At 38.5% G+C, this 122,079-nt stretch overlaps 2 protein-coding genes across 2 annotated transcripts; one reads left to right on the top strand and one right to left on the bottom strand.

Annotated features, from left to right (window-relative positions):
* Positions 1-12,541: 12,541 nt before the first annotated feature.
* Positions 12,542-39,683, bottom strand: LOC106540637 (TBC1 domain family member 24). Its single transcript, XM_087709789.1, has 7 exons — positions 39,539-39,683; positions 29,875-30,907; positions 27,755-27,913; positions 22,176-22,239; positions 20,058-20,153; positions 16,728-16,992; positions 12,542-13,805 (listed from the first exon to the last, which is right to left on the bottom strand). The coding sequence occupies exons 1-7, from the start codon at positions 39,576-39,578 to the stop codon at positions 13,660-13,662; spliced, it is 1,803 nt and encodes a 600-aa protein (XP_087565915.1). The 5' UTR covers positions 39,579-39,683; the 3' UTR covers positions 12,542-13,659.
* Positions 39,684-50,425: 10,742 nt separating this feature from the next.
* STX8 (syntaxin 8) lies at positions 50,426-121,462 on the top strand. The gene is made up of 8 exons (XM_087709790.1): positions 50,426-50,518; positions 54,030-54,129; positions 56,423-56,517; positions 57,359-57,469; positions 65,014-65,138; positions 68,954-69,046; positions 96,572-96,673; positions 120,413-121,462. The coding sequence occupies exons 1-8, from the start codon at positions 50,502-50,504 to the stop codon at positions 120,478-120,480; spliced, it is 711 nt and encodes a 236-aa protein (XP_087565916.1). The 5' UTR covers positions 50,426-50,501; the 3' UTR covers positions 120,481-121,462.
* The last annotated feature ends 617 nt before the right edge of the window (positions 121,463-122,079 follow it).

Genomic DNA, 122,079 nt, shown 5'->3' with positions numbered 1-122,079 from the left:
ACAATGAATTTGTCTTTGGTACATATTATCTTAGTGTACATAAAAAGACAAGATACATTCGTCAAAAATCATAAGGTACAACACTTAACGATAGTCATAGGGTACAAAAAAGCAATAAGGAAACAATATCAAAATAAATCGTAAGGATACAAGCAACAAAGTTTCCGTCATGGGACTCCCATAAATGGGAGGAGATGGGTGTTGGGAATAATGAGAAGATTAACAGTAATAGTAATGCAGCCTTAGTGAATAGTTTGACAGTGGTGACAGAATTATTACAATAATACAATAGCAGAATTGGAAGGGACCTTGGAGGTCTTCTAGTCCAACCCCCTGCCTAGGCAGGAAACTCTATACCGTTTCAGACAAAGCTATCCAACATCTTTTTAAAGACTTCCAGTGTGGGGCATTCACAACTTCTGGAGGCAAGCTGTTCCACTGATTAATTGTTCTAACTGTCAGGAAATTTCTCCTCAGTTCTAAGTTGCTTCTCTCCTTGATTAGTTCCCACCCATTGCTTCTTGTTCTACCCTCAGGTGCCTTGGAAAATAGTTTGACTCCCTCATCTTTGTGGCAACTCCTGAGATATTGGAACACTGCTATCATGTCTCCCCTAGTCCTTCTTTTCATTAAACTAGACATACCCAGTTCCTGCAACCGTTCTTCATATGTTTTAGTCTCCAGTCCCCTAATCATTTTTGTTGCTGTTCTCTGCATTCTTTCTAGAGTCTCCACATCTTTTCTACATTGTGGTGACCAAAACTGAATGCAATATTCCAAGTGTGGCCTTACCAAGGCATTATAAAGTGGTATTAATACTTCACACAATTTTGATTCTATCCCTCTGTTTATGCAGCCTAGAACTGTGTTGGCTTTTTTGGCAGCTGCTGCACACTGCTGGCTCATATTTAAATGGTTGTCCACTAGGAGTCCAAGATCCCTTTCACAGTTACTACTGTTGAGCAAGGTACCACCTATACTGTACCTGTGCATTTCGTTTTTGTTGCCTAAATGTAGAACCTTACTCTTTTCACCATTAAATTTCATTTTATTAGATAGTGCCCAATGTTCAAGTTTGTCAAGATCCTTCTGTATCTTAAGCCTGTCTTCTGGAGTGTTGGCTATTCCTGCCAGCTTGGTGTCATCTGCAAATTTGATGAGTTCCCCATTTATTCCCTCATCCAAATCATTGATGAAGATGGTGAAGAGTACTGGGCCCAAAACAGAGCTTAAAACATGGGTACTCCACTGCCTACTTCCCTCTATGTAGATGCAGTTCCATTGAGGACTACACGTTGAGTGTGGTTGGTCAGCCAGTTACAAATCCATCTGGTGGTGATGCTGTCTAACCCACATTCTTCTACTTTATCTAGTGGTAGGTTATGGTCTACCTTATCAAATGCCTTACTGAAGTCCAAATAAACTATATTGATGGCATTCCTCTGGTCCACTAATTTTGTCACATTATCAAAGAATGCAGTAAGATTAGTCTCGCATGATCTGTTTTTGACAAACCCATGTTGGCTTTTGGCTATTACTTTGTTTGCTTCTAGGAGTTCACAAATTCATTGCTTGATTATCTTTTCCAGAATCTTTCCTGGTATTGAGGTCAGGCTGATAGGTCTATAGTTTCCTGGATCTGTTTTTCCTCCCTTTTACTGGCTTCCAACCTGATTTTAAATTTGTGGTACTCTGGCAGCAGTGGAGGAAGCAGCATCAGATCATGGGGAGAGAAGTTATTACATTAAGTAGGAATGTATAAGGAGAGGGAGAAAAAAGGAGCAGAAAGTTGAATAAGAATGGAAAAAGAAGAAATTGGGGGGTAAGGAGGAAAACAGCAGCAAAACAGCAGTGTGGCTAATGGCTGGCTGTACGCTGATTCGGAGGCAGCCGGCAACAGAGAATGATAAATCCAGCTCAGGAGCCCAACCAAGCAGCCCAATGCTTGAAACAGACTGAACGACGACAAAAAGGGAGGCTGTTGGAGGCAGCAATCTGGTGGAACAGAATATATTTAGTAATTTCCTAGACTCCCTGCTACTCCAACCTAGGCAGTCCGGCTCAAGGGGACAGTCAGACATCCTGGCCCAGGGCTCAGTGAACTTAGAGGCAGTTCGACTACAGCAGCCCTACCCAGGGGTGAGATTCAGCAGGTTATGACAGGTTCTGGAGAACCGATGGCAGAAATTTTGAGTAGTTCATAGAACCAGCAAATACTCTGGCTGGCCCCAGAGTGGGGTGGGAATGGAGATTTTACAATATCCTTCCCCCAGGAGTGGGGAGGGAATGGGGATTTTGCAGTATCCTTTCCCACCAAGCCACGCCCACAGAACCAGTAGTAAAAAAAAATTGAATTTCACCACTGGTCCTACCCCTGCGTCCTCCAGCGCCCTCCCCAGTGCCCTGCCCCAGGTGGAGGAGTTGCAGCAGCAGAGGTACACCGAGTTAAGAGAGCTCTGTTCTCTAAAGCTGAGTGAGTGGCCACCTGAGCAGAGCAGATCAGACAGTGGAATTGAGTCAACCAGAGAGCAGGCCAAGAGAGCTGGCCAGAGTGAGATGAGCCGAAAAGACCCAAGCACCAAAAGACAGAATGGAGAAAACAGCAGGAGAAAATGACAAGAGGCCAGAGTAGCGAATAATGGAAGTGAAGGCAACAAATTAAGCCTTAGGTGCCGATAGGCAAGAAGGGAAGACCCCTGTAGAGAATAAAAATAAATACAGGACACAAAAAAGAAGATAAAAGATAGATAAATAGGCAAATACTGAGGACAAGAGTGGAACATTAGAAATCAAGGAAGCACAGGATTAATAAGACCAATCAAATAAATAGAGCAAATCTTAATAAAGTAGGGAGGAATTGAAGCTCAAAAACTTTTTTAAAAATATAGGGAAGAAAACAATAAATAAAACTAATACAATAGTATATTATCAACTGAGAGACAAACTCTGCAGAAAGTGGGAGATCAAAGAGATTCCTAACCAACCTAGCCGACAACTTTGTTATCCAACAGGTAGAGAAGAGAACTAGAGAACAGTGAAGACAATTAACCAGTGGAACTGCTTGCCTTCAGAAATCATGGGTACTTCATCACTGGAGATTTTTAAGAAGACAGCCACTTGTCTGAAATAGTATAGGGCCGTGATGGCAAACCTATGGCATGCATGCCACAGGTGGCACGCAGAGCCATTTGTTAGGGCACGCGAGACATTGCCCTGTCAGCTGGCCAGCACACATACGTGCGCTGGCCAGCTGACTTCAGCCGTCTTTTGAGGCTGTTTTTCGCCCTCTGGAGGCTTCCTTGAGCATGAAAAACCAGCCTTATGGGCAAATTGGAAGTTTGGGAACGGACTTCCAGTTTGCTCATAGGACCATTTTTCACCCCCCAGGAATGGACTTCTGGTTTGTCCATAGCGCTGGTTTTCACCCTTCAGAGCCTTCAGGGGACTTCAGGAGGTTTCCCTGAAGGTTCCAGAGAGCAAAAATCGCCCCTATGGACAAACCAGAAGTCACCATTCCTGAACTTCTAGGTTCCCTGTAGGTCTGTTTTTCGCCCTCCACAGGCTCCGAGAAAGCCTCTGGAGCCTGAGGAGGGTGAAAAAACTGTGCAAAGTGCGGGGGCGTGCTTGTTGCGCATGTATGCACACAGTGGAGGGTCGCGTGCATAGCATTATGGGTGTGGCATGCCCCTGCACAACCCCACTTTGCTCCCCACTTTTGGCACAGGAGCCAAAAAAGGTTAGCTATCAGTGGTATAGGGTTTCCTGCCAGAGCAGGGGGCTGGACTAGAAGACCTCCAAGGTCCCTTCCAGCTCTGTTCTATCTCAGCACCCTATGTCAACCCAGCCAACAGGCTGTTTCTAGGCTTTATGCACTGTGAGAGGTCCTTGGTGTTCTCTGAGTTTGTTTGCTTTCTTGCATTACCAAAACATCATTAGTGCTAGTTTTATAGATGTGATTTAGCTGTATGATCATTGCCCTAAATTCCATTAAGCCATAGTTTACTTCAGGGACGTGCAATCACTAGAGGCAGGGGAGGCGTGGCCTCACCAGTCATGAGGAAAAGGAAAGAATTTTAAAGAATTTTTTAAAAATAATTAAAGCCAAGGTAGTTGCTGCCAGATTCACAGTGACTTGGAACAGTGCTTTGTGTTAACCATAGGAGGAGGCCAGAGAACTAAGGGCCTCTTTTGCATAAGGAATTTTTCGCCTTTTAAGAGTTAAGCAAGGTTAACAAGCAAAGAATTCCTTATGCAAATGAGGCACGTATTCTCTCGCCTCCTGTAGAAGGCATTTTTAGAAGCTTTTTAGAGTTCTCTGGGAGCAACTAGCTCAGTCTGACAGAGCTCTGGCTTTTCAAGAGAGGAGGGCAGGGAGAAGCAGAATTGAAATTGTCTCTGAAACAGCTGGAAAAGGTGCGTGTGGGGAGGGGGCAGGAATTCAAAAAGTTTGATCGGAAGGCAGCAGGGGAAGGGGGGGTATGGCAGAGGAGCGGCTTTCAAGCCTTTGGAAAATATATTCAATCCAACTTCTGTGTTTGTGTTTGAGAGTGAGTGAATGAGAGAGGGATCCAAGTTCTCTGTGTGCGTGTGTCTGTTTGAGAGAGGGGGAGGGAGGGAGAGAGGGAGGGAGGAGGGGGAGGGAGGGAGAAGAAAAAAATGGGAAAACTTATTTTGCAAGGGGAAAAAATGCTGTCACTTTAAATCAGAACTGAGCATGCCTGGCTGTGGAATTCTGGGAGTTGAAGTCCACAAGTCTAAAAAGTGCCTCACCAGCCCTAAAGCTGACCGCACGTCACTGGTTTACTTACTTTTGTTTCATTGGGTAAACCAAAATTAATTGGGATTATGTTAAAATGCTGAACCAGAATCATTTAACATTAAACCAGAATCAAACCAATCACTTAGGTGTTAAGGCAGATTGTGGACCATCTGTGGTACAAAACCAGTTTGCTTCCTTATAGTTTATTGCACACATTATGTATTTTATTGGATTTAGAGGTTGCCCAATTCCCAGCAAATCTGGCAGCTTATGTTTCACAAGTGGGAAACAATAAAATGAAAGAAAAGGGAATTTACTTTTGGAAAACAAAACTAACAGGCTCTTCAGTTAGCTAGACTTCAAGCCTAAGAGCTAAGCCAGGTTTTCAAATACTTGCACAGCAGCTGACAGGAGGAAACTCCTGATCTTTCAGGATGATACTGTTTTAGAAGGCAGATGCTACAATAGAGAAATTCCCGAATCCTAATATATGGCATGGTTTAATTGAAGCATGGCCACTTGGCCCAATCATATTGGATGCACAGAATCTGATGGAGATAGACAATCCCTTGAATAATGTTCTCTCTAGGTGAATTGCATCCTTAACCCACTAACAATCAGTGGGACTCATAAAGCAGCAGGTACTCATAGGCATAGCATGGCACACTCATTGCAGCCCATTCCTCTATATTTTGGACCATCTGTAGCTTCTCAATGGTCTTCAAGGGCAGTTGATATAGCACACCATGCAAAGATATAAACATGGTTTACAAACCACAGCAAAACCAGAACCATTATGTATGTATGTATGTATGTATGTATGTATGGATGGATGGATGGATGGATGGATGGATGGATGGATGGATGGATTGATTGTGTTATATTTATTTTCTGCCCATCTCATTTAAAATGACTGAATGGTTTACAGCATAATAAATATTAAAAGCATTCAAATTATCAGATATAAAATGACAGAACAGGCAAAATAAAACCATTACATGATAGGGTATAGTGAATGAAATCATTATAAAATAAAATCATTATATTATCATTACATTATAGCTTAGAAGAACCACTACCCAAGCATACAGAACATATTTTGTCTTGAAATAGGGATGGTAAATCTCTGGCTTCCTCTAGAAGCTATTCTCAAAGAAAACAGCAGCTGGATCATATATCTTCCAGAAGCAGGGGTGAAATTCAGCAGGTTCTGGAGATCCGGTAGCAGAAATTTTGAGTAGTTCGGAGAACCCGCAAATGCCACCTCTGACTGGCCCCAGAGTGGGATGGGAATGGGAATTTTGCAGTATCCTTCCCCTGCCATGCCCACCAAGCCACACCCACAGAACCAGTAGTAAAAAAAAATGAATTTCACCATTGTCCAGAAGTACTAGGTCTACAGCTTCCAAAGCTCTAATTCATTGCTGGTCTTGGTTGTTTGTCTCTAAAAGGAATTTCTGTTCGTTGCTTCCTTTTACTGTAAGTTTCCCCACCACCCCAAAATATATCTCTATATATATACTTAGCGTAATATTTCAAAAGCTATTCTGTGCTTTTCTAGCTGGCTAGCCATAAAACCCTTTTACATGAATTCATCATTTTTCTCGGGCTCAGGAGGTCACCTGCAGAACCTCTGGAGCAGGATTCCCCAGATCAATGCCATGCGCTCCTATCTAATGCACCTTAGGACTTTGGGGCCTGCTGCAGCTTCTGAGGCTCGCCATATTGATCAAGCTCTAAATAGACCACCTTGGTCAAGCTGCTGTTTTCTCCATATTTTTAGCAATCTTCTCAAAGGGGAAGGTCAGCATGAAATGTTCATAGGAGCTGCACGGAGTTTCATCAGAGGGTTGCTAATGGGAACTTAGAAGGTAGCAAAGCACTTTGCTGGGCTCTTAACTATACTTAACGCTCAGGAAGAAGATACCCTTGGCTTTTTTCTATTCACATGACAATAAGCACTCATATGGAAGGAATGGTTTGCCCTGAATCGCTGTATGCTGTATCTTCCTGTCTTCGCTTGCTCTCTTTTTCTTTCTCTCCTGCTTCCATTCAGCTCCCCTCCCTCCCAGCAACAATGGGAGAGAGAATCAAGTCCTCCTTTTGATTTGGCTGTCCTACTTTCGGGTAAACTGCCACTTCTTGCCTTTCCTAAGGCAGGGCAGGCATCCAATTGTGCTATCTTTGTTAAATGCTGGCATATGCCTGTGCCTGTGCCCTACTTTATGAAAGCATTTGGACCTGTTCAAATGAAGGGAACATTTTTGCCTCAGGAATCTCTGCATGCTTTGAAGAATCTGAATTTCTCATCTCTTCTCTGACCAGGCCTTGGAACTATTATTAGGAGTTGATGTCTTGATCAATTGATGATTCATTCAAAGTGACATTGGAGGCTGACTGGGCAGGACTCTGTTTCCCCTGTTTAGTTCCTCTGCTTGTCAAATGAGCATAAGAAGCCTTGGTTGCTTTGTCAGAGCAAATGGTTTTGAAATGCAACAGACCCAAGGAGAGCATAATATTGTTCCTTTCATCCATGATTTGTTTGTTAGCATTGATGCTAAGGAAAGAAAGTCATAAAAGAACAGCAGTGAGTGACAGCTGACAGCAACAGGTGGTTATATTTATGACAAAATGCAAATTGTAGAGGGCCATTTGGTACATGTTTTAAGATCCACTTTGGTCTAGTGGTGAAGGCACTAGGCTAGAAAACAGGAGGTTGTGAATTCTAGTCGCTTGACAGGAATGAAGTCAGCTGCGTGATCTTGAGCCAGTCCTTCTCTCTCAGCCCTAGAAAGGAGGCAATGGCAAATGAAATTGTGCTGAGAAAAATTGCAGGAACTTCTCCAGGCAATTGTCAGGAGTGGAGAAGGAAAAGAAGAAAGAGAAGGAGAGATAAAGTGGTAAACGTTACATGGAGGGAGAGAAATTAAAAATACCCTCCTCCCCCCAATTGAGGCATTGGAGATGACATTGCTTAGATTTCTTACCTATTCAGTTGTCCCAACCTGTATGAGCTCAGTGCTCACTGAATTAAAAGAAGATGTTGCTGTTATCAACCAGGTGTTTTAATTTAGAAACTGTTTTCTGAACATTCCAAAAACACAACTGTACTTTTTTTAAAAATCACTCATCAGCCAGCCTACAGAAGGGCCCAATACTGTGCATTTAGAAAGATCCATATAGTATTCATTGTCAGGACTAAGGCTATTTAGGGTTTCCTCCCTATCTCTGAGTTAAGGTGCCCACCCACATCCTTGTATCATCACAAAATGATTAAATATGTTGTCCATGTTACCAATATCTAGCCTACTTCTATTGCCTCTATTTTAAGTCACTGAATATTCTTACCGTTATCTTGTTGCTTATTGCTACAGGCATGCTAATTGGGGTTTTTCCCCCTTCTGGTTTTGCTTTCATCTCTTTTTAGTATATTGACTGCAAGAACATCAATCTTCTAGTCATTGCCAGAGGAATGGAATGGGTCTCACTTCAAGACTCTGCCCTGGCTGGAGGCAGTTGGTGGGGTGGGGGTGCTGCCAAATTGGTCTGTGGATTCCAGCTGCTGCTCCCTGCTTGCTGATCAGGTGTTTGGAAGCCAGCAGCAGCAGAAAAGTGATGGAGGAAAAAAAGTGCCTTCAAATCAGTTTTGACTACTGACAATTGCCCCCTGCCCTTTTCTTGGCAGCTTTTTTCAGCAGTGGGTTACCAGCTCCTCCTTCCTGGGGATGAGAAAAGTGAAAAGCCCAGAAAGCTGGTTTTGTGACCAATGCCGGAACAGAATTCCATCTCCTAGACCAAAGTAGCTCTCAGCAGTGAAGAGGTGTGTTTACGTATGTGTTAAAAATGATCCCTCCCAGGTATCAAATGCATTAGAAGTGCCATTGATTCTATCTATGTTCCTTAGGTTAGTTCGTCTTCCCCTCTTCCAAGGCTCCATTTGGATAACTGCAAACCTAAAATAATGTGAAATCATGGAATACCAGGAAAGACACCGGAGTAGATCTGGCCTTAGAGAGGAAGGAGGCAGATCCTGCCATGCTTAATCAGTGAACTAGGTCTCTGACTAACTATTAGATAGCTAGTCCCTTCTTTCAAGGGATGGGGGCATGGGTGTGTTCCTGCCAGTTCTAACCTCTTCTATAGAAGAGATTCCACAAATCTACAATGCCATTTGGAACCGGCTCAAGCTCCCTCCCCCTGCCCATCTGCACATCATCAAGATGAAGAGCGAGAGGAGGAATTCTGGGAGTTGAAGTCCACAAGTCTCAAAGCTGTCAAGTTTGAACACCCCTGGGTTTTTTTCTAAAGGGTTAGGGGTGCAAGGGTCTTGTAACTTGACAACTTTAAGACTTGCATGCTTCAAATGCCAGAGTTTCTGAGCCAACATTTTGGTTGCTAAGCAAGAGCATTGTTAAGTGAGTTTCACCACATTTTACAAGTTGGCCATGCCCACCCAGTCACATGACTGCTAAGCCACTCCCACTCAGTCACATGGCTGGCAATCAACTCCTACCCGTTCACATGGCCGGCAAGCCACTCCCACCCGGTCACATGGCTGGCAAGCCACTCCCACCCGGTCACATGGCTGGCAAGCCACTCCCACAAAGCAGACCACACCTACAGAAGAGGTTCTAAAAAAAGCTTGGATTGAAGCTGACAAATATAGAGAAAATAGCAAATATGCCTCAAACATTGTAATTGTTAATATGAGGGGAAGAACAATAATTAAATACATGGTAAAATTATAGGCATTAATGTCTTTATCTTTGTTTGGACCAGTACATAGAAGGATACTCAAAAGGCCAAGTTAAAACTCTCAGGCCAAAATATTCCTGACTTAAATAGTAGCAGTGTTTCCACAGCACACTTAAACAGTCACTTAAAGATTTATTGACTGCTTTTGCATAATATGCAAAAATTAGTAATGTTCATGTTGATGTCAGTGGAAACTCAGAAAATGGGTTAATTCAATAACTAAAATGTCCATTATGTGAGCACATTAATGGAATTTCTGCTCAGTTGTTTCACAATATAAATGATTTTTGTAATCTTTCTGCTCAAGGATGACCATGTTGAGATCATGGCCACTTCTTAGAAAATGAACAGAAATGGATGCTTTATTTGCAGTGACGTGCGGTGAGCTTTATGGCTGGTGAGGCAGCAATTTTTTTAGATTTGTGGACTTCAACTCCCAGAATTCCACAGCCAGACATGCTCAGTTCCGATTTAAAGCGACAGCATTTTTCCCCCTTGCAAAATAAGCTTTCCCATTCTTTTTCTTCTCCCTCCCACCCTTCCTCCCTTTCTCTCTCCCTCCCCCCCTCTCTCAAACAGATGCACGCACACAGAGAACTTGGATCCCTCTCTCACTCACTCACTCTCAAACAAACACAAACACAGAAGTTGGATTGGATATATTTTCCAATGGCTTGAAAGCAGCTCCTCTGCCATACCCCCCCCATTCCCCTGCTGCCTTCTGATCTGAGCCTTTGATTGCAGGCAAAGGGTGTCTCATTTTGTTTTGCTCGGTTGAGCTTTGGGTTCTTTTTCAGCGGCAGCTTTGCCTGCTCCGGCTCCAGGGTAGACAGAAGAGGGCAGGAAGAGAAAGGCTCGCACTTAGGAAGGTTGAGCCACGCCGAGCCCCGAAGCGCGTTGCGCTCTTCGGCTGGCTGGCTTGCTTGTCTGGTGGGGTGGGGGAGGAGCGGGGCTCAGCTGGGTAGTAGAGAAAGCTGTGCCTTGCCTTGAGGCTCAGATGTTGCGAGCCGGAGCCTCAGGGAGCCGCTGCCACCGGGAGATCTAGCGACGCGTGCTGCTTGGAGCAAGGGAAAGCCGGTGCCTTGTGCCCCAAGCACAGTTGGCTGCATGGTGACCTTTCCCTCCCTTTGTTGTCCCCCACCAGGACCGCTCGGATGGGCTGAACGGGACCTCCACCGGTGACCGCCTCCCCCAGCTCTCATCCCTCAACCAGGCGGCGGCATACTCCTCGGTTCCCTCTCTGTGCCACATGCCGTCCTCAGACTTCCAGCCTCCTTACTTCCCACCCCCATGCCGTCGCGATCTCCTCCCAGCCCGGGACAGAGCTGCGCCGAGCCCTCTCTCCCCAGCTCAGAAATGGAGACGGGGATCGAGGCTGTGAATAGGACCCCTTCTCCTCCTTTCTGCTGCTGCCCGCCCGCCGCCGAATAATTCTTCCTCACCGAGTATGTCCGGCTGCTGTGGGGAAGACTGCTGCTATGAGATCCTCAGCCGGAGGACCAAATTTGGGGAGAGCCAGCAGGCTCACTTGGGCACTCCATGCGGAGGCTGCTGCCATTGAGGTGCTCCTTCCACACCCTCCGAAATAACCCACCTAACGTAAGCGTGCCTTCCTCATGGCTCCTCTTGACCAACAAACAATTTCTTTTTCCACAGTCGCTCAACTTCAAACCTGCAAGGCATGATTTGCTGCTCCCAGATCAGGAGGCGGGAGAATCACGTGCCTCCTTTGCATACGGATTTTTTCGCCTTTTAACCCTTGCTTAACTCTTAAAAGGTGAAAAATTCCTTATGCAAAGGAGGCCCATAGTTCTCTCGCCTCCCCCTACAGTTAACACTAAGCAGACTCAAAGTCATTGTGACTTGGAGTCTGGCAGCAACTACCTTGGCCTTTTTAATTATTTTAAAAATTCTTTCCTTTTCCTCATGAGACTGGGGAGGCCCTGCCTCCCCTGTCTCCAGTGACTGCACATCCCTGTTTATTTGGATACCATATTTTTCTTGGAGCTCTTCTCTCGACTGTGTTTGATGGTTTCCTTTATCAATAGTTATCCCTGGATTGAAATCTTACAACAATGAAGCCTTCACAGCCTCAGTGATGACCAGACAGACTGCATCATTGTTATATTGTAGTTCAATTTCTCCTTTTCTGAAAATGTCACCTTGGGATGTATTGATCAGTTATGTGCTCAGTAAATGGCAGAGGAAGCACAATAACATGAACTACAATTTGAAAAATAAAAATAGACAGCAAACAAATCTTCCAGGGATAAAACAAACAAACAAATGAACAGGAAAGATTCTTGTAACTGCTGAAAGACTAAGCAATTTATTGTGGAATAAACTTTCATGGTCTAGAATTGACTTTCCCTTGGCACCATGTTCAGTTTACAATGCACAAAGTACTGTTTTATTGGATAGACTCTAAAACTTATTATATGTCATGTTCTTCAACAGTCAACATCTTCTAAGCATTTACTTGAATAGTCGTGTATACACTGCTACTATATTTTGAATACCAATGATGTTTGCAAGTGTCAGATGGCAGGCATACTATGCTACTCTTTCCTTTAAATGCACATCTCTGACGACAGGAGCCATGTTTGTTCAGCAACATTTATGCATCATTGAAGATTGAAAGAAAACTGAAATATGGAATGACTGGCAGACCCAAAAGGCTAAAGACAATTTCATTTTCTTTCATCTTTAAAGCAGGTGAATTGGGCAGACAGGCTGTGCTGTTTGTGTCTCTAATGTAAAAGCATTAACTCATGAAAGGAAAATTCTATTCTTTTTAAACAGGGAATCTTTTCCTGACATTTCTTAATGTAGTACATGCCAGATGCGATGCTCAGGGGCCATGCTGATAAAAGCATGTAGTCTAAAAATAGCCCATTCAGTTGGATGTCTTAGTTCCTTTGTAAGAGGTTCTCTGGCACCTTCAAAGTATTCTGAAGTCTTGCTGTGACAATAGGGATAAGATCTTAACTCGTTGCCTTGAGTGTAAAGCACAGATTCGGGGTTGCACAGGTGTGTAGAACAAGTTCATAAAAGTTATATCTCATAATAATGCCACTGTACCTTATTTCCTAGGGTCACTTTGCGCCCGGTGCAAAAGTGAACACTTGAGGAAATATTGGAAATGTTCTAATAATGTTCCCATTACTAGAATTGTACCAAAGTGCTCAAGTATCTTCAGGGTTGTCAGTGAAGGAGATAGAAACAAAATTAAAATCAACTAATTCTGCAATTATTTGCCGGTTCTCTGAACTACTCAAAATTTACTCTATTAGTTCCAATGAGCACCAGTTGCCAAGGTACAATACAGGTAGTCCTTGACTTACAACAGTTCACTTAGTGACTGTTTGAAGTTATTGAAAAAAGTGACTTATGACCACTTTTCCCACTTACGATCGTTGCAGCATCCCCATGGTCACATGATTTACATTTGGATGCTTGAGAAATGACTCACAGTTACGATGGTTGCAGGGGTCATGTGATCACCTTTTGCAACCTTTTGACAAGCAAAGTCAATGGGGAAACCAGATTCACTTAACAACTGTGTTCCTGATTTAGCAACTGCAGTGATTCACTTAACAAATGTGGCAAGAAAAGTTGCAAAATGGGGCAAAACTCACTTAACAATTTTTTCACTTAGCAACATACATTTTGGGCTCAATTGTGATCATAAGTTGAGGACTATCTGAATATCTTGGTACTGTTCTGCCAATTTGATACCTGACTTCAGTTCTTCTTTAATTCTCTCATAGGACCTTTTCTGCACATTCCACCAACATATTAACATTCTTGGATTATCTCTGCCTTCATACATTTCATCTAATGAGCAGAATAAGGAGGCATATGATCAGTGGAAATTCCATACTTTTTTTTTCAAAATTAATGCTTTCAAAATTAATCCTGTCCAAGCAGAACAGTTATACGTAAATGTAAATCATCCAATATGTATTTTGTTATGCTCCAGAGATTCTGGCCAAAAAGACTGTATTAATGGGCAACTACCCAAAATATTTAACCATCTAATCCTGCTGCTTAGATGTCCATGTCTCAATCATCATCTGATGACATGCAGTGCTTTGGAGAGGCATCTTAATGAAAAATATCCATCATATGGAGGAAAAGGAAACTCAAGAGTTTTGAAATCCCCAAACTTCCAGTAGCTGGACCTGGAAGTTTTGTTGGCAGAGAGGTGGGTTGTCAAATGTTTCACAGTGTTCTGTTCTTCCATGATTCAGATTAGCATCAACATACAGAGCCTGGCCTCCACCTCCCCCTAAGGGAAAAAAAAAATCAACATGATTGGTTAAGAAATGTTTCTCACCACCTTATGGAACAGAGTTTTTAGATACTGCCCCTGGTCTCTTTCCCTCTTACTTGCCTCTAAACAGTTTCTGACTTGAATTGAAGATGGGTGTGTTGTTATACTAGACATGGTACAGTTTTTATATCATCATGGAAAATGATGACCTTATAGATACATGAAAAATGTCTAAAAATGGCAATTTTAGACATAAATGGAATAAATTAGACTAGACATAGATAGGTATGTCTAGCCTAGTGAAAAGAAGGACTGGAGGGGGGGGGGACATGATAGCATGCCTACAATATTTGAGGGACTCTTACAATGATGAGGGGAGTCAAACTATTTTCCAAAGCATCAAATGGCAAGACACGAAACAATGGTTGAAAACTAACCAGGAGAGAAGCAACCTAGAATTAAGGAGAAATTTCCTAACAGTGAGAGCAAATAACTTGCCTTCAGAAGTTGTAGGTGTCCATCACTGAAGGCTTTCAAAAAAAAAAAAAAAAAAGACTGGAGAACCATTTATCTGAAATGATATAGGGTTTCCTGCTAGAGCAAGGGATTGGGCTAGAAGTCCTCCAATGTCCCTTCCAACTCTATTGTTTTATGTTCTATCTTTGCTAATATAGTCATGTATTGTGGCTATCATGAACAGTACAGTATTCTCTGGATGTATGTACTGCAGAACAAGCTGATCAATGACCACCAGTACTACATCATCAATGAGCACAACATTCTTGTTTAGATCAGGCTTATTCTGCAAGGTACATAATAGTCTTTTTGGTGAATATAAGCCACCAAGGTTTATTATTCCATCCATACTAGTTAGTTGGTGTGTGTGTGTGTGTGTGTCTGTGTGTCTGTGTGTGCATTGTCTTCTATTTCTTACGTTTGCCTGATATCAGTGAATAACTTCTTCATGCTTTGGTTAAGGATTTCAACTAATTAAACTCCTTAACACAAAAAAACAACCCCTTTCCTCTTATATATCTGTAATTATCTATAGCTATTTATGTACCATCTTTCTGTGAAGAACTCGCCAACAAATAAAAATAAATAAAAATGACACACAACTTATATAATTGTCTGAAAATTGTAAAACAATGTACAAACCACAAAGCCAAGTTTTTAAAAATTGCTTGAAAATGAATTTTAAAACTCAAAAGATATAAATAGTCTTCACAATTAGGGACAGTATTCATAAAAAAATACAACTGGGCAAATTCATCAAAGCTAACTAAGTAATATTGTGAGTTAATATGACATATGAAAACAATTTAGGGGGATTGCAATATGATGAGATGCCCCTGTGAACACCAACATTTTTCAAGCCTGTTCTGCAGAGAACTGAGCCGGTTGCTCTGTAGTTAGCCAGATCCAGGGGCATTTGGAACTTTAAAAGCTAGAGCCAATTAATGAATTGAACTCATAAAATAATTGATGCTGGGCCCCGATCTTTTCTGCTGATATAATCAGATCTCAGTGTTATATACTGGTTAGCAGCTTCAGTTTTCACTGACACTCTAAACAATCCACTTTACAGAAAAGACTGAACTTAGTTAATTCTCACTGAATTGTGTTTCTCAACTTCTTTTCTATTTGAAAATTCAAATTGAATGTAGCTTGAGATAAACCTCTTTCATGAGGTTTATGCTGACTCTACCATAAGCAGCAATTTCATGCCACCATGTGGTGCCCAGCAAGTGTTTCACCTTCCTCTCCTTGAACTGACCAGTGCTCTCCCCATCTAGAATCATCTCCTTCTTAGCTACTCCCTTCCCACAGTTACTTTTCACAGCAAGGAAAACAGGCAGGCTGTTGAACAAGCAGCAGTGTGGCCAAGCCAGCATTTAATGAAACTTCAGGAGAGAGCAGGTAAAGCGTGGTGGCACATTGTCATTTGCCAAGAAAGAGAATCTTAAGCTCTGCAAGGTGAGACAAGGAGTAAGGTGGGAGTTCCAGCTAATAAGAAATCACCAAGCACCTAACAAAAAAATCAATGTTAGCTTGCCTGATTTCCTCTGAAGCAGGAGCCACATCGAGAGATAGGCTTTGCATTTGTGCCCCAGAGAACATTTGTATTGCTCTCATTTATAGAAAAGGTATTAATTTTCTTTCACTTCCTCTAATGCTGAATTCAGGTAGAGTCTGCTGGCAAATTTATAAGCAAAGAGTAAGATAAGAGTAGGAGAAAAAAAAGTATTTAAAATAACCAGAAGTCAGCCAAGCAACTCACAACATTAGCTATGTTTAGATTTTGAGACAGACATGCTGGTTCAACACTAGATGAAGGGGAGTAGGTGGAAGCAAGAGCTAGGAACTAGAAGGAAGAAACAAGGCCAAGCATGTGCGATGTTGTGGAGGAGTGAGAAAAGTAGTCAAGAGCAAATGCACAGAGGAGACAGGTGGATTTGAAAGTGACAGATTAAGGAAGAAAGAAAAGAGAAAATGGGAGGCGGGAGAAAACGTAGCAATACTCCTGGAACAAAGGATTTTATTGCAAGTCCCACTTGTTAGTATGTTGAGATGATGATGATGATGATGATGATGATGATGATGATGATGATGATGATGATGATGATGATGGTCATGATGATGGTCATGATGATCATGATGATCATGATGATGATGGGTTGCATATGAATGTTTCTCTTTCATCTGCTTTGGTAGGAAAACCCTTGCCAAAAGTTCATCATGACCTTTTACTATATTGACCTTCTCCTTTATGTCCTTTTCCTACCCCAAAATATTTGTAGGTTTTGCCAGCTCAGCTGTGGTTGAATTTATATGCTAAATAAGCAGCACCAAAATTTGATCTGGGGATTGAGATACCAGAAATGTGTATAGTGGTTAGCTCTACAGATTATCCACGATGTTTATTTGCATAATTACCTATGACGATGCCTTCCTGGCTTCCAGACATAAACATGGAGGCTGTTTTGGAAGGCAAGTTGAAGTGTCTAATTGCCAGGAAGGGAGAGAGACGGTATTTAATTGTTTCTAACTTTGGTACAGTGAGATGATTTGAGCTGGTTGTTCTGTGCCTCTCCAAAGAAAAGGGAGATGGAGAACGCTGGCGTTGGGGACAAGGTAGAGCTTTCGCTTGTTCTGGCTTCTTGATGAAGACCCATTCATACCGCTCCATTTTAGGATGTACCTTTTAAGAAAAGACAATATCAGTCAGGGATATTTTAGAATTCACCACCCAGAATAAATAGGCATTTCTTTTCCCTCTGTGGATCCAGAGTTTTGGTGTAGCCTGGTGTAGGAAGTTATCACCCAGCTCTCTCCCAGAAAAATGAAATATCCTAGGAAATATTGAAAAGGCAGAATATTTCTCTGGATGTGAAAAGAAAGAAACATGTTTTAAAAGACAGAATAGCTGCCTGCCCATCCCCACTTTGTCAATGGGCCATTAAGAAGGCCAAACTAGTCTACTTTACATAATAAAGGCTTCTCCACTTCAGCTCCAGGGAGATGGGATTAAAGCATGATAATATTGGGCCCAACTGACCACATGGCATCTGAGAACTCAACCAAGCCTGGATTCAAAACACAGCCTAGAGAGTTGCCACTGCATGGCCCCGTGGGAGTCTGACAACCAACCAGAATACATTTCTTACACAGGAACAGGAAACAGAGAGGTGGGACTGAACAGGTTATAAAAAGCCTCCCTCAGCCCTTCTCTTCTTCACCACCAACATTGAAGCATGTGATCACCTTTTCTGTTCAGGGCTCAAGCCATGTGGTCCTGACCACCAATAAACCATCTTTCCAAGCAGCCTCCATGTCTCCAGTGTCTTTTTCCTCATTTGGAGCTGAACCCAGAAGAACATTTCTTTCATCACTGGGAAGGAGGGTTAAAACAGCCTTATCTTCTCCTTAATTAGAGAAGATTTCTTGAGTCAAAACTGAAACCCAACAAGGGTACACTAGCCAAAAAGAAATCAAACCCCAAAGACATCAGTAAAGTGGGAAAGAGAAGCCTCTAAGACAAAGCAGTGATCTTCAAGCTAAAGAAAACTACAATTCTCGGCCCTGCAAGATCAGCTAAGAGACAGAGAAGGACAGAAGGCTGATCAGTGTCTATAAACTCAAGCATGACTATAAACCAGTTTCAGAAAGACTAAGAGCTGGGGGAGAGAAAAGCCCATAACAAAATCTATGGAGAGAAAGGGGTTTTACATGCAAAGGACTTGGGCTGGCTACAAGAGCTGAAGACAGGGGAAAAAGAAAATGTTTAAACTAATAGTTAAGACAAAGGAGACATAGTGTTACAAACATAGAAGTGGGAACATTGAGGTAGAACTTAGAGATAAAGAGTGTATAAATTAGGACAAAATCATCCCATTACTATAAAATTATAGTATTGGGAAGCCTGTAGATTCAGAAATGTGGGAAACTAGAAGCAAGCATACAATTAGCATTAAGGTTACAAGTAAGGAATAGGAGTATAATTTTGAATAATAAAACAGTTTTTGTAGAGAAAAACAAAAACAAATTCAGTCTATCTTCTTATGATCTGTACCAGATTAAGAAAAACTCTAACAGATATCCTAACTCTGACTATTCGGTACATTTGGCAAGGACTCTGCGGGGATAGGAAGCTCTAAAGCAGAGATACACAGGCTGCAAGTCCCTGATGTTACACATCCACTTGTTGATGGCATGCTATGGCATGATTTGGAATTATCAAATATATAAAGTAACCCATTTTATTTTATCCAAAAATTCCAGCCGTCACTGTCACATCCCCTATTGACCTTGCTGCTGAAAACACCATTCAAAAATATTGTTCTCAGATTTTGTTAAGCTCTGGCCACTTCACACAACAGATTTTAGTTAAGATCTTGATATCAGCAAATGGTTAGTGAGACATAGGCAGAGAGTGGCTCTTTAGGTAGAATGAAGGGGACCTTTTCCCAGAAAGAAGAGAGCAAGATCAGACCACTGCCCCCTCCCCAAAAATGACTCCCCCCCTTTATGCAGTTACAATTTTAGTTTTTATTTAAATTTTGGCTTAAGCTGGTTAAGCTGGAAAAGTTGGAACATTAGCATTGTTAGGAATATAATTCTAGCGGTTGGGTTGGCAATATATAAATCATATAGCAATGATGTACCTGTTTCTTTAAATCATACTGTAAAATGTGATTGGCTGCTGTTTTCCTAAATCGGCCGTAAGAGGGAGCCAGAATGACTGTTAGCTCTCTGTTTGTTAGATGCTGGGCTGATCTGATCTGAGTGTTTTGGAAGCTGGCTGTTAGAAAGTGCCGTGAGCTATTGTAAGTTTTGCAACTGCTAGCAAACTTTGAGTACTGAACTGATTATATGATACTGGACTATGTTATTTGGATTATCCCTTAACTGAAAGACATTGATGACTGACTGTCTTAACCGTGTATGGCTTGGATTGTTGATGGACTCTGATACCTCTATTTCCACGAAAGTAAAAGCCTATTTAAACTGCAGTGTCTCTGTATGCTGGTTTGTGTGTTCTCCAACACAACTCTCACAACGCTTCTCTGAACATACTCACTCTCCCAACGGGGAGCTTACCTAACAAGTATGTTGTGAGAAGGAAGAATTATCAGGTATTATGATTCAGGAGAATCAACTAGATTAGCAGTTAGTGGAATGGGCCTGGCAATTTCTATGTTTGTAGGGAAAAATACATAACATGTACCATGATGCACTTCACTGGAAGTGACTGTAGAAAAACATCCAATGAAGTAATGTTGGGGGGAGGGCTTACATCTTTTGGGAAGGCATTCAGGGACATAGTTTTATTTTGGAACAATGCAACAGTTTTCATTCCTTGTAGGATTCATGTGAAGCCCCAAAATACATATGAGCTCTATTTTCTAATTTTCATCATACCTTAGGTTGGAGGGTTATACTGAGTGTTAGATTTGGATCAGACTGACCAATGCATAAAAGAAACTGAAAGAAATTACTTATAAACCAATATATTCTCCTCCATGGAGCCCTGGTGGGCAGTGGTTAGAATGCAGTATTGCAGAGAAACTCTGCCCGCAGCCTGGAGTTTGATCCTGATAGGGCTTGAGGTTGACTCAGCCTTCCATCCTTCTGTGATCAACAAAATCAGGACCCAGACTGTTTGGGGCTATATGCTGACTTTATAAACAACTGAGAGTGCGGTGAAGCACTATGGGGCAAGGTACAAGTCTACATGCTATTGCTATAGAAATAAATTAAACTTACTGTAAAAATAAAGCATTCTCCTGTTCCAAAGAAACTTGTTGTTCCTCCCCGTTTTTTTCTTTCCTTCCAGTCAGAGGAAAGAAATGCTCCACATACCTGAATGGGAGTAAGATGTGAACAACTGCATAAGGTTTTCTGATAATCAGAAAGACTTAAGGAAATGAAAGATTACAGAAGACCACTTAAAATCTTATTGTATTCAAAACATCCAGTGAAAAGATGGTGTTACCAAGCAATGTGAAGATGTAGTTTAAAAACATGTGATTATCATCTTCCATTTACTTTATGAGGGCACCCTGGAGCAGAACATTAGGGACAGGGCTACAGTATCCCCTTTTGATGTATACAGGTTTAGGGGAGCAGTTTTGAGTAAGATAATCCACTGAAATTTTAAGCCTCATAAGTAATTTGTGCTTTTAGTGTGACTAACATAGTAAAAGAATACATACAATTCTAGGTAACAAAGGCTAAAAAGCAATCAGTAAAATACATAATCAAAGGTTAGAAATACTCAAGTAATTGAAGATAGAAGCACAAAATAACACAGGAGATGAAAATTCTCACAAACCAAAATCAGATCTTTCTCTGGCATCCAAGAGAATGAAAGTGGAGGTTCGTTCTCCAAACTTGTGGGTTACTTTCCAAATGTTTCATTATCAGGCTGGGTAACATCTGCGGAGATGAAGACTCTCACTTGATGTGACCCATATTGGACTCACCACAAGACATTCAATCCACAGAAGGATTGAATCAAGTTCATGTGATGTACTAATACAACTCTATAAAGCCTTAGTAAGACCACGCATAGAATGCTGCATCCAGTTTTGGTCACCACACTATAAAAAAGATGTTGAGATTCTAGAAAAAGTGCAGAGAAGAGCAACAAAGATGATTAGGGGACTGGAGGCTAAAACATATGAAGAACGGTTGCAGGAACTGGGTATGTCTAGTTTAATGAAAAGAAGGACCAGGGGTGACATGATAGCAGTGTTCCAATATTTGAGGGACTGTCACAGAGAGAAGGGGGTCAACCTATTATCCAAAGCACCTGAAGCCCAGACAAGAAACAATGGATGAAACCCTCACCTGATGTGACCTCCCCATCCCAAGACCTACTGACCACATGAAGTTTTTAAAAATAGAAAGACACCGACACTGACATCCCCTAAGCTCCACAGAATATGTTATCTAGCCTGGCAATGAAACATTTAGAAACCAATCCAGAAGCTTAGCAAAAGAACCTCCACCCTCATCCTATACCCGAGTTATAGATATTCGCCACCATGGCAATCTAAGAGGACATCAGACAATGCTCACTAGAGAGACTGTTCAGAGATGTGGCTCTTTATCTGAAACACTCTATTCTTAATAGCCAAGCATGATCTTCATCCTTTAAATTTAGGACCGGGAAGCAACTTAAAACATGTCCAGGTGTTAGTGCTTCTAAGTGTGCATTTGAGACTGAGATGTACACCTCTCCCTATAAAGCTGTGAGCAAAAAGAAATGTGTGTCATATAAGAATTGCCTGCAATTTCCTATTGAGCACTTGGCGTTCACAGTTGGTGGCAAACTTGGCAAAACAACCCTTGGAATGCTTTCCCTTCCTCCTCATTGGGCAGGAAATAGATATTCAATATAGAAATTATTACCTTTGAAAATGTCTCTGATAGGAACATATTCATTCATTTGTTTGTATTGATTAAATCCCCCTCCCCACATTTTTTGTTTTGACAACCAATATGTTTTATTTTTGGAACAACAATAAACAGTTCTATGTGAAAACTTTCTGGTTGTTTTATAAAGCCCCCTATCTTTTCTTCAGTCCTTGTCTTTTCACCAACCTCCATTCGGCTCTCAGAAATCTACTTACCTCCATCTTCAGCATTATTTGAAAATCCTGATGTAATAAGATTTAACACGCAGACTTTTGAGAGAGTTGGGCATCATTTTTTAGATAGAAGTAAATGAATGCATGCTAATATTTTAAGCACAGAATTTTGTTTTTAGCCCGTAATACACTTGCTGCATATGGCTTTGAATGGGTTCTGTTTTATTCCACAGATGGAAGATCACACTACCCCAGAATTTTTTGAGATATTCAGAACTAAATCACTTACTTCTCCCAGTGTGTTTTTTAACAACAGTAAAGTTGGCTCATAGCCTTCACAGCAGGAATAAAACCTGTAGGTAGCAAAAGAAATGGGATGAAATGAGTCCCCTGCTAGTGGCTGGAAAAGCAATTCCTTGATGGCATTGAGATGGAGATGGCTTGAACAGTGGAGCATGTTATCCTTAGTACTTTATTAATAAGCCTGGAGCAAGAAAGATGGAAACCAGACAGACTCTGAAATAGAAGTTATCAAGTTACCTCACTTGTTTTACATTGTCACAGAAACATGCATTTATGGAATGTGTATTCAGTAGAACAAATTCCATTTTTTATGCAGATAATTTTCTGCTGTAAATCTTCCATAACCATTAGGAATGGGTGATGAAGATGATGGAAATTGCAGAGATTGCTAAATTAACTTCTTTGATCAGAGAAAAAAAACAATACTTACATTTAAGGCTGATTGAAAACTCCTTTTTGTATGAATAGGGAAGGGGGGGAGGGAATCTTAGGACCTGTGATTTTGATGATTAGGGGGGAAAACCTTGACAATAGAAAAAAGTGAGTTTTTTTGTAATCACTGAACAAGAGATAATTTTCTAATTTTATTTTTATTTGCTGCAAAGGATATCAGAAGCTTCTTCCTATTTCTTTTTACCTTTTGTTTCTGCACCTCCCTCCCTCTTTATTTGACATAGTTTTTGTGTAAAACTCTTAATAACAATGTATATTTTTTCTATATATTTTCTAAATATGCCATTGTACTGTTTTTAAACTCCTTGTGGGATTGTCAGAGCAATGATTTAAAGGATCTGGAGAAAGGGACAGGAAAATATGCAAGAACCTTAGACAAAGAGGCTAGGACATTATTTAAGTCCTGGGAAACAAGATAATATTTGGAAGTGGCTCAGGCAGATATCTCCCTAATTCACAGGAGTATAAGAAAGAGGGTAGGTGCAGAATACTCAGATTTACAAGATTCTGCTATTATAGCTAATCTCAACGAAGTATAGTTCTAGTCTTCCTATGGAGCTGATTTTCTAGTCCTGTCTATCCCAGAGGTTGACCCTGAAAGACACTAAATTGAATGTGAAGGTGCTGAGATATTGGGAAGCAAAGCTGATCCTTTCATTTATCTTAAAGCCTTATTAATACTAGAGCTAAGCACCCCTTTTTCTTCATTTCTGTCTCCTTTTTTAGGATAGCAGCAGAGTTCCTGCCTCTTCCCCTGCACACCTCCTACAGCATCTTCTGCTCTTGAATAAAGCCTCATGGTGCTTTATATGCATTTTAGTGATCACAACTGGGTTCAGCAAGTCAGTTGTTAAATGAAGGTATCACTTAAATGGAACTGTGACTGTTCTTATGATGTTACTTAAGCTTTCTTTGCCTTACAGGTCTGCATGGTTATACTTGTGAGGACTGGTCATAACTAGCAATAGCACTTAGACTTATACGCTGATTCACAATGCTTTACAGCCCCCTCTAAGCAGTTTACAGAGTCAGCATATTGCCCCCAACAATCTGGGTCCTCATTTTACCCACCTCAGAAGGATGGAAGACTGAGTCAACCTTTAGCCTGGTAAGATTTGAACTACCAAATTGCAGTCAGCTGGCAGTCAGCAGAAGTAGCCTGTAGTACTGCATTCTAACCACTGCACCATCGTGATGTTACTTTTTCATCACAAACATAACTGCAAATGAGGATTATCTGTATAAAACCTTCTTTCCCCTTTTGGATTTCCATAGAAGTTTGCTTGAGCGCCTATTGTTTTTTGTGTTTGACATCACTATCTAAAATGCCTTGAGGAATAGCAGCTGGTAATGACTGCTAACATGTCATTGTTTTGTTAAATCCATAAAGGAAAAGCCAAAACATTCTTTCAGTCCCACCAATATTCCTTTCTTTATTTAAAACTTTTAAGTGGTTACCCAATTCAACCAAGGTGATTATGAGCAACTTCAAAAAAAAAAAAGCAACAAAATATTGCAAAAAGAATTCAAAATAGCATTACATACATCTATAGTATAAACAATAATGAGATAATTTTGTTCCATGTTGTATAATAACTGCAAAGCAGACATTTTGAAGCTATAATTTCTGCTCAGTGAAGCAGGCAATTGCTCACATAAAACCTGAATGCATCATAATCTCTAAGGCAAGTGCAAGATCCTGACACAGATTCCTGTGTTTGGCATCAGACAGTTTAATTGTAGTTGTAAAAAGACTGATACTTTCGACGTAGGTGCACCTTGGCTGTTAGATGCTCCGAGCTGTAATGTTCACACTATTAAGGATGTCTAGTCACATTCATCTTTTGAGAGGGTATGAGGTTTTCACACCTGTCCCAACATATCCTAAAGCTGTTTTTATTTACAATTGGTTATTGACGTACTTTCCTAAATGTACAGGGATTTCTAAATAATTCCCTTCTATTTTGAAAATACTTACAGGAAAATACTTACAGGAAAATGGCTAGAATACAACCCCCCCCCCCAAAAAAAAAATGATTAAATGGCTAGTTGGTTATATGAACTATAGAGAAGATCCTAAGAGCCTGGCATAGGGGCAGTCCAAAACATTCATCACATATATATGGGTCTTCTAACATTATCAGGCCTTCAGCCATCTCCAAAGCACTGCTAAGGTCAATTCATTCAATGGCTTCTGCCCTCTTCCCAGCAGGCTCCTTTCTGAATGGCAGAATAAGAGGTAGGCCAATGTAAAACAGCACCATTTCACTCTATGGAGCCATCCTCTATCATGATCTCTGGAATGATTTGTTTCAAGTCAGTGGTTTCTTATGAAGAAGCAAGAGTTTTTGCCTTGATATCAGCAATCAAGAGCAGTCAGGGTGAGCTACTTCACTCTGGTGGAGATTCACTTTTGCAGAAGATTGCTGAACATCGGGAAAGAGGCTATTTCCTCATGGCTTGTCAGGTCCAATATATGCCTAAAAGTGAGGAGCTGCTTTGTGGAGTTTGGGATTTCTTTAGTTAAATTTCTTGAAGTATTACTTCATAAGAATCTAAGCATAGGAAAGGTCCCTCCTATCTGGCTAAAGAAAGAAATTTATTCTACGAGCTCTGAGGAGAGATCCGTTCCATCAGCTCCTTCCTGCCCTTTTCTGACATTGCTATTTCCTGAGTATTTCAATTTGAAACTAATCATAGCAAGAATATGCTGGTTTAAGAAGTGTGGCCTTTATTTGATTCTTCTATTCATCTTTTCTTTTTCTCTCCCGCTTAGAGAGATCTGTTCTAGATCTGAAAAGTGAAATTAGAGGCTATTTTGATTTTACTAAGCTTATGTATGCCATTCTGGGCAGGGGTGGGCTTCAAAATTTTTAGCAGGTTCCCTGCCTGGTTGCTGTGTGGCCGTGGCCATGGTGGGCGTGGCCTAGTCAGCCTCCTGTACCTTGGTGAGCGGCATTTTTGCCCCCTCCAGGTTCCAGAGGTTTTTCTCAAGCCTCCGGGAGGGCGAAAATAGCCTCCCCAGGCTCCGGTAAGGCCTGTTTTTCGCCCTCCCCGAGCCTCTGTGTGCATTCTGTACTTACCTGCATCCAAAAGGGGCTGCATGGGGACTCCTGGGAGGGATGGGACTGGGTGGGCGGGGCCAGCCAGGAGTGGGATTTGGGGGTTCTCCGAACTGCACAGAATTTTACCTAGAGGTTCTCCCGAACCCCTGCAAAATCCCAGCAGTCCACCCCTGATTCTGAGAAACTTTATAGTTGGAGAAAAGTAAAACTGTTAAATAAATAGGTTCTGAAGAACGCCTACCGGTAATACCTGAAGATCCGGTTATGATAAATCTTAGTATTACTTGTTTTCCAAAAAAATACATCACAATCCCCTCCTTCTCGTGTGTCTTCTCACGTTATATTTTTTAAACTTGAAAGTTCCAAAGCATGAATTTTTAAAGATCCTACCCCTTCATTTTCTCTGGTGTGTCCCCCCGCCGCTATTTGTCCTGAATATGTGCTGATTAGGATCATTCAAAAGAAAGCAATGAGATACTGATTTCAGTGGCAGCTTTCTAATTGCATCTTCTGCCAAAGGGTACATTTCCAGAGAAATTTACCTATGCTACTGTCTGAGCACTCTACTTGGAAATTGCTTCTGATGAGCAAATATCCAAATTAGGAATTTCTTGGAGGTTTCATCGCCCACACTAAGCCCATAAGAGTCTATTATTTGTTTAGTGAACAGAGATGGGATAGGCACTAAGGCTGTGCAGCACTTTGGATGCTATCTTTGTAAAATGATTTGGAACTCAGGGGAGTGTGAATAGAGTGCCTCCCTGCAAAACCTTTAATCATCACAAGATTGTTGGGGTTGGGTGGACAATATTCTAAAATGCTCCAGGCGAATATTGTATTCATGCACCTGCATGCTCTGAAGCACTTTTTGAAGGTTGTGCTGTGGCGGCGCACTGGTTAGAGCAGTGTTTCTCAACCTTGGTAACTTGAAGATGTCCGGACTTCAACTCCCAGAATTCCCCAGCCAGAGAATGCTGGCTGGGGAATTCTGGGAGTTGAAGTCCAGACATCTTCAAGTTGCCAAGGTTGAGAAACACTGGGTTAGAGTCCAGTACTAAAGGCTACTTCTGCTGACTGCTGGCTGGCTGCAATTTAGCAGTTCAAATCTCACCAGGCTTAAGGTTGATTTAGCTTCCATCCTTCTGGGGTGGGTAAAATGAGGTTTCAGATTGTTGGAGGCAATATGCTGACTCTGTAAACCACTTAGAGAGGGCTGTAAAGTACTGTGAAGTGGTAAGGGCTATTGCTATTGATCCTGAAGTACTAAGCAGCCTTAATAAGCATGCTTAGAGATCCAACAGACTACCCTAGGAACTCCCAAGTATAATGAATTAGTCACCTTGGCATCCTTTTCTATGCTTTTGTACCTAAAAGATTGGCTTGAGATACCTTCCCAATTTCCAGTTTTTCAGTTATGCCAGAATCCAAGATGTTTCCAAGAAAAGATGAAGAACTCTCAAATACTTGTGTCAGCAGCAAAAGAGGGTGGCCTTTAAGTATTACAGGATCCTTAGCCCTCATTTGAGCTTAAGGAAGGTGCATAAACCATAGTTCTTATTCTGAATGTTTGCTCAGTCTTTAATATATATTTTTTGTAGTAAACTTCCCAAGTGCTTTGTTTTGTGAAGGTCTAGAAATGCCGTGCCCATTCATTGTGAACACTGTACTCGTCCTTAGGTAATTATGTGGAATTCTCAGCTATGCCAAAATCAATTGTAGTGTCAGTATCATAAGCACTTAAATGGCCTGTATGAATAAACATTGTTTAAGGCAACTTTTTTTAAAAGCACATCAGTATACTGACCACATTAGAATACTAAACTAAGCTTTAATATAGTTTCTTTGATGTTGGCAACTTGGAACATGGAGATTTTATAATCTTTGTAAGGCCAAAGCTATCACTTTGTAAAAATACGATGCTCTTGTTTCTAATGTTCTATTCAGTTTCTTCTCCTAATTGGTCTAAACTTTTATAGCTCAGTTCACTTTATTATGTGCCTTAATAAGTGTCATATTTTGGTTAATACTTTGAAAATATGGCCCTTACCTTTGCAAACTGTATCCGTTTTCAGAAGTTGAGAATAAAAGAACAGGTGGGTATAAAGAAAATCGTTCTGGGATCCAGGACCACACAATGCGCATTTCTTGAGCTTTAACAATGGTGGAACTAAAATTATGTGCATTCACAATGAGGTGGAATGGTTGTCTGTGCAGTGGGAAAAGAAATGAGAGGCTCTAATCAAACTATAATTCCAAAGAGATTGACTTTTAGGATAGAGAGGGCATTCTTTGCAAACAATTATCAAGCAGGAACAGCTGCTGATTATATTACATCATGGAATTGCAATAGTACAGGACACACAATGGACATAAACTCTGGGACATATTTTAGAGCAAGGATCATCATGTGATCTGCTGGTACTCAGCTTTCCTTATTCTTTTTACATTTACATCTACATATTCCTTCAGGATAGAATTTTATACTTTGGGTGAAGCATAAGATACCCTTTGCTCTTCAAATTAGAATTGTCTTAAAAAGACAGTTGCTCACTATTTAATATTTATGAAGCTGCTCAGTCATCCAGGTTATGGTTATCCCAAAGATGCTGTTTCAAAAGGCAACTGGACTTTTCAAAGAAAAAACAAAGAAAGATTATTTTAACACGGAGACATATATCCTACACATGTATAAACTAGACAACCTTCTTTAGACAATATATTGTTCCCAGCTCTGAAACTAAGTTTACTTTACTTTACAGAAATTAGTATTTTTAGGTTTCAGGATTTGATGCTGAATCTGATATTAGACGTGATTTTAAGCTGGCATATCTTGACAATATTACTAATAGAAATGTCCATTTCATTTATCCAACTCAAAAAAGGAAACAGCAACCTAAAAGGCATATGGAGTCCTCTATAATGTGGTGCCTTCTCCAACTTTTTCAGGCCACTTGCCCATTAATGGCATGCTGGCAGCCATACTCCAAAATGGGAACAAGACCAGGAGAAAAGTGGGGCAGGACAAGAACAAGCTCATCAATTAAGTAGAATTTATTGCACTCATAAACCAATATTCAAAATAAAACATATTAGAAATAAAATCAGAAAACAGGCTAAGAATGTTATTATTGATGATTGGTTCATAAGTGGGTACTCAGAGTGTGGCTAGTTTTAGCTTAAATGGAATTTTTAAATATCATTCTGCCAGTTATTAACTAAATACAGTTAGGTTGATAATTCAATTGCAACTACTGGAGAGATTCTGGAAGCAACATTCAAGCTTTGTGTGGGGCAGATCCTGAAGCCTTGGGGTCTGACTTTGATATTCTATATGTTCTTTTGGGAAAATATCTGCTGTCAGTAATGGGCTTTGGAAGACCATGTTTTATCATTGAAGAGCTGTGGTGGCACAGTGGTTAGAGTACAGTACTGCAGGCTACTTCTGCTGATCACTGGCTGCCAGCAGTTTGGCAGATCGAATCTCACCAGGCTCAAGGTTGACTCAGCCTTCCATCTTTCCGAAGTGGTAAAATGAGGACCCTGATTGTTGGGGGCAATATGCTAACTCTGTAAACCACTTAGAGAGGGCTGTAAATATCTACTCTATGAAGCGTTATATAAATCTAAGTGCTAGTGCTATTCAGACTGAGCAATGAAGTTTGGCTAAAGCAAAATCCTACTCTTAAGTTCTAATATATCTCAGAGAAATATAAAGCACAGCAAGGCTTAAACTATACAGTAAATGGTAGATCCCAATGGTAGATTGTTAAAACACATGAAATTTAAACCAATTTGCTTTCAGGGCTATTATTAATGTATCCTTATGCTTATTTCTACACTTTTTTCAAAGCTGGTATAAATCTAACATGGACCAAATTTGTTTATTATATTTTTTTTAAAAGGTGCATGCATACCTGACCAGTACTATCTACTGGCAAGATTATCCAATATATATTATGAGCTCAGACAGATTATGGTAGTTGTGGTCTAGAATCTCTCTGTGGGTGAAGGCATATTTTACTGTGATTGATAGGATGGGCAGAAAATACTCTGCATGGGTTATTCTAATTAGGTAGGTTCTGCAGTCATTAGAGTTGTATTGTCTAGCATCTTGTAACTGGAAATGTTATGACATGCCCCAAAATATAGTAAACAAAGTTCTTATACCTGTGATGCACCATAGTTACTCCTTTATGCACCAGAGCCTTCCGGTTAGCCATTTGAAGAAGCCAGATTTCTTTGCAGGAAAAAAGCCGGATGCCAAATGCTTTCTCTAAAAGCTTGTCAGCTGCCAAGTATTCCTGAATGTCCCACAGGAAAGCCTGCAAGCTTCCCTTGATGTCAACTACCTCTTGTCCTCTTGAGGTCATGAAGAGACGGTATTGCTTCAGCAGTGCCAGAGCAATGCGGTAAAGGACTTTTTGCCCCTCCAAGAGATACACATCAAAGATGCGAATGACATAATTAAAGGGAAGATCATCAAAGAGCCACACCAACCACTCAGAGTACACCTCAAAAATGTCTGACGAGCTTGCTATCAGTTGATGGGCTGCTGGGCAGTGCTTATTGGCTAAGTCCCTTAAGGTCATACAGGAGGCCTCATGAGCCAGGAAGGACTGGTCTATGTAGGTGGTGTGGGGAGCCTTGGAGTAGAGGAGTCGGCAAGTAATCTCAAAGCATTGGGCCTCATCTTGGCTGTAATGGAGCAGCAGAGCAGTCACAGCTGGGAGCAAAGGACAGTATGTAATCTCAGGGTAGAGACTGGAAATGCAGATAAGTATTTTCTTCAAAGCTGTTATCCCTTCTGGAGTGAGGCAGTATTCAGGCATGATGCTTCCTGACAGGAATTCAGGCAAGGGATCGAAACTTTCGCTCTGGTTTCCAAATAACTTGCTGGCCACATCTCGGTAGACGAAGGCATCAGGAGTCATTAGGCGGCATGGTATATCTTGGATAATGTGCTGGTAAGCCTTGGCTCTCAGGGTATGACTTCCAGCCCAACATCCTTCCCTTGCTAGCTTCTTCAGCTCTTTCCTAGACTTGCCAAGGAACTGTTCGAAAGAGTCCTGATGATCATTCAGTTTGGGGATTTTGCTCTGATCCACAAATACACTGCAGCCTAGGTAGGAAACTGAATTACTATCCCATGTCCCAGTCTTGGCAATGATTTGCACAGGTTCTTTAATTGGATTAACTGTCTCTGTAGAATAAAGACATTATGTTCAGTGCAATTTATCTAATATTTGACAGCTTGCTTAATGCTGCTTGACAAGTATGGGGGGGGGGACAGCATTGTTGTTTTTCTCCAACTTTTGAACAAGTAGCACTTAAACTGATAAACAACAATTTACCATTTGTTCTTAAGCTTCCATTTCATTCAATAGGTAGTCGGTCTTATCAATGTTAGAAATTGAAGGGGAGGGCAATGGAAGATTTACACTGCGGTAGGGTTAAATACTAAATACGATGCAATAATTTTTAAAAAAGGAATTTATTTATCTAATGAATAATCATTATATATTTCTAAAAATAGCTATAAAAGAGTATTTTGTTATCCTGATATGGCATCAGTCAACATAGTAAATACCTGTGTATTCACTAGATTCTCAAGATGCTTCAGAAGATGAAGCTTTCCATGCACAAACATTTTAGATTACAGTGAAACAGTTCACTGTAACATAGCTCTGGACTGTTCAGAGCACTGCAGACATTCAGGCACTACAAGGACAGGCACAAGCACAAGTTCCTGAGAGAGAATGAAGACCGCAGGAGGTAGGAAATTATTTTATAGCTATATTATCTAGTCGGAAACAATTAGTGCTATTAGGACTGCACGTAACCCAAAGTTTTCCCACTTTGGAAGTCCTTGTATCTTTTTGCATCAGTCCCTTGTCCCTCCCATTTCTTCTTCCTCTTTCTCCCTGCCTACACCCTGCCTACACCCTCAGATGCTCTCTAGAGAAACGGTGGTGCTATAACTTCACTCTGAAGTGCCCAAATTCTTTTAAAAGTCAAAGAAAAAAAAGAGCCATGGAATATTGTTTTCTTTGAGTTATGGGAAAAGAACAAAGTGTGGTAGGTACAGAGAAGGAGAAAGAAGATGAGACAGTGTCAGCAGAAAGAAAGGGGAAGAAGGGAGAGGGACATCTGGGAATGGAACATCTAAGAAAATCTGTAATCTCCTGCATATGTTGCCAGATCCTTTAAGTAACATTGGCAAGGGGCTTAAACTCATTCTGAATTTGAAATCAGGATCTCCTGGGAAGTGCTCTACATGGGGCTTCCCTTGAAGATCACCAGGAAGCTAACACTGGTCCAGAATATATCAGTGTGAATAGGACTAGGCTCCTCCAAGTTTGCCCATGCTATACTTCTGAAGTGTGATCCACCCTGGCTGCCAGACACCTTCTGGGTGAAATTCAAGATATTGGTTATCACATTTAAAGTGCTACATGGCACGAGATCAAGTTATTTGTGGGACTGCTTCTTCCTGGGAGTATTGCTTGTTGTACCAGAGTGGATAGGGTAGATATGTTGTACTATGTCCTTTCTCTAAAATGTTGCCATGTGTTCCTTTTCTGTGACTACCCCATTATGGAATAACTTCTACTGCAATAGCTCCCACCATTTTAGCCTTCCAGAAGGCTGTCAAGCTCAAGACCAGACACTGGGGTGGAGATTGGCATGGTTGTTGAATGGTTTTATGTTGCTATGGTTTTTATGTAGTTTTCAGTAGTTTTATTATTGTTGTAAGCTATCCAGAGTTGCCTTTAAAGATGCGTGACCATACAAATCTTTAAAGTAAACAAATAGTTAAATAAAATCCTCTCTTTAATGTACAGCAGATAGCAATGGGAATGGACTGTTCCCATAAAAGAATCAACCACCACAGTGACATTTTTGGAGAAACTATGCAGACATGGTTACAACAACCTGTAAAAATATTCTTCAGATCTAAGAAAGAAGCAAAATATTAGGAAGAGTCTCAGACTGGCTCCCTGGGGTATAGACGGAAGGGAGGGAAAATGCAGTCAGGCTTTGAGGATTCTGTTGCTGCAGCCAATCTCAATAAACATGGATTTTTGGAGTTGTTTTCCTGATCTGGCCTATCTCAAAAGCTGACCCTGATAATGTAATGTCCAAGTTCCAGAGACAGACTTCATAAAAGATATTTGAAGCATTGGGGAAATCAAGCAAGCCAGGCTAATCTTTTTCATTTTTCCTAGGAACGCTCAGGATCTGGGAGCAGCCAGCCAGGCAGGCAGATGATGATCCTGTCTTGAGCCAAGATATACGATGTCCTCTACTCTGAATGTGGGACAAAATATCCAAAAGTAACTGTTGAGTCCTTGAGATAGAGTTTAGGGCTTCTTGCAATAGAAATATCAGATGGAAATTCGACTAAATCTTATAAATGTAATGAACATAGGTAGTGTTGATCACATTAGTTTTCATCTCTAAGTAACCTTACTTTTTGATTTGTTGGTGGGGGGGAGGAAATTTGGTATAATAAATCTATGCAAATCTATGGTTTTCTATTTCAGCTTTTCAAATAGTCTTGGATTTCTTTAGTTTTTAAGACCCAATCTCCCTTTCTCAGAATATACAGGAACAATGGCTGTCTTTCATGGTGCAGTAAACATTTTATTTTATGTCATGGAATATTTTTTTCAGTCTCTTATTATTAAAAATGGGGCCATAGGTCTACTCAATCTGGTTGAACAATGGGCCATTTTGTACTTTATCTTGATTTTCTTGAAGTACTGCTAGAACACAACCACTGTATCCACCATCAGGGGCATATACAATAGATGTGCTTGCCCTTTGCACTATTTTTGGAAGTATGTTGTCCTCAGGGCCGCCGAGGGGATTATTAAATGCTGGAACAAGACTAATATGGGCCTCCTCATCTACACAGGGACACCTAAATCAATAATGTCATAACTGTACTGCAGGGAGGCTTACTAGGCCCAAAACGGGGCATGGGGGGGGGCATACCCTCCTGCACCCCATTTTGGAAATTTTAAAGGGGAAATGAAGGGGATTTTTTTAAAGTTCCCCTTCATGCCTCCCCCCTTGAGCTTCATGGGCCTAGGAACAATGTACTGGTTGCACCACCACCCCGCTCTCCTCAGGCCTGGTTGCCCCTCAAATGTATATTGTTTCATGTCAGTCTCTAATATTGGATACGTGACCTGATAGATATGGAAAGGAAAATACAATATACCCAAAACAGTACATGTTGTTTGTAATAATCGGGTAACACTAATTCTTTCCATCCGTAAAAGAAGTTGAAAATACAGTTGGCAAGAGATACTGCACACTACTTAAAGGTGAAACTAAAAGTGTGTGAATGCAATATTAGTTTGATTTGCAAGGCCCTGGAACTGGCATTCTTTTTTGTAAACAAGGGCTTAGTCTTGTTACTTTTCATTTGCTAAGAGTTCAGAACTGTTTCCCCAGAGTTCTTCATAAAATCTACCCATGAAGTGATGCAAATGTTTAGCATTCAGTTAACACCTGTGCTTTAGCAATTTATAGCATTGTTACATTACTGTTGTACTGCAGAGGAGGAAAATTACCAAAATAGAAATGCCAGTACAGAGCTATTAGTGTCAGCTATACAAACACAGTGCCTGGGTTGGGATGGTGGTGGTGAGGAAAAGTTCGGGGGGGGGGGGATGGAAAGAGGAAAAGATGAGCAAATAATTATTTGTTCAGGATTGATAACTTTGTAGTGAATGTATAGGACTTGTTGATGAACCTATTATGGCGGTTGTGCATAACTGTCAACTGCTGCCAGTGCTCCTGATAGCTGGGGATCTATTTTGAATCCTGTAAAGTAATATCCATCAGCTTTCATGAAAATAACATCGTCCAGCTGGTGGAGAAAGCAGAGTGTCAGATTAGAATCACGGAAAAAAAAGAAAGAAAGAAATCAGAAAACTATGACTTGGATGAAAGCAAAACTTCTTGCAGTGTAGAGGAGTAGAATGCGCATATTTGAAATTAGATATTTATAATGAAAGCAATCATTATAAGATAATCGTCTGAATCTTCCAGATGATTTTTACATTTGATTCTCACTTGCTACTCTTCATTTTCAACACTCAGCCAGAGCAGCTGACATCCGTGAATGCCTTCTATTTCTGTGGTTTCTCTGCAGCACAACTTAATAATGCAAGAATGTTATAACATGTGTTAACAGAATGCTAAGCGTTAGCAAGATGAATCTACAGTTATTATTAAAAATTCTGGGGAAACAGTTTCTCAACTTGATTAATTCCAATCTTCAGTGCCAATACCACTCATGCAGGGTGGGGGGAGAACTAAACTCTAATCCAAGAAAATGGAAAGCAATGGATTTTAGAAAAGCAGCAGAGGAGGGCAAGGAAACCAAAAGAGCAAGGAAGCAGACTCGGGGGTATTGACTATCTATATAGAAGTTCTTAAGAACAAACAGCTACTACACGGGATAGAAAAATACCTTATCCAGAACCCTGGGACACAGCAGATTGGAGAGTGTGTCATCAGCCTTGGGGTTTGTGTGTGTGTGTGTGTGTGTGTGTGTATATAAATTGTACCAGCAAAAAAAACACCTGCCATTTATCTGATCATCCAAATCTTTTGAAAGACTAAACCAAACATCCCTGCCTTAAAGCAAACAAAAAGGCTTGATAGTATATGCTGGTGGCATGTTCAGCTCCTCAGTTATCATTGTGCTCCCCCTGGAGGAAAACCTGGCCATTGTTAGAAAGCTGTGACCACTTTAAAAATCTAGGCTATCAGGATAAGCATATGAGCACCTTGGAGTCTGCACTGACTCCTGGAAATTACCTGGATAAGTCCCTGAAGTTTTCTTGTTGATGCGATAAGAACCACTATTTATTCATTTGCTCAAAGAACATTACATTCTGCAATTTCTGCATTTCTGTGTATTGGATCTGTTTATTCTAACCGTGCTAAGTTAGCTGTCTGACACTAAATATGCAATAAACTCCAGAAAGAGAGACCAGGTCAGGAATGAATAATTGCTGAGTTCTTTACTTTGCAAAGTTCTTTGTGACCCCATTTGGCTGACAAACCTTGTATGTTGTGAAATATGTTGGAAAGGAAAGTTTTTGGCATTGCCTCCTGTATAACCTATGTGTGTCTAACATCCCTCATAAATAAAAAAGAATCTCTCATAAATAAAAAATAAAATAAAATCTCTCGGAATATTCAGTCACATTAATTAGTTTAGCACAGCAAAACCAACATGCGCACCTCCGGGCATTGTAGAAGTTCACTTTCCATTAACCCTTACAATAATATTGGCCATGGTGCCTGGATCTCCTGGGAATGCTGCTCCATGAATATTTAGAAGGCTATACAAATGCATTCTCATGTATAAACAGAGGTGGTATTCAGCAGGTTCTGAACAGTTCTGGAGAACTGGTAGCGGACATTTTGAGTAGTTCGGAAAACTGGGAAATACCACCTCTGACTGGCCCCACCCTCATCTATTCTCTGCCTTCCGAGTCTCAGCTGATCAAGAGGGAATGGGGATTTTGCAGTAACCTTCCCCTGGAGTGGAGAGGGAATGGAGCTTTTACAGTATCCTTCCCCTGCCACGTCCACCAAGACACATCCACAAAGCCATGCCACGCCCACCAAGCCACACCCACAGAAGTGGTAGTAAAAAAAATTGAATCCCACCACTGTGTACAACCTTTCATGGATTACAGTCCACTTCTTCAAAAGCCCAAAACTTTGTTATGAAATATATTAGGATGGATTTTGGGTTGGCTAAAAAGACTCCATCTCTATAATTTTTAAATAAAGAGGTTCTTTCTATAGGGATAGCAGTTGCGTTACAAAAGAACAATGCCTTGTTCTGACCATGAGCAATTTATAACTATTGTTGTATTTCATTGGTTAAGAAGAAATAAAGACTGGGAAGAGATAACTTTTGTTCAACCAAACAAGAAGGAATGAGAGGGACTGGTATTTATCAAGCAAAAAGATCGTCTGCTTTAGAAGGAAGAAAAGGAGAGTTAATTTTGAGTGCCACTATGCTTAAACTTCTATTGCATTTGACCCCATTTCGCTCAGGACGACAAAAATAAGAGCTTCCTCTCTGCTGCTTGAAAACAAGATTTCCCCTCATTCCAATGTGTCTGCAACATTCAGTTGTTGTTTGTAACTTATGATTAATGGTTGTAACTAAGATTTATGACCTATGACTCGTCACTTGTTGTTTATATGTATACTGTGAACTTATGCACCGGAGAATCTTATTCCTATTCCTATTCCTATTCCTATTCCTATTCCTATTCCTATTCCTATTCTGTTCTGTTCTGTTCTGTTCTATTGAATAGACTGGCTGCCACACTTTGCCTCTTCCTGTTCCATTTGATTCAACCCAGGTTTGGGGAAAAACATTCAGATTCTATATTACTAGTCTACTACACTAGCAGGATTTGCTGGTACAACATGGCTTGTTATAGGGTTTGCTGTAAGTACCAAAGCCTTTAGGCTCTATAGAAAATAGATATTAGCTGCATGATTTCTATGAGTTTGCCATAATACTAAATAGTCTTGGGATCTCTGGAGAATGAAGACAAAGTGGGGAAACTTAGACTGGATTGAATACTTTGAGAATGGTTGATAAGATTAATCCTGGGAACTTTCCTATTATATTGAGCCTGCATATATGTTGAACTCAGTGGTCAGAAAGATTGGATATAAAGTGAAATAATAATAATAATCTCATCTCAAGGAACACCAACAAATTCTAGTAAGGGAAAATGGGCCTCAGTTAAGCTGCTACTGAAGCTTGATCCCACTTGGAAGTGTTCCACTTCCATATAATAACATGACGAATGGTGAATAAACATTAGGAAGAAGAAACATTTAATTCTAAAAATACCCGCAACAATATACAGGTAGTGTTCAACTTTGGATCACAATTGAGTCCAAAATTTCTGTTGCTAAGCGAGAAAATTGTTAAGTGAATTTTGCCACATTTTTGACCTTTCTTGTTAAGTGAATCACTGCAGTTGTTAAGCTAGTAACATGGTCCTTAAGTGAATCTGGTTTCTCCATTGACTTTGCTTGATAGAAGGTCACAAAAGATGATTACATGACCCCAGCACACTGTAACGGTCAAATATATTAGTCAATTGCCAAGAATATGAATGTTGATCATGTGACCATGGGGATGATGCAACAGTTGTAAGTGTGAAAAACAGTCCTAAGACATTTTTTTCAATGCCATTGTAACACCCATCAGTCACTAAATGAACTCTTTTAAGTCAAGGACTACCTGTACAATATAGTGAATTAACTCTGATCATTCACCAGTGATGTGCCTGAGGTTAAACATTGAAAGTTTAATGGAGATTGTATTCAAAACAATATCAGTATGTAATGCCAAGTATCATTCTGATTTTGAAACCCATAGATAATTGACCATACTTTTTTTTACTTCTGAAAGTTATCATAGGTGTAAAGAAAGACCGGGATAAATATATCCTCCCACCCACCCACCCCATTTAGATTTACTGTTCATGCTGCCCCAAGCATGGTAATGATTTTTTTTGCTTATGGCAAGTTTAAAAGGCATGAATATTATGTGGCTCATTTCATCAGAATTCAGTGATAGAGAAACAATGTATTGTAGCCTAGGATATTAATCCCAGTGTATGATAATCATTACTGGAATTAGTTACATCTTTCTTCTTCCAACTAGCTATAGATATATCTATCATCAACATTATTTCTCAAACATTTGATTAAACTAGGTGTGTCCAATCTTTGGATTTGTCTGGGCCTCACTGAGTGAAGAAGAACTGTTTTGGGCCACATATAAAATATATAATATAAATATATATAAATGACAAACTTTATTTTTTACAGATTTATTACAATTTTATAGGACCACATTACTATCTATCCAGGGTTGCATGCAGCCCATGGACTGCGGGTTGGACATGCCTGGTTTAAACTCGTTCTGAAACCCTGCTTTATAGTTCTCATTTGTCAGTATAAGGTTATAATGTTTAAAAAATGCTGAGTTTTTTGCTTTATAATAGCAATAGCACTTAGACTGATACATTGCTTCACAGTGCTTTACTGCACTCTCTAAGCTGTTTAGAGCCAGCATATTGCCCTCAACAATCTGAGTCCTCATTTTACTAATCTAGGAAGGATGGAAAGCTGAGAAGTCAGCAGAATTAGCCAGCAATACTGCATTCTAACCACTGTGTCACCATGGCTCTTACGATTGGGGCTATTCCACACATTGTTGATGCTTTACTTGCATACAAAAGAAAGTATTGCTAAATAGACTGCAAGCATGCAAATGTATGTATTTTCCAGGAAGCTAGCATTGTCCTTCAAGTCACAGACTTTTCTAAAATTGCAAAACATTCTGGGGTGCTCCATTCTTGGCAGAATATTTGCGAGAAGCATGTCACATCTTGACTACAGCTTCCTACCATCTAAGCAGGTATACCAGAGGTACAACTGTTGGCCCAGCAGCTCTTAAAAAATAGATAAAATCTGAGTTTCCCTAAGCCAATGCAAAACAAAAAACAAAAATCCAACAACAACCTGCAGTAAGCAGAAACCAATGGGTGATTTCTTTTAATTTCTTGCCATGCAATAGTTTATTCTAAGTGAATAGACTGCCAGTCAAGCTCTCAAGCCACTCTTTGACAACTCAGTACAGACATGTAGGTTCTGAATGAACCGCCCCCCCCACTTCCCCTCTCCTTCCTCACTTGATTCTGCTAGGTTGCTTTAATATTTGCTCCTAATATTTGACCATTTAAGTTGCCTTCTTTACCTTGTGCGATGGCCAAGTTGCTGTCCTTTAGGATATCCATCCTGGAATTTGTGTGTTTTTTCCAAAAGTGAAATTCATTAAGGTCCCCTCAGTGGGACTGATATACTTCAGCCCAATCTGTATCATCTCTCATCCTTGCTTGAAGGATCTGCGCAAAACTCTGCTGCTGTGCTTAATTTATTGAGCCTGAGCCTCCTTCACAGGTAATGCCTCCCCAAGGATATTCTTATTTGGTGTAAACAGTGGTAAAATGTTCCTTCCACGACTCACTTGTCTCTGTTTACTGTATGCCTCTCTGACAGGCAGGATCTACATAAGCAAGATAGTGATCAGAGTATCAACAGGCCATTAAAAAAATACCATTTACTTTTCGAAGGGTAAACTGTATCTTCCTGACTTCCCTTGCAACATCACCCCCCCCCCCAAAAGAAAGAAAACGAAATTCCTTGTGTATCAGAAGAGCAAAACATGGTACATGGAAGAAGGAGCAGTGGGGGTGGGGTCCCTTTAGGAGGCTTTTAATTTTTGCCCTTCTGATGATTAAATGTCCTTGAACTGATGGAACATAAACACAGAAGTTGGCTTTCAAACTGCTTCTTACTGGTTCCTTTGTTTCTGCTGGACGACAAAAATAGAATCAGGCGAACAATAAATTTTACATTTCTAAATAAGTGGCTATGAGATTTAGTGTCTATGAAAACAAAGGTGCTATAAATGTATGTCAGGGCTTGTCTGGGAAGGGCTTTGGATTAATCGATCACATATTTAAAATGTAATGTTGAGTAGATATACAATATCTCAGCCTTCATCAATAAGCACATGGATTTAATTTGTAGCATTAGTTATATCGGAAAACAAGCACTAAAATGACATTGGCATTAGATGGGAATGCAAAGGCAACTTAATGTCACTTTAATTCATTCTATCATTGTTCCCCTCTTCAGTTTCAGTTGCCAAAGGTCCTTCTAAGTCCTGGAAAACTACATTCAATTTCAGTGCCTCTTTCTCAATAAAGGTCTTTAAAGTGAACTTTGGGGAGATGATCATTGAGCCCGGGCTTCAAAGAAAGGCTCAAATTTGGACCTCAGCTCACTGGATTTTTTTAAAATATTGAAATTAGGTCTTCATTCTTCTTTTGATACCATTTTTTAGTTACAGATAGGAACCTTAAAAACTAGAAATTTCCAGGACCTCTCTAGATTTCTAAGTGTGTTTGTATTTGCATAATGAAATTGGAAAATTCCTCTCCATAGCATAATAATCCTTTGCATTGAGTTTGATTCCTCATAACCTTGTGGACATACAGTCTCCACAGACATTTTCAGTTCTGGTGCAGCTAGCTCCCTACCACTAGTTCACTGCCGGACAACTCCACGCAGCTAGTTTACTACCAGGAGAACTTTCCATGACTGGTTGCAGGGACAGGCAGGCAGATAGCTGAGTGAGTGGATGGGCAGAGCACAGAGTAGAGATGGCAGCGTTCCATTTTCACAAACTCTGCCCATTCCTACCACACTGTGTTTTGGGGCAAAGAGGCTGGAGATGCCAGTGGAAGCAATGGTGGGCAGTAGAAAGGTGGCAGTGGCCGGAGGCATCTCATTTTCACACACCACTGTTGGTGTCCCTGGCCTCTTTGGTTCAGAGCTTGCTGTGGCAGCAGCAGCAGCAGCAGCAGTGAATATGAAAATGGGACATCCTAGTTGCTGCCTTCCTCCCTCCTGCCCGTCTTGATTACCACCGCCATCACTGCAATTCTCTTCAGCCCAGAGCTCAGCACAGTAATGTGGCAGCAGCAGAGGCTGTGAATAGGGCTGTTGCCACCTCCCCACCACCCACTCCACTCATTGCCACTGCCACCACTGTCCCCAGCCTATTTAGCCTTGAGGTGGTGGTGTGAAAATGAGAAGCCACAGATGCACTGCATTCTGCCTACACACTCACTTGCCTATCTGCTTGATTCTCCCTCTTGCTACCCATAACAATTTGTCCCTGAAGCAATTTATTCCTGTGGAGTTGTCCTGTGGCAACTTAGTGGCGATGAATTGCCAGAGGTGAGTTGGTGGTAGCAAGCTGGTTGTGATGGTGGTGAGGTGGTCACACCAAGTTGGCTTCAGTACGTTGTCCCATTCTGTTCTGACAATGGTCAACCAAGAAATCACAAGGAGAAATTAAAGGCAATATTACCTTTCTAGTTCTCTGAAACTGTTACTGAGCAGTGCATGACCATTATATCTTGAGCTAATATATACTGCAGCTAATTATGACTAGTACTCATTAACAGTTTTAATCTCTACAAACTTTCTAATCCTCCTTTAAAGTTATCCAAAACCATCACTATATTTTCAATGGGAAAATTGCACAATTCAGCTATGCTCCAAGTGAAGTAGTATTCCTTTGTGATTGTTGTAATTTTTCCCGCTATTCAATTCTAAATAATGATACTAGCTTTTTAAAATTAAGGTTACTGTATACTGGCTGCAAAAATTTAGATGATGAATAGATGGCAGCAAAGACTGAGTTTTCTGTAAATTTGCTCATGATCCCAAACTAGAATTTCTGTACAGGCAAGTTGCAAATATTTTTTTGTTTCTTTCTCATCTCTCCCCCTTTGTTTTGGTTGCATATTCTAAACATGCAGCAATTGGGAGGATTGTTTCCAATATTCCCCTAGATGAATTGGAGTAGGCCAACTGGAGATGTATAAAAGGAACTAATTAAAGAGCCGTGAGCAAAGGATCATTCTTTCATGAGATCTTAATGGGGAGGAAATTAAAAATGCAAAAAGCCCCATTCCCTCCAGATGAGCAACATAGTTGAATATAATGAATGTTTCATGATTACTTCATGTCAGATGTGTACTGTAAAGGGGAGAACTGAGCTCAGCATCTTTTAAATCCCATTTGCTAAAGAGTTCAGAACAGTGCAGAGAGAACAAGAAATTACATGGCACAATGGGTTGCAGCCAATCCTGTTCCTGGCGAGAGGATGGCTGCTACCTTCTCATTTAACCAAAATTCCACCAAGCTCAAATGGCTTTTGATATAAAAGGAATCAATAGACTATACTCCTGAGAGTTTTTAAAAAAATACTTGAACCAAATTTAGGGAAGCGTTTAGATTAAGTTGGGGATTTTCAGGTAATAATTGATGTTCCTGGCACCACATTAGTTTTGAACCATTGTATTATACCATATCAGTAATGGCTTGGCTGTGCAGAGGATATCAGGTTAGGCACAGTTCATGAGTGGTGAGAAACAAATATGAATCACATCATTTCATCAAAATTCAGTGGTTGGTAGTAAACATGGTATGGCTCATATATTAAGCCTTCTGTATGTCATTCATTGTTTGAATTGGATGCACCTTAATTTTTCCAACCATCTACACACATAACCATGATCTGTATTAGGGGTGAAGTTTTGTTCTCCAAGCTTGTGGGTTGGTTTCTGAATATTCATTACCAGCCTGATAATGAAACATTCAGAAAAACAATCCACAAGCTCGGAGAATGAACCTCCACCAGGGGTGGGTTGCTGCTGGTGTTACACCGGTTTGCTTCGTGCGTGCTTGCACATTCACATTTGCCTGTAAATTGTTCTGCGCATGCACAGAACATTATAAAATGACTGAAAACATGCCGGCAACGGCATGGGCAACCGGCTAACCAGTTCGGGGGCGTGGCCAGCCTGCCATCCCTACTGGTTCGGCAACCCAGTCCCAATTTCCACTACCAATTCAGTTACAAGACAAATTGACTGACCTAGATTTCACTGATAACATTGCTTTACTTGCAAACATTAAGACACAGCTGATAGACATGACACTAGCAATTGGGACACAAGCAAGTAAAATGGGATTAAAAATTAGTGAAGACAAGACAAGCTAATGCAATTCGGCAATGTTCCAGACAGCACCCAGGTAACATTAGGAGGACAGGCCTTAAAATTTGTGGAATAATTCAACTATTTTGTTAGTATCATGGATACAGATGGGGAAACAGAAGCAGATGTGAAATGCTGAGTGTGCTCAGTATGGACTAGGTCTACTATAAACACAGCAACCAAGATCAGATTATTTAATGCCATTGTCATACCCCCTGCCATCTATGCCAGTGAGACTTGGAAATCTACAAGAATTATTCACATGATCAATGCCTTCCAACAATGTTGCTTGAAAAGGATTCTTCATATCTCGTATTGGAACCATGTCACAAACAAGGAAATTCTACAAAGAAGTAATTCCCAAAGAAACTCTGAAATAGTGACAGAATGTAGAATGCATTTTGCTGGATATGTGCTCCACGTGAGTAAGCAACGTCCAGAAAAGACTGCAATCAATTGTATACCACCATGTAGTCAAGAAAAAGAGAAAACTAAAGAAATCCTGGTGCCAAAACATTTCAGGAAGACCTGAAAAACATCTCTCTTAAATGAAGGAATGTGGACACTGTAGCTGCACACCGAGAACTGTGGAGTATGCTGTGACCCAATGTACTTAGCACAGGATGTGAATATTTCTTTAGAATCTTTCTAAAATTATAAAATCCTTTACTATTCTTATTTATCAGTACAATACTACTGTAAGGTAAAAAAGGCAAAGGGGCTTGGGTTTTTTTTTGGATTGGGGATATTCCACATATTATGTTAATACTTTGCCTGCATCCCTCAAAAAATATTTATTGAGAAACACCCTGAAAGCATCCGTAGCAACGCGTAATGGAGTAGCTCCTGTTACTTGTCCCAGCTTCTGCCAACCTAGCAGTTCAAAAGCACGTAAAAATGCAAATAGAAAAATAGGAACCACCTTTGGTGGGAAGGTAACAGCGTTTTGTGCACCTTCGGCTTTTAGTCATGTTGACCACATGACCACGGAGACTTCTTTGGACAGCGCTGGCTCCGTGGCTTTGAAACGGAGATGAGCACCACCCCCTAGAGTTGGGAACGATTAGCACATATGTGCGAGGGGAACCTTTACCTTTACCCTGAAAGCATACAGTAAAAATGTGTTATGATGTAACATATCCATTCATTGCCCACCCTAGTCTCATCTCTCTCTGGGTGTATTGTCTGAGGAAGGTAACAATTCTGTCAGCGTCTTTGAATTGTCTTTTCCAATATTACAGGAGATGTTAGCGTGAGGACTTTGAGAGCTGCAACTCTTGTCTTCCTTACAACTTCCTACGACCTATGCAGTATAGGCACAGTTAACAAATGTCTCTTTCCATATCAACTCTTTAAAGCCAACCCAACAAACTGTATTCAAGAGAATCTCTAAGTTTTCTTGCCATAGCGCTGCTGAGACAGATATTTTCCAGAATAATTATTTTGGTGATGACATCTTGTTTTCTGGCTGGCTCCTACATTTAAGTCTTTCCAGTACCAAATAAATACATTTAAATTTTCCCTGACAATTAAAGATAGGATAGTCCTTGTGTACGTTCTATTTTTACGCCACATTATTTTTCACCTATTCTGCTGGTTCTATCTTTCTTTAGAAATGTAGCTTTGACATTATTTATTGTTCTGAATATAAACAATATGGTAGTGTTTGTGTCTTTATTTATCTGTATGCAACCCTGTGTATCAACCCTGTCTGAACAAAAAGTCTAGTTTTTTTAGAATCTTAAAGACAAATATTTAATTTACTGCTTCTCAATTTGTGAAGGACATTTTCCTGAGAAGCTGTCAGGAATCCTGCAGTCAGAATGTACAGCATGAATTTCAGAGTGGAAAGAAAGATAAATTGTTCAATTTGCCATTGAAAGCACGCTTCCTTTAAAGAAAACTACTTGTTTTCTTATTACTTTTAAGGACCAGGAAACTAAATTTTATCTTTTTAATAGTAATTTTATTAAATTGTAATTTAAGAATAAAAAAGAATATAAATGGTAAAAAAGAATAAAAGAAAAATAGAAATACAGAAATGAAAAAGTAAATAGAAAAGACCAAATAAAAAGAATATAGTAAAGGGAACGAAAAGAAAAAGATAAATAAATTATTTCCCCTTCACTACAAGACAATTTTAGTAATTTATCACTTTCTCTTAAAATACAAGAAACAATTTCTTCTTCCCATATCCCAACTCTTATCTATATCTTATCTATAAACTAAACCTTTTAACCTCATCATTTCAGTTCTGCTTGGCAAAAGTCTGTTAAGGATTACCAGAGATAATAACATATTTATTTTAATCTTAATCAAATAAACCACCTTTATTTTCCTTCCTTTTAACAATCATCATCTTAATTTCCTTCAAATAATATATTAGAACTTGATTTCTATCCATTTTTTAATATCTTTTCACAAAATTATTTCAAGCTTTAGCAAGCCTCTTTTGTAAATGCAAGATAAGAAAATTATCCAGGTCACCACAATACAATGTGTGATTGATCCTGGGGGAAAAGGGGAAGAAATGCTGCCTAGGAAACAATCAGAGAAAAGAGTTGGGAACCCACGGTGGTTCAACATACAGAGAAAAGAAAAAGTTAGGAAACCACCCTAAGCAATTAAAAGTAGCAGGAAGTTTGTTGTACCTTCAGACCTGCAAGATTTTGTTAATGTAGCCTTATTATAAAATAGAATTAGTTTTGCTAGTTATACGTCCAGTCTAAGTTACTTGGAAGGGCTGACAGTAACTCACTTGGTTAGTTATTTGTATATCCCTTTTAATTATTAAAACATCAGCCATTTATTTTTTATGCACAGTGTAGCATCTCTTTCCCTATCATTCTCGTAACCCGTCATTTCTAAATCCACTTTCACATCAGTCTAAGTCTATCAGCCCACCCGGGGAAACCAGACAGGAAACAAGATTAGATGAACTAATTCTACTTTATTGTAAGAGCACATTGACTTGCAAGTAGCACTGTGACTTTGAAGCCAAACTATTCTCTCAATGGTTATTAATGTCTGCTTTCAAGAACAATTTACTTCCAGACTTTTGTGCTACCTTTTTGACATGTTCAAGAAGTCAGATTGCTGAAGTAGGTGAGAGAGTCTTTAACAGAAATATTATTAGAGGACATGCCTAACACTATCCATTTAAGTCGGGAGTATCAAACTTTCAAAGGTTTCATTGAAGGCTGCATCAGGGTTGTTTGACAGGGTGGGCATGGCAGGGTGGGCATGGCTGGGGTGGGCATGGTCAGCTCAACGTCACTTGTTGAGGCTTTGTTAACAGCAAATGACTGGCCCATGGTGCCTCTGACAGCAAAAATGGAGATTGGGAAGGTCGTGTGCGGTCTTCCCAGGCTGTTTTCAGCTGCAATGGCCTCCTGCAGTCCTCTGACAGCAAAAATGGAGCTAGGGGAGTTCGCACACGGTCCACCTAGGCTATGTTTTCAGCCACAATAGCTTCACCGAGTTCTGTTATAGGTGGCAGAGGGCTGCAGGAGGCCCATTACAGCCAAAACCGGAGCCTGGGAATGCCACATAATAATAATATGTGGCCTCTGCAGGCTCCGTTTGCACTGGTAGAGTGCTGGAGGAGGTCATGGCTGAAAATGGAGCCTGGGAGTGTTGCATTCAGCCTTCCCAACCTGTTTTTGCTGGCAGAGGCACTGCGGGCTGGTCCTTCGCTGTTTCCAATGTGGGCCCACGGGCCAGATCTAACTACCCTGTGGCCTGGATTCAGCCCATGGGCCTTGAATTTGACACCCTGATTTAAGATATTAAGCTTTGACCTTCCCCAATAAATTTTCTAACGGCCATTGATTGGGTTTAGAATGTGTGGCACTCTGAATAATATATTAATAGATTTATTGTTTGGAAAGACATAGCTGTATTCCTTACTTTTTAACTTCTGCATTGGAAAGACCCCTGGTAAGCATTGTTTTAAGCAAGAAAATGTGCCTTTGAATATACCGAGCAAGTGAAGACAACAGAACATTCTTATCCTTTGTAACCCTTCCCCCATTCCCCCCAAAATTTTGGGTCGTACCATCATGGTTCTAGATAATTGTGCCCAGATATTTTCATTTTACATAGCAAGTCAACCTGCTTGGTGGTTTTGCCTTTTTATAATCCCCTTTTATAGAAAGAGATAGAAAGTATAAACAATAAAACCTGGGATGAACTTGCTTGCCCATCTTTTGGACTCTCTGCCAAGAATATGTTTAGGATGAAAGTCTTTAGAACAAAACACCTGAGGATGGCTTGATGATATATCTGGCCAATAGCTGGGAATCCAGATAAGTGCTCCTTTATTAACAATATTTTTATTAGAATATTATTTGCAGCTATTGTTCCTCCACCTCCTTTGCAGATTACTAGTAGATTAGGAAGCTAGTATTGTCTTTTTTATCTTACCTGTTTTGAATAGGAGTATGATAAGAGGCAAGCAATAATATGGTTCAGAAAATTTGCTAAGTTTCCTCAGCTTGCTAAACAATCCTTTCTATATAGCTATCTTATAAGTAACTAGGGAAAAAGGGGTATCTTCTCACCAATCTTCCGGATGCCAATATAATAGAGAAAGCAAAGATCTATGTTCCTGCAGTGTTATTCAAAGCTCCCTCTGTCCCTGGAGTTGCTTTGCAACTGGGAAGATTCAGAGCTGGCAGAAATCTGACTGCCTGCATGGAGCACCAACTTGTCTCTGCATCAAAGTGGTATCTATTTATCTATCGTATTTTTCGGAGTATAAGACGGACTTTTTTTCCTCAAAAAAGAGGCTGAAAATCTGAGTACGTCTTATACATATAATACAACATTTTTTGCCTCCCAAAGCCTCACTCCTTCACCAAAATGTCGTGCATAGCTTGTAGGAGGCTTTCAGAGAGCTCCTACGGCCTGGGGAAGGTAGAAATGAGCAAAAAAGGGTTGTTTTTTGTTCAATTTTGACCCCCGCCCCAGCTCCCAGAAGCACTCTATAAGCCTCCATAAGGCTATGCATGCAATTTTCTTGACAAAAAATGGACCCGTTTCTGCTCATTTTTGACCCCTTCAACCCCCCAGGAGCATTCTGCAAGCCCCCCAAAGGCTATTCATGCCTTTTTTAAAAAAAAATGGGCCTATTTTCACATAAAACGGGACATTTTTGGGAGGTTTGCAGAGTGCAAAAACTCCCCCCCCCCTTCGGAAAGCTCTTTAGTTAGAGTGATTGGTGAGAATTAGATTGATCAAGTGCTGTGCCACCAGAAACAAAGTCTTAGGTGCTGCAGATTGTCAGTGATTTCCTTCTTCAGCACATGGATAAATACATCTGGCAACATCTACCTACCTACTTACCTACCTATCCTCTCTCTCTCCCTACCTACTGCATTTCTCACTCTCTCTCTGTCTCTATCCCTCTATCTACCTACCTATTCTCTCTCCCTAACTACCTACTGTATTTATGTCTCTCCCCCTCTACCTACGTACCTACCTGCCCTCTCTTTCTATTGTATTTCTCTATCTCTATTTCTCTCTCTCTCTCCCTACCTACTGTATTTCTCTCTCCTCTCTCTCTCTATCCCTCTACCTACCTATCCACTTTTTAAAAATTTGCCTCTTCAAAACCTTGGTGCGTCTTATACTCCAGTGCATCTTATACTCTGAAAAATATGGTATTCACATAGAACATGCTTTCGAACTGCTAGGTAGGCAGAAACTGAGGCATGTGATGGGAGCTCAACCTAGCACACAGTGCTAGGACTTCAACCGATGGAGAGAGCTCATCTTCAGCATCATTAAGTTACTGTGCCTCTAATGGGATGCCATTCATTTCTGAGGACAAAGCAATAACAGAAACTGTGCTTTATTATTATAATTTCAATTGTCTGGGATTGCTAAGTATTGTACCAATATTCTTTATGACTGAATTAAAGCACTTGGGTCAATGTAAGGTGGAGACAAGCCATGCATTCATTTCAGTGGGACTCAACCAGTCATTGTTTTCATAGCTCCTCTGGTTTCTTATGGGTTTTCATATCCATGGCTCCATTTACTGCCTGTAATGAGTATTAAGTTTTAGTAATATCCTTTCCTTTTCACCAATCTCATGGTTCAGACTTGGCCCCTACAAAGCCATAGGGAAGATTTAGGGGGAAAAAGTGTTCAATCCAGTGGTGGGTTCCAGATCCCGTTGCAAACGGTACGGTGCAACAGGGCCGTGTGTCCACATGAATGCACGCAGCACGCGTGCACAGCATACGCCTTCGTACTTAACGCCCGCGATGCCTCTGCGATGTTCGAGCTGCTCGGTGGAGCGTCGCACAGGTGCTGTACGCTCTGCATGTATGTGGAAGCCCTAAACAGCTCAAATACAGGTAAGGAGCGTGGGAAGGCAGGTGGGCCCTCTGGAGCACCGTAACGGAATGGTTCCTGCTCCCAGCAGGCACCAGTAAGCCGGTCATATCCCACCACTGGTTGAATCTTAAGAGAGCAATGCTCTTGGTTTTTTTTTTAATGGGCAGTTCAGCTAGCCACTGAATGTCTCATTTCTCCCATGATTCTGATCCAAAATTTAGCTTCCAGGCAAATAAAAACTACTTTTTTGAAATTTTGAAAGCCAATGATTTGTTAAGGTACAAACTTTGAATAGTACCTTAGCAGGAATATGAAACATGGCTCCAAATTAAACACATTCTCATAAGTCCTGAATTTACAAACGTTTTTACAAACGTTGAATTTACAAATGTTTGTGAGCAACACAAACTCCACCTTTTGGGATTCCACATGAAAAAATGCAAACAGGAAATGTCTCCTTAAATCAGGGGTCCCCGTCCAGGATGCAGATTACGATTACGCAATTTTAGAGACTAGATTCCTAACCCAGAGCCTCGAAAGTCTGAATGTCCACGGGTTTGTTTTTTTTTATTTGCAACTCTGTCCAGTTCCATCTGGAAGACGCCATCGCCAATCATCCGAGAGGCGCGCTGTCACAAATTGAGCCTCGGCACGCCTCGTAGTCAGGTGATCGGAGCCGGAAGAATTCACGGCCGAACAGATAGACTTCGGGGAAGCCTCCGGTTGCCGGGCGCCGCGATGGCTGCGGAGCCTTGGTGAGTGACGGAAGGCGCGGAGAGTCATTTGGACTGGTGGCGAATCCCAGCAGGCACATTAAACAAAGTCGGAGAGACAAACGGCTCGAGGCTGAGGGCAGCTCATGGAGGATGGCACCCCCACCTCTCGCTGCTCCGCCTCTTCAGCATTGCGCATGCTCCCTGACTCTCCCTTTGCCGCTGAAAGTGCCTGGCGAGCGGGGCGGGCAGATAAAGTGCACACTTTTCCCGGAAAGCGGGGCTCTCAATCTTTGCAACTTTAAGAGGGATGGACTCCAACTCCCAGAACTCCCAGCCAGTAGAAGTGCGTCCCTTTAAAAGAGGACGAGGTCGAACAACATTGCTATAAAACAGGAGTCCCCTTCCATCCTCCACCTCCCTATTCTGCTCTTCTCCTTTGGTTTAAAAAATGGGAGAATTTCTACAGGCAGGGAAATTATATCTCCTGTATCATTTTGGTGTAGTAGCGGGAGAGAAGAGCTGCTTAGTGTCTATGGAGATTCTCAGTCATTCAGATCATGGTTATCCCAAAGGTGCTTTTTTCAAGAGGCAACTTGGACTTTCTGGTTTTTCTTTGAAGACATTTCGCTGCTCATCCAAGAAGCTTCTTCATGTTACTTCCTGAGTCAGAGCTGAAGAAGTTTCTTCGATGAGAAGCGAAACATCTTCAAAGAAAAACCAGAAAGTCCAGTTGCCTCTTGAAAAAAGCACCTTTGGGAAGATCTGCATAGATGCAAAGTTTTCCAGCCAGGGATTTCAATGATGTAGAATTTTTACAGTTGGGCACTTTCCCTAAAACTATAGGTATCCCTTTGGCAAGTTTGGTGTAACTGCTCGGTACACACTTATCTTCGCTGATTGGTTTTGAAAACAAAGTGGGGTCAAGCCTTTGGATGAGTGACCATCAGGAAACCCCAAAAATGTAGGCTAGAATGAATGCTTGCCAAAAAAGAAGAAGAAATTAAACATTCTCACTTTGAGGACAAAAATTGGGTGTGGTAGCATGTTTTTAAACTAATGGTTTTTGTTAAATTCTATATATGTTTATGCCTTTTATAAAAATGGCTAGTTTAACAGGGTACAGCTAGACTAGCGATATCACCGGTCACACAATTTTCTTCCTGCAATATCTGTTTTAGAATGAAATTGTGTATGGACCGTTTTCTGTGATACATTAGGATATGATGAAATCATTTAAGCATCTAAAATATGTCTGATCTATGTTATGTTTGAATTAGAATCTTCAACATTTATTTTCTATAACATACTCTTTTTTAGTATAGGTAGTCCTCACCTTACAGCAATTCATCTAGTGACCGTTCAAAGTTACCACATCAGTGGGGAAAAAAAATGACATGCTTTACATTTGGATGCTGGACAACTTACTCACATGATGGTTGCAGTGTCCTGGAGTCATGTGATTGACAAGCAAAGTCAATGAGGAAACCAGAGTCACTTAACGACCGTCTTACTAATTTAAAATCTACAGTGATTCGCTTAACAAATGTAGAGAGAACAGTTGTAAAATGGGTCAAACTCACTTAACAAATTTCTCATTTAGCAACATAAATTTTGTGCTCAATTGTGGTTGTAAGTTGAGGACTATCTGTACTTTCAACCTATGCAGATTTGAAATTGAAATTTTGAAGATCTTGAAAAAAATCTTTTATGATGTTTTGGCCATTTTTCACAAAACATATTTCTAAACTATAGATTGTATAAAGTAACCCAGCTGGTCTATTTAAAGCTCTAGTTTCTAAGTTAATATAACATACAGAATTACAGTGTTCAGTAATGTATTCTGTAAACCATATTATGGTGCAACGTGATTATTAATCCTCCAGACTTTGGGAAATGTTAAGGGAACAGATATGTCAAAAGTAGATTTATTTAGGGCAGTGATGGCAAACCTTTTCGTAAACGGGTGCCAAAATTGTGCATGTGCACATGATAGCGCACGTGTGCATGTACCACAATGCAATGCACCCCACCCACCTGTACATGCACGCGTGACCCCCTGCACATACACACACACCCGCTCTGTGCATGTGAGCACAAACACCCTCTCCTGCGTGTTTCCAAACTTCCGGTTGGTCCATTGGGCCCGTTTTTTGTCCTCCCAAGGCTCCGGAGGCTTTCTTGAAGCCTGGGTTGGGCAAAAACGGCTTCCCCCAGCCTCGCAGAGGCCCTCTGGAAGCCAGAAACGGATCGTTTCCAAACTTCCGGTTGGCCCATTGGGCCCATTTTTCACCCTCCCCAGGCTTCGGAGGCTTTCCTAAAGTCTGGGGAGGGCAAAAATGGCCTCTCCTGGCCCTCTGGAAGGCTGAAAATCAGCTGGCCAGCACATGCATGTGCGTTAGAGCTGACAGGTTGTGTGCTAACAGACATGGCTCCGCATGCCACCTGTGGCACATGTGCCATAGGTTCGCTATCACAGATTTAGGGCGACATGGTCATCAATATGCCTTATGAAACAATCCACAATAAGAATCTCATGCCTGTTATCAAGCATGGAGTTCATAATATCATGGTTAAGAGTTGCTGTCTCATCACTTGGATGTTGCTGCTGGAAAAAAAATACTTTGTGTCATATCAGATAATTCTACAGGGTATATCAGGCAATTTAACATGAAATTTAAGCATGAATGGTCGTGAATCAAGGCAGAGACAACACCACCACCACCCCATACAGATAGTCTGCAAAATAATGGATGATGAACAATAAATTAAATTGTTTGGAATGGCCACATTAAAGTCCAGGATTATTCAAATGTGGGTAGAATGTAAAAGAGAAGTTCATACAAGAAAACCTGATTATTAAATTCGTATGCTGCCATCTCACTGTGAATAAACCCCGTGAAGAGAAAAAATTCAAAAAGATTCACCATGGAGGTGAATACAGGAGAAAGAGATGACTAATTACAGGAAGTGTTTTATTGCAATTATTTCCGTGAAAGGTGATATGGTGGCTTAGTAAATTAAAGGAAGACATCACTTTTTCATTCTGGGACCTCCTAGGGTGGTCTTAATAGGATGGAGGGAATGGAAGACCAGTTCATCCTTCATAGCTTTGGGCATACCTGCCATACTTATATCAATGTATAATGCCACACAATGGGCATATGTGTATTAGGACAATCACATGTATGAACAATTACTTTACATTAGGACAATTATCTTAGGAACAGTTTTTATATAGACAGTAGTAGCCTTGGCAATCCTCCATTATAGATGTTTTAAAAGTAAATTCATATGTTAACAATATAAATCAAACTTCTCATTCTGTACTCATTTGGCAGGATACACACACACACACACTTTCCTGTAGTTCACAATGGTTGAAATCTTTAATTTTAGTAGATTATTTGCTACAATGGCTGCTTGGAATGAAGGTCTAAACAGGAAGGAATGGAAGAAAGCTTCTTTTGAGGAAACGGAAGCATGTAATAAAAGCTGTCCTAGGAATAAGGAGATTTTATTGTTGTTTAATATTGTCACTGTTTTTTTAAAGGTTGTTGTTGTACGATTCTGCTTGCCATATTGCACAAGAGATCGCTGAAAAAATTCAAGAACGTAACAGATACCAGAGGAATGGTGAAAGTGCCACTAAGGTATTGCCTGCCTCAAAGCAGCCCATCTTCTTGGCTTTAGATTTTGCTATAATTTTGAGTATCAACATTAAGTAAATGCATTGTGATTGCAATATATTCTTTGTGATTGATGTTAGAGCTCCCTTTCTGTGGTAAAATCTTCCCATGACAAGTTTCCAAAAGGATGTTCATTACAGTTCCTATGTCCGTATGCAGCAAAGATTACACAAGGAAATCATGAACTTGGAACCTTAAAGAAACTGACTTTTTTAAAAAAATGTTGACCCTGTTAACTACTTCTAACAATGAGTGCAATAAGTATTAAAAATGCTCTTTCTAAAATGTTTTAGGAATATTTATGAACTGTTGATATTATAGCTTTACAGCCAAAAAAAAATCCACATTTTTTTGCAGGACAACATTTGGGAAGTGAATCTTCACTATTAACCTTGAAACAGTCCTACACATCTAATTAATAATAATAATAATTAGGAACATTAATTTCTGATTGTTAAAGCAGAATCCAGATTCACACAGAAAAGCATACAGTCTATTTCTATTTCACATTTAAGCTTTTGTGAGAAATCATTGCTTTAGGAAATAAGTGTGTAGCAATCTTTAGATCCCAACTCTAGATTTCTAGATACCACTTTTAAAAGTATATGTAAAGATCTAATACTTTCAGGATAATTTGATGATTTCTTGATCATCTCCTTTCCTCCATTGGGACTACAACATTCTGACTGGGTTTACTTTTATAAAAAAGGAATGTGCAATTAGAGCAAGTACTAGTGTGGTTGCGTATGTCTACAGTCAGGATCAACAAATGTTTTGCACAACTGACAAATGTGTTTGTCATAGACTTGGAGGTACTGCCTCAGTGTGATTGGAGAGCCAGAATTTGAATCCAGTATAAACAGACCTGAAACCATGACTATATATATTGCCATAACAGTTCATGTTATGTGTTGATATTGAGAAATGCTCAGATCAGTCATGCTTTTTAGTAAAAATGCCCTTCCGCTCTACTAACCAAGCAGGGTAAATGTCAATAGTATATTGTTTTTCCTGAGATTTTGCCACTTCTGTTTAAAAAAATAATTTGGAAAAAATGGAATTGAAATTAAAAGACAAAGAAGGGAGATAGCAAAATACATGTGCTTTTCTACCACTTGTTCCCTCTTTTCCTACTCTTTTGGTTGACTGATGACTACCTTTCTATGGAAATGTGAAAAATAACCCCTCACAACTGAACACATTATAATGAAAACATTAAAAAAGGAACCGGGTTTACATAACATATCAGTTTAAAATATGGTTGTCTAGTTTGTATTGTATGAAGCCAACAATCCTGTAGTTGAAATTGCTCTTGTATTGAGTGGTTTCTGCTTTTTAGAAGAATGTGGGCTCTGTTTCCCTTTTAACTTCTAGCTGCTCTGTCATAATATACAAATTTGCTTTCATAAGCAAACTTATTTGGACAAAAATCCAAGTAAGCATGTTTAGTGTAGACTGATAATGAGTCTGCCATAGCCCCTTTTAGATAAATGTGGCCAAAACAGGACTGTTGTTTTGCATGTCAAGAGACTGGAGGGCCATGGGAGTGCTGATTCACAATGAGTTATAGCCTGGGAAAGGTCTTGTGAGTGGATGGCATTGCTTCATTATCTTAGATTATAGTGACATGAGATTCTAGTAATTCCTGGACATTAACTGTGTTAACTGTCAGTCTTTACCATCTTTGTGCAATTTGCTGCCCTTTGACTCTCAGCGGATCTCAGCAAGGAAGCTGCTCTGCTACATTCAGAACCCTGACCTAGAATGAAGTAACTGAAAGATGTTTTAGAAGCAGTTTCCCCCTCAATGCACAAGGCATCATAGGTGAGGACTAGCCCTCATCTAATCATGCTGTATTCCTGAGAAGATCAATTTCTGTAGTTAAGCTTTCTTCATTCTGTGAAGAAAACTTTAGAGACTTTTTAAAAAAACTCTCTTGAGAATTTTCGGCTTATTGCTAGTCCTTAAAATAGTATTTTGGACTTTTCCAAATCCACAGAGCATAGTTGTCATTTTCATGTGGGTATTACACACACAATCATTGTCACTGAAAAGGAAAAGCTGTATCAAAGTTAAAAATCAGGAACAGCTGAAGAACATGAGATACAATAGCGTAGAGACAGTGTAGTTTAATATTAGATGTCCTGATAATTTTATAAAGAATTTGATTTGTATTCCTTATTCTTTCCTTTGGATATTATTCTGTCTTGAAACAGATAAGCCTCACTGTGTTTTATCTTTCTCTCTCTCTCTCTAGGTCAGTGTTGCAGTCAGGCCTTTATTGCAAAATCTTGAAGAAAAAACCAATCGTTTGAAAGACCTGTTGTTTCACTCTGTATCAACACGTCAGATGTATCCATGTAAACAGTTGTAACTGGGAGGTTAATATAACAATTATGATTCATTTTATTTTGGAAAACACCTAGCTGATTTACACATGTGTTTTTAAAAAACCCTCAATTTGGGGAAAACCCAAATGTAGAAAGTATTCTGACCTTCTATCTTTATTTGATTTACTTTTCATTTCCTGTTCAGAGCTTCTTTTGAAAATACCTGCAGAGCTGCACTCCAAAGTATATCAATTTTTATGGTAACATTTTAATAATGTGAAATGGTTACCCTAAGCTTTTGCAAAACGTAAGGTGCTATTTTGTCTCTGTGAATCTTTCCCAAATTCAAAAATGGTTCTGCCCAATTTGGGTAGATTCTGAGGGCTGCAAAAACAATGTTGGGACTTTTATAATCGTGCAATCCTTCCTGATATAAATGGAGTGTAATTACATGATATATTGACATCCTCTTTGGTAATAGTGTTTGTGAATCAGAAATTCTGCAAAGAATTTCATGGCATCTGCTATCATGGTTTATTTTTTAAATACGTGTGTTCATTTTATAATCTGTCCTAAGTACTGGATTGACAATGGACTTCTTTCACCTTTACAGCCCTTTTCCGTTTGCATATTATTTTATGGTTCTTATTTTATAAGTGTCATAAAAGTATCACACTTTATAAAAACAGAATTACTATTGCAAAAGAGATGTCTTGTGATGTTTGTCAGAAACTTAGATTTTACTTGAGTTTCCTTAGTCAGGATATAATACTATGTTTGCTAATAGATGAGTACATGTGTGCCATTCTTTAGCTATTTTATTCATTTTTATCCAACAATGATCCTTAATCCAGTTCTTGCAGAACCCATATAGAAGCGGAAAGACGGCAAATTTTAGTAGATGAACTTTTCACAGCACACAGAAAACTCCAAGCATCTTTCCAAAATGAAAATGCAGAACCTGATGTAATAAGGTATAGTATGGCACATGAGCAGCAAATTCAGTGGCATAGTCTTGAAAACATCTCTGAAGAACCTGTGTTCCTCTGCTTAATTTACAGGAATTTTAAGTGCATTCAGATATGAGAGGACTGATTTGATGTTTGTCTGATTGAAGCAGATAGCTGCTTCCTTCTGTACCAAACATTCTTCAGTGTTGACTACTAACATGGTGATGGCACTAGCTCTATTTTTAAAGTACTTAGGAAGACAAAGACTAGAAGAGTAATCTGTTCAGGAAACTAGGTCTACAAGTAGTCCACACTTAATGACATTTGGGACCAGAATCTCATTGAGGAAGCAAGATATGACATGGCTGTTTTGCTCAACAACTGTAATCAGGGCAGTTGCCCTTGCAGTCATTAAGGTATCTCACCAATTATGGAGTGGAGGGGACCCCAATTAAGATGCATGGGAGTGCCTCAGGGAAGTGGGGGAACACTTTGGAGGTTCAGTGTAGGCCATGCATGAAATAGCCACACATATCCACGAAGGGCTGAATACTCACAAATTCTCCCACAGTGCACATAGAATGACTGTTCAGGTAAGTCTGTCTCCACAGTGCACAAAGCAGCTGCCTGGTGGAAAGTTCCAAATACCCATTAGTCTCTATGGCACTGTGCAATGCACCTCCTCCCAACCAACAAACACATGGGAAGCCCCGTCCCAGCCACCTGTGTTGCCCTGCATTCGGCAGCTGATCTTCAGTGTCTTCACTGCTTATGAGATGCACGTAGCCTGACCCTTTATAAAAAAGAAGAAACAAAATTCTAAAGGCAGCTGCTCAGCTTCAGTCTCCTAAAATGCCTCTTTTTGCTGGGCATTTAAGGGCAGAGATGGAGGGGGGTTGCAGCTGCCTTGCAGTTGATTGTAAGTGAAGGCAGGCTACCAAATTTTTATCATGGGACTGTAAGGGCATTGCAACGGTGTAGTTACAACAAATTTCAGGAGGAGAACTCTGTTACAATTTGATCAGGAAAATCAGTGCAAGAATTGAGTTTTATACTGATAATATAGTATTGCAATACTTGATCACTATATTTTACTCTTCAGCTTATTATTACTAGCCACAATTGCATTCCTAGTACAGAATGCTTTACAGAGTGCTAAATTGCAAAAAAGACAGTGTTGGGATTTTGATCAGCTATCCTGTTTTCTAAAAGCTTGAAATTATTCACAGATATATAGTATGCACAGATATATAGTAATACTATACGCTAAATTTAAGCCATTTTAAGTAGAGAAACTGTATCCTGATTTGTCTTTGTTGCGGAGAGAAGTACTGTGGGGGATTATGTCATTAATTATTCTGTGGCCTTGATAACTAGTACAGCATCTTGTCAGTTCTTCTGACTTTCATTCTGATTGTTTCCTTCTTGTTGTTGCCCACTCTAATGACATCAGGTATTGAATCTATGTATATGAAACACTTGCTTGAGGTGGAAAAAAACCATTTGTGCAGTGTTAAACATCAGCTCTGATGAACTGCCAGTAGAGGGAGCATACCACTTTTGAGAAAATCATTCTACACCAAAAACGATCCATCTTTATGAATATTTATTCTTTCCAAAAATATTCTATGTATCATGTTTTTTTTCATTTTGAGTAAGCAGTGTTATGCAGAAAAGGAGTAAGCAATAGAAGACCAGACAAATCAAACATATGATTGGGGGGGGGGAGGAAAGAACTAAAACTGGTTTATCCCAATACCATCCTATCCTTGAAAACTATCTTGTTCCATGGCATTCTGCTATCACTTCCAACATTCCCTTTTATTCTTTAAACTTGTCACCGTTTTTTTAAAAGATCTCATAAATTACATTCAACCACAACCCTCTTCTCCTTCATTTCAATCCATTATTCTTTCTTCACATATTTGTTTTACAATTCCAACTTTCCTCAGTCACCATATATGACCAAATCCTTTCAGATTATTTTTTGCCATTCATTTATATGATTATGGACTAAATATCACTGTATTTAGTCCATATTCATATAGCACTCACACATCAAATTATATTTTCTATTTTACACATAAAAGTCCAAGAATTGCCTCTAAACAAGTGCAGGGACATACATCAAAAAATTAAATAACTAAATAAATGCATGAGCAAGCAAGCATTTTTAGTATCCTGTTGCCACTACATTTTATATTCTGACATACCCAACTTCCACTTGTATATCAAATGGGCAAAAGTATGCTTTTATACACAAATTTTGCTTCTTTCAACAAGTATTCCTTCTTTGAAACAGACCACATATTGCCCACTATGTTTTTATCAGTATTTGTATATATATGTTTTAAATTTCTTCACCCACTTTCCCATTAAGGACCTGTTGTACCAAAGTAGACAAATTAATACACTTACTTTAGTTTTTGCCATTTATATTTAACATAAGTTCCCTTCCCCACCAAACACAACTGCCTTTCTCTTTGCTACATTGATTTTAAAACTAATGTTCTTCATTGCATCATACAGACAATTTAATATTTTCTACAAATTATTTTAGTTTGCAGCTAGCAACATTGCATCATTTGCATTCAAAAGTAAACATACCGTATGTACTTTTCTACATAGAATGAAGAGGACATTACATATTCTCATCTTATTCTCTACTCCTTGCTGAATAATTTGATAAACATTCCACTTATAACCTTGTGCTTTATTTCCATCATATTTATCTCTTATAACATTCAATAACCAATCTTCAACTCCTTATTTCTACAAAATGGAAATTTCTAAATTTTCCACCTAAGCAAGCAACATGCAATAAACTTTTACATCCATATATGTGTGTGTGTGTGTGTGTGTGTGTGTGTGTGTGTGTATTTGTGCTGATAAATAATGTAACAAAGGCAACAGTAAAAATATTGGGTTTCTGTCGTGATGGACTCTTGTGACGAGCCGATTGACAGATAATGGAAGCAGTTAGCTTCCTCCCATAATTGGGGCATACCAGGGGTTGTGACACTAAATATATACCTTCCTGGCTTCAGCTGATAAGGAGGAGGACCTGTGGCTTAATGGCTAAGGCGTCTGCCTAAGATGTAATATAGCACAAGTTCGAATCCCAGTAAGGGTATGGCTAGCTGATGAGAGCTAAATAGCTTGAAATAGATCTATACTAGTCTCCCTTTATTTATTTATCAGCACAAATATAACACAAATATAATAAAGGCAACAGTAAAAATATTGGGTTTCTGTCGTGATGGACTCTTGTGACGAGCCGATTGACAGATAATGGAAGCAGTTAGCTTCCTCCCATAATTGGGGCATACCAGGGGTTGTGACACTAAATATATACCTTCCTGGCTTCAGCTGATAAGGAGGAGGACCTGTGGCTTAATGGCTAAGGCGTCTGCCTAAGATGTAATATAGCACAGGTTCGAATCCCAGTAAGGGTATGGCTAGCTGATGAGAGCTAAATAGCTTGAAATAGATCTATACTAGTCTCCCTTTATTTATTTATCAGCACAAATATAACACAAATATAATAAAGGCAACAGTAAAAATATTGGGTTTCTGTCGTGATGGACTCTTGTGACGAGCCGATTGACAGATAATGGAAGCAGTTAGCTTCCTCCCATAATTGGGGCATACCAGGGGTTGTGACTTTAAATATATATATATATATATATATATATATATATATATATATATATATATATATATATATGTGTGTGTGTGTGTGTGTGTGTGTGTGTGTGTGTGTGTGTGTGTGTGTGTGTGTGTGTGTGTGTGTGTGTGTGTGTGTGTGTGTGTGTGTGTATATTTGTTATGAACATTGGCTGCCTCATATGAAGCTAAATACATTTGCAAGATTTTGCTTATTGTCACATCTCTTACTGTTTCAGAGTTCTATATATGTGTGTGTGTGTGTGTGTGTGTGTGTGTGTGTGTGTGTATTTGTTATGAACATTGGCTGCCTCATATGAAGCTAAATACATTTGCAAGATTTTGCTTATTGTCACATCTCTTACTGTTTCAGAGTTCTATATATGTGTGTGTGTGTGTGTGTGTGTGTGTGTGTGTGTGTATTTGTTATGAACATTGGCTGCCTCATATGAAGCTAAATACATTTGCAAGATTTTGCTTATTGTCACATCTCTTACTGTTTCAGAGTTCTACCAAACCAGATCCAGTTAAAACTAATAGGCATGTGACTCTTTTTATGTTTCTTATCAGCAATTATCCATTGGGCACCGATGCGCACAAGCATTAAATAAGTTTAACAGCTTATTTCATACTTCAATATTTTTTCAGTTTTGCTATTTTTGTTACATTAGTTAAAATTAAGTTTTTTTCTGACTCTGTTTCAGAGGAACGTGAGGTTAGAAGAGATCACTTTGCTTGTTTGTTTTTGTTTTCACTATTACTATTTTGTAACTTCTTCCCTTAAATTGGCAGAAATGAAGGAGTGCTACAATGTATTCCCTAACCTGCTGTAATTCTATTTGTAACAAAAATTTTAAAGATGTAAAAGTAAATTCCATTTGCCAGTTCATAATTGTCTGAATAATAGTCTGGACTTTTTCATTTTGCACATTTAACTCATACAAATAATTAATGCATAGTGTTTTATAATGTTATATCCATGAAATGGGCAAATAAGTTAAGTATTGATTTATGTTACAATTTCCCCAAACATTTCAGTATACTTTTTCTCTTTTTTTCTTTCTTCTTTTCCAAATAAAACACCAATAATAGCACTACCAGTATTCATTAGAACCATATTCCTGGAAACCACCATTATTTATAGAGCCTCAATAGAGTTGTAGAGCTATTCCAGAACAAAATTGAATTACTAAAAATCTTTTGGTAAAAAGAATTTAGTCAGCTACAGGTGATATAATACAATATAATTTACATCTGTTATATTTTAATAGTAATTGAGTGTGGACAGAATAGATTCACATAGTATGTTGGAAAAACTTACTCCAACATTTGAGAAATTATGGTCTGTTGAAAGTAGGTAATCAGACTATATTCTGATAAAGCACCTCAGCAAATATTAAAATAGTAACTTGGAATGAGACATTGGAACTTTCTGTCATTTGTTATTCGTAGTCGGGGGTTTTCAAAATGCATAAATCACATTTCATAACATTTGTGTTGCATTTGTGCTGATAAACAAATAAAGGGAGACTAATATAGATCTATTTCAAGCTATTTAGCTCTCATCAGCTAGCCATACCCTTACTGGGATTTGAACCTGTGCTGTATTACATAGTAGGCAGTTGTGTTAGCCACTATTTATCAGCACAAATGCAACACAAATGTAACAAAGGCAACAGTAAAAATAATGGCTTTCTGTCTGGATGGTCTCCTGGGGTGAGTTGATAGACAGAGAAAGAAAGCAGTATGCTTCCTCCCATATTTGGGCATACCAGGGGTTGTGAGACAATACATACCTATTTCCCTGGCTTAGCTGATAAAGGAGGAGAGCTTGTGGCTTAGTAGATAACACAACTGCCTACTATGTAATACAGCACAGGTTCAAATCCCAGTAAGGGTATGGCTAGCTGATGAGAGCTAAATAGCTTGAAATAGATCTATACTAGTCTCCCTTCATTTAACATTTCCTTACCAGATCCTCACTGCCTTCAATAGTGACAGAATTTCTAATGTACTGCATTCACAGGAAAAGCTGAAATATATTCAGAGATGGATCTACGTTGAAAATAGCCCCTGTTGAACTACGTGGCACAGTCAAACATTAGGAAATGTTTTATGACATTATTATGTCAGAAATGTTTATATCATAAAATGTTTAATAAAATTTGCCAAATTTCTATTCCATGAGAGCCATAGGCCCCAGATTTTGGATACATTCTGTAAGTTGCACTGTTTTGTTCATTTAAAGGAAAGAAGAGTTTTAGTACTGTAGTAGGAAGATTCTGAAACTCTAATTATCTGCAGATCAGTGCTTAGATTTCCATGCATTGACCCTTTAGTTTCATCTGAGTTAGTAAAGGAACCAAAAGTAGTCTGGATTTTTAGCACAGCTATTATTCTAATCTGCTGCTAATGCTCTAGTATTTTTAAGTGTGACTAATTCTTTGTGGTACAAGCTTTCCAAAACAAAGAGTGAATCCTTCAGTAGGTACATATGAATAATTTATATCTGCATTCTACCCTATTCCAGATAACGGGTCCTCAACAGGCAGGTGGAAAGCACTACGGTAAATCTCGTGTTACTATGGCAATTGTGACCAGAATTTTGTTGCTAAGTGATGTGGTTGTAAAGTTGATATCAAGTGACAGCATTGCTTAATGACAGAATTCTGGTCCCCATGGTTATCATTAAGTGAGAATTGCAGTCCAGTCATTAAGTGAGGACCTCCTTACAACTTCCTGACGGCTTTGAACAAACAAATTCTATAGGAAAGCTGTTAGGGATTCACCAGTCCCAGCAGGCTGGAAGGCAGTGAAACGGCTATTACTGGCTTGGGAGGACACACAAATAGCCTGTATGGTTCAAGGGCTGTGGAGGTTGGGATGGCTGCTGCCAGAGATATGAGTGTCAGTGAGAGTTTGTGAGTAGCTAGCACAAAAGTAACTCAGCTGGGGATTGCACAAGGATGCACAGGTATCTATTGAGGTGGGGTGCAAGTACCGTATGTCAGGACCAGGGGTGATTGCTGCTGGATAGGGGAGAGTTTATAGGTGGCTTCAGTGGCTAGCAGGGGTGTAGGCTCTTTTCAAAGATTTTCAAAGATAGAATCAAGAAAGAAAATACTAGTACAGTATGAGACATAGAGGTGTATGAACTGTAACTGCAGCTTCATTTTACGCAATGAAGCTGCCTCATGCTAACAGGTGTATGTGTTCCTCAAGCTGATAGAAGTTTTTAAATATTATTCTCACTTATCATGGCTGTCAGGAAGGAAGCGTCAGTCTTATCCTATACGTACTTATTTGGAAGTAAATGTACAAAGCTAATGGAGATTATGCTTATTTGAGTATCACATGCATTGCATGTTTTCCATTTGAGTTTAAGACTTTATAGGAATTTAGGGTATTATTATTGTTGAAAATGATTTTTTTTCTTTCCATTTCCATTGCCTCGTGCTATCTTTGGATAGTGAGATTTTTAATGAGAATTTTTGTTAAGTCTGGAGACAAAATTGACAAAGATTCTTGAAATTAAATTAAATTTGTTTTCTATGTTTCTTTCTTTGCTTTTTTGTTGTTGTTGTTGTTACTGTAGTCCCTAACACTTTAAAGGAGCTATGGAAAAAGAGTGCCCAAAAGTGTTTTAAATATAAAAAAAATGAGACCTGTTACAGATGCTCCTTCTGAATTAAATACTAAATTGCTTTTCCCTTTGGGGTCACTTGATACCTGATTATTGTCAATGTTTTCACATGTGAGTGATATATTGCATAATTGGATCCCCCAAATAGATCTCCACTGTATAACTATGTTCTTTGCTCTGGTCTAAATATGAGACTAGCAGAATCAGAATCCTACCAGTGATAGGAGCGTTAATTTGTTTTTAAACAACCCATTTTTAGGTCTAGCCTAATGGCAGGTGGGGTCAGAAGAGAAATAACAAATCCATGGCTTGTGGAGGAGCCTGAGGAAACGAGAGGGCTTGACTTCCATGATATCCGGCAGCAACAACAGAGAATTATAGAAGGTAAATCCTTCCTTCCTTGTTTTATTTTGTCAACTTTTGTATAAGTTTTGCAGCTGATTCAAAAATCCTCCATTTTGTACCTTTGGAGAGGAGGTGTCTTTAAATTGTCCTTAAAATAAGTATATCATTTTTGTAGTATTTGTTTTGTCAAGCATTATCTTTAACTTTAACTTTAACTTTTAATAGATTTATATGCCGCCCAATCCCGTAGGACTCCGGGCGGCTTACAGAAAAAGTTAATATAAGAAGTTAAAATAAAGAACAATTTAAAAAGAAACAATTTAAAAACAATGCACCATACACTCAATCTGGGTGGGGCTGGACCTCATTCCTGAAGTCAACAGCCCCAGGCCTGCCGGAATAGCCAGATTTTAGTGGCTTTTCGGAAGGCTGGGAGAGTGGGGAGGGTCCGCATCTCTACGGGTAGGTCGTTCCACAGGGCCAGAGCAGCTACAGAGAAGGCCCTCCTCCGAGGAGCCACCAGCCGGCATTGTCCAGTCGACGGCACCCAGAGAAGGCCCAGTCTGTGAGTTCTTATCGGCCGTTGGGAGGTATGTGGCAGGAGGCGGTCTCCCAGATATCCAGGTCCTAGGCCATGTAGGACTTTAAAGGTGATGACTACCACCTTGAAGTGAGTGCAGAGACTGATCGGAAGCCAGTGTAGCTCGCAGAGGATAGGTGTAATATGGGTGTATCTAGGTACACCCATAATCGCTTGCGCGGCTGCGTTCTGGACTAACTGTAGTCTCTGAACACTTTTCAAGGGCAGCCCCATGTAAAGCGCATTACAGTAATCAAGCTTAGAGGTGACGAGGGCATGAGTGACCATTCGAAGTGCCTCCCAGTCCAGATAGGGCCGCAACTGGTGCACCAGGTGAACCTGGGCAAATGCCCCCCTGGTCACAGCTGAGAAGTGATGTTCTAATGTCAGCTGTGAATCCAGGAGGACACCCAAGTTGCGTACCCTCTCTGAGGGGTGTAGAATTTCACCTCCCAGGCTAAGAGATGGAATATCTGGATTATCCTTGGGAGGCAACATCAATAGCCACTCGGTCTTGTCTGGATTGAGTGCAAGCTTGTTCACTCCCATCCAGACCCTGACAGCCTCCAGGCGCTGGCACATCACTTCCACCACTTCACTGAGTTGGCACGGGGCGGACAGATACAATTGAGTATCGTCTGCGTACTGATGGTATTTGATCCCATGCCGGCGTATGATCTCACCCAGCGACTTCATGTAGATGATAAATAGGAAGGGGGACAGGACCGAGCCCTGCGGCACCCCATATTTAAGGGGCCTAGGGGTCGATCTCTGTTCTCCGACCAACACCGACTGCAACCTGTCCGAGAGGTAGCCGGAGAACCACATAAAATGGTGCCTCCCACCTCCCGCAACCGCCGCAGAAGGACACCATGGTCGATGGTATCGAAGGCCACTGAGAGGTCAAGAAGCACCAGGATAGAGGAATGTCCTCTATCTCTGGCCTGCCAGAGATCATTGATCAGCGCGACCAAAGCAGTTTCGGTGCCGTAACCGGCCTGAAACCCGACTTAAAAGGGTCTAGATAATATGTTTCATCCAAGGACTGTCGGAGTTGAACAACCTTCTCAACAACCTTCCCTACAAAAGGGAGGTTGGAGACTGGACGATAGTTGTTAAGGATAGCTGGGTCCAGAGAAGGCTTCTTAAGGAGGGGTCTCACCACCACATCCTTCAGTGGGTGCGGGAAAGATCCCTCCCGTAGAGAAGCGTTAAAAATCATCTGGAGCCAGCCTCGTATTACCTCCCTGCTGGTCGAGACCAGCCAGGAGGGACACGGGTCCAGTAGGCAGGTGGAGGCACTCACTGCTCCCATGGCCTTGTCCACTTCCTCAGGAGCAACAAGTTGAAATTTGCTCCACAAAGTCTGATCAAGGCCCTCCCCTGGCATCTCCGCAGGAACTGTCCAAGTGGAGTCCAGGTCCGTCCAAATCCGAGCGACTTTGTCCGACAGAAACTGAACAAATTCCTCGGCTCTACCCTGTAAGGGTTCTCCTGCATCCCTCCCTTTCAGGAGGGAGTGCGTTATCCTAAACAGGGCGGCCGGGCGAGATTCTGCGGACGCAATAAGAGCGGAAAAATGAGCACATTTTGCCGCCCGTATTGCCACTAAATAAGTCCTAATAAAGGCTCTTAGTTGTGTTCGGTCAGATTCGGAGTTACTAGCCCTCCAACGTCGCTCTAGGCGTCTCTTTTGGCGCTTCATCTCTCAGAGTTCCTCGGTGAACCAAGGAGCCCTCTTGGATCCACTGCCGCAGAGAGGCCGCAAAGGCGCAATCCAGTCCAGTGCCTCAGCTGCCGCTATATTCCAAGCCGCGACCAAGGACTCTGCCAGGTTGTGTGCAAGGGAGTCAGGTATCTCTCCAAGTGCCATCTGAAATCTCAAAGGATAGTTTCCGAAAGTCAAGCCTCAGTAGGAAGTGATCTGACCATGACAAGGGCGAGATCTCTATGCCCTTCAGTTCCAGATCACGTCTCCACTGCCCCAGAGAAACACAAGGTCGAGCGTGTGACCCACTGTATGAGTCGGACCCTGAATTACTTGGGTCAAGTCCATGGTTGTCATGGAAGCCATGAATTCCTGCGCTCCATCCGAGCGTTCGCCAAGAGATGGCAGGTTGAAATCCCCCAGTACTATCAGCCTGGGGAACTCAACCGCCAGTCCGGCTACTGACTCAAGGAGCGCAGGCAGGGCTGTTGTAACGCAGCTGGGAGGTAGGTACGTTAGAAACAAGCCCACTTGACCCCCTAGGTCCAACTTCACCAGAAGGGACTCACACCCGACAATCTCTGGAGCAGGGATCCCACGAGGAACTAATGACTCTCGGATGATGGCTGCTACTCCCCCACCCCTTAACTGGTGTTGTGGTTGATGGAGCACCTGAAACCCTTCTGGGCACATTTCTGAGAGGGGGACTCCTCCCTCGTGGCCCAGCCAGGTTTCAGTAATACATGCCAGGTCTGCCCCCTCGTCTAATATTAAGTCCCAGACAAGGGGAGCTTTATGAATCACAGACCTGGCATTTAGCAACAGCAACCTGAGACCAGGGCCCTGATATCTCTTGCCACCTGGTTCTTGAGTTGAGCTATCAGGGCCCAAAGGAGGGATCGCTGTGATGTAGCGAACCCTCCTTCCCCGGTAATGGCTAGCCTTGTAACCCCCGTCATACCTGCCTCTCCCAAACGTAACCGGGATGGTCCGGCCCACCCCCGTCACCGTAGACCCCTCCTCCCATCCCACGGCCCCCGTTCTCCCCGGCAGGCCATTCATGGCATTCACTCTGGGACAAGAGGCGGATCCGGGCCCCTATCCACTTCTGCTTCTGCACTCAGTGGAGGGGGCTCTGGGCCGCACTCTCAATCTCCATACACATACTGGCCAGATATTCTCCACATGCATACCCCACTAATATTAAAATACAATGATACAATAAAATACTAATAAAAAATGCATTAAATTAAAAGTGTGGGATCATTCAATCAAACACATACATACCACATACACTCCCCATACAAGAAAGAGTTGCGCAGCTGTTAGAAAATGTGTTATCTAAAATGTTGGTGCTTGATTTTTTTGTTCTGGCAATCAACTTAACAGCTTGTATTTATTCTAGTTTAGTAAGATTTGATTTTTCAATTTATTATCTGGCCATTAGCAGGTTTTCTTTCATTTTAACCTAGTGTTGGCCATTTCCTCAGCAATCTTTATGTATAAATCTAGGATTTATTAACTTAAATTTTATATTCATTGAGCTTTTTTTGCTTTCTTCTTTAGAACAAGATTCTGGTCTTGAGGCACTCTCTTCAATCTTATCTCGCCAAAAACAAATGGGACAGGAAATTGGAAATGAATTAGAGGAACAGAATGGTAAGGACATTCGGTCAAAGAATTTTTATAATTCGATGTATCTGTTAAATTCACTGTTATTTTTATAAAAATGAAAGCACTTTGTTTATTTTATATATCCAGCCTTTATTGTGTTTATAAATAACTCATATTCCCCTGAACATACCTAATACTCTGTCCTCTTCCTAATTTCCCCTCAAGAATAACCATGTGAGATGTGGGATTGAGAAACCTGGTCCAAAGCTGCCCAGCCAGCTTTCATGACTAAGCAGGGATCAGACTCAGTTTCCTGCTTTCTAACCTGGTGCCTTAAACTCTCTTAAACATCGATTATCATAACTATGTAATCATATTTTTCCAACCATAATGTGGGAAAGATCATATCAGATCTACAAGGAAATACAAATTTACAAAACAAAAGAAAAACAGGCTCTTTAAAACTTTTGTTTCCTATCTCTCTTTCATTCACATCCAATAGTTATAACAATCAAAGCTTACAGCAGTTAAAATGCAAATTATAAGATACAAAAATAAAAACAATATATTTAAACTTTAGGTAAAATTTAAAATCAGTGTAATTAAACCAGTTCAGATAACAAAAAAAAAATGTTGGAACAGTGGTGAGGTATTTTTTAACCATTTTACTGAATGCTGCGAGAGTTAAGTACCTCTTCTTGGAGAATGCCATCCAAGGTCTTGGAGCCACACAGAAGAAGATTCCCTCCTATGTTTCACATAGATTAATTTTAGTAGTAGTGGGAGGTGGATCTTCAATTCATGCATAATCACAAAAAGGTGGTCCTACATACGGTATAGTGTGGCCCCGTGCCATGTAAGGCTTACAGGTTTCAACCGGTATCATTTAGTTGATGCCCAATAAATGCCTGGAAACTAGTAAAAATGTTTCTGTAGAGGTCTTACAATCCCAGTAACATCTGCCAGTTAGCTACCAAACAACTACATTCTGTATTAGTTAGCAATTTCTGAACCCTTCTGGAAACAGCTTCGCAGAAAAAACAGTAGTCATGCAACAGGGACAGCAGAATATAACCAAGGCATGGATAATTGCCGCTTAAGAATAGTTGCATGTGTGCTTCTTGTCTCAGCTATCCATGTCTGGACAGGCTTCACCTCAGTTCTCAAGTGCAGCTTTTTCCTTACTTGAAATACTTCTATTTTGTCTGGATTTAATTTCAACTTGTTCTCTTTCATTTTGTTTATTACTGAGTTCAGGGTTGCCAATTGTTTTCTTGGGGTTAGGTGGTGGGAAGGAGTAAGCCAGAGTATTGGTATCATCAGCATAATGATAGTAACCCATTCCAAAACTCTGAATATCTCACTCGGCAGTTTCATCTATATCTATATAAAGCCCAGAACACACACACAAAGAACCCCATGGGACATGATGGAGTCTCAGCCAATGTATTGAACTGTAGCTCCACAGCACCACCACCTGGATATGCTCTGTCAGAAAATATCAGAACCACTGCAAAATAGCACCCCTAAGTCCCAACTCAGCCAGATAGATCAGAAGAAAACTATATAAGCATTTCATATGGTATAATAGAATACAGCATTAGTCCATAAAAATATACAAACGCCAGAGCAATGAATTATTTTAAAAACACTCCGTGGGAGTGATCAATACAATTTTGAACAGAATTATGTATGCAGTTACTGCAGTGACTAAACCTATGACCAGATATCTTGGTTGCCATTGGACAGCAGTACCCTCAAGATGATGCATTTCATGCAGGGATCCAGGGATACTGCTGAAGGGGCATTCCATTGCAATAAGATGTAAAGTTTGCAAAATGTTCCCACAGACACAGATAAGATTATCAACCAGCCCCCATTTATATTTCCAGTCTTGGCACCTGCCATGGTTGGTTTGACTGGAGTGCTGTCCATATTTTTCTTGGGAAATCAAAGCCAAAGGGCACATTGTATTGGATCAGACAGATCTGGGTGAGAAGTTGCCCACTTCTGGCGTCATGCTATTTCAATGTCAGAGTCTTCTCTGACTAATTGCTGTCCTGACTAATTCCATGACAAGTTCCAAGATTGAGTCTGAATAATTGCTCATAAGTAAAAATAATTTTCCCTCACATTTTTACCACCCCCTTTTTAAGACTGATTGCCTTCTAGGTTCTGGGGTAGTATGTTAGATAATACCGGTAGTCATTCAGAAGGCATTGATTTAATAGTTCCTAATATTACCCTCATAGTGTGGTTAAGATAGGAATCCACTGCTTTTGTGTGGGCAATGTTTAACCATACATGGTTACAGCACTTGGCTGTATATAAATAGCAATAGAGACTATATCAAAGCAATGTAGAATATTGTTCCTGGTTTTTATTTTATCAATGGTTTTTCTTAAGTGTTTCCTATAGGTTAAGGACAGACCAAGGGTCATTCCTAAATGCTTTGGATTACGATTACATTTCAACAACTAATTCCTGGATTCCACTTTTGGTGTATAGTTAGCTTTTATATTGTTCAAATAAAAACAGGTGACCTCAGTTTTGTTGATATTAGATTTTAGCCTTCAGGTTTTTTTAAAAAAATTATCCATCGAAAATTGATCTCAGGTATAGATTCTTAGAGATTCTCTAAGATAAGAGATGGTGACAGCTTTTCGTTCGAACTTCTTTGTGGACCACAGTAAAATACATGGGAAAATCCCACTGCTAATGAAATGAAACTAGGCTTAGGCTTAGGGTTTGGTCTCTTTGGAGTCAGGGCAGAAATTGACAGTAGGGATAGATTCTTAGAGGTTCCCTAATATAAGTGACAGTGACAGTTTTCATTTGGATGTCTTTGTGGAGCACAGGAAAATACACAGGAAAATCCCATTGTCAATGATATTGAAACTAACAGTATTGTTAATAGACAGGGCAGGGAATTCCTCATGCCCATTCATAAAACTACAGCAAAAGTTAGAGCAGTCACCATTCTGAGATTAACAATGAGCAGAGACTATGTTTGAGAGTAATCTGATGTAATCTGGATGCATTTTTGTTACAAGAGTTCTGTTTGCCTACTTATTGGAAAAGTAATCTGGAGATCATCAAGGAAAGAGGTAAAAATTGTTGCAACATGAAAACAATATTCAATGCTTTTCTTGATGATTGCTTTTTCATTTCCAAACATTGTAAATATTCCAAAGTAAATATTTACAGCAGTGATGCATTGTAATATATTTGGAATCTTTTTAGAAAGATATGCCTCATTTGCAATATATTTTATTTATTAAATGTGGGTAATGCTGATCGGATACCATATAGGAGAAGGAAAATTTTGCATTTTAAATTTGCATTTTAAAATGTTTCCTTGCAAACCACTAGATGGTAGCAGAAGACAACAAAGCCTTTCCTTAAAATGTCTCACCAGCCTTATGGCTGAGCTGCCTAAGCTTCTGTGAAAACAAAGGAAAAAAGGTTTCTTCTGTCTTTTAACTTATTTTTCTCCCCTTCCCTTTCTCTAGTTTGCCTGGAGAAAAAATGTATCCCTTCCCAGCATATTTATTCACTCACTATATGATACATATTTTAGCTTTCAGAATTTTCTTACTCTGGTCTGAAAATATGTACAGGTTTTTCTTTTTAGTTTCAATGATTTCCTACATGATCACTGACTGCTGGTACCTTGTATAAGACTAGGGAAGCTTGATATCCTACTAAGAAGCAACTTGTTTCTTAGCTTTCATGCCTGCAGGGTTAAGTTTCAACGCTTAGGAGAAGGAAGAGGAGTAGGTGCTCGTGGTCCTGCAGAACATCTCACAAGAGGCTAGTAAACAGGATCTTCAGAACTTACTTATGGAGTCAAGTAGATTCCACACTTGAGGTAAAAACAATCAGAAACAAGATACTCCTCCATTTTCAGGGAGCGGGTTGGCAATTTATGAATTTTCACTCTTTAAGAATAGACCTAGAATGTGTGTGTGTGTGTGTGTGTGTGTGTGTGTGTGTGTAAGACTTCAGTTTGTTTCTAATACCTTCTACAGTAAAATATTCATTAGGAGCTTTCCATGGTGCTACATTTACTGTCTGTTTTACTTTATGGGTTATCTAAATGGATAGATCAGAAAAGTAGCAGGCTATGCTAAAAAAACAATCCTTCTATCAAACAGACTGATGAACTAAAAGTAAATCAGTCACTTTTCCATATATTTGTTTAAGAAGAAAATGGCCAACGTTTTTTTCTAACCAGTATTAAAAAGGAAACTGGGAGGGGAAAGATGAAGTTACGCCCTCTGTCTTCTGGCAGTCTTTCTCATGTCCCTGTTGGGTTGGGTGGGGGGGAAACCCGCTTGCCCTTCATAAACCTTCCCTTTATGAGATTGCTAGATAAGAGAAAGACACTTCACTTTCTACATGCCCTGCACAGTGAATTGATGAGGGATGAATTGTAGAGCTGAAAGGAGACAATTAGTCTATGTAATCCAGTTTGAGGCTTGGGGCAGGAATTCAGTGTGAAAGCAGTCCAGACAAATGTATGTCTAGTTCTCATCTGAACATAATCTATGAAAGGAACTTGAATCTTATTTCTGGAAAAACGATTCACTGTTGAATAACTCTAACCAGGTTTTCCCCCGCTTTTAATAAAGATCTACCTTCTTATCATACATACCATTATTCCATGTCCTATCCTATGAACCAAAAAACCCCAGATATTTTTTCCTATTATGAGAATTATTGCCGATGTTAAAGAATGCTAGCCTGAGTTTTATTTTCTCAAGATAAAATATATCTAGCTCTTTCAGTTTCTCTTCATAGGGTCTTAAGTTTCTAGATAAAGGATCATCCTACTGTTCTTTTTCTGAATTTTGCCCCCCAGTTTCTTTGAATCAGCAAGGTTCTCTGGAACTGTGAGGTCCTCTGAAATTTAGACTACAGCTAGACAACTGAAATGATCTGATTTACTGAATTACCATAACTGGTGTCTGACTAAAGCAGATAAAGGTGGGATTTTTAGTCTGCCAACTGTCTGCTTATGCAGTTAAGTACATTTTCATATCCATATAGTAGTGTATCAGCTAATACCAGTATATGCAAGATTCAGTGAAGAGACAAACATTAAGTGGTGTTTGCAAATAATTTGAGACCCCAAGTTAAAAGGGATTAATTTGATTTTACATTAAACCATGTAGTTACAGATATCTGACTATTTTGCCTCTCTCCACTTTCTCAAGCATTCAATCAATAACTTTGATGTTAAGCATTAAGATTCTGCAATGATCCATATGCACATGGGATAAGGTGATTTGGAGTATGTAAGTGCATGCACGTCACACCTGTCCTCCACTCTTTAAATAAGCTTTTTTCTACACTTGAAATGCCAGGAAAAGTCTGATTTAAGGGATTCTGATAGTTATGACAAATGTGTCCATATTGAATTCCCTTAAATACAGAACATTACACAATTGTATTGAATGGGCTGTTCAACTAACATAATTGTTCAGTGGTTCCAAAGGGACTTTTCTAGATTTTGGAAAACTATGGTAGGAAAAACCTTATACTTTGAAACACTGCCAGCTCTACAAACTCTTCAAATATTTGATCTCACATTTCCTGGATTATTGAGTTTGTCAGAGAGATATACACACATTAATAGACCTGCTTTCTATACCACCCCTAGGCTTATTCATTTGTGGCATATTGAAGGCATGATGGAATGAGATCAGACTTGAAAATAAGCTCACAAAAATTATTGTAGCCTTTCTCAATTGTATCAGCATGCTGAGCTTCCATTTATGGCCTTTAAAAATAATTTCAAACTTTGAAGACAAAATGTCAACTGTTCTTGGATTACAGAATTAAAACAAAAGCCCAAAGGGGGAAAAAATAGGTGGGCATTTTTTTCAAAGAAAAGTAAATTCTAATTTGTATTCAAAGAAATGCAGCAGAATACTTAGCAGTCATGGTTCTAGTTGCAAAGGTTTTTTTTTAAACAATCACTGGCTCCCTTTCATGAATTTTAAATAACCAAAGAGCAGACTTCAGTTACTTTTATCCTAGCTGATACCAATTTTCACTAAAAATGTAATCAGCATCTCGTTTTTGGCCTCCGCATGGCCCATTTTTGGCTTTCACGTGCCCCATTTTTGGTCTCCATGCATCTGGTTTTTGCCCTTCACGTGCCCCATTTTCAGCCTCTGTGTGTCCTGGTTTTGGCCTCCACATGCCCATTTTCTGCCCCATGTGCTCCATTTTCGGCTCCGCAAAAGTCCTGTGCGGAGGCCAAAAATGGGATGTGTGGAAGCCAAAAACGGGGCACATGGAGGCCAAAAATGGGACATGCGGTGGCTGAAAACGGCACATGGAGGCTGAAAATGGGAGGGCATCTTATGGTCAGGTGTGTCTTATGGAGCAATAAATACTGTAAATGTAAGTTCATGCTTTTGCAATATCTTTTGATGTTCAGATGAATTTAGAACAAAGGCATTTCGGCATTCCTACAACATAATTTCACAATGTACCTAGCTCTTCAAAGAGTAAGGAAGTGGCATTCGTATTTAAAACTAGAATAGCTTGGGTTCAGGGATGAAATCCTACCAGTTCAGACTGGTTTGGGAGAACCAGTAGCGGACATTGGGCCATGGTCGTCGAACTGGTAGGGACCACTGGCTGGCCAAGACCCCGAACCAGTAGGGACAATTTTTGGATTTCACCACTGCTTGGGTTTTATGAATCAACAAAATCATGATAGGTTTTTCTATTTCAAAAGGGTGGAAGCCCTTTTGTTTTTCTTAAGTAAAGAGAAAAATACAGAATACTTTTTTTCAAGATTCTGAATTAATAAGACATATTAAAATATCTTATAGTAAAGAGGAAAGAATTCTATTAAAATTTTGATCAGGCTTGAATAAATTGAATATTGTAAATGAGACTTTAAAACAAATTGTTGGGTTTATTCTTTAGTATGTTGTCACATTTTCTTATCCAAAACATGCCAAATAAGAGAACATTAACTCATTAAGAGAAATTCTTTGTATAATACAGCTGTTCAGTGTCTTAGAGAACAATTATGGTTATTAACATTAGCAAGAGACTTGATTTTGGAACCATTTTTAGTTCCAAAAGCAAGGCTTCTGCTAGAAGTAATTATAGGGGAAAGGAAAAATAGTCATTGTAGTAATAATGTTTTCCTTGTGGTTTTGTACTAATAATTTATGGAATATAAGTATTCATAAAAGTATTGTCATTGATTATTTTTAAATTTTAGGTCATGAATAGTGAATTTAAACTGATTTTAATTCAGTGTGCTGGATATTAATACTGATTATATTATGAGTAAACCTGTATATTGATTTGGACAATCACATTTAAAAAAATACCCCAGCTAATAATTTGGAGTATTTTATTTTTCAAAGATGTTTTAATATTCTTAAATATTGATTTAATATTTAGTAAATACTGTAGCTTCACAAGAAGAACACACCTGCCCTTCTCCAAATAGTGTATCCTATTCTTGAGAATACTTCAGAACGCTTTTGATCCCTTCTGGAACATTGCAAGAACAGGGCATGCTGTTTTGAGAATGGCCTTGAGAAGAAACCAGCAGCTGCCCCTCACGGGGTTAGTCCAGGCGCACCTTGTCAACAGAGGGAGGAAGATGGCTGATGTCAGCTGGCCATAGTGAAGTTTGCAGAGCGCAGGTCAGTGGAGGTGGCAGGAGCTTTATGCTGTGGTAGTTGGTCATCATGCAATGCTTAAAGCAGCATTCTGTAGTGGTGGTGCAGAGGCTAAAGTTGAAGTCTGCAGGTCGTGGTGGCCAGTTGAGATTTCCGAGGACTCCCACTCCCCCCTCCTCCTCCTCTTTTAAAATCCTACAGTGCTGGGTAGCCAAAAAAGGTAGAGATGGGGAGGGGAATGGGTGGGAGGGGAGTTTAAAAGGAGTCAGTCCCTTTCCTTACCCCTGCTGGTTTAAAAGAGGGGTCAAAGGTCAGCTGTGCCGAAATTGAGGAGCCCCCTCTCAACAGAGGGGGAGGTATACAACATCATCTAGCTCCAGTCTAAAAGACAACCCTTTCAACAGTGCCAAGAAGGCTCCACACCCATTTACACTACTCAGTGTAAATCCTGAAGACACAGATAAACTTCCAAGTGGCCTCAACGACTCTCTGAAAGAATGCAAAAGACCAGCTGTCTGAAAGGAATATAAATTATTCCATTCCCCACCATCCAGTTCGAACTGAAGAAGCTTCTTGGATGAGAAGTGAAATGTCTTCAAAGAATAACAAGAAAGTTCAGTTGCCTCTTGAAAAAGCACCTTTGGAACTTTTGCTGGATGAATTTTTTTGTCTAATAAAAATGCCAGGCCTCCTCAGGCTGAAGCTGTTTGGAAAGAAAAATTCTGTACTTTGTAACAAGGTTACAAGGGGAACATGTAATAGGAGAAAATAATGTATTTTAAATTCTAAATTTCATTCAGTATCTTGTTGGTTTAAGATTGTTAAAGTTGTCCTATTAGATTTTTGTATCCTAATCAAACTTTAATGAAATAAGCTCCTCCATGCCACCTCAACTCTTTTAGGAATTGCCCATTCTGTTTTTAATTATTCTTACTTAAAACAGAGATGGCTGTTTTCAGAATGAACAGCTGTTTCATGTACACTTAACATGTTGGTCATCACCCTCCCTACCATAAAATCCATCTTTTCTTTGAATTAATATCAGTCATTTGGAATCAAATTCTTTGTGGAAGAGAATATTTTCTTTCAAAATACTTTACTTTTTTTCCCTTTATTTTTTATCCTATATACAATAATAACCACCTCTTTTATAGGCAATTTTTGGAACCTGAGATGACATAGTTACAAAAATTGTTGATTCATTAAACCCATAATACTGTCATATTCTGCTGTACACACTTCCCTTCTTTCCATTAAGATGTCTTACAGTGACTTACAATTCATAACCAATTGAGGATAAGGAGATCCCTTTTGATTAAGTTGTTTAAAAGAAAAATCTCAGGGTTATGTCTTTTCTGCTGACCAAACAAAAGCCTTTAGAATATGAAACAGGCTTTTTGCTGCTTGCTTTACTGAAACTTCTAGAACTGAGTCTGCAAGAATTACCACATAAGCAGGCAGCCCAAGGTAACCAATACAAGCGTGTATAATCAGCCCATGATAACAATAACCCAAAAATCATTAGTTAACAATCGTAATTGGGATTTCCATAGGTTTTTCATCTTTTCCTGAATGAATTTGGAGGGAAGGGAGGAAGGATCTCATATACAAAACATAATGTAACCCAAGAATTAGAAACTGCAGAAGAATACTTGAGGAATATTAATAGATGGCAGTTGCAAAACAAGTTTGGACATTCCACCATGATTCCATCCAAATTACTTTTTTCCACGTCCTCTTTGTTTCTGGGAAGATAAAGATGCAATACTAGAAACAAGAATGGGTTTGTTGGTATACTCTTTTGTGTATATTAGCAGCAATACATTTCATAATTTAGACTTATGGTCTAACTTATGCTAGACTTATGCTCTCTAGACTTATGGTATGTTTTCTAAAAACTTTGTATTTGAGCTATTTTGAATACACAATATATTATATATGGCACAATTTTAATATGATTATTTAAGTTTATGCCCAGTCACTAATGCAGAAAGGTGAAATAAAGATTCTGATAAAGGAAAAAGAAGAGGATGATATAAGGTGTATGCATTTGATTAGAGCGGAATGAATGCACTCTTGAGAGAATTAAAAGGCTAAGGTGAGCTTAGATCATCATAGAGAACATCTATGAGGTTATTAATAGTTGAAACTGTCTTTTTCTTATCTAATCAATTTAAATATTGAAATAATCCACTTTAGAAGTGTGGTGGGATGTTCTGTGCCAATGTATAGTTATGGCAGAGGTTCATTCTCATTTCTTCAGGTTTAATTTTTTGTGTTGATTTTTTACTAATATATTTTTTATGATAGATATACAAGGTATAAATGCTAAGAGGTACCTAAAAGTAAACAAACATGGGCTTATTGGCTAGAGTTGCAAGTGATACGTGGTAGTTTCATACTGGGAAAACTGCCCTGTCCTCACGATTCTTTGTGTAATTTTTATGACTCTACTTTCTAATATGTAGAAAATTTGTTTATTTCCTCTTGCCCTCTCAATATATATTTTTAGCATGTTTAATTATATGATTTTAGGATGGGTAGGTTTGTGGGTGGACAGACGGACGGACGGACAGATAGATAGACAGACAGACAGAATAAGTACCATCTCTAAGAGATGTACATTATATAATCCTTTCCTTAGGAAGGCTGAATAATGGAGCAATTACCTCTTGAGGAAACTTCTTTCTCTAGTCTTCTCCATATGTGCAGGAAAGGGAGTCTCTTTGTGCATAGCAAGGAAGTGAGGCCAGTAGATTGCAAAGCTTTGCATTTTTCGGTTATTCTCAGGGGATATTACACAAGATGATTAATATTTTAATGTCTTAGATTCTATATTTTATTTTTAACACCAGAGCACTTTAAATCACATGGGAAAAATCTGTCTCTTCTCCAGTTACATAAACAACTGGTATTATTGGGGCTAAAGATGAAAATAATTTTCACGGAATGAGGGAAGATATAGGACATTTTTTTATGTTTGACATCAGAAGTTCATTTTGCTACACTTGGGTGTGAAAAAGATGTCATTCTTAGCTAGAATTATAAAATTGACATATTATTTATCTGACATATAGCAACTGTTCTTCAGATTTTAGTAGCATATACATATAAAATATAAGTTTGCCTTTATAACTCAAACATATATTTATATAACATTTGCAACTATTTGTCTTTTGCTTTTCAAAATATGTGAATAATTCATAATACTTTATGTAATTTAGAAAATTATTGCTTCTGTAAATGGATATAGAGAGCACCTTGCCCTAGATCGTTAGAGAGCTTTGAACTATTTTATGGCTTTCTATTACTGCACACCTAGTTATTATTTTTATGACTGAGCCAGATATTTACACTGGATTTAGCATTTTTATTCACCTATTCCAAAAAACCCAGTTGGGATAGGCAGATGTTGTTTGACTTATTGTTGTTATTATTATTATTACAGTAGAATTAGCTTTTAACAGTCCTCTGACTCCTTTAGAAAACTACCTGCTGAAAAACAAAAGAAAACCTATGCAGAAATAATTTGCATCTTTTGGGGTAATGTGCCCATTTAAATAATTTTGAGTGCTGCATGTGTTAAGTTATGGTTGCTTTAAAAAAAAGTATGTATTTTTATCTGCCTTGTATGCAGTAAATTCTTTGAAAAGATAAGTTCCTATAGTATATAATGTACAATATTTTTTAAAAAAAATAACATCAGAGATAATTGTCCCTAATGTTAAATATAAGAAAGGGCTTAAGGATATATCCAGTAATGTATTAATTTTTATATGTTTACTTAACTTCATGCAATCACATATCACATAAAGCCAAAAACAGTGTTTTGCCACCCAACCATGAAATTGGTCATGCTGTCCTATTACTAATTAGCTTTTCCTTGCAATGCTACTCTTGGAGGGAGGAGGGGCTAGGGAGGATGAGAAACCCCTGCTCTCTATCTTAAATTATACACACATTAACATTAGAAACTGATTCAGTTGCTTTTGCATACAGTGTTATTGGTAAAAATCTATTTCCAATCTGATGTGTTTCATTAAAAAAAAATGATTTTTTTTAAAAAAAACTTCAACATGAATGATTTGCATAAGAATATGTACATATTTCTGGATTGTTTCCAGCATATATCATAGCAGTAAGCCTTTGAGAATACCACAATAATAAAAACTGTTGCTCTTCAGTGAAAGGGATCCGAAAACATCTGTCACTAAAACTTAAGCTGCAGAGAGGTCTTCTCAGCTTGGAATAAGATACATTTATCATCTAACAATAAACTTCCCTTTAAGGAACCCTCTGCAGCAAGCTTGCTTGTCCTTCATGAACAGCTCATGTGCATTTTGGGCCAGTTACTCCCTCTCAACTCAATGCACCTTGCAATGTGTGTGCTGTAGGAAAATAACAGGAGGTGGGAACATTATGTACAGAGCTTTAGTTACACAAAATAAAGACAGGATAAAATCAAATGAATTGCGTGAAATGCTGATGCACGAGAGCAAGAAGCTAGACCAGCTACAGAGCAGAGTTAGGGATTAATTTAATTGAATATATATGGTCACTCTTATAAAACTGATCTATGGAGCGAAACTGAGAAAGATGAGTTAGTTTTCCTTGATTGTATCTGGAAATATCAATCACTGATGTTCTGACTTCAGAGCTCTGTAAGCAGTTTGCACAATTCATTGTAAATAATTCATGCTAGAATTTATGCCACTTTGGACAATTCTATAATTAAGATGTTCTATGTATTGTTTGACATTTGTGAGCTAGATTGGTTTTCTCACAAAGAAAGAAGTTCATTTTAACAGTTAGTGCCATTATTTCTCTCTTAGACTCCATCCATTAACTACTTTAGACTGGCAATATTTCTTTAATAATGCAGGGAAGAATCATGCATGGAATTCAAATTACCACTATGCTAATTATATTTAGGCATATTTAGGGGTTTTTTGGGTAGGGGGACTGAAGATTGTCTTTGGGCTGAAAGTAACTGTATGACAACAAGCTGAATCTGTACTTGGAGAACCTATAAGTTTCTATTGCTTTGGGTAGATGGACTTTAAAATGTGGATGAATGCTTGTCATACTCCCATTTAAGGAACACGTTTATAGCTGGCAGAAACTCCTGGATCTTGCATTAATACTGAATCATCTGTGACAATCAGAGTCTTTTAACAACTTTCACAAGTCAATTGTGCCACTTCATAGAAGGGAGAGAGCCTTTGATTATATATGTGTTGGTAAGCTTCAAGGGCCATCCTATGAAGAATCCCAAGCTTGAGGGTTTCTCAGGGTTGGGATTCTTCATAGGATGGCCCTTGGAATTGATCTAGAAGTTGCAGGTGACTCAGAAAACAGTAGCATGAATTGTAAGTAACAACTCTCTAGAGGTATTTTATATCTCTGTACTGAAACATTGTTTTATTGCTTTCCAATTACTTTCTGAGCCTGATTCATAATACTTTGGTGTATAAAACCATATATAATTCAGTCAAAGTAAAGCCATACAATTTACTTCTAAACATTTACCCAGCATTTTCAGGTCTTCAACAAGGCATCTTTTGGTGGCCCTGTCAGGCTATGTCAATATCGCACAGTAGTAAAGTCCATCACTTGAAGTTAGGGCAGTATCCTTCCTAATGGCAGTTTATAAGTAGTCTTTTGGAGAGTTCATGTTACTGAGATTGTGAGCATATTATCTCATGTATCTAATTTTGTTTTGAAAAAACAAAATAAAACAAAGAAATAATTTTAGGAACTAATTTCCTTTCATGCAGTAAATTCCTTAAAGCCTTTATATGAAAAAGTTGCTATTGAACCAAACCATTATTGGGGTTGATAGAGAAAATGTCCATACAATTTTTTTAAAAAAATGTTTTTGAAGAAATGCAGAGAGTCAAACTTGAAATTGCCACGTTGTTTTTTGTTTATATCCAAACACAGAATCAACATTATCTGATTACTTTTAATAAGGACATTTTAGTTCAAACGTTTGTCTCAATTCCCAGTTAATACAAATCACACTTCCCACTGTTGCCAAATCTCTTTTCTGTATGCTTGTAGGAAGGCTGGATTTTTTGTTGTTTCCTTCATGCTTCTCATATCCTCATGGATATGGGAAGACTAAACAGTATCCTGCAAGCCACTCTAAGGGCAATTATGAAGACAGTTTGTTGTATTCAATGGCAATTTAGATGCACATATGAAAAAAAAACCATCCTTATTAAAAGAAGTTATTATTTGAGGCTTTTATACTAACAGATTCCTGATCTTTGAAGCAGATCAAACATTGTTGGGAGCGATATCATGTTCTTTTGGGAAATATCTTCCTTACCATTGGAGATGTTGCCTGCCTAGAACTGCAGATGTGGTGATTCCGCAGCTTCTTCAGGGTTAGAATTGTCTTAGCTGTGTTGTCATAGTTGGCTCTTGGAAAAGAAACCAAATGTGCTAAGAATACTCCCCTGGTTGTAAGGGCTTTGGAAACAGTCTTATCATGGTGAAAAATTAGAAACTCTTATGCACAATCACATAAGGTGCATAAAATGTTACGTACATTTCTAATCATAAAACCCTTTGGCTGCAACTGTTGATGAAATTATGGCCTTGGCATAAACCACACAGGTTTTCTGCATTAAACTTTCTGTTACTTCTGATCAAAACAAGTGCAGATAGGAAATTAAATGGGCATAAAATGTCAACCATATATATAGGATTTCCTAAGCTGTCTTACTATAAACGAGGTGGGAGGGTTGCTAAACCATTTGTGAGGGGTGATGCCTAGTACAAAGATATTAGTGCATGGATATTTTACTGCTTTATTTTCTCTATAGAAGTAAACAAACAGAAGTATGTGTTGTTTCCTCTTCTATTCTTTTTTCCCAGTAAATCGTTTAAGGATAAATAAAATTTGGTTAAATTAGGCATCCAGCACCTTGTTTATTGTGATCTTGTTCATTATACTTCCTAAAGTAGGCTGTGAAAAAAAACCCCTAACATTATGTTCCTTCTCCTATGTACATGTGAAAATTGGATTAGTCTTTGTAGGACTTCAGACTTTCTTGGTCTACCCTTTATACAGAGGATGGGCTTGTAGAAAACTTTGTGTGCCACCTGTATTGCAATGTTCCCTTTTTGTTAATAAGTAATAAATCTTGATTTTGTTGGGCTTAGGAGTTTTACTCTTGGCACATATGTAGAACCAATTATATCGTAAATCACCAGTGTTTCAGCAGATGTCATTCTGATTGTTCCCCGCTGCATAGAGCACTACTAGTAAAACATTTGAGGTCAGGAACTTGGATTCCTTAACCACTGTATTCAAGGAAACCCGTTTATTGTTCTGTCTCAGTAGAAACAGTTTATTTCTCTTAGACTTATATCACATTGGCAACCTATCAAGGAAAGTCATAATTACATTTATGCAATTGAGGGAGTGGGTGGGCAGAGTATTCATTAATCTGTCTTCATGAATTAAGACTGCTTCTCTCTTTTTAGCTCTCCAGTACGTATGTAACAGATTCTTAAGAATACAATATTTTATGTTCATTATCAAACAAGAATTATGCTTTGGGCACTGAAACAGACTGTTTGACCTATGTCTTTTGCATTGTAAAATTGTTAAATGTATTCTTTGTACTTGAAACTGTAAAAGGATTTACGGAGACTTCATTGCATAAAACAATGCTTTATCACAAATTATTGTGAGTTGGGTTTTTAGATTTTGGGGCAGGTTTCTTATTTTGACTTGTGTTATGAAAGCTGAATAATTTTTTAAAAAAGTCAAAAGGATCCTTCACCTTAACTATTCTATTAAGTCTATTTAATTTTTAAAAAAGCAAATAGCAAATCTTGCTTTGGAAATAAACATTGGCAGTTTTTTCATTGTCATCAATTGAGTTGCATGCTTGCTGCTTGTTGACTGCATTGTATGCAGTTGAATCATATCTCTAGGTTGCTTAGAGAGTATGAGGATTAGGTACAATATACAAAGTGCTTTCTGAGAGCATCTAGCATTTGAGAAAAATGCTTTTATGCTTGCCAAAATAAAGAGTGTGTGCTTTTTAATCTTTACCACCTGTTCTTTTCAGCTATATAGAAAAAGGGGATGTATTTGTTCAAATATTTTCTTTATGTGGAGACTTCCAAATGTTTCAAGTTCTCTGTAGTGAGTTCATGAAGAGGGTTAGATACAAAACTCATTATAGAAGTTCACAGTCTGCAGCAATTAATAATTTAAATTGGAAGCTTGCTACTTGGATTTTTTTTGTATGCTCTAGGTAAGGACCTAGAGTAACTTTTAAAAAGGGAAAGACTTGAAAGACTGAAAGTGGCATTGGAAGGCATACAGACAGAATGATTACTGTCAAAGCATATTCAAGGTCTACATTTCTAGGTTTGGTGAGCACTAAGAAAGGGCCATTTTAATAGCATTATGGGCCCCAGGCAAAGCAGTGTACTGGGGCCCCTATGACAACTACTCACAGGAATAAAAATGTAAATGGTCAATAAAATTAAACATATATTTGCATGTTAGTATTAATTAAAAATGCAGTAAAATGTAATAAATATGTTGCTGTATTTATATGATATAAGATGCATTGAAAGGTTAACATACATAGATTAGTATGGGGGCCCTCTGCTTGTGAGGCCCATGGGCAAGTGCCCATCAGGCCCATGCGTTAAGACAGCCCTGAACTAAGATCTGCAAAAGCATATAAGCCATTTATAATTTTAGGTTTCCTCTGATTGTGCTTTATGTGAAGTATAGAATTGAGAGTCATGACTTTCCAGAGATGTCTTCCTGACATGGGAAAGACAGTTGTTTAAAGTCTGAGCATTTGCACATTGCAGTAATTCACCAGAGCCAAATGCATGGGCATACTTGCTCTTAAAACAGCCCCTTTCACATTGGCTTAACTTTAGTGTCTCAGCTCCCAGCAGGAACTCATGGAAACTATTTATTATTTCTGACATAGAAGGTAAAATCCCTCTTGTTTTATTGAAAATACACTCTTTAAATTTTCATTTAGCAGCTGGTTTAAGTAGTCTGGTGAACGCTGGGAACAGTTCTGTGAGAACCATAGCAATGTGCCAGAAAATTAAGCATCAAACCTCAATAAAACAAAACAATATGTCTGTTAATCATACCTTTTTATTGAAGAAATCTTCACATAAATCATTTAATCTACTTGCTTCCCTGAATGCAGTGATTATTGTTTAACAGGTGAATATTATCCCTTTTTGATCATAAGAGACAAGAGGTACAGAAATATGAGTCTGCACAATCCATGCAACAAGTTAAAAAGATTTGTTTATATCCTGATAGCTGTGGAGATAAACATTATCTATAAAAATCCATTTTAATTTCTTTACTAACCTGTAAATGTTAGTATGTTAAAAAAAAACCCCGCAAAATGAAAAAGGATGGGAGTCATGTTCTGTCTATTAGTAAGCATTGTCATTCATGTATACCTTTCAATACACAATCAGATAGGGAAGGCTTATATAAGCATGAAGAAGATATTTGTCTCATATGATGTAGTATTCTACAGTTTTATTTAAAACATGCTCTTTTTACTTTGACAGCTTGAACTGTCATACTTCATGCATGAAAATGAGATAATTTACTCCAGTTGAGCTATTAGAGCTGTGCAAAACATTCAGAGGGGCATTCATAAAATATGATGTGAGCAAGACACCTTGATACCAAATACTGAAACAGTCTTATCCCATGGAAGACTTAGTATGTCTGCTTCTGGGACTGCTAGTGAGGTGATGCACATATGCAGCTGGAAGTGCCTTTGAAACACTATGCTAAGCTCCCAGAAGTTCTTATTGTTTCAATGCTTTGAAGAGAGCTATTTCAGCTGCTTTCAGAGGTTGCCAAATCTCAATGTACTTATTTTATATAAAGATAGGTAGATTAATCTTCGGATATTTGTTGGAAAAACAGATTTTTTTTCTGGAAATGAATTAATTCTAATATGCTCCATTGAAATAGTGTTTCATTTAAATGATAAAGCAGCCTTCAACTAATATTCAAACCATTATCTGATAAAAAAAAATCTTTTCTGGACCAGAGTAGGAGTTGGCAGCACACTTGAGCCACAAACCCTTTTTTTAGTCCTTGTTAATCTCATTGAAAATTAATGGGAAGAGTTTTTGATACCTGAAATGGTGAGCTTCAAAAAGTGTAATTGAAATAGCTTTAATATAGTTAAAAATCAGCTTTAAAAAAAAACCCAAACCCAGACTTGCCCATGAGTCCCCTTGCATCATTGCTATGTTTATTTCGTCTTTGCCCACCCACCAAAATGTAAATGTGATTTTGGTGTGGCCACTAAACGGTTAGTCATTGCTGAGTAAAGTTTATGCTAGGTAAGGTTTATCCTTAAAATAAACATGCATTTCATGTCATTTTATTTCTCATACCATCATTCTGTCAATAAATGGCTAGTCTGCAAATAAAGTGAGTAATTTTGTATATATATTAAAAGATATTCCTATACAAATTGTTGCCAGAGCTGAAGTCAGTTAAAAAAAAAATCCTCACAAGCTACTTTTTGTTTAATATTTGAAAATATAGAAGGGGAAAAAAATGTTGGGATAGAATCTGAAATCTGTTCATTGGCAGAAAATCAGAAAAGTTAGTTGTTCCTTAAAATGAAGTTCTGTAGAAAGATGTTTCAGAGAATGTTTTCCCCACTGAATACCATCTCCCACAGTTTACTGAACAGTTTACCAAGCAGAATAAATAAGTTGTTTATATTTCTAAATGTATAGTGTTAGGCCATACATATTTAATTACAAACACAGAAAGTTGAAGAAACATTAAGAAGAACTTAAGTAAATACCTATATTTCTACATTTTCTGTTTGCTGTTGCAAAATTTCTGTGAATTGCAATATTTAAAGTAGTAACTTAAATTAATTGTCAAATATTATATATTATAACTATTTCATTAATTTTATTAAATCAGATACAATATTTCTGAAGGTTTTAATAGTGTTTGTTCCATTCTAAATAATCAGAGATGATCTGAATTCCAAGCATACATTTATCTCTAGTGGGCCTAACAATGTCAGGGTTGGCCCCTTTCTATTTGTTCATATTTGTGGCAGAAGAAATCCATGGATGCTGGAGTTGGTTTGAGAAAGGTTTAGTGTACCAAATGGGAATTACTGTAGGTTTATTTGCCTGATTTAAACATGAGTTCACATTATTGAAGAGATTCAACTTGCTGATGAAAAGCATGTGAAAAGTTAATTAACATAGTCTATCAAGTTTGTCCTAGCTGCTTTTGGTAATGATCATAATCCATTGCTGTAAAATAAATTTTTCGAAGCTCTCTTGGACTCTCCCTGGTCCTTTTTGTATTATAAAATGGTTCTGAATTTCATAAAGAACAAACTACAATAAGTTCAGATGTAGTTTCACCAATGCCAGGAGCAGAATTTATCTGCCCAAGTCATTTACAGAGAAGATGTTCAGGAAAAATGTAGCTATTTTGTGGGTTTTTTCTTTTTACCAAAGTGGGCTTTGCTTTAAATGTTCACTTTCTGTTCTCCATGAACAGTCATTGTTTTCCTAAAGATTAATGACTCGGCTGTTTCAATTTGTGATGAGCTGAATCCTTGGAATGCTGATTGGCAGTCCAGGGTCAGAGTTTACCTTGAAAAGCAAAATGAAGAATTAGATTATGCATTGTGCATTTTCTTTGAAGGATAAAAATGCTGTTTGAAGTCCTATGCTTATTATTTCCAATACTTTCTTTTGGATGTATCAAGTTGGATTGGTGATCTATGATAAATTCAATGGTTGATTCAAAATCTTACATAAATATAGCTTTGTCAATAGTTTACTTTTATCACCTGATATCATTGTGGGTTTTGATGTCAAAACACAGGTGGTGAACTACTCTGATGAAAACAGATGGTTTGGAGATAAACTTACCCTCAAACATATATGTTGTTACAGAGAGAACAAAGCAGTATTGCCTATCCAACTGCTCAAACTGTTTGAGCATTTGTTTTAGGAACTTGGCCAGAATAGCCATCAAGCTGATAGGCTTGTATTTTCTTGCATCCCCTTTTAGAAGATGGAAATAACAAGTTGCTCTCCTCCAGTCTTTTGAGGAGGAGAGCTCAATCTAGTTTCCTAGTTAGGTGGAAACACCTAGTCACACTAGCCAAGCAGAGTATATAGTATTTGCTTGATTTCTGATACAATCCTGACCATGAGCTATTTAATCTATAGGTGAGCAGAGTCAAATTTATTTGTACCTAAGAGGAAATCCCAGAATCATAAACTAAATTGGGAAGAAAAAAAGATCATTGTAGAAAAAGACATTGGCAAATTGCTTCCATATTGTATTAAAAAAAAAATCATTGAAAACATTACCATGATGATTGAGTACTTGAGTCTTACTGTTTCAAAATGGTTCAGCTGAACCGGTAATGGTTTGGCGGCAGCGACCCTAGCCTGCCATGCCCCCGAACCAGTTATCCATGTGGTGCCATAGGCGCCACCATCTTGTTTTTCGGTTCTGTGTATGCACAGATCAATTTTTATTGCTCTCTGCATGTCCTCATAGCGCGCATAAAGTGCGCACACACAAGTGAACCGGCAGTAGCAACTGTCAGAACCCACTCCTGACTAATATATTTTTGAATTGTAAGCTGCCCAAAATCATTGACCAAGATGGGTGGCCATAGAAATTGAATGAATGAATGAATGAATGAATGTATAATGATTAATATCAATAATCAGCACAGTATGAATCATAATGAGGGTAATTTATCAGTAAAATAGAAAGAAACTTCATTGATTTAGTCATTTGATTATGTCAAAAATATAAAACTAATATAAAAGTAGAAATATATACAAAAAACTCCCAATAGGACATGTTCATAGTAAGTTGTCAGTAAAAACTTATGTCAGGTTTCTCAAAATATATTCACTGTAAATTAATTTTTTCTTCCATTGTAACAATTCCAGATGTTACATATCTTGTTTAAGTTATGCATCCATGTAGTCAGGTAATCTTCAATTTGTTCAGTTTCTGAGTTATTTCCCCAACATCTTATAAATAAGACCAACAAGTAGTTCACGTTTTATGTTACAAAGTTGCAGGTTCAGATTCATATCTCTAAATGTTCTACCTTGTTTTTACATCTCCTTTAGAACACTACTGCTCATTTGAAGATATGGAAACCAGTCAGATAGTTCTTACTGTGCATTCTCAAATCTTTCTCAATCTCATATTAAATCTTCTAATTTAATTGATGATTAATTTATCTCTGTGTCAGGCAAATATTTTTGTACTTTCATCTTTGTGAACATAAATATTTACTAATGAAGCAAGGGGTGATAAACCTAGATTAATTCTTTTTCTATGTTATCCCTTACTTTTAATATACTACTTGTTATTGTAAATGGTCAATTCCTGTTTGTATTAAATCAAAGTATTTGAACAAACCATCTGGAAATCCTGCTTCCTCAATAGCCCAACTATAAGATAAAGAAATCCAATCTGAAGTTAAACAACTAATTTGGTATTACAGTCAGAAGTTTGGCATTGACAAACCATATTGTTCTTTGGAATACTATAATATTTTAAGTTTAATCCTCAGTCTCTTTTGGATCATATGAAGTTAGTTGAATTATTTGCCTCTTCCAGTCATTTCATTCCTTTTTTTTTTGAAGAGTTTGGACAGCCCTAGTAAATCACACTGAATAAACATTCGTAGGCATGTGCACATGTATACATTCCTGAGATTGCACACACGTGATTTTATGTTTCATATCTGTGCTCATCTCACAGAACCTGGTCAAACAGCATGCTGTCACTTATTTTTTATATCAAAGTCATAAATGAGTAGAGGAAATAATTGGTAGTAATAATCAACTTTCATGATACTCTGGAGTATGTATGTTTTTCTAGATTTTTTTTTACATCTTTAGCAATAGACTTTTCAAATGTAATAGGACTTTTTGATAGATATATAAAGTGCAATCTCCTAATGATTTCCTATGCTATGAGTTGTTTAAAAATAAATTGTTCATTCTTTTTTTTCCTACAAAAAGAGTATTACTTTTTCTTGAGTGAACAATAGTGCTGTATTAATATTCAGGTGAAAGATTTAAGTTCTCTAATTGCAACTCATAGTGTTTTCAAAACTTGATGAACTGAATTGCTTGCAAGATGTTTGGTTACCAACACAGGATTCTCATCTAAGATTCCTGCCTTTGTGGCCTGTCATCACTCAGGGCCAAGGCAGATCCGACAAAGAAGCACACATCTGTGTCTTGCTAACTAGCAAATGCTTTCTCATGATCCTTTCACTGGTGATATACTGCCAGACAGCTAGCATCTCAAAATGGCATGGGATAGAGGATTTATTGGCCTAATTGCTTATTGCCTATTGAAACTTAAGTGTGTTGGCTTTGGAGCAACTCCTTTTCATACTTCAGGAAGGGTTATCCAGCAGGCAGCCATCCAGCTGATTTCAAATTCAGTGTAATGGCTCAGTGTCTAAAAAGTTACATGTCACTCTGTGTATTTAACAGAGAAATCTGATTTATACAGACTGAATAATGTATGCATATGAGGTATTAATTTTAAGCAAAGTACACAATCTGTGATTTGTAGAGTGTGATATTGCTTCTCCTTGCTTCTTAAAGTTATGTTCCCATATACAATACAGTCTGATAAAATTTTATGAATATTGAGTCATTAGGCAGGACATAACTTAGGTATGATTATACTAAGCTGATACTAGCATGATGTAAACTGACCTGAACACAATGTACTGATAGGAAAATGAATTAAATCATTTTATTAATAAGCTTGAATAAACAAAGAAACTGAACTGTTCAGCCCTGTGACATGCTCCACTTGGATTTATAAAATAAAGATACAAATAATACAATATTTAAATATGTGCCAATATTTCAATTCCACCTCAGAAGTTTTCAAAGAAAACTTATTTGAAGTTGTACATGGCCCAGAGTAATGAGTTGGGCAGATTTATAAATGTGATTTACATATAAAGCAATAAACGTCCTGCTTAGATTTTCATACATTCATGTACATACAAATGCAGTGACAACATGTATGCTCTGTTTAGTCTCTGTAGGGAAAAATGCACTTGCCTCTTATGGCTTTTAGAGTTGAAAAGAACTTTAGCAGCCACGTTGTACAGGCTTCCTCTTCCTTGCTTAATCCCCATGAAATAGAATACAAACTGTAATTTTTTTTTGTGCTACATCTAGACACCAAACAAGATCTGATGCACATTTAACGTGTGCATTGTAAAAAAAAAGCCCCTGTTCACTCAAGGGTATTATTGTTCAGATTCTGAGGGAGAGGAATTTACCTCTATTTTTGTTCTGTTGCAATCTTGATGAAAATCTGCAAAACGTATTTGCCTTAAAAGGAAGACTGTACTGTTTTCAGTATGGATTTTTTTTTTCAATGAAAATTGTTAAAATTATCTGTTCCTACCCAAATGATATCATTTTGTTTTCTGAAATATTATGAATATTATATATAAATATAACTTTAATAATAAGTCTAGTCTGGAACCTTTGCATTTACAATTAGACTGGAACTGCCAAATATTTTGCTTCAATAGTTGGGATGCTCCATGAAATGTTTCTGTAAGTACATTTCAGGATTCAGATGTTCTTGTTTCATACCCCTTTGTTTTATTAATCACATGAAGTACAATTTCAATCAAAAGGAAATTACTAAAAGGAAGAGGAGAAAGTAATTCTATTCTTTATAATATGATTCTTTCAGTTGAGAAGAATAATCTTATCCAAGATAATTAGGAAAGGATACTCAAATTCCTACTTTGTGTAAATAGAGCTGTTGCCTGCATTATATCACAGAGACTTCTCAACACATCTGGAAAAAAAAGCAGCTCCAATAACATTAAAGCATCCTATTTTCATTGGCACACAGATGCTATAGTATATGCCAGTCAGTAATGGGTTTTGGAAACAAGCTGCTCTAAAATTCTTCTAAACTATTCTTCTGGGAAATTATTCAATTAAATACAACTAAAATTAATGCTTGGCTGCTTTGTTTGAATAAAACAAAATAAGCAGCTGGAAAAGAAAATCCCTCTGTGTGCTCAAGAGCAAAGGCTCCAGTTAATATCTGTGGATTATGAGATCCTCTTTCTCCCCTTTAACAACAGCTAATTCTAAATGAAAAGAGGCCAGCTCTAGTTAGAGAAAAATGTGGGTTTGACCGAGACAAAATCAGGCTGAAGCCCATACAAGAACAAAATAATGCAGTTGTGCATAATTTCTTGGATGTGTGATAATCTACTGGTAGGTCAGGGCCAGTGGAAGAAAATATGGCGCCTGTAGGACACATTGACTGATGATTCCACTTTCCACTAATGTAAACTTTTACATTTTTAGATTGATTAATTTAAAAATAAATTAAAATTAAATGAAGCTTGGCAATTAAAGCTTGGTCCACCACCACTATGCCTGAACAGAGTTGCCAGTTATAGTTGATTGAAAATTGTTAAGTAGAAGTGGCATTGGCATTCCTAAAGTTTGGCACTTTAGGCCATTACCTACCCAGCTTTACCTAAAAGCAGCTCTGCTGGTGAATAGAGACACACATGGGTGTTGTGACTCAGCAGATATCTTCTGTGAGTCTTTTTGGGATACAAGATTCATTATGCAGCTGGGGCTTGTTAGGGGCAGGTTTGGAGATAAAAGGACGGATGCTGCCACGCCCCAGTCACAGGAGTCAACGTTCCTTTGTGCGTACAACATTGCTTGATACACTTGGATAAGTGCTTTGGTGTTTCCTGTAACCCTGATTCAAGGCTACACTTGGAGAAGTGCATTGCTTGTAAGAGTTCTTTTGTTTTTCATTCCGTTATCTAGTCAGAGACTGTATTTATGTTATTTTTGGTCTCGAAGCCAGTTTGAACTGAGAACTGATAAAGAAAGTTCCTTTTAAGTTTATTCGTCTTGCCGTTTGTTAAGAGCCATGAAGGGGAGACAGAACACATGGGCATGCACAAACATGCACACACTTCTATGTGAAGCATACTGCAGCAATTGCTGGAAGTGAGGTAGCAAACACCCTGTAGCATAACAACATTACGTAGAGTTTCAGTTATGCAACATAATTTTGAAAGTGATCAGAACCTGTAAAGCTATCTTAGAGTTTGTCTTATTAGATCTCCTTCTGCCTATCTGGACTAGGCAACAAGAAAAGGCTTGCAGAAGGTTACAAACCCTAGGTTACAAAAGGTGTTGTGGACCTAGAAGCAGTCCTTGGTAGCAGTCTCCACATATTGAAACACACTACCAAAATGTGTATTTGGTATACCACTAGTATATACAATACTGATAATTCGGTCATTTTGCAAAGCACTGAAACTTATTCAGTGGACTCTTGGTCGATGATGAAGACTTTGAATACTCTTTTTATGTTGTGGTTTTAACTATTGTTAACAACTTTGTACATTGGTCATGTACATTAATTTTAACGATTGGGGCAGTTTACAAAAAAAAACCCGCACTGTAAGATGAATAAAATAGTCTTTCTAGTTAAGTGTTTTTAAATATGTGTATACCACTATCGATTTAAAATATCTTTCTTTGAAGCCCAGTTTCACTTTAAAAAACCCTTCAGCTTTTGAGGGCAGATAAGGAAGAGAGATCTCTGGTGCTGTCAAATGCCAGAACAATGCCTTTCTTAAGATAACTAAAAACATAAAATAATCTCAAACTACTTAGTCTTGCTCTTGGCAGAGGAGAACATCAAAATCTACCCAAATATCTCGGTTCACCAATGGGCATATTAATTGTCAGCTGTCTCCTGTGGTGAGGTGTTAGAAGTCCACAGGTAGAGAGCCACTATAGGAGGCAGCTCACAGCAGGCATTTGACTGAAACCAGCTTGCTTTCACATTTCTTTTCTCAAAGCTTTATGCTTTGTAAATGCAGTTTGTCTAAAGGCAAGAAGAGCAGTAGGGCCTATTCTTCATTATGCTTGCCAAATTTTAATATCTTTTAAACAAGTCCAAAAATAGCAAGCACAACATGGCCTGTGAGAAGAGTTGCACGACTGAAGCCTCTTTTCTCTTCACTGCTCTCAGGACTTCTCCCTGTGTGGTTTGAAAGAAGAGGGCACACCTGGGTATTCTAATTCAAAATAAGGTGTGGCAAAAAAAATGCAAGCTGAATAAATCCTCTTGCCTCTCCTGGTGAGAGGAGAGGAGGAGCACTTCACTTGCTACAGAATGAGAATGTTGTTTTTCATATGTTGGACCGCTTTCTCTTCTCTTCGCACACTTGGCCCAACTGCCCTGAATTTCTCTTCACCCACTGTGCCAAATTCTTTCCTACTGAATTCATTTATTAGGAAGAGCGATGGCAAGAAAGTATGTTTCTTTTCTTGATGTACATTTTGAAGTGTCCCAATGTCTTGACTGGTGTTTCACATTAGCTGCAGAGTTTGGACTCATAAAGATTAGGACCTTCCAAATTTACTCAGTTTGGAAAACTCAGAGGTTCTCAACCATGAATGAATCAAAATAGAATCTGCACTCCTGTCTCTTCCTTTAACTTAGAGTTGCCCATAAATAACATGCTTGTCACTTCAAAGTGCTTTGTGTTGAGTGCATTGAGTTCTGTAACAATCTGCAAAAGAACTTCTACCTTGAAGCAGGAGAGAATTTTTGGAAAATAAAGCACTTAAGGAGGTGAAGTATGTGGACAAAAAATGTGGCTGTTATTAGATTTATGTGGCACTTATCAGAAATTTAGAGCATTTCACATGAAACTCATTATTCTTAAAATACTCTGAAATGTAGGTATTATTATCCTCCTCCATTCTCCTCCATTACAGAAAGTACATGTGATTATTATTAACAATACTAAGGTAGAAATAAGTATGTTGGTTGAAGCACTCCCCCAAAGTCATGAAAATGTATTTAGATGTAAAATAATGACCTGCTTGTACAAGTGCCAATTCATGTCAGAGATGGTAAGATCACATATTCTAAGAGCTGAATTTAGAATTGGAGACCTGGGGATTTTTAAATTATCATATTGTTGCCATACTTGCTATGTAATTATCATATATGCATCTTCATTTTACAGAGAGGAAAAAAATATACCTGTGTGAAGGGAATAGCAAAGATTCTCCCTTGAACACTCTTGAGGCCATACCTGCCCTGACTTCAGATAGATGAGGGAAATAATGGGAATTAAGATGAGTTGGTGTGATATGTTAAAATAGTCAAAAGCTTCTTTAATTTAAAGAATACCCTCTTAATACCCTTAAGAGTATTTTTATTTCAGCAAAATTACAACATTAACTTAAACCCTAAACCTTTTTTCCCCTCTGTTGTATTAATTTTAATTGTAAGTTCTTATGAAATGTTATCAACTACTTTACAGGATCCTAAAAAAAAGTAGTCTGCTTTATTTGTAACAGCCAAATCCAGTGTGATATGAGAGGTGGGCACTGAAGAACCTTCTTTTCTTTCATACCATGTAAAGTTGTCATGCAGGAGAAAGGCCAAAATGAACAACAACAATAACACCACACCCCAAAACAAAACTTTTTAAATATTTTTTTCTTACCAAGAAAACTTGGGTTCAGAGTGAAGCCAATGCCAAAATATTCCAATGCCAAAATATGTTTGGCTCAATAATTCATTATACTACTTATGCATGTGGTTCTTTTAATGACTTCAGCATAGATGATACTATATCTTAAATGACCCTCTACTTTATTGACTTTAGAAGACTGCAGTGCGAAATCAGAATTACAGAAATCTTTTTCTTGATATAATTCTGTTTGTTTATAAGCAATAATAGAAAGCTTAGATATTAATATTCAATCATGTCCATCTTCCTAGAAATCATTGATGATCTTGCCAATTTGGTAGAAAATACTGATGACAACCTACGCAGACAAACCAAAAATGTCTTGAGGGTGGAGAAAAAGTCAACCTCCTGTGGTAAGATTTTAAATTTCATTCCTTTTGCTTTCTACTGGTTGCTAGTTTATGTGTTCTGAAACCTGGTTTAAAGCTATTTAGGTGTTTTTTTCTGATACTAGCTCTTTCATATAACATTGTACTTTCCTTCACAAACAATCTAACAATTATATCCAGGACTTTTGAAAAGTGTCTACCCTTTTTAAAAGAGGGAAAGAAGTGTGATATACCAGTCATAATTATCCCAATTTTGATTAAAGAAAATGAGTTATTTATTCCCTGGAGGGCATTTTCTACTTTGAGATAATTCCACTTCCTGGAACTAGTAGAGGAGGGTCAATCTTGAATGGGTCTTGCCAGGAGAGGTGCCATTGGCCCTGCATGGAATGCATACAGTTGTATTCATCTGGAAGTTTAAAAACCCAGTTGTTCAGTTTCTTAAAACAAAACACAATTTTATTCTTCTATACTTTCTTCTATACTTTCCTCCCCTTTCTCTTGTCTTTTTTCTTTTTAGAAGGTGAGGCCTCAGTACTTTTGAATACTACTGTGCCTCTAAAGCAGCCTGAAAACACAATCTGGAAACCATGGCAAGATGTTATCAATCTTTCCTCTTGGTGGAAGAGGAACAGAGTAGCCGATTAGCTATGCTGCACAAGAAACACTGTGGGCTATCGTTGAATCCAAGTTTCAACTTTTGTAGAAAATCCAGCCAGGCCAGAACGAAATACCACATTCTAATACAATCCCCTCTCCTTTTATATAGGGCAGTTAGGGGACGATAGAATAATGTGTCATGACAGTGGAAGAGAGGATAAACAGTGGCAAGGAGGAACTCCAGACCAGCAAACAAAGAAGGTATTAATCCCAAACGGTTGCTAAACAGAGCTGAGGATAATCAAAGACAACCCTCAATCTTGAAGAAACTCAGTTTAGGAAATGGATTATTAAAGTTTAGAAGATTTCTGAGGAAATCTGATGAAGAAACAAAAAAAAGCAGTGTTACAAGTGAACAGATTTTTCCCAACACCAAGAAAAAAAGTGACGGTTTACAGCTTCTCCACTGAACCTGTATATTTAAGACCTTCTCCTTCTTGATATTTCCAGGCCTCTGTGGGACTTGATATGCTCTACCTCACAGTCCTTCTTTTAGAAAAAAAGGCCAAGAGAGTTAAAGGCCATAAAACCTCTAAAAGAAAATTATAAATAGGAGACAGAATTATTTCTTTATGAGATTTCTCCCTGCGTCACTCTTTAAATTTAGGCAGTTTAGTGATAGTAATAGAATAGTGATAAATAATACAAAATTATTTAAATGTAAAAAAGTGCTTTAGAACATTATACTAATGTTGGCTCTGGTGAAACCAGAATCAATCCAAAAAAGTGTTCTAGAAGAACCAGGTTTTACCAGCTTCCAGAAGGCCATGAGAATGGGAACCATTATCATCTTAGTGGTTGTGTGTGCTCTGTAGGAGACGAGCTCCCTCCCTTCACCTGAGTCTCATCCTAGGTCATTACCAATGAGCAAATAACCAATACAGTTTCCATCCTAGGCCCCTATCTGAAACCAGAATGCAGTAGGTACAAACGATATGCTTTCTCATCCATCAGTATATGAAGGTTAGATTTATTACCAACAGACCTGCTTTCAAAACATCAGCTAGAGACCATGATGATCAGCAATCTGAATAATTGGCTTATGAGTTGAGGCTGAGAAGCCTAAAGCAGACTTCAGCAGCAAATTCCAGAGTTCACTGGAGTTGGATGGCTAATAAATTTCAACAAATAAATAAAAAAAAATTCCAATATTTTTTTCTTCTGGAAAGTTGGACTCTTCCTTCTCTCAATATATGAGCTATCTCTCATTATCATTATCTTCTCCATTTCCATCTTTCTCAATTAGCCTATTGTCCTCTCTCAGTTAACAAAGGTCCAATCAAGTGACTCACTCTTGAGATCGAACTACAGCATAATGCAGCACAGTAAGCACACCTACTAGCTATATTCACAATCCCTTCAAACACCCTGATCCACCTTATGATAATAGAGCCACTACCCTCACCACCTTCCCACTCACTCCAGCTCCCCTGGCTCTACTCCCTGGATCAGAAGAGGCATGGTGGAAAACAAGTTGCTTATTCTTTTGCTCATCCCAGACACCTTCCTTTTCACTTTTCTGACTCTTGTGGGAAATGACAATCCTCTTTTCTTGTGATTACTTTGTTTCCATTCCCTCATCCTCAGTTACACATGTTCATATAAATCCAAAGGAAGAGGAATAGGCCTAGTACTCTCTTTTCATCTCCTGCCACTAGTTTAATATGTAGCATAGTAGTCTGTTTATTCTGGAATAAATATGGGGAAACCGTAATTACAGTAGGCACAGAAATGCATGGGAATTATGGGGGGGGGGGTTGGATGAATGCAAGGACATATAAATTTATATGATTTTTAGCAGATTTTCATATAATACAGCATTAAAGACAAAGTATGAAAATGTGAGTGTACATGAACATGATCTTATTATACTTGAGGGGGGAAAATATTAGAATAATATAATTTCTGGAGTAATTTTAGCATAAATACCATAATCATGGTGTAAGTAGTAATTTAATACTAAGCACCATGAAATTTTGTGTAATTGAACTTGCAATCTGGAGGTAGTGAATTCTGTCAGTGTTTACTCATGAAATTACTGAAGGAGAATGAGCTGATGATGATTTCCCCCTTCAATAAAGAGATTTTTTTTACATGCTCTTGTAAAGACTTCAGGAAAGATTTAAGGACAATGTAGTTTTCTCCTCCTTCCACAAGATGGTGATACAGTTCCTAATCTTAAGAAATTAAATAACAGCTTCCCTTTTACATTGATTCGAACTGTTTTGGAGAAAGTAGAATCATCACTTCTATTTTTTTTCTCCTTAAAGTTTGCTATATCAGTCCATCTCAGAAATGTTGATTACTAAAGTAGTCAGGTATTTTCCAGTTTTTTGTTTTTATGTTTAAATATAGAGCAGTCTCATCTAAATCAACAAAGAGAATTATAAAATTTTAAAACCTGTCAAATTACAGCTGTAAATTAGATAAGGATATATAAACCGATTCTTGTCTTTTAGATATTTCTCTTTATCTAATTTACTGGTAATTTCTATTTTCTGTCCCTATCTTTAAGTTTTTTGAATAGATTATTTCAGGTCTGCAGATGCTTTCATAAAATATAAACTTTGTATGTTCCAATGAGGAAATCTCTATTCATTTTATTTCTAATATAACCAAGAGTTTAGTTAACATGGACATGAAGTCAACTTTTCCTACAGTCTGTTTGCTGGATGATTATGCCAATATTCCATAAAAAAACTGCATGGACAATTGCCTTGGGTTAGAACCAAAATATGTTTTTCCCAAAGCATTTTTTCCTGGCATATGAATTGTGCCAGTTTTTGAATCTTGTAATGTTTCCAAAGTTAAATAAGTTGCATAGTTTTCCATAGAAGTGCTACCATGTTACTTGTAATGCAAGTGTATCTGATTTAATTATATATATATATATATAATGAATATATATGGGTACACATTATATATTCTATAGAAATTGTGGATCAAATTGAGAAGAGATGCGTAGAGGAACAATTTATGGTTTCCTGTTTTAAAAAAAAGATATATTTTAATTACTGAAATACCAGTGCTGCGATGTGCTGAAGCCAAATTAGAACCAATATATTTACAGTTGTGCATGTTTTGCTGCCATGAGAACCTCTCTTGAAATCCAAAAACTCTATTTTTCCCCCCATTGAACCTTGATTGCTATGGGCAGAATCTGAATTCGGATTTTACCTTCAAATAATTAAGTCAGTTGTTCGGCAGAGCTACTCAGACCATAGTTGCTTCTGCAGATCTGCAAAGTGTTACATCTTCTATGCATCTACTGCAGGGATGTCAAACTGGCAGCCCGTGGGCAGGATGTGTCACGCACAGGCCACGCCCACCCCAGCTCCACGAAGGGGCAAAACATCATGAAACGTCACCTGATGGCAATGTGATGCTGCGAGTTTGACACTTGTGATCTACTGTATTTGTGAAAGTTAATTCTCACATGGTCAGAAGGAAACTGTCTGATGCCAGATCTGTCCATTAACCAAATAAGAGATAAATATAAACTGATCCTCCTGGTATAAAGAATTGGGCGTCTAGTACCATGAAGGTTATCAGGTTTGCTACTTGTCCTTTTTCAAGGCATGGCAAGAGAAATGTGGTAGAGGAAGCAGTTTCCCAATCAACATGCTTTTTTCCCCAAGCTCAGGGATAGGAGGAAACCTCCTCATAGGAGGTATGGGGAAAGAGTCACACATCTATTGTACAATGTCATGTGTAGCATTTCCTGCATCAGAGAGAATTTACCCAAAGATTTACCCACAGTCTTATCTATGATGTGGGCCTCTTCCTGTGATGTATTTTCTTCCTATCTTTGAGATAGGAAAATAACATGATGGTTGGGGAAACTGCTTCTTCTACAACATTCCCCTTGCCATGCCTCAAAAAAAAAAAAACAGGACCACAAACTTACTGCCCTCAGACAGGATTGGGGTTTTCCTGCTCTGCTGATGAGGGAACTGATAGGTAAAAGGAGCTGGGAAGGAGATTCCCACGGTCATTCCCCCACTTCCCCAAGCAGGTATTCCTTGCAGGTTTTTTCAGCAATGGTGTTTTTCAGCTGCACGGTTTCTAGGTAAAATTGTTCCAAGTTCTTCAGAAAGTACGGAGCAATGGCAGACTGTTGCAGTGGCAGACAGGCAAATTGGCCATTTTCTAAGCCACCATGTCAGCCCATTAGGTATACCAGACCAAGAAATCAACTCCACAGGATAGTTAAAACTACTTTTATTGAGGTTTCCCATAAGAATTTTGCAATTGCACTGATTGCACTGTACCTTTTTGCCCTTCTTATAATTCTGTGAATTAGAGAACTAGCTGTCTATGTGACCAGTTTTTTGTTACTATAGTAATAGATCTTTCATGTTTCTATCAAGGTCATCTTCCTTGCTCTCTATACATGCTGCTATAAGCAAGCAGGCTAGGAGTTGTAGCTTGGAAAATCAGGGAGGGATTGTCATGGGGGAGATGGCAGAAATTACCTTATGAATAGTAACTTCATATAATACATAGTAGGACAAAAACATCAACAGCCAACTTTGAGAGGTTCTCTTCTGTCAGTCAGCTACAGCATAAATGGCCACAGAGGTACAGAAACCCGTGACTAGATGGACAAGGGGACAGTCTTGAAGTAGTTATGCAGATCACTAATCTCCTTAGGCCCCTGCTTTATAAAACACACCAAAAATATTGTGGCACCCAGTAAAAAATAACACAAAATATCTCCTGTTGGATATCTTTTCTCTGGTGTTAGCCTCTTTCAGTGGTAGATGGAGACTTTGTTGTGAAAAAATTCCTCCACAACAGAGAACAGTCCAGTTGCAGCTTGGGCCAGGATATGTAGATGAACTGTTAGTAGAGGCCCTATAAGTAAGTTACTATTTTCTTCTGATGACATGTCAGCTGCACGAAATAACAATTCTCGTCATAACTGCCACGTTGTGTGTTTTTTTCAGCAATATTTCAATACTTTTTATTGTTCAGATAGCTTTAGCCCTTGTGCTGGGATTCTTGATTAGCAGAAATCTAAGCAGCAATCAATCTTCCTTGGATCATAATGTTGATTTCCAGGTGTCAAAAGTTTTATTATTATTTGTAATAATAAGTCCCAGCATAGACACGGGCTTCCGTCTTCATCCTTTGCTTCTCCCCTGATGAAAAAATATCAAAGTAATGTAGCTTGGCCCAGTTACCCAGACAGCCTGGTGCATAGCTCTCCTTAGACCTGTATCTAGGGAAGGCTTTAATCGCAGAACAATCATACTGTTGGCAGGCAAACATCTCTGGCGAGAGCATTCAGAAAGAAAGTATCTGGACAGTAAGATGTCCAGTTGTCCTCTAAATTAAAAAAAAGAGGCCTAAGCCAAGTTCATATTTTCTCTCATTTTACTTCAGGGAGCAAAAATCTGACATTTAGAATGATATCCCCAGAACTGGGCTTTTTTGAAAGGTCATTTAAATCTGCAGATTAAAAGTCTACATACCTTAACCTTGTCCTTCCTTTATTTTTTATTGAATAGTGCTAGATTTGGCATATCTAGTGAGAAATGGATAGAGCTAGGCCGGTGGGAATGGGACAGTAACACCTAGTTAATTACATTTGCATATGCAGCTGTTCAAACAGAATTTGGCCAGTGCCTGCTCCATCTCTTGCTAGGGATTTGGTACAGCTGTCACTGGTCTCTGCAGTTCATTGGAGGGCTGCAGTGAGTCCCCGGAATGCCCCTTCTGCCATCTATCATTTCAAAGGCCAAGTAATTAGTTCTGTTGGAATAAAAAGAGGAACAAACCTTCTAGTTCATTTTCCAAGGATACGTGTTGAGTTAAATCACTACTTGATATTTTTGAAACTGCTGGAATGCAATAATTAGATAGTTGATGCTTACCCATTTATTTTTCTACCAGTCTTTAAACTGATGGGTTTTATTGTGATTTTAGGTGATTGTTCAAGTTTAAAAATAAGTAAGTAAGTAAGTAAGTAAGTAAGTAAGTAAGTAAGTAAGTAAGTAAGTAAGTAAGTAATAAATAAGCAAGCCAAACCATTACAACAGGTCTTGTTGCCACTGTAACTCAGCAGCTTCTATTTGCAGCAATTGTGTTCAAATGACTAAAAATAAATAGCTTTTATTTTAGGCTGCCTTGTTATGCAATGGTTCTTCTAAAATATCTTACATAAATGCATGAGGCATGATCACTGTGTCAATATAAAGGTTGAAAATATTCACATTCTTCTTGCACATTTTAAAAAATAGTCATCTTTTTTTAAAAAAAATTCTGCTTTGCATATTTATTTATGTATTAATTAACACATTCATTCAGTTTCCACCCAACTCAGTCCGGGTGGCTTACAATTCTAAAATTATGAAACAAAAGTTGTGAATGCTCCAACACTGCAAGTTTTTTAGAAGAGTTTGGACAATCATTTGTCTAAAATGGTATAGAGCTCTCTGCCTGAGCAGGGGATTGGACTAGAACAGGGGTTCCCAACCTGTGGGCTGTCGCCCACTACCGGGCCATGGCCTATTCACAACTATGCTGTGTGAGTATCTGGCTGGTGTGGTGCTTGGATTCCCCACTTGGGCGCGTCGCAGGCACTAGAAGCCTTATTCACGTGAGTGTCATGAGTGCTCAAGACCCCACTTGTTTGAGTGTCATGGGTGCTGGCATGCACACATGCACCTGACTTAAGAGAATAACTATTGTTACTTTGAATATACACTAATTGGCATACATTAAAATAAAATTGCATTGCATACAGTTCTCAAAGGGTCACCACCTCCAATATATACTATATAAACATGATTAAATTAATTAATTAATTAATTATTCATATACCTACATATATTATATGACACAAAGAAACAACACAGTCTAGTTCGGATTTATGCATGTATATGGCAAGAAAAATGAATTTTGTGAGTTTACCAGATGGATGGCATAGGCAAAAACATTAAAACAGTAAGAACACCCACAAAAGAAATCGATGGTGACGGCAGCCGTGATGCTTACCAAGAATAGTTTTGTTATCAAGCATGTTGAGCAAAAGGTAAGTAGTTTCCCTGGATGTTATTTTGATTTTGATTGAAAATGATTTTGATCATTTTCCCAAATGCGTACGATGCTGATGGTTTGCTCTGCATCGCGCTAACTTCCTAGTTAACTTATTTTTTTAATTAAAAGAGTTCAATTCTGCTGGATCAAGTGGTCTGATGGGCACATTGGTACTCATGGGTGCCTCATTGCCTCCCTTTGTCTTACTGTAATTCTTGGTACCTATTCTTATCGCTTGATGAGCAGCCAATATAGCAGGTGCCTGTCACTTACTTCTTTGGCAATGTGTTTGTTTTATTCTTTTCACTTTCATTTTGAGATGTGAGATTTGCTTCTTCTTTCTTGCTCTTCGGGGATTCTCGACCTAAAGCTGGAGCGACTGCTTTATGATGGGTTTATTTACCTAATCAATGGGCTCTGGTGTTGTCTAGGAAATGCTGGCAATTTTGAAAGAGAAACTCCTAGTAACTGACAAACAAAAGTCCAGCAGTTAGGTCTGATGAAACAACGAAATGAAGGTCAGCTAATATTGCCCTCCGTCGCTTTCCCGGTGGCCATGACAGCAGGGGAGGTTTATTTGAAGATCCCAGACTCGGAGTCACTGTTCGTATTGTCACCCGCCTGAGCATTCGAGGCCGTGCCAACAGTTTAGGATATTAATGTATTCCACAAGATCAGGGAGAAAGAAATTCCTCTGCATGTCTTTGTTTTGTTTACCCTAATTCCCCCCTCCCCTTTTCCCCCTATGCACTTTGTTTGCAGTGCCTTTGTCTGGTGATGTTGCTGGGCATTTCTGATGAGAAAAGAAAGAATTACGAAGAAGGGAGGGGGAGTTAGTACTTTTGAAACAAAAGGTGAATGATTTTTTTTTTTTTACCAGTTGGTCAGGTGAGTTAAAATTAATATTCTGGTTAGGATTTGGAATGCAAATATATGGAGATCCTCCTCATGCCTCCCCACCCCACCTCCTTTCCTCAAGAAGCAAATCTCTTCAAGGAGATTTGCTTTCTGGGCCCAGAAATTATGCTACAAAACCCCAAGCACCGCTGCTCCACAGGATGCCATGCCTCAGTGCGCCTTTAGTATTCATCCTTGCTTCATTACAAGGGCCACCTCTCAGCCCACCCCCAGCAGCTGCTAAAAGGGGCAAAATTACAGCAATTCATACTGCTGGTGACTTACTGCCAGGGGAATAATTGGTTTCTGTTTGCAAGGGACATTATCACAGCTCTGCCTCCAAAACAAGAAATTGTTTACAAGTTTGGGGGAAGGGGGATGTTCAGTGGAATGTATTTACCAGGATTTTCACAGGATTTGAGGGGAAGGTGGTTTCCTAGAAAGAAAAGCTGTTAATCAAGAGACAATGATCTAATAAAGACATGGATAGGGAAATAAATATAGGTAGATTTGTTAAAGGTTCCAATGTCTTATACTACCCTAGGAGGAATTGTACATAGTACTTAGATATTTTTTAAATATATTCTTTCATCCCTGATGGAAATGTTAATGAGACAAAATGTGCTAAAGAGCTCTTCAGACCCTGCCTGGAGAGGGAGGAATGAAATGCAGACCCTCTGGAGGGCTTCTAGCACACAAGAAGTCCCTTTGTTTCCTGTTTTAAAAAACCAGAGACATGTCTAAAATCAGGGACAAACTGAGAACAGGCTGAAGGGACACTGTTGAAAACTACGCTTTCTGTGTTTTAAAAAGATGAGGAAAATGTGAATGCCACAGCCTGCTTGATAGGCAGCATAAAGAGGGTGGGTATTTGAAGTCCAGCAGGAAGGTGCTGTGAAGATGGGAGTGAGATACAGTTAGGCCGCCTTTCACTTAGACTTAATTAAGGACCTCACATGCTTTGTCTCTTGGGGTCTCCATTCCTCAATGGAGGCCTCAGCTCAGCCCCAAAATTGTATCTATAGACCTGCTGCCTTTGTGCTGAGTTGCCACACCAAAAACAGTAGCAAGTACAGGCCCCATGTTGCTGGAGGTCATCCTCTTGTTCAGAGAAGTGAGCCTGCATCCCCAAGGAAAAAAATGGGAATAGTTGGAAAGGAGCCAATTTTACAACTGGGGAATAACCAGCCTTTCTGTTTCTGTGTGTGTGTATCAACAAAAAGCCAGTGGGAGGTAGAAGAGGTTTTGTAACACTTTCCACAACTTGATTATGTAGACTTAATGAGGAGTCAGAGGTTATACCACAAAGGGCAAACACTTTTCCTCAAGGAACCAACACACTGTGTTAAAGTCTATGAATGAGAAATAACTTGAATCTTTCACCCAGCTATTGATTATTCCAGGTCCTTTTTATGTGTTGGAATTTATAAGTTTATGTAGCATTCTATGTACATAGTTATAATGATACTAGTTTCAGATAAGAGAGGAAGAAAGATATTTATTTTGATATATTGGAATAATCTTTCTCAGCTGGCAGATTTACCCTGGAGTTAATTAAAGAGCTAAAATTTATATAGCCTGGTAGGTGTTGGTCTTTAGTTAGATTGCAAAGCAAATTACACGAGAAGGGTTAGACATTAATCTGCCTAAGTGTTCATATACAAAGAGATAGTCATATTTGGCTTAATAGAACATGAGATTTCTTGGTAAATGGGATTATGTTCAGATTCGGGAGAGAAGACAAGCATATAAATGATGGTGAGGATGTATCACGATACACATTTTGATCTGGCTCAAACATGATGGCATTGAAGCCATTACTAAAGAGGGTGTGAAAAAGCCTGGGCCTCTGCATGTTCACAAAGTGACTGCAGCCCAATTTTTATAATTCTGGATGAGATTTAGTTTTCTAAATCCATCTCATTCTGATTTTTAACTAGGAATCCCAAATCTAGTTCGATTGACTCGATTTAAAATTAGAAATTATTATTGTTCCTTGATAGCATTCAACATTTATTAAGAAGATATAAACAAATGATAACAATTTGTACAGACATATACTCTGTGAGAAATGAATTTGGAGAAGGGAGCAGAATGAGGCAGTAGTATTAGGTTTATAGTTGATAGGCTATAGAATATGGGGAAACAAATGGGTTTATTGTGTTTAACCCTGTGGCAAGTTATAAGTAATTATTTGGCTGTAGGATGTGCACCTGTGTCTTCCAAGTATTGTGGAAGCTGTGACCCACTTTTGAACTATCATCTGGAAGCTGTTATGGAATGAATGGGGGTGAAGGAAGTAATTAGAAACCAGATGTCTTATCCCATCCAGAGTATGTAAGCCTACTACTGAGAAATCAGAAATGTAGCCTAAGAATGTTCTTGCTTCTTAAATAGCAACATAAGCCAACTGTGTTTTCTTCAGTTATACTTGATGTTTAAAAGTAGTGACCATAACCATCATTCATATTTTGGTAATTTAAATATTTATTTAGGGTAATGTGGCCTTTACAATACATCAGGAGGCTTTAGATTATATATAATGCCACAATAAAATAGTTCCTTGTATGGTTATGTCTCTAAGATAATATACCTTCCAGAACATTTAAGTTCATTTGCAGTATAGAGAGTTTAGTTTTTAAGGAAGTTTTTATTTTCTTTCTTTCTTTCTTTCTTTCTTTCTTTCTTTCTTTCTTTCTTTCTTTCTTTCTTTCTTTCTTTCTTCTCACTAGAGGCATTTCCATTAAGAATTTTATATTATAAGAATAATAAAAACAGTATGTACTGTATAACTTTGAAATTTCTAAACGTATTTTTGTGGTAGAATTGCAGTTACTCTTAGTTTTCTTTGCTGTGCATGAGTATACAACAAATGTAATATTAATGTATATTCAGGGATCATCCCTTCTACTGCTACACTGTATTATGCTGCCGCATTATGCCTGGGAGAAATGAGCAAGGAACTCTGGTTGTGTCAGACCTGTCCTAGTCTGATCCCTTAGGGAAGTAAAACTCTCGACTCCACTTGAAGTGAAAAGGCACTTTTACTAAGAGATGCATATTGCAGAAAAATCAAGCAGAATCTAAAATTCCCATGCACTAATACAGAACTAAAATCCCTGCTTTCCCCTAGCCCTTCCTCTCCTGGTCTGTTTGTAGATAGCCAATGCATCACCGCCAAGATGTTATGGGAAACTCTGAGGTGTTTGGGCTGGTGAAATTCCACACTCAGGGAAATGGCCTTGAAGATGGGAATCAGATTCCAACCACCTCTGTTCTTCCTCAACTGTCAATCCCTCCCTCTTAATTTCCTGCCATAAAATAATACGGCAAATTTCCCATTTGTTCCTCCCTCCCTTTCCCTTTTATGGCAGAACTCTTATAGAAGTAATTGCCATTTTCAGGATTCACAGAAATGCATTACATAGGGACTTTACTTAAAGGCTGATTTCTTAGGTTTTCCTAAGAGATACATTGGTGAGATGAATCCAAAGATTGAAATTTCTATAATTTTTTGGTAAGCCAAATTTGAATAAATTTGTGGAGATTGGCTATAAATATAGAACATAGCTTGATTATACTATATTTCCTCTTCCTTCTTATAATTCAGTGAATTGTGGAAGCATCCATATTAATTGCTCATCTTTTTCCAATGTAACTTTTTTTTTATCTTCACCTTCAGAAGGCAAATGAAGAGGTCCTATTTATTTATAGATTTTTAGGAATATTCATAATTTGTCTTGCTTTACACAATCAGAAACTTTTCTGTAATTAGAAAAAATATGCATCTCTTTTGGAATTCCATTGCTGTTTCCATTGCCTATTACCATGATGGTGAACCTAGGTGGCACACGGAGCCATTTGTTAGGGCATGCGAGGCATTGCCCTGTCAGCTCCAGCACACATGCGTGTGCTGGCCAGCTGACTTTGGCCTTATTTTTTGGTCATTTTCCCCCTCTGGAGATTTCCCTGAAGCCCCTGGAGGGCAAAAAAACCAGCCAATGGGCAAACTGGAAGTTCGGGAACAGACTTCTGGTTTGTGTGTAGAGCCATTTTTTGCCCTCTGGACATTTCAAGGAAGCCTCCTGAAGCCTTTGGAGGGCCTCCGGGGTGGAGGCTGTTTTCACCCTCCCCAGACTCTTAGAAAGCCTCTGGAATCTGGGGAGGGCGAAAAATGGGTCCATCGCGGGCCAAAAGTGGGGAGGGGGGTGTCGTGCGCATAGCATTATGAGTGTGGGCATCCCCATGCATGACCCCCTTATGGTCCTCCCACTTTTGACATGCGATCCGGAAAAAGTTAGCCATCACTGGTCTGTTAGGTGTGAGCAATATGGATATGGGTGTTTCTGCCTCATCAAATTGATACACCTGGCATTTCTCATTTCATATATCATTGAAGTCTAGATTACATAATCTTGAACATAATCTTACTATTGTTATTATTAACATTATCTTCCTAACATATGAGATATATGGAATTATTACTTCCAATTACTTAGCATCTATGCTTCTATTAAGGTAATCTTTAACTTAACATTTGTTTTAGTCATAGCCATAGCTGACTCTTACTGAATTTATGATCACCTACAATTTGAAGATAGTTTTCACAAGTACTCTTACTGCAAAGATAGTCAATCCAATAGCTATATTTGGTTTCTTTATCCTAAGTGAAGAATGGCATCTTTCCAATCAAATTTTATTGCATAATTTTCAACCCATTTTTCTTTCTCTTTGGCTTAATTTTCCTTTTTATGTATCTATACACTTCTAAAGAATACTCATTAAATACCTGGAAGTCCCATGCAGTTAAAGATGTAAGGAGAAAGCTGTATCTATGTATGTACATAGACTGAATAAATGGGGTGCATCCTTTTTCCTCAGTGAGCTATTACAAACTGGTAACTGGTACAAAGGAAGCACATTAATCAGGTCCTGTTGAAAATTTAACAACAGCAGCATGAATGAGTTTTCATGGCAAAAGGTATTTGGAAGTCAAATGGTAGTAAGGAAAGCATTGGAAAATGAATGAGTCCAGTTTGGGAAAATTATCTCTTTAAGCCCGTGTTGGAGCAGAGGATACATTGCCATTTAAAAAAAAATTTTTTTTTTAATTGGCACAATGGAGGAAAGTGATTTACGAGTCATGGGCTTTTGCTCTACTATTTCTCTTCAGCTATGCCTCTTATAAAAACAGAAAATGTCTCTTTGGATTAATAAACTTGTTCAAGAATTTGTGGAAGCACTGAGAAGAGGACCATTGCTCAAGGAAAGGATGTTGCAGTGCATTCCTTTCCAGATTTATATCTCCTTTACTGGCTTATTTACTGCTTGCTAGTGTCTTTTGTCCAAAAAACAAGACTATGTAATAATTTTTTATCATCAAGATTCTAATATTGTAATCCATTTTCCTTGTGCCTGGCAAGTCATATGAGGCTTGCAGTTTTGTTCTTCATATGCCTAGATCTAGGTAAACTACAAAACAAACAAACAAATAAAATTCACCATCAAGAATTTCATACAATAGTTCACCATACTGCAACAGGCCCTATAGTTCAATTTACGTATATAATTTATAGATTTAACTTACTGTGACATAATTTAGGATCATATATTACGAAGGCTCAGTAATCAAATAATTGCTGGAAAACAATAATAAGAATCTATAATTAAATACAGTATATTTCTTCATAAAGGCTAAATTTTAAAACAATTTCACAAGCGATTCACTAAAATGCTTTAAGTTTGGATTAATTAGATACCAGGCATAATTCCTGGAAGTTGGTTCCAAAGGATTGGTCCTGAATAGCTTTGAGCCATGTTTTGCCACAAAGTGATTCCAATTGTCTCTGATCAGACTTCTACAAAACTGGTGTCTTTTAATTTCCACTTATTTGTTGACCTATGACCATAATAAAGATCGCTTGAATTTCCATTTAAAGGTTCCTGACATTTAAAATCTTTATTAATTTGGAAGTAGGAGGAGATGCATCTCATCTTTGCACTATATTAGCTAATCAACTCATGCACATAGAAGAACCCATGAGTTCTGGACCAATATAATTGGTATAATTGGTATTACATTACCAATATAATAAAACATTTTTTTTCTTTCATTGTTGGAATTTGTTGTATGATATTTAGTTGAAAATGAAGTACTCCATTGTCAACAAGACTGTTTGCAATTGCAGAGTAGCTGGACTGAAGCTTTCTTATTTCAAATTTAAATTGATTTTTTCCCATCTGTCATTTTGCTGCTTGAAGAATATTGGAAGCCTCTGTAAAGGTTCTTGATTATGGCTTATCCAAATGTGGTTAATGAATGTTCAATGTCAGGAACAGGGGATTTAGCGTATGAATTTCCCAGGGTTTGATAATCTTGTAGGGCAGCTAGGTGTGACTGCTTCCCCAATAATCTACTTAACTCAGCAGTTCTACCCTTCTATTGCCTTGTAAGGAGAATGAGATTCCTAGATCGTTTGCATGATAAGTAACTTCAGACCCTAAGAGCCTTTGAAAAGGCAGCTGAGAGTTAATTATGGCAGATTGAACTAATGGCTTCCCATATTCACTGAGAACAAGAACTTGAACAACTTCCCTCAGTTAAGTACAGTAATGGCCTCACAGTATAATTCAACAGCCAGAATGTAATAAAAGCTTTTCTGATCTAGGAGAATATATTCTGTGTTCCAATTTCATAGAATTTGCTGAAAGAACAGGATACATCAGGTTTTGTTCTGATGGAGAAGAAAGTAATATTTTTTTTAAAAAATCCTTATAATCTCTAGAGGTTACTAATAGCCTGTGACCTAACTATATGATGATGATAATTTTATATAAAACCTCCATTTGCAATGCATTAACTAGTCTATGCGTATGTATATTATTAATATAGCTATAGATAAAAATATACAATTCACTATGGAATATATACAACAGGTTTTTTATCCAATCTGATGTTCTATGGTGGACTAAAAAAATAACAGATGATACAGAAGATATAATTTAAAAGGACTAGAACAGTCATTATACTCCTTGAAAATCCTTTTGTGGATTAAATTATGAACAAGTTAGTTTAGGAGTGTCAAACTCGCGGCCCAGTTTAGGGTAGGGGGAAAAAGTCCGGAAACACACATGAACCTACCGTGACGACATGAGTTTGACACCCCAGATCTAGTGCAACTTCATTCCAGGATACTGTTTTGCAACTGCAAGTCAAAGTCAGCCAAGTCAAAGAATTATATCAAAAGATGTAACTAAATACTTCATTCACATACAAATTAACTGTCATCCATAGTATCCTCATCCAAGTATGCATTTAATTGACATATCACTTCCCACATTTTCTGCACTAATAACAGAATAACAGAATTGGAAAGGACCTTGGAGATCTTCTAGTCCAACCCCATGCTCAGGCAGAAAATCTTATTACTGTTGCAGACAAATGGTTGTCCGATCTCTTCTTAAAAACCTCCAGTGTTGAAGGCAAGTTGTTCCATTGATTATCTATTCTAACTATCAGGAAATTTCTCCTTAGTTCTAGGTTGCTTTTCTCCTTGTTTATTTTCCATCCGTTGCTTCTTGTCCTACCCTCAGGTGCTTTGGAGAATAGCTTGACTCCTTCTTCTTTGTGGCAACCCCTGAGATATTGGAACACTTCTATTATGTCATTCTGTCATCCTTAGTCCTTGTTTTCATTAAACTAGATTTACCCAATTCTTGCAACAATTATTCATATGTTTTAGCTTTCAGTCCCCTAATCATCTTTGTCTCTCTTTTCTGCACTCTTTCTAGAGTGTCAACATCTTTCTTATATAATGGCAACTAAAACTGGATGCAATATTCCAAGTATGGTCTTACCAAGGCATTATAAAGTGGTATTACCACTTAATTATCACTTGATCTTGAGTTTATCCCTTTATTAATATAACCTAGGACTGTGTTGGCTTTTTTGGCAGCTGCAGCACACTGCTAGTTCATATTTAAGTGATTGTCCAAGATCCCTGTTGAACTTACTGCTGTTGAGCCAGGTACCACCTATTCTATACTTGTGCATTTGGTTTTTCTTGCTCTGTATTGAATTTTATTTTCTTAGAATCCAGTATTCAAGTCTGTGAAGATCCTTTTGTATCTCGAGCCTATCTTCTGGAGTATTGGTTATTTTAGTGATTTAGTGATTTTAGTGATTTATTGACATTTGTAGGCCGCCCTTTTCCCTGAGGGGACTCAGGGCGGCTCACATAAATCAGGGAAGGGGAAATGCAGACAATAACAAAGACACATATAATAAAAGCAATAACCAACATGCATTCATCATTCGGGAGGGGCAACTATCTTCATCCCCAGGCCTGACGGGCTAGCCAGTTCTTCAAGGCTGTGCGGAAGGCCTGGACGGTGGTGAGGGTACGAATCTCCACGGGGAGCTCGTTCCAAAGGGTCGGGGCAACTACTGAGAAGGCCCTCCTCCTTGTAGTTGCCAGCCGACACTGGCTGGCCGATGGAATACGGAGGAGGCCCAATCTGTGTGATCTTATTGGTCGCAGGGAGGTAATTGGCAGGAGGCGGTCTCTCAAGTCCTGCCAGTTTTGTGTCATATGCAAATTTGATGAGTTCTCCTTGTACGTGATTGATGAAGATATCGAAAACTGGGCCTAGAATAATAGTACAGTAGGATGCTGATGTATCTTCTTAAAAAAACACCAGCCAAGGGGATATTGTTTAGTATTTCAACAATATGGGAACCATTTAAAGAAATCACTCTCTTAATTATGGAATGAACAAGAATCCAAAGTGTTCCAGGGATCACAATACCCAGAAAGAAATAATCTTCAGAAGGCAAAGTTCTGGCATACTTTTTACTTTCATAGTTTTCCTATTTTTAAACTTTTGCAATATTTCTCTGAGTTGTTTTTTCTTTTGTTATGATGTAATGACAGGAGTTGTAAGGGTGAACGTCTAGCTGCTGACTGTGTTTGAGGCCCAGACTTCATCACACATACACAGACACCAAGAAAGGGAGTGCCAACATATGTACCGGTGATCTCAGGCCTTTGTTCCTTTTCCCCAATGGCATGTGTAGAGAAAGCTTTGGGCTTGCTTCCCTTCCTTCTAAGTTTTTCTCTGCATAGCCATGCTAGAGAAGTGTTTTTCTCCTAAAAAGAAAGATCTGATTAGAAATAGAAAACTAAAATAAAGTTGGACAAATAATTGCTTTTACTGCCTCGGAATAAATGTTCCAACTTTGGTCAAAGGAATCTGTCCTCTGTTTGGAAAGACCTGCTAAATATGGAGTCTCTGCTTCTGCTTCCCAGAAAGAAAATGGAAAGTGTTTGAAATTCAACTTGGAAATAGCAAACTATATTATCTGGTATTTCTCTCATTCTAAAAAAAGTAAGAACTGATTTTGACACACACACACACACGTGTATGTGTCTGTATAGTGTGTGTGTAAAAAGAGAGAAAGAGTGCACGCAAGTGTGCAATTGAAGTTTAACAATGATAGATGAGGGGAAACACTTATCTCATTTCCTTTCATTCAGTCAAATTGTGCCTGTGGTTTGGGACCATGAACTCTGGGGATTATTTCATCATAGAGACAATAAACATTTTGGGTTGGAAATTCACTACACACTTTTTCTGATGGAATTTGACATGCAAGACATGTAAAATTCTCATTCTTTTTGCCTTACCAGCTAGTCTCAGTGGATAAGAAGAAAAACAAAGACCTTTTTTTGCCCACAATTCATTTGAATTATGGATACTTACACTAAAGCTGTATTAATGATGATCTTCATTTCTGTAGTAATTGCTTAAATCACTCATACATCATTATAGAAAGATAGATATGTATAAAAGAAAACACAAAATTTTAATGAAAGGAGTCAAGTATTCCCATTTGCCATTAAAAAAGATTTTATTAGGTCAAGGTTGCCAACTCCAAATCCTGGGATTAATGTTTCTCACACATTTAGGTTATATGCCATGACTAGCACAGTTACAGTTTTAAAGTATGTACAAGCATCAAGAACAACTTTTATAATATGTAATAAATGTTGACTGATTATAAAGTTGTTAGCTTTGAATACCATTAAAAAATAAATTACAGTAAAGATATAAAGAACCTATTGCATATACTGTGTGGTAAAAGCTTTCTACAGTGCATGACTCTAATCATTGATGAGAATTTTGTGGCTGAAGGACAAGTTTTAACTCAGAAAATAAAAAAAATGGTGTTAAGAGAAAATGTGATTCAGTGCCTGCATTTTTTTGTTAAATAAATCCCACTGGTTTCAGGAGTGTGCCAACTTTGTGCAGACGAAATAAGGTTATTACCAAGTTTTTAAAATTGAAAACCTCATTGCATACCTCCAAATTTTCTAGTGAATTACATCTGACAGATTATTTTATGCTACACAGAATGGCCTGTAGACTTAGAAGACAGTAGAATACAGTGTGGTCCTGGCATGCTATAATCCATGGCATGAGTCACAAAGAGTCACACAATTTAGTGAGTGAACAAAAATGTCCACATACATTAATAATGATCATTATATGCCAGTCACCAAGTCATCGTTTACTCCTAGTGACCATATAGGTAGATTTTCTACATGATAATGTATTCCTAACCTGTTCTTTCAAGTCTCTCAGCAGTACACTCAATAAAAAAAAATAAATCCCAAAATGAATGCTATCTGCATTCTTTTTATCATAGATTTGATCCACTATTATCTTGGTGCCAAAGATTGTACCTTATTATTTCTTAGATTGCCATTTCTTTGCTTGAATGTCCAACACATATTGTGTAAGCTTTCTTTTATATGGAGAAAAATCATTCATGAAGTTTTCTGGCACAATGTTTGGAAATGATAGAAATCTGCAATACCACATGGGTTAATTTGAATTGTACTCTGGAATGAATTATGCTTTGAATTCTTTTGAAGATAATTGAATAAGAAACTGGTTAGAACTCAAGCCCAATAAACTTGCAGATCTGATTCTGTGGAGATTTGACTTTACAGCCAGTACTTTTTTGTGTGTGTGTATTTTCTCCCGTTCAATCACCTCCAATTCTCAGCAATTGCTTGGACAAGTCCGTGCGATGTTCTTGGCAAGGATTTTCAGAAGTGGTTTGCCTTTGCCTTTTTCCTATAGTTAAGACAAAGTCACTGGTCACCCAACTGTCTTTGTGCTTAAGAAGAAGGCTGGTAGCACAAGGTCTCCTAGTTTCTACTCGAATGCTTCAATCACTGTACCAAACTGGCTCTCACATTTGTTGTAGTTCCAGGAAAATATAACTTTTTGAGGCTTCAACAGCTTTCTACAAGGCCTCCACGTGAGTTTTGTTCGTGGCTGCCATAACTCTTGAGGGCAATATTCAGGATCTTAACTTAAGGTTGTTTCTGTGACAGATAAAAAGGAGGTCAAAAGCAATATTATGAGTCTTCTTTGGGGCAAAGAGATACTTGTGCAGTTAAAATATTCAATACTAACACCACACACAAACAAAAGAAGCAGGCTGCCACAACATCTACAAAGATCTCCCAAAAAGTAGGTGTTAGGTCAAACAAGTCTTTACAAGTTTTTACTCACCCGAATAGATGTGATTTCAAGTTACAATGCTATGTAACATATAACAAATTGTCTGCATTTTTTCAATTTCCCAGGAAGACAGAAAGTGGAGTTTCACTTTGAGAGCATCTCATGACCAGTAGCAGACGGGACTAGGTGTTTTAATCTTTAGGCACTTTGTTATCCGAACAGCCTATTAATATTGTTTTGCTCTGCACTGAAAATGCAATAGACTAACAGACTAACAAACTTGTGATCCTTTCCAAAAACATGCCCAGAACAGCATAGATCTCCAAGAATGATCTTCATTGAAGTGGGAATAAATGAATCAATCTTGAAGGAGCAACCAGATTCTTTATTGTGTTTGTTGGGGGGGACTGGACAAAACACAGCTGGTTTTCTGGAAATTCTTCTTTGTAATTTGAGGTTTTACCTGCAAAAAGCTATTGTAACCCATTTCAGTGTGACGGTGCTCACATTCTAGCACTCCTTGCAAACTAAACTTGTGCCTCCTTCCATCGTCATTCAAGTTCAGCTTCTGCAAACCCATGACTTTTATGCATTGAAGCATGAATGTTAGTAGTTTTGCCAGATAGTGTTAGTGTCTTGGTTCTTTTTCACTGTACCAGTTTAACTCGGTAGGCTTATTGAGTACTTACAGGAAACCAATACTTGTAATAGAGAAGGGAAATATGAAACAAAATAACGAATATTATTTTTGCCAGTCTTTCCTTTCGTCAGCTCTTTCTGTTCTTCAATTGCAAGCAGACAAAAACAGAACAATAAGGAGCAGCCTTGCCTGGTTCTCAGGAAGATCCCCTCCAGCCTGCAAAATTTCCTCATTCTCTCCTGCAGAACTGAATTCCCTTTTGCGCTTGTTTAGGCATCTCACTCAACCGTTCCAAAGGCCCTGAAAAAGCACCAAGAGAAGTCAGCAGTTTGGCAAGCTTTTGCCTCTTGGAAACTTTGTAATGCAGGAGACAGTGCCCGCCATTGTGCGGCCTTTCTGCAATGGATGGGAGTAAAATAAGCTTGAATGAGTGATTCACTTCAGGGGTACATTGATGTTTACATTTGTCTTGCAGGACTTTGCATATTTTCTTTGGAGGCCTAATTTTAGTCACCATGAAAGTAAATATATATATGTGTGTGTGTGTGTGTGTGTGTGTGTGTGTGCGTGTGTGTGCGTGTGCACGTGTGTGTGTGTGTTGTTAGATTGTTTTCTTCACTACATGGATCTCATTTCATCATCTATCCATTCAGACTAGCACAGCTTTCTCCCTCTAGGGCTTCCCTTCATCCCAGCCATGGATACATCAGTTCCATCTCTCCTGCATTTGTTTGTGTGAATGTTCATGGAACCAAAATCCAGCCCATAATTGCTTTATGCGTTTTGGATAGCCCTCCTTCTCCTCTAAGAATTCTCTTAGCCTAGTAATTAAGTATGTTTTTTTTGTTTTGATCCATTGTAATGCTGTTGGGAGTTTTGACTATTTTATAAGGATGGGTTTATCTTTATTCAATCATTTTTTAAAAGATATTTTTCATTGTTAGCTGGTGGGACACTTCAGGAATAAATGGCATCAAATATTGTAAGTAAATGGATCAATATAAATGTAGCAATGAAAATGTAAATGAGCTAAACTTTAAAGAAATGTTTTAAAAATCAGCACAGAGAAGCATATCGGAAAATCCACTTTCAAAATATTTTTTTCTTGACTAATAAACTGTGCCTATCACAGTAGTATATCCTGGAGAGCTATCCACAAAACACATACATAATTTAAAATAAACAACATAATAAAAGAATGCCACAGGAATTGGAAATTGAATCTCCTAAACCTTATTTTGACACTCAATAATGCTGCAAACTGAATAGAACAGGGCCCTGGGGAGGCTGGGCCTAGCAAGCTTTGCCTGAAGTGTTTAGTACAATTGTATTCCAGACAGCATCCTTGTTGCAAAAACCTAAGAGTCCCAGATGGGAAAGTTGTTCCTTCTCACCTACATCAGGTCTTCATTATTTATCTCCATTAGAGATTAATAAAGATAGCTCCAATGTGTGTTAATGCCCTAGCTAACTCAGTGAGTCAAGTAATTTCAGAATATGGCAAGGGAAGGATACTATAAAATCTCCATTCTCTGCCCACTCCAGGGGAAGGTTACTGAAAAATCCCCATTTTCTCCCAAGCAGGTGGGACTCAGGAGGCAGAGAACAGATAGGGTGGGACCAGCCAGAGGTGGTATTTACCGATTCTCTGAACTACTCAAAATTTCCGCTACCGGTTCTCCAGAACTGGTCAGAATCTGGTGAATACCACCTCTGATATGGTTACTTTATCATTCTTGGTTTTATGTTTTTGACTGCCTTCTCTCCTTTTCTTTTTTAAATAAGGCTTTACTCATAACTGGAGTTAGAGCAGAGATTGTATCTTTAAAGAACTGTTCTTCCAACATTCCTAGGTTGTGTTGAGCTAATTTGCCTAAGAGAAAAGTAAATGAATGTGGGCTGGATAGCTCTCTTCTTCCCAATGGCTTGGAGATTCCCTTTCCCAGAGATCAGAGAAAAAGAATGGCAACTGGGCGTGTTTTCAAGTCAGGGATGAGCAATTATTTAGGGATTGATAGCATTTTGGTGATTGGAAGCAGTTCCATTTTGCCAAGTATTTTGGCAAAGTACTTTGACAGTACTTTGACTATTTTTCCTGGTCTTAGAAAAACTATATCAAGCCAGCCATATGGCTCAAGGTATAATTTGTTTTTCTCCCCCAAAATTGTGGAAATGTGTATTGCATCTAAATATGAAATTCTGTAGAATGAAAACAAAACAAAAGGGAGGTGGGCTTTTCAAAGTTTATCTATTTAATTTAAAATATTTAAAGAGGAGGAATATGAAAGTGGAATCCATGCATTTTTAAAGTTAGTTCTTCAGCTACTACATACAGTACAAACTGATTGTAATTAATAAACATATAGTTAATAAATTATAACCAGTGGTTATAAGGTTTATTTAATAATTTCATGTGCATGTATTTATGCTAATCTTAAACTGTATGTAAAATTATAAAAATTGAGATGGAGACTATATGCATTTTCCTGTGCTTGGGCAGAAAAGCAGAATGTTGAATTAATTTGTTAAATAATGAGAATTTTTTTATGGGGTCTTTTGTGCATATATTCTTAAAATTGTTTGTGGGAATGTGTTAGACAAAGATCTTTTTATAAAACTCTTATCTCCTGTGCTTGTGTTTGTTCAGCAAAATGGAAATATACTTATTTCTCAAGCAGAATATAAAAGTCATTCTTTCTATTGCTATAATATCCTGAGACATAGATTTTCACTTATATTTCATAAATCAAAGAGAAATAGAGTCAATACAATTAAACCATACACACATCAGTTGTCAGAACAGGGAATATGCTGAAATGTTTTTGAAATGGCCCCAGAGAATGAATGGCTGAATTGAGAAAACTGAGAAATTAAATGTTGTCTTTTAGAAATAAATATATTCTTCTCCAATGGAGTTTTCTTTAAAGTGTATCTATTTATGAGATAATTACAAAGAATAATTAGTTTATGTTTTTGGTTTCTTTCAGGGATGATGGTGGTGATCGTATTATTGCTGATTGCTATTGTGGTTGTTGCTGTGTGGCCTACAAAGTAATCAGAGATTATCTCATTTTGCAACTAAGTGTTAATAGTCATCTATAGCCACGACAACCCCCACTTTGTTGTTGGCACTGTCCATGGATATGGCTGTTCTCATTCCACTACAAGAGACAGATCTATGTTTGAGCTGCATAAAGGTTTTACAAAATTCTGTATAAAACTTTGTATACTCAAGAATATAATTGGAAAAGAAATGACTCATCTGAAAAAACTTCAAGGCACAAATTGAAATTAATTTCAAAGAAATACTTTGTCTATAAATGCTTCTAATAGTACTAAGTGGAACTTTGTCTTAATCTCTGCAGTGTCTAATTAAAATATTAGTATTTTCTTTCTAACATTAATTCCTTATTGCTGAAATAAATGGTTCTTCCTGAGACAATGTCAAAGATTCAAGAGAAACTGCCATTTTTGAAGAGTGAACATCTTTCAAATAAATAAAAACTTCACAAAATCTTTGACTTGAGTCAGAGGGCAATTACTATTGTAAAATGGTAGCTATCAGATATATATTTTGGAAAGAAAAGATGAGGTTTCTGTCCAAAAATGTAGAATTAACATATTATGTTAAATGCCTGGGCTGCTTTTCTTTACTAAGGTACATTAATAGCAGGGAAAAAATGAAATTACTCTGATACCCAGAGTTTCAAAATGTGTTTTTTTCTATATGTGTTCTGAAAGTAAATGAAAATTATTCTCTTAGCAGAATTGGCAGGAAAATGACTTTACATCTCTCTGTAACTTGCCCTGAACACTCAAAATCTAAAGTGAAGGATTAGCAGAGCATATTTGGGAGAATGATGAGGACTTCAACTGAGACAAATCCTGTTGCATCAACATCTTTCTATTTATGCAACACTGGATTAAACCCCAGTGTTAATCCATGTCCAGATATTGTTATTTTTGCTTTATATATATATTGACAGAGTGATCAGCTTCCTTTTTACTGAAAAATAAAAGGTCACTTTTCCACTGAAGAGTTCTGGTCATTTCAGTTTAGGTTTTCATTATTATTGGAGAAATTCACTTCTGAAGCTGGAACAGGTCAAATTTTTCTGTGTTTATGGATTTATTTGCAGTAAAAAGGAATCAGAGCGATAGTTTTTAGGTAAATCAAGCACAGAAAAGATTGGCATCTCCTGATCTTCAGTTAAAATTGATTAATACTATTTCCCCAAGAGGTAGTTCTCCTTGGAGAAAAAAATATTTAAAAATGTTTCCTTGTGAATGGTGTCTCCTAAATTAAATGTTGAAAAGAAATAATGCATTTTTATGGTGGAATATTTTTCTAATGGCATGTTAGATTTGTTATAAAATATTTAACATCATTGGTTTTTGAAATTACATATGTAAAGCTTTTAAGATATGTTCACATCTTCACATATTTTATGTTCATTTTTATAACAATCCAGTAAATTTAGCCAAGCTGAGAGAAAAGCAGTTGAGTCTCCCTTGTTAAAATGAATTTTGAGCTCTAAAGACTTCCTGGGTATTTGCTTGCAGAATTGGGAAACACAGGGCCCAACTAATACCACCTGGCCTATTTTCATATGGAGATAATGTGTGAGCTAAACTCTTTTCAGATCAACTAAAT

This window comes from Thamnophis sirtalis, unplaced genomic scaffold (assembly GCF_051295495.1).
Source record: "Thamnophis sirtalis isolate CommonGarterSnake01/CBP01778 unplaced genomic scaffold, rThaSir2_p1.2 scaffold_3, whole genome shotgun sequence".
Lineage (NCBI taxonomy): Eukaryota > Metazoa > Chordata > Lepidosauria > Squamata > Natricidae > Thamnophis > Thamnophis sirtalis.
This window is presented reverse-complemented; position numbering and strand designations above follow the sequence as displayed.

Excerpts from the sequence above, each read along its gene's own strand:
- STX8 (XM_087709790.1), top strand. Across the intron at positions 54,130-56,422 it reads ATGGTGAAAGTGCCACTAAG|GTCAGTGTTGCAGTCAGGCC; the intron begins GTATTGCCTGCC and ends CTCTCTCTCTAG. Across the intron at positions 69,047-96,571 it reads TGAATTAGAGGAACAGAATG|AAATCATTGATGATCTTGCC; the intron begins GTAAGGACATTC and ends CCATCTTCCTAG.
- LOC106540637 (XM_087709789.1), bottom strand. The coding sequence starts at position 39,578 with ATGGATATCCTAAAGGACAGCAACTTGGCCATCGCACAAG. Across the intron at positions 30,908-39,538 it reads CAACTTGGCCATCGCACAAG|AGACAGTTAATCCAATTAAA; the intron begins GTAAAGAAGGCA and ends TTTATTCTACAG. Across the intron at positions 27,914-29,874 it reads GTAACTATGGTGCATCACAG|ACAACCATTCCACCTCATTG; the intron begins GTATAAGAACTT and ends CCCACTGCACAG.